This window comes from Erpetoichthys calabaricus, chromosome 3, assembly GCF_900747795.2.
Source record: "Erpetoichthys calabaricus chromosome 3, fErpCal1.3, whole genome shotgun sequence".
NCBI lineage: Eukaryota > Metazoa > Chordata > Cladistia > Polypteriformes > Polypteridae > Erpetoichthys > Erpetoichthys calabaricus.
In genome coordinates, this window is record NC_041396.2 from 94,733,623 (window position 1) to 94,877,801 (window position 144,179).

A 144,179-nucleotide genomic window follows, 5' to 3' on the forward strand; every position below is an offset into this window, starting at 1 on the left:
AGGATCTATACAATTTATACATGCCAATAGGTCAAATCCCACTACAACGTGCTCTGGACTGAAAAAATAATTTGTTAATGCTGGTATTTCATTATAAAGGAATTGGAACATAGGACATTGTTTTTTCACACAGTTGACAACAATGAATGTCAAGGTCAAAGGCAATGTCCATTTTCTTCTTACTAGCATAAATGGCAGCAAGACGTTCCAACTTTTTCTGTAAAATAAATTGCTTTATTTACTTAAATGCAGCTCCTCAGTGTCCAGAGCACATGTCCCTTAACTTAAAAAAAACAGAGCACCTTGGGTGATGTTGCCTAATGGACTGACTAGCTCTGTGTGCCTGATGTCTGCTCTTTTGTGGGTCATCTTTTTTCTTTTAAACCTGGAAAAGTTCTGAGTCAGCCTTTTACTTCATTAACCTGGAAAAGTTTTACATAAAATGGTGATAAAAAATTAGAGGAAATGATGGTCACATTCTTAAGTAACAATTGGTGGATGCATAAACTTGTGAGCCCAAAGTTCAAGGACACATTAAATGCAACAAAAACGTGAAAAATTATGGTGTGCAGGTGCATAAGGTAAAATCTCTGCAAATTTATTAAACTTGTTGGAAACTTTTGAGGTGGCACAAGAGAAGCTCAGCAATCATAACTTTTGCTGAATAACGAGCCAAAAATCAATCCTCAATCTGATCAATGTGCTAAGTGAAGTCAAACCATACCCTGAGAAACCCAGAAATAAGTAATGGTCTAGCTGCTGTGAGCCTCCAGAACTCCTAAAGTACAGCTGAAGTAAAATATGATTTACAGTTATCCCGCTCCCTTGATATGCCCACAATGCCTTCACTTTGTACCAACCCTTCTCAAGCTTCGCAGCTACAAGTATGACAACCGTCAAGTAAACCAAATGACATAATTTTGCATTATAAGTGGCTGTTAAGTAGAGCTCCTGAATTGCAATTTTGGGCCAAGTGCAGAAAAAATATAGGTATTTTGCTGCTTTATTAAGAAAATTCACTTTGTTGTAATGAATTTTTCAGGTAAAATGGACTTCATTGTAATGAGGTATTTTTAACATTAGTTCCACAGGAAAGCGGCCAGGACCAAAAAATTGTATGTATATACAGAAAAATTTAAATATACTTAAAAATATAAAAATATATATAAAACATATACAGCAAATACTGTTAATGCTGCACTGATTTCTCTTTACATTCATTTTAACTTATCCCAACTATCCTGATTTCTCATTTTCAAAGAAATGATCTGGTTTTACTGCGGTGGGCTAGCACCCTGCCCAGGATTGGTTCCTGCCTTGTGCCCTGTGTTGGCTGGGATTGGCTCCAGCAGACCCCCGTGGGTCCTGTGTTTGGATTCAGTGGGTTGGAAAATGGATGGATGGATGATCTGGTTTTATCCTTGTTTACTACATTCTTTCCTTCCATTTCAGTCCCTGAAATTACACTGATCACGATAAAGTGGAACAGGATTTATATTGCCAGCTCCTGAATCTAAAACTCAGTGTTTTGAATGCATTGTATTTTTTAAAATCATGTTTGCTTACTTCTACCCGCATTTACAATAGCAGTAAGACATGTTTAACAAAACAGTAAAGCAGGTCAAATCAACTCAGGTATCCAGGGAAAAGACACTGGAGACATCAAATAAGAAAATTATCCTATAATTTTAAAATAAGTTTAAATTCCAGATTCTCTTTTGATTCAAGTTATGATTTGCTTATACCTTGTATCTACACACAATAGTCTGACTTATACAGCTCTATTGTGAACATGTATATTTTTCAATGACAGTTTCTGTCATCTTGGAACATTTTAATTCCTTATTAACAGATGAGCTGCAGGAAAAGGTATTCCTCTGAATTCATTTTTATCAATGTTGCTCTTCCTTGAAAAAGTGTGTTTTGCTCTCTTCCAGGGAAATCATGAGATTTTTTAACAGACTGGAACAGTGGGTTTCATCCGATACATACCATAACTCAAGGTAATTTTAATTTTCTTTGTGTTGCCCTTCTGAATAAGCATTATAAGATGCATCAAATAACACATTCAAAACATTATTTAAAAAAAAAAATATTTATAAACTGTATATAACAATGTAAATGTTAGAATGAGAGGTTGATCTTAAAACCCACAGTTCAACAAGAAAATTCGATAATAAAACAATTAAGTATTGTAGACAAGTAAATCTGTCTTGTTGTTTTCAAATGTAAAAATAATACATTTTTCAATAAGATACATAAGGAATTTTTGCTTCTTTCTCATATTTTTAACATACGTCAACATATTCAGATACAAGTTCTGAAAAGCAGTGAATAAGGCTACCGTTTGTGCTGACCCATTCCTGTACTTTTCATGCCACAGTCAACAAGCAACACTCAATGTTACTCAAATATTATGTTTATTATGTAAATAGTGTACTGTAAATATATAAGGAGAAACTTCAGCAAAAACATGCTGGTTATACAAATGAAATAAATCACAGTGCATTAGAAGATGTTGAAATATATTTTTAATTTTACATTATATATATAACCTTATTTAATGAATAGAACTGGAGAGAAAACTTGAAAACTCAGTACAGTAATCCCTCACCTATCGCGGGGGTTACGTTCCAGAGCCCCCCGCGATAGGTGAAAATCCGCGAAGTAGCGACCTATATTTATTTTATTATTTAAACATATTTTAAGGCTTTATAAACCCTTCCCACACTGTTATAAACCTTTCTCATTCTCTTGTTAACCTTTCCCACACTCTTATAAACACTTCCTATGCTCTTAAACACTTTCTACATTCTTAAACACCTCAGACCAACACTGCACGCAGCGATCAGACGTCAATGTGTCTGCACTCGCTTTGTGAAGGGGGGCAGCTGAACTCACGCTGAGCAGAAATGGACTTTGTGCTGCTTCTGCCAAAATGCCTGCTTGCCGCTCTGCGCATTCGGAAGGAGGAGGAGTGTGTGTGTGGTTTTGTGAGGGCTGAACGCACGTTCGCTCAAAGCCCCCCTTCCCGGAGGCGCAGTTCGCATTGTCAAGGGGGTGGGGAGCTGAATGAAAGCTAAGGAGAAGTGGACTTTGTGCTGGCTTTGTGCTGCTTGTCGCTCTGCCTGTCAATAATTTAAAATCCTGTACATCACCAATTTTCCTGTCTCACTGTCTTGTCTTGCGTGAAGTTAAAATGTTTTATAATAGTGAGATGTTACTCATATCCTTAGCCCGACATCCACATATCATATGTGTTAACAAAGTGTGTTTTATAAGTTTACATGTGTTTAAAGCATGTGGGATGGGTATTTTAAGGCTTAAACTATAAAAATGTTTATTTATATGGTCTTTCTATATCGCGGATTTTCTCCTGTTGCTGATGGGTCTGGAACATAACTTACGCGATAGGCGGGCAATCACTTGTATTTAAAAACCCGCGAAGTCGTGAATCCGCGAAAAGTGAACCGCGAAGTAGCGAGGGATTACTGTATCATTTTAGGAATGCACTGTTTGCACAATATATTAAATGGGATAAACATACCCTTTATAATCCTGATAAAAAAGGGAACAAATGGGTTTTATGGTATTGACAATTTAAATTGCAGGTTTAACCCACAATAATTAACAGTTTAACTTGAAGGGAACACTAACCAATTTTATTAAGCACACCATCCATGGATCACATATATTTAACAAAAAAAACACCATCAATTTAAGGCTTATGCCTATGCTCTCCTAAACCAAGGGTAAAGTAAAATGTGCATCATTATAGTTTTCCATGGCACATAAACACAGTCCTTGTAGACAGAATTTACACCAGAAACGAACTTCAGTATGGATCAAATGTTCTAAAGTAACATAACTCAAAAATACTTTTTTGTCAAAGCAGTAATGTGCCAATGCCCTGCTATTCTCCAACATGCTGAAAGACTATATACATCATTGGCTGATATTTTTATTATTTTAATAAGATTTCTCAACAGTATTACACAGACAAGTGCTCAAGTCCATTCATTATGCTTTTCTTCTTTTTCTACATGAAATCATCAGAGTCATTCCCATCCTGTAAAGAGAATAAAAAGCTTCAATAAATAAAAATACAAGTCTACCATATAATAATGATTCCCTTAATTATCCCATAGCTTTTTGCCACAAAACCATAGCATTTAAACTGTTTATATGAAAATAATAACAAAATATTTTTATTTTCAGACAAAATTTACACAAACTATAAACTTTTTTTTAAAAAAAGTGAACAAACTTCACCCATTAATTATTCAACCCCATCAAAATATAACAGAACATTTGTTGTGCCATTACCCAAACAATAAGTCACATTATCTTGTTTCACAGTAAATATCCAACAATTCTCATACTGTACATAAACAGTATGAAAATGCACATACTGTACATAACACGCATAAAAAAACTAAGCAAAAAAAAATCTTTACTTAAATAATCACTACTTTATACTTGTACCTTTGCCAGCAATTTCAGCCTTGGATCCTTAGAAGGGCCACACAAATTATATGACTACGACCATTTCAGTACTAGGATAAAATTATCTTAATATATGGTATCTTGAAGTAGACAGTATCAAAAGTGAAGCAGGTCCTCCTCAAGTATTTCCCTGCACTCTTCTCCATTTAAATATGATAGACAAAACAATAATGTGTTTATTATCCTGCTGCTAAATAGCTCCCCACTACATGACACTGCCAACAAATTGCTTCATGTCGTCAATGGTGTTACAAAGGGAATTAGTTGTGTTTCATTTATATCAGGTAATCTTTGTCTGATACCAAATAATCTTGTAAATAACAGCCATACTATTATTCAGTTTTATCTGTAGCTTACTTCAGCTACACACTTACTGTATAAAGGCTGCTTATGTGAAATACTGCAGAGACCAATTTCCTTTTGGAAAACTCTTTATTTAACCAAGGTGATTACTGGATCTTTAATATTTTACTGACCAATTTATTTCTTGACATCTGGGAAGACGTCCTCCCATTAGAATCTGCAAGAATCCGTTCTTTTTTAATGATTAATTTCATTGTGCCCTATGGAACCTTTGATACCCCAGGTTTAAAAAATATTTTTAATTCTACTTATCTAAAGGTGTATGTGTCCTCACAAGTGGAACAATGAGCTGTAAAGTCAGCAGCTTGTTCCTTACAGTGAGGTTTCTGCTCTGACATATACTTTCAAACCTTATAAGAAGAAGCTGAAATGAGCATAGGTGAACTCCATTCAGGTTTCAGAATCAACTCACGTAAAAACTTGCTTCTCTTAAGTTTAATATGGCCAAATGGCAGTAACTTGCTGAGCCAAATGTGTACATATACAACCAGTCAAAAGTCTGGACACAACCAGAAATTTTTAATACAAATTGATGCCTTTTTTATCAAGATACCATTAAATGGATAAACTACCTTTGCGACTTTTAATCTTAATTTGGCAAATTAGCACTAATTTGGTTAACCAACTGCGTATATACATTACCAGTCAGAGGTTTGGACACAATCAGAAATATTTAATATAAATTGATACCATTAAATTGACAAACTCCCTTTGTGTATCGTTAATTAGTCATGTATAAATGTTTACTTGTTTTTATAGAAACCTTGTCATTCTATTGCAAAATGAAGGTTATTCCATGTGATGGATTGCCAAGAAACTTAAGATTTCATGAAAAGGTGTCTGTGGCAGTCTTGAGAGACTGGAATCTGGATCAAACCAGAATAGAAAAAGAAGGAGAAGGCATACTGTGAGGGACATTTTTACATTAAAAGAGAGGCTAATGGCAACATGGATGGAAGTAGCAGTAAATTTAAAAAAATAATGGGCTTCACAATGAAGAATGGTCAAACCCACTGAATGTGAATGGAGACAGCTTGGGAATGGACAGTAACATATATACAGTGGTGTGAAAAACTATTTGCCCCCTTCCTGATTTCTTATTCTTTTGCATGTTTGTCACACAAAATGTTTCTGATCATCAAACACATTTAACCATTAGTCAAATATAACACAAGTAAACACAAAATGCAGTTTGTAAATGGTGGTTTTTATTATTTAGGGAGAAAAAAAAATACAAACCTACATGGCCCTGTGTGAAAAAGTAATTGCCCCCTGAACCTAATAACTGGTTGGGCCACCCTTAGCAGCAATAACTGCAATCAAGCGTTTGCGATAACTTGCAATGAGTCTTTTACAGCGCTCTGGAGGAATTTTGGCCCACTCATCTTTGCAAAGTTATTGTAATTCAGCTTTATTTGAGGGTTTTCTAGCATGAACCGCCTTTTTAAGGTCATGCCATAGCATCTCAATTGGATTCAGGTCAGGACTTTGACTAGGCCACTCCAAAGTCTTCATTTTGTTTTTCTTCAGCCATTCAGAGGTGGATTTGCTGGTGTGTTTTGGGTCATTGTCCTGTTGCAGCACGCAAGATCGCTTCAGCTTGAGTTGACGAACAGATGGCCGGACATTCTCCTTCAGGATTTTTTGGTAGACAGTAGAATTCATGGTTCCATCTATCACAGCAAGCCTTCCAGGTCCTGAAGCAGCAAAACAACCCCAGACCATCACACTACCACCACCATATTTTACTGTTGGTATGATGTTCTTTTTCTGAAATGCTGTGTTCCTTTTACGCCAGATGTAACGGGACATTTGCCTTCCAAAAAGTTCAACTTTTGTCTCATCAGTCCACAAGGTATTTTCCCAAAAGTCTTGGCAATCATTGAGATGTTTCTTAGCAAAATTGAGACGAGCCCTAATGTTCTTTTTGCTTAACAGTGGTTTGCGTCTTGGACATCTGCCATGCAGGCCGTTTTTGCCCAGTCTCTTTCTTATGGTGGAGTCGTGAACACTGACCTTAATTGAGGCAAGTGAGGCCTGCAGTTCTTTAGACGTTGTCCTGGGGTCTTTTGTGACCTCTCGGATGAGTCGTCTCTGCGCTCTTGGGGTAATTTTGGTCGGCCGGCCACTCCTGGGAAGGTTCACCACTGTTCCATGTTTTTGCCATTTGTGGATAATGACTCTCACTGTGGTTCGCTGGAGTTCCAAAGCTTTAGAAATGGCTTTATAACCTTTACCAGACTGATAGATCTCAATTACTTCTGTTCTCATTTGTTCCTGAATTTCTTTGGATCTTGGCATGATGTCTAGCTTTTGAGGTGCTTTTGGTCTACTTCTCTGTGTCAGGCAGCTCCTATTTAAGTGATTTCTTGATTGAAACAGGTGTGGCAGTAATCAGGCCTGGGGGTGGCTACGGAAATTGAACTCAGGTGTGATACACCACAGTTAGGTTATTTTTTAACAAGGGGGCAATTACTTTTTCACACAGGGTCATGTAGGTTTGGATTTTTTTTCTCTCTAAATAATAAAAACCATCATTTAAAAACTGCATTTTGTGTTTACTTGTGTTATATTTGACTAATGGTTAAATGTGTTTGATGATCAGAAACATTTTGTGTGACAAACATGCAAAAGAATAAGAAATCAGGAAGGGGGCAAATAGTTTTTCACACCACACTGTAAAAGACAGACAGAGTATACTTCAGCAAGCTATGCTTTGCTCACTACATTACTTGCCATCTACAGAAATGTTCAGATGACTTGTCCATCACAGGCTGCAATATAAAGGAGATGAGTCAAAGTACAGGAAAGTCATGGAGGACTTTGTCTTGTGGTGCACAACCTACAACTCAACATCAGCAAGACAAAAGAACTGGTGGTGGACTTTCGACATGCCAAGAAGCCTCTGAGACCATTCACCATTCGGGGGAGGATGTGGAAGTGGTTCTGAGCTACAAGTACCTGGGGGTTCAAATAAACAAACTGGACTGGTCTGACAACACAGTGGTACTGTACAAGAAGAGTCAGAGCAGACTGTACTTGCTAAGGAGACTCCGGTCTTTTGATGTGTGCAGCAAGTTGCTGGAAATGTTCTACCACTCCAAAGTAGCCATTGTGGTGTTCTACGCTGCAGTCTCCTGGGAAAGCAACCTAAGCACAAAAAAAGCACAGTGCCTAGACAAATGTATACGGAAAACCTGCTTCATCACAGGGAGAACCCTGGACATACTGGAAGCTATTGTGGAAACCAGGATGATGGCAAAATTGGATGCCATCATGAAAAGATTCCTCCATCCCCTCCAGGAGGCACTTTGTTGGAGTACTTTTAGCTACACAGTCATTCCAACATGGTGTACTAAGAAGCACCTCTAGTGGTCTTTTCTGCAAACTTCAATGCTTCCACCCAATGAACTCGTTAAATTTATTTTTATTTATCAATTGATTGGCTGTATTATCTCTCCTGTGAGTCTATATCCCTGTTTTTTATGTTTCTACTGCTGTATTCATTTGAATTTTCCCATAGGAATAAAGTTTATCTAACATTGAAAGCAGGGTAACAATTTACAGCGCATCCTGTTCTATATGAACACATGATGACAAATTCATATTAACATAGAATATTTATTGTTCAAATAAATTTACACTTTAGAGATAAGAAAAACATTCACAATCTACAACAGTAAACAATCAATGTTTCCACACTACAAGAGGTGATCAAAAGATTTTGAGCCTGAATCTGAGTTATATTTTGTAGTGCAGAGATCACAGATTACCTCATGCATACTAAAACATGTGAATTACAACTTTCTAGCATTTGTGGTTTGTAGTGCTTATTTCATGTTTCAGAACCAATTTAACATAGACCATGAAAACCAAAAAATCAATTATTTTGCTGTTATTGAATTTTCAAGAATTATCTCTCTATTATAATAAAAAAATCTTGGGAAGAGAGACGAGATGTGACTTTCTCAGAGAGACACTTTACATTCAGTGAGACGAGACTTTGTGCCAAGAGATTTAACCACGCCCAGGGCCGGATATAAAAGACAAAGAGTAGATGACAAAGTAGAACGTCATAAAGAATTCAAAAACGTTGGTGCAATACACATGCAGAGCAGGCTAGAGATAATGGAAGTACAAAAATTCGAAAGTCTCAAAAAAAATTATAGTAAAGATCACATTAGGGTAAACAAAAATGCAAACAGAAATTATTACTTGGTGAAATAACGGAACAGCGAAAAGAGATCAAATATATTGTTCAGATTTAAACCTTAAATCAAAGACTTGTAGATCATCTAATTCTTGTTGCCATCAGGGAAAAGTAGTGTTTCTTCCCAATGAAGAGGTGTATCTGCGAGAATTAAAAGATTTGTTGTTTGGTGAAAGTGAAATCCTGCGAGAGAAAATTTCAAGCCCCGCAAGACAAGACTTTATGAAAAGAGATTTGGAAAAGTCCTGCCTACATCTAAAACATTTACAACCACGCACACGGTTCAATCATTTCTCATTTGTGTGAAAGCTATTGTCAGACAGTTTGTGTTGAGAGAAAGAAACAATATTCACTCACAGGCAGTTATACATTGCATTGTCATGATGTAATTCCAAACACAGAATCAAAATTCAATGCAATATTGATGAAAAGGTAAAAGTGAAAAGAGATTGAATATATGGACATAGGTGATATGACAGGAGTATATAGATACTGTTCGGCTTTAAACTTTAAGTCGGAGACTTGTAGATCATCTAATTTGTGTTGCCATCAAGGAAAAGTAGTGTTTCTTCCCAAAGAAGATGCCTATTCGCGAGAAATAAAAGTTTTGTTGTTTGGTGAAAGTGAAATCCACATACATGTGCGGCAGAGACATGAAGTTGCTGGCATGTAGTGCAGGCAGGGGGGTTGGTGAGCGAAGCCCCCTATTAATAATAATAATAATAATAATAGCCCAGTAAAGTCTGAAGCTTTACATCCACATGGTACCAAGTGAGCAATGCCTTATGGCAGCTAACACTATAGGCACACAATAAACCCATGAATACACAGGAGAAGAAGTAAGAAGTTTAACAACATAAATACTACTTATGCAAATGGAGACATACAGTGCATCCGGAAAGCATTCACAGCACATCACTTTTTCCACATTTTGTTATGTTACAGCCTTATTCCAACATGAATTAAATTCATTTTTTCCTCAGAATTCTACACACAACACCCCATAATGACAACGTGAAAAAAGTTTACTTGAGGTTTTTGCAAATTTATTAAAAATAAAAAAACTGAGAAATCACATTTACATAAGTATTTACAGCCTTTGCCATGAAGCTCAGGTGCATCTTGTTTCCCCTGATCATCCTTGAGATGTTTCTGCACCTTAATTGGACTCCAACTGTGGTAAATTCAGTTGATTGGACATGATTTGGAAAGGCACACACCTGTCTATATAAGGTCCCACAGTTGACAGTTCATGTCAGAGCACAAACCAAGCATGAAGTCAAAGGAATTGTCTGTAGATCTCCGAGACAGGATTGTCTCGAGGCACAAATCTGGGGAAGGTTACAGAAAAATTTCTGCTGCTTTGAAGGTCCCAATGAGCACAGTGGCCTCCATCATCCGTAAGTGGAAGAAGTTCGAAACCACCAGGACTTTTCCTAGAGCTGGCCAGCCATCTAAACTGAGTGATCGGGGGAGAAGGGTCTTAGTCAGGGAGGTGACCAAGAACCCGATGGTCACTCTGTCAGAGATCCAGAGGTCCTCTGTGGAGAGAGGAGAACCTTCCAGAAGGACAACCATCTCTGCAGCAATCCACCAATCAAGCCTGTATGGTAGAGTGGCCAGACAGAAGCCACTCCTTAGTAAAAGGCACATGGCAGCCCGCCTGGAGTTTGCCAAAAGGCACCTGAAGGACTCTCAGACCATGAGAAAGAAAATTTTCTGGTCTGATGAGACAAAGATTGAACTCTTTGGTGTGAATGCCAGGCGTCACATTTGGAGGAAACCAAGCACCGCTCATCACCAGGCCAATACCATCCCTACAGTGAAGCCTGGTGGTGGCAGCATCATGCTGTGGGGATGATTTTCAGCGGCAGGGACTGGGAGACTAGTCAGGATAAAGGGAAAGATGACTGCAGCAATGTACAGAGACATCCTGGATGAAAACCTGCTCCAGAGCACTCTTGACCTCAGACTGGGGCGACAGTTCATCTTTCAGTAGGACAACTACCCTAAGCACACAGCCAAGATATCAAAGGAGTGGCTTCAGGACAACTCTGTGAATGTCCTTGAGTGGCCCAGCCAGAGCCCAGACTTGAATCTGATTGAACATCTCTGGAGAGATCTTAAAATGGCTGTGCACCGATGCTTCCCATCCAACCTGATGGAGCTTGAGAGGTGCTGCAAAGAGGAATGGGTGAAACTGGCCAAGGACAGGTGTGCCAAGCTTGTGGCATCATATTCAAAAAGACTTGAGGCTGTAATTGCTGCCAAAGGTTTATCGACAAAGTATTAAGCAAAGGCTGTGAATACTTATGTACATGTGATTTCTCAGTTTTTTTATTTTTAATAAATTTGCAAAAACCTCAAGTAAACTTTTTTCACGTTGTCATTATGGGGTGTTGTGTGTAGAATTCTGAGGAAAAAAATGAATTTAATTCATTTTGGAATAAGGCTGTAACATAACAAAATGTGGAAAAAGTGATGCGCTGTGAATACTTTCCAGATGCACTGTAGGTGCTATGTCTGGCAGTTCTAGCAGCACTGCTAGTTTGGTCACTTATCCCGTTAAATCAACACAGAGACCAATGTACAGATCAAGATGAGTGAGAAGCTTTTCAACCAGAACAGAAGCAGTCCGTAAGCACTAACCCTTCCAGCCCAACATTATATACAGTCACTGAAACTAAAACAACAATAAAAAGACAACAGTGGACAGTTTTTCAGTATCAGTAAGGTTCTGATGTGGTCCTATCAATATGCCATTCGGACCAACATGGAAGCACCGATGACCATAGCCACATACACTATGTGGCGCCTACAAAACAAAGCTTAGAAAACCCCAATGGCTTACAAGTAACCAGCGATCTAAGATCGAACAGATGTCCACACACATACCCAAAAGCAAAACCCAATCAACAGAAGTACAAGAACATAAGAACCTCAGTGTAGAAGCCCCAGAGATTAAACCTCAAGAGAATGAAGTGACAAGTCAATGTAAGCAGCAGCAGTAATTGTGGGTGAAATGAAGGATGCTCCAAAGAAAATCAAGCAAGAACCAAAGAATCAAGCAAATGTCAGTCTGCAAATTAATCAGGTTTACAAGAAGGCCCAGACAGACTGCAGCAGTGTCAAGAAATTTCAACAGGAAACAAGTACAAGTTTCAAGGAAAAGCAACAACATTAAAGGAAAAGTACAAAGAAAGGAGACAACAGTTTCTTCAGAAGAAGATGTTTAAAAAAAGGCACAAAGAAAATATATCCCATTTTAAAAACAAACAGAAGTCTCCACTGAACCACCTGTGCAGCGATCAGTGGAGAACTTCAGGAGAGTTACACCAGAATACTGAAAGGATCTCTCACATGAAAAGGGTTTATAATTAAGGCAGCACAAAACTGGACATCTCTTTGCCCAAACAAACACCAGAATTTCTAGATAAACAGTTTTGTACTTTACATGAACACTTAAGAGTGACAAATGAGATAATCACTGAATGACTTACAACTGGAATAATATATCTAAAAAAAGTTGGAAGAACCAGTTGGGAGTTGGAAGAACCCTATCACTTGCCTTCCAACAATAAACAACCTTCTTATAGCAGCAACATCAGAGAGGCTTTACAAACACTTTCTGAACAATGCAATCATTCCAGATAAGTGAAACTATTGTAGAAAAGCAATGCATAAATACAAAGACAAAATACTTATTATTGAGATGTTCACCAAAGATGGCAAAAAATAAAAAAAGAATCTTTAAGTATGCTAAGGATCAATTACAAAAAAGCTTCTGACATTGTCCCATACTTATGAAGTACAGTAATCCCTCCTCCATCGCGGGGGTTGCGTTCCAGAACCACCCGCGAAATAAGAAAATCCGCTAAGTAGAAACCATATGTTTATATGGTTATTTTTATATTGTCATGCTTGGGTCACAGATTTGCGCAGAAACACAGGAGGTTGTAGAGAGACAGGAACGTTATTCAAACACTGCAAACAAACATTTGTCTCTTTTTCAAAAGTTTAAACTGTGCTCCATGACAAGACAGAGATGACAGTTCCGTCTCACAATTAAAAGAATGCAAACATATCTTCCTCTTCAAAGGAGTGAAGCAAACAAATCAATAGGGCTGTTTGGCTTTTAAGTATGCGAAGCACCGCGGCACAAAGCTGTTGAAGGCGGCAGCTCACACCCCCTCCGTCAGGAGCAGGGAGAGAGAGAGAGAGAGGGAGACAGAGAAAAATCAATACGTGCCCTTTGAGCTTTTAAGTATGCGAAGCACCTTGCAGCATGTCGCTTCATGAAGCAGCTGCACACAGAAGGTAGCAACGTGAAGATAATCTTTCAGCATTTTAAGACGAGCGTCCGTATAGTCTAGGTGTGCGAACAGCCCCCCTGCTCACACCCCCTACGTCAGGATCAGAGAGAGTCAGCGCGAGAGAGAGAGAGAAAAGTAAGTTGGGTAGCTTCTCAGCCATCTGCCAATAGCATCCCTTGTATGAAATCAACTGGGCAAACCAACTGAGGAAGCATGTACCAGAAATTAAAAGACCGATTGTCCGCAGAAATCCGTGAACCAGCAAAAAATACGCGATATATATTTAAATATGCTTACATATAAAATCCGCGATGGAGTGAAGCCGCGAAAGGCGAAGCGCGATATAGCGAGGGATTACTGTACTGAATAAATCCAATAATCATCTGATTTTGTTAAGGCATCTATCAAAGAATGGAACAGACAGATGCATTTGTATTACCAGAATGGCAGTATCAAGGATGAGAAGATAGCCAATAAATGGACCATTAAGTGACTCCTTACTGTTTGGCATAAGCTTCATTGCACTATGGAACATGCTTAACAGACAATATCTAGAACAGGCAACAGACAAGAAAAATAGCATCAGTCATCTATTTCAAATCGATGACTTTAAGACATGCAGAAATGAAGAACAACAATTTATGGAGATGTTACAGGTTGGCAACATGCTCAGTGATGACATACGAATTGAACTTGGCTTAGACAAGTGCACCACTGTTGTTATTATGGCAGAAAACCATGATAACAGCTGAATGATGGTTCGGCCATGAAAAATCTGGAGTAAGATGCTGTGTACAAATACTTAGAAGATGATATATAGTACAAAAAAAAAGAAAAATTGCAAAACAGCTTTGGCATAGTTGATTGGAGAAAAGATTACACTGACAGTAGGGCTGGGCGGTATGACCAAAATTCTATATCACAGTATTTTTCAAAATTATACCAGTTTCACAGTATTCAACAGTATTTTCTTCCCCATGCATGAGTGGATGTTAACCACATTTTCCACTGCAATTACTGCAGTAGACTTGCTAAGAGTAACCTATTCCATTGTCATGAGAATTGTACATTGTACAAAATTTTTTTTAATGTGCACACAAGTATTAATACAGGTTTGTATGGCACCATAAATTGATAGTTTTCAAGGGGGTGGCACTAATGAAGAGAAGGAATCACATTGCATGACAGTTGCAGTCAAAATATAGAACTTTTTTATTGAACAAATATTGCAAACAACTTAAACTATAACTTTGACAACATATTTTTAACCATCCAAAGAGGCATTTAGACTTAGTAAAATATTCAGAGGTGCTTGTCAAAAGTTGTATTGCACTGAACATGTCTTAGAAAAGGAATAAAGAGTAAATATTTTTTGTAAACCAACTACACTTTCTGTTAATGTTATCAATCTCTGTCCACTGACATGTTAGCTATATGGATTGTAATGGCGTTGGTTATCTCGATCCACCGCTTGCTTTTTTTGTCGTAGGCAGTACCTCTAGCAAATGCATCTACAAGTAACGTCTGACTCGAATGTCCTCTAGCTTTTTCAGTTTTACCTGAGGACGTGGAGGGTGCCAATCTTAGTTCCATACATTCACGGTACTCCAAAGCATGTTTGCGGCTAAGGTGGTGCAGCAAATTGCTCACAACTTTAGCTCCACAGCATATGCTGTGGATAGTTGTTTGGTCCACATCCGACCTTTTAAAACCAAAATCTCCAGACAACAGACACGGCTCCTTTTTTCGGCAAAAGCTTTTCTGTGTCATCATGTTCAACTTTATCATCTGCTACAGCTTCAGTTTCGGAATGTTCTCCGTCCTTTTTCACTGCTCCATACCTCCACTAACACATGTACTCCATTGCATGCGTGTTTAGCGGTGTAGCAGTGAAAAAGGTCCCCCCTTAAACATTTTCCCGCTGCGCCATGTTCCGAACGTTGTTTAGGCTATTTAAACCGGTATTGCAGTATAAGAAAAATCCACATCATAACAAAAATAAAAAACGTTTTTTGGTATAAACCGGTATACCTCCTAGCACTAACTGACAGAATGAACAGGAAGACATGAAAACTTCCAAAGATGCATGGTCTACCATCATAAAGCCAATTCTAACTGACTGTATATCAAGGAACAAGATAGTGGACACAGACTCATTCTACACCAGTCTTTATACATCTTAGGTATAGTCAGCCATAGCAATTACACTCAGAAAGGCAAAAGATGAACTCATAAAAATGTTTAGATGTTAGATTTTCTTTTCCTTTTTTCCATGGTCGTTTTTCACATCATTTGTCATTATACAACAATGGCCACCACTGTCCTCTGTTATGACAAAAATTATTTCTCTCCATTGTACAAGAAAAAAATGAGATAAAAAATGTTCTCACCCATCACTACAAAGTACACTGGGTAAATTACATTTAAAAAAAATATTACTTTTGGATGGAGTATTCCTTTAAGACAGTGACAGAAAAAATTGATCTTTGCCACACAAGACCAAGCACTCAATGCTATATTACTAGCACCAGACAGCAAAATTGACAGTAAATTTAGAATATGCAATGCAGCTGGAGAGGTCATTAACTACATTTTAGCAAGCTTAAACTACACTGGTAGCTACAGAATATATGCACAGACACAGCCAAGTAAGCAGTTATGTACATTGGTTGATTTGCATGTAACTTGGTGTACAAGTGTTTGACTGATAATACCAGCACTTCTCACAACCATTTATTAAAATTCAGGTATTAAAATTTTGTACCCCCATGTGGGACATTACCATTCATGCTGATTGCACCATCAGAGCCAGCTGTCCAAACATTGTGTTCTATAACAGGAAGGGTATGTGTTTGCTTACTGGGGTGACTGTATCTAATGACAGTAATACTACAGTCAAGTAAGCCAAAAAGAGAAATATAAAATCTTCAGACAGAAGTGCAACGTATGTGGAACACCAAAGCAAAAATCATGACAGAAAAAATTGGATCATTAAGATCCACCATTAAAGATTTAACAAGTACTTGGAGCTGACCACAGGTAAACCAAAAGCACCTGAAGTACAGAAAGAAGATTGTTGTACCATGATCTGCACATGTCCTGCGAAATTTGTGCTTAATAACTGAGGATGAAACTTGGATATGCCATTATAACCCACAGTACAAATAATAAGCATAACAGTGGAAGCATTTGCAGACAGTCTCACTTCTACTTCACAATAATGCCACCAGTCACACTGTAGACAGTTCATTTGAAGAGGTACCACACACACCCTATTCTGCAGACCTGGCTCTATTTCACTTCCACCTGTTCTCTAGTATGAAGGGCTACCGCCATGGGGTGCACTATGCCAATAGTGAAGGCTTCAAGTCAGCTACAGAAAGGTGGTAGTACAAGACAAAATATTTTATTTCGTTGGCATAGAAAAGCACTTTGGATGTTATAACAAGTGTATTAACTTTACAAAGAGATTATGTTGAAAAATAAAATGTGTTTGGTTTACTGGTCAGGCTCAAAATCTTTTGATCTCTTCTCATTCTTCATATAAAGTTTACATGTTCCTTAGACTGAATGTGCCACATACCTCGTTTGTAGTCATGTTGTCTGATTTCATAAGAGATGAATAACTCCTGCAGAGAAACAAGATAAACATTACTAGGTAATTGCAAAGGCTCATGGAATCTAAAGTGCAATAGTGACTATGACTACAAGTCCTACACTAAAGATTAACATTATGTTTTCAGAGGTACAAAAAGCACTTTGAAAATAGGAGTGTTTCACCGAAAAAAAAAAAAACAGAAACAAACATGAAGCCTTTAAATTGGAAATCAGTGGTCCAAATTAGCAGTGTATACAGTTTACACGTGCAAAGGCAAGTGGCTCAGGAACACTAAACTCATGGAAAGATGCATTTGTCAGTTATTAGATTGTATATATGTCAGTTGAAAAGTGGTGGGCTTTTGAAGTGACAACAAAGTTAACATACTATGACTTCACAAGGTTACTTCTGTTGCATTTGTTTACATTACATTTTATTTATATTCTGTTTCCACCTGCCAATTCATTTTTAGTTTATTTACGATGTTTTTGCCTTTTATTTTCTCAGAATGATTTCAATTTTGTTTTTATTTTAGCGTTTAATGAAAATTAGGACGTGCATGCTGTGCCTTAACACTAGAATTACCAAATCCTATGAAAAAACTCCGTCCCACCTTAAATAACTTTGCACCTCTCTGTCAGTGTCTTTTGTCTGTTAAATGTGTCGATAAACAACAAACAGCCTGCTTTCACATCCCGCCACTGCTGCACAAAGTTTTCTCGGCTCAAGTCTGTTTACCTGCATTGTCAGTTGCTTAGTTGTATAGAGTGAAAAGTCAAGCAAAATTACACCTTTTATAAATACTATATCGTTATTTGAAACAAGTGCATTTCATGTGTGTTCCATGTCTTCAACAATCTATGTAAACACATTATTAAAACAGAATACATACAGTTTGTGCGGTCTGGAACGGATTAATTGTATTTACATATAATCTTATGGGGAAATTACGTTCGGGTCACGTCCAGAGTTTTTGAAAACTGTAATTGACAAAATGTAGACATGAAGCGTATAATGTGTGAAGCCTGAAGTCCAAATATCAAATAAACACTTTCACAAAAGGTACCAGTATAACAAAACAGGTGTGTCTTTATTCAAGAATATAACTGCAGAAAAAGAATCCGGGTTAAGGTGCGACACTGACACATGTTTAATGCGACTGCTTTGGTGGCGTAACGATAAGAACTGCTGACTGGTAATCAAAAGCTCACGAGTTCGATCCCACATGACTCCCTTTTGAGAAGTGAAATGCTCTTTTTTTACTATTTTAGAATAAAAACATGCATTTGACTTGAGTCTGTAACAGCCAGTGTAACTGGGAGAATAAAACTGAATAAAAAAATAACGCTAACCTTTACAAGTACCATACATTTACACCGGCTGTTACAGACTCAAGCAGTTCACTTCTCAAAAGGGAGTCGTGTGGGATCGAACTCATGACCTTTTGATTACCAATCAGCAGTTCTTATCGTTATGCCACCAAAGCAGTCGTGTTAAAGACATGTCAATGTCGCACCCTGACGCGGGTTCTTTTTCTGCAGTTATATTCCTGAATAAAGACACACTTGTTTTGTTATACTGGTACCGTTCGTGAAAGTGTTTATTTGATATTTGGACTTCAGGCTTCACACATTATATGCTTCATGTCTACATTTTGTCAATTGCAGTGGTACCTCTGGTCATGACCGTAATTCGTTCCAAAACTCTGGACGTGACCCGAACGTAATTTCCCCATAAGATTATATGTAAATACAATGAATCCGTTCCAGACCGTACAAACTCTATGTAAATATATTTTTTTAAAAACAAAAATAGTTAATCATACCATAGAATGCACATTGTAATAGTAAACTAAATGTAAAAACATTGAATAACACTGAGAAAACCTTGAACAACAGAGAAAACAAACACTGTAAGAGTCCGCGCTAGACCCTTACGAACTGCTCGCTGTACTTTTTTTTTAATGAGTTTTAAGCACAGGGAAAAAAAATTAAATGCCACTTCTCTTGCGAAACTTTTCAAACCATCCTCTACTGGCTTTAAATTCCTCACCTTCGCACTCGAAGAAGGATTTTTTTTCAGCAAATCACCATGAATCTTCCTGGCTTTCTCGCATATGAATGCCTCGCTTATGCTATCCCCTGCAAGTTGCTTCTCGTTCAACCACACTAGCAACAGTTTTTCCACCTCTTCCAGCACTTGAGGCCTCTGCTTGGTTAACATTGTAACTCCTTTTGCAACATCATCTGCTTTGTTAGGCCCTGTATATGCAAACAAAAGAAAATGGGAAACGGAGAATGGGAAATCATTGGTGCGTATGAACGCACGTAGGGAAACTGGCCGCCAGTGTTTTTGTTTGCCACCAGAGCGTTTGGTCGTGAACAAATGCAAAATTTTGGCAAACTTTTTGATTGTAACCCAATTTGTACATGTTCGGAAATGTTCGTGACCAGAGGTTGTACTGTATTACTAAAACATGAAAAACATTTCTGTTTTAACAATGTGTTTACATAGATTATTGTAGACATGGAACACACATGAAATGCATGTGTTCCAAATAACGATATAGTATTTATAAAAGGTGTCATTTTGCTTGACTTCTCACTCTATTCAACTCTAAGCAACTGACACGCAGGTAAACAGACTTGAGCTAAGAAAACCTTGTGCGGCAGTGGGAGGATGTGATAGTAGGCTGCTTGCTGCTTATCAACACATTTAAAAGACAAAAGACGCTAATGGAGAGGTGCAAAGGGATTTAAGGTGGGACGGATTTATGAGTTTTTTCGTAGGCTTTGGTAATTCTAGTGTTAACTACACAAGGATCACAGGAATACATAGTGTGACGCCTGAGTCACTGTCATGCACCCGAGAGAAGATGGTGAGTCCAAGGCTTCAAGAAAACAGGAACAGTCCAGGTATTTATTCCAATGGGAGCTACTGCTTCAATACACATGACTCAGAAAACAAGCAACCATTGGGTGACAGACATGTTATTCAGGGACACAGCAAACTTGTAGTTGCCTCGGTGGCGCCATGAACTTGCAGTTGCTCAATGACGGACAAGCAATATGTGACAGACGTGTCAACCATGTTTTGGTGTATAGCACAGTTGGGGAGGGTCTCAAATGGGCTCGTCTTCAAGGGGTTCAAAAATCTCATATCCCCCCAACAGTTTTGTTCAAACCGGTGTGGACATAGTGACCGTCTAAGCCAGGCTCAGCCAGATGCGAGAGAGCATCAGTGTTGACATGCACAGAACTGAGATGGTGGTTAACATCAAAAGCAAATGGCTGCAAGCTAATAAACCACAGAGTGAGATGGGCATTTGTATCCACCTGTCTGTAGAGGCACTAGAGAGGAGGATGGTCAATCACAAGGGTAAACCACCGACCCCATAAGTAGTAGTAAAGGGTCTCCACCACCCATTTAATAGCCAAACATTCGTTCTCAATGACTGAGTAATTATGATCCCTTGGGAGCAATTTACTGCTCACAAATGTGATGGGATGTTCCTCCCCATCGAAACATTGAGAGAGCACCACCCCCAAAACCGAAAGCACTCGCATCTGTCGGTAGAATGAATTCCTAGAGAAGTCCAGATTCCGCAGAACCAGGAATGAAGACAAAGACCTCTTACAATCATTGGTCCAGACAATGTTGCATTTTTTTCTGCCCATTCATTAGGTCAGTTAGAGAGATGGCTCTATGTGTAAAATTTGGAATGAATTGTCTGTAATAACCAGAGAGTCCAAGGATAGCACAAACTTGCTTCTTCATTTCCAGATGAGGATACGCAAGCACCTCACCCACCTTGTCCAACTGAGGTTTAATCAAACTGTTTCCCACAGAGTACCTCAAATGATGAGTTTCTGACACAACCAATTTACATTTGTTAGGGTTAAGCTGTCAACCTAGCCAGCATCAAACTTTCAAGCACCGCTTGCAGGCAGTGGAGATTTGACCTCTAATCATTACTGAATATGGCTACATCATACAAGGAATGGGGTTGCAGAATCTGATCCATCATCCGCCTAAAAGTCAATGGCGCACCATGGAGACAAAATGGGAACAACCTGCCCAAAGTGGCGAATGCGGTCTTCTCGTAACTAGACTCCTCCAGGGACACCTGCCAGTACCACTTTGTGAGATCCAGGGTAGAGGCTTGCCTGAGCTTCTCCTACAAGTCATCAATACGCGGCACTGGGTATACATCAAACTTGGAGAACTTATTCAACGTGTCTAAAATTTACACAGAACCAAGCCATCCAGTTTTGGGACCAGAACAATAAGGCTTCGCCACTGGCTTTTATTCTAGCATCTGCTTCCCCTCCTTGCATATCACCTTCCTCGTTGCTTCCTGAAGACGATACAGGCGCATCTATATTTTAACACAGGGTTCAGTTATGATCTTGTGCTCAGCAATTTCAGTCCAGCCAGGCATCGCCGAAAAGACATCAGAGTTACTTCCAATCAGCAACAGCAAGTCAGCCTTCTGGGTGTCCATCAAATCATCAGCAATTAGCAACCTCTGTGTGATAGACTGCCGTGGAAGTTGCCAACTCCTCCTGGGGTTCGTGCACTCCTTCAAAAGATTCACATGCAAGATTTGTACAAGCTTTCATCGGCCAGGAATCCTGGCCTTATAATTTACAGGAGACATACGTTCTTCCACTACTGCCAGACCCAGCCTCTTCGACTGAAATTCATGTGGGTCAGATGGGATCAAAACCAGCACTCGATCACCCCTTTTGAATTTGCGAAGTTTGCTTTTCTTGTCATAATTACATATTTAGCGCCTCCTATTCGCCCTGCTGATGCTCCACCGTGATAGAGGACAATTTAGAAATCTACTGCTTCAATACACACACACTTCAAACAAGCAGTGACAGGGCTAGGTCAATGGCCAGGTTAGAATGTTCCCCGCATCAACCATCGGCGACAGACATGTTATGCGGGGAGGCTGCAAACTAGCAGTCAACAACGGACATGCAATCCTCGACAGACGCGTCAACCTCATTTTGCCATGCAACACAGTTGGGAAGGGTCTCAAAAGGGCTCAAAAAAGCTCACAATATATATGCCCATAAAAAACATGTGCCTCTTTTTTCCAGCCATCTTTAGAGTTATATCCCAAATGTTTCATAAAATGTGCCTAATTTGCATTGTAGCAGTGCCCATTTGTTCAAAGTGCAGAGTGTTTAAAATACAGACTTTTTTAAATTAAAGACAGGACTCTTGACCAAAGAATGAGAGGGAGAGGTGGGTCTTTAATTCAAAAAGTTATTCTCATGAGGCATTAGTTTCCCTTTTATGATGTGTACCGATTATTCCAGAAATGTAATTGACATTATTTTATCAAAAAAAGTATTTTTTTTCCATGTTTTCAGCATAAAACTAGATAATTGAAATGTGGATTATGCAAAACGAGTCAGGTGAGATTTTCTTTTCTTTTTTACATGGCCTTTTTTCACATTGTTTGCCATTGTTTAGCTTTGGTCACTATTGGCTTCTATTCTACTGTAAACGACCTTAAAATTTTTTCTCAGCCACCACTACAAACTACATGGGGTAAGTAACACATAAAAAAATATCATTTTTGGGCGTGGTATTCCTTTAACAAAATACTTTTTTTAGTTAACAATTACAACCTTAGAGCCTTACAAAAGTACACTTACAGGGTATTTCTAGTGTATATTTATATTGTAAGTTCAAATGCTCAAAAAGTAGATTTTAAATACAAAATGTATTTATATGCCAAAAGTACTGTTAAAGTAAAGAAATGCAAAGTATTCTGAGGTGGGAAATTAGTATTATTAGCCATAATCATGCCGCTTTCTTAATGATTTTTAAGCACAGGGAAAAAAATGAACATTTGAAAAATCCGTAATTTAATAAACCATCAAGAAAAGTAACATTGCAACAATGCATGCTACGAACCAACATACAATCATTGTTTAGTACGCACTGCCTGCTCATGTGCCCGCCCCGAACTCCTCACCTGAGTCGCTTTCGTCTGTGTCAGTCGCTTTTGTCTCTGCTACAGTCCACATGCACCTCTGAGCCACATTGTCTTTTCATTGTTCTTTGCAGTTCCGGCTGCTTTTCTATATATAATCCACCAAGTCACCCGACCATGGTAGTAGCGAGGGGGGGTGTGTACAAAGGGCAGGAACATAATCGGTGCGAGCGTATGACCCCCACTTACTGGGAATTCCTCGTTCGTGGGGGAACAATTGTAAGCCCCGGTCCCCACCACGAATGAGGTTCAACGGCTTAACCACGCCTGTAGGCGCCGGGTAGACACACGTTGATCCATACAGTGTAGCGCGCGTGCAGTACCGGACATCCAAGGGCATCACAGACCTGTTAATGCTCAATTTCACATGTCTGAAAGCCACTTGTCCCTCTAAGAAGTTGGACGCCGACCACTTGGCGATCGCGTAACTATTTAGCAGTAGGGAGTCTCATTTGTTTTCGGAATTAACCAGACAAATCGCTCCACCAACTAAGAACGGCCATGCACCACCACCCACAGAATCGAGAAAGAGCTATCAATCTGTCAATCCTCTCCGTGTCCGGGCCGGGTGAAGTTTCCCGTGTTGAGTCAAATTAAGCAAAATTTGTGTGTGGTGAGTTGTTGCGTCCGGGCACATGAGCAGGCACTGTGAATGCCTTGAGAGTGTGGGTGGACGCGTGCTCGAGTTGGTGGGCGTGAGTTGGTGGGCTGGGCTTTATGAGTTGACTGACATGGCTATTTTTTGCGTATCCCATGGTTGTCTTCTGGCAGTGTGAATGCCTCGAGAGACAGGGTGTCCTTGTTTGGTGAGTTGTTGCAGTTTGTGAGTTAAAAGATGCGACGGTTTTACACGCTGGTAACAGTCAGGCGGGCGGGCGTTCTCATCCCATGGTCTTAGAGTTGGTGGGCGTGGCTCTGTGAGTTGTTGGCATATCCCATCGTCTTAGCGTTGGTGGGCAGGTCTCTGTGAGTTGGCGGGCGTGGCTATATCGTGCATATCCCATGGTTGTCTTGCCTGTTCTGTCGGCTTAGTGAATTATATATATAGATAACAGCTGTGGACTGCCATTTTCATATCATTCCACAGATTCTTAATGGGGTTTAAGACAGGATTTTGACTGGGCAATATGACAATATTGTCACCTTGCAATCACCAATTGTAAATCTACAGACATTCTAACCATAATCAGCTGTGCTGTGAATGTGATGAAACATGCTAGCATGCCTGCTAAAACAGCCCCATAGATGATCTCATAAAGAGTGGATCCATCCCCATAAAATTCAGTGGTATCACACCAGCACTTTTGCCACCCCACAGAGGTTTGGATAACTAGCATTTAGATCACACTGAAGTAAATGATAAGACTAAGATGGGCCACTCTCTTGTACAAAAACAGTGTGTTTTGCTTTACTAGCTTAGGTAGCATATTATGGATGGTGCACCTCATTTCACATTGTAAATAAGAAGCAAACTTTGTTGCGTTCAGTTTAGATGACCTATATGTGTCACACAACCCTCATTCACAAAGAGAACACAGGACATTACAAGTTTAACTATATCAAGAATTTAGTGGGGTTCATTCATGCAAAAGTCTGTGACCAATGTGATCATTTTCTTACCAAAAGTATTAACACAAAAGTCAAGATAAGGGAATGTGATCCCTTAAAACTGTATAAAAAATCTGCTGCCACCAACATGATGACTAACCTTTAAAAGAATACTCCACCCAATAATAATATTTTTAATAGGTTACTTACTCCATGTAGTCTGTAGTGATGGCAAAAAAAAAATCTTGTGTTTTCATACAGAATGAAGATAAATGTATCTGATACAATAGAAGTCTAAAGTGAGCAATTTTGGATAATAGCAAACACTGTCAAAACATCCATGAAAAAAATCACTCATGTTGCGTAATCCACATGTGAAGTCATTTGTATGCTCACCAACATGTATTTTTACTGGGCCTGGGAAAGTTAATGCATTAATTTTTGAGATTAATGTGGTCTGCTTAACGCATTAAAATATTGTCACATCCTGGGCCAAAAACAAAGTAAACGCCTCAGGCAGTGCTTTGGTCAGGATAGCATTTTTATGTATTTTTTTTTTTAACATTAAGAAACAATAGTACGAATAGCTTAAGTGTGTACCTAAAGAATTACATACATCCAGTACTGTATTTATATACTACCATTAAAATTTTATGAAATAAAATTTTCATTTAAAGGTTTAACATTTCATATTACGCCTTTCACAACAATTCACCAATGACAATAAAGTTGAATCTAATCTAATGTCAATATGTGGAACTGGTGTTCATTTTCTTTATTTATACATACTGACATAGGTGCAGGGGAATGTCAGGAAAGGGTGTGGGTTTACAGCAGTCCTGATGCAATGCTAGAGAAAAGTTACGAAGGTAAAAATTGTGCTCTCTTTTTTTCGTTTCATGTTTCTGTAAGAAGATCTAATCAATGTCATAATACATAAATGCTAGATAAGTTATATTTGAGTGGCACTAAAACCAAACTAAGTCTGTAGTATCTCTGTATTTAACTCACCAGTCTGTCAGCTAGCTTACAGTGCTGACTGCCCTAATATAATGATAAAATTCAATGAAACAGAACTGTAATGATTATCCCAACCCATGATTCAAGTTTGCAGAATCATTGCTAATTTATGCAAAGAACACAACATAACCATCTAAGTAACGCACAGTTTTTAAGCGAGATAGCAGCTTCTGAGATGTTTTCTTAGTGTGCCAGGAGCAAAGGTGTAGGTAGAGCAGTGTTTTTCAGCCATTGTTCTGTGGGGGCACACTTTTTGTAACCCAAAAATGTCAAGGAATAGCACGATTCTACCAACTGCAAAAGCAATAAATCTCTTGGACTCACTAAACTGTCTTAAGGGGCAGGACAATTAAATCAGTCTTCAGCAGTGCATTCAAAGTCTAGTTGTTTTGATCATTTAATTTTTACTTTGATACATCTGTGTATCATATGCTATGCCAATTTGATAATTAATACGTTGGCCTCGCTTACATATTGCCTTCTTTTGAACTTGCCTTTTAGGAAGGGCATTCAACTTTAGGTTGTACTTGCTCAAGTAGAATTTTGTTAAAAGTTCAGGTTTAAGTTTAAACTATGCCATTAATTTTTTAAAAATTCCCTTGTGTTCATTCTACATTAAACTAATGATTCAGTGTGTATTTACTTCAAGATTTATGTATTGATGTAATTATTACACGGTTTAATGTTAGATGAGATTACTCGTGATTAATTTCATACATTTATTAATTTTAAAAAAAATCTATTTCCAGTCCTAATTATTACAAAGATATTATTAAATGAGGCACTTCTGGAAAATGCTCTTGTGGACTAATGTGGAACCCACTCAGATGCAAACAGGTATTTGAACTGTAGACCTGACTCCGATAATTGTAGTATTTCCTGACAATGTTTTCACTCACTTTTCTTTAACTTTTAATCTTTAGTTGTACACATTTCTCACCGAAATAATGGAGTTCAGCATTTTAGATAACATACCTTTTTCTATAGTAAAAAGTTTATAATTCTGTAATTTAATTCATCGCTCAGATGCACGATATACTCTGCCAAGCAGGCGATTCTTTTCAGATATAACATTACTTGAGATGTACACTTCTGTGTCATCTCATATACAAGTCCTCCCTAGAGGTAATACAACCTCTGTAAGTTTTACAAGTGACAACTGCGGCTCTGATGAAAGCCCAATGTCATTTTTGAGCTTGACTGCTTAATGAATTGACTGTAACTTTAAATTAAAGAAAGTTTGTATACTGATGCTGCTTTCACTGTAGTGTTTGAAAAAATACTTGAAAACCGGAATAGTGCCTGTTGTTATACAAGACAATTTTCAAAATATAGCAAAAACAATGGAAGTTGCTTCTTGGCTTACATTGTTTGCCTTGTACACTACAATTAGTAGTAAATGATGGGGTGCTCTCCCAGCATAAGTGATACTGTAGCAGTTGGAAGAAAAATACTTGGACATCTGAATATCTGCCACTTGCATATTGTCATATTTACAACATACAAGCACAATTAGAGTAGCCAAATAAAAGACTACAACAAAATGTGTTGATAAGGTGAAACAGTAAATACTATATGCTGTTGAGCCTTCAAGAGCTAATGCATGCTTTAGGTGCATGTGCTACAGACTATGAATTACCAGCCACCATAGGTGCAAACCAATGGCAGCCCATTTGGAACATTTTAATTCTGTTCGGAATATCTGATGTGTTTATGAGAGAGAGAGAGAGAGAGAGAGAGAGACAGACTCTTCTATGACTACCAATGCAGTTGTCATCCTGTCAACTGTTGAACTGAAAAGAATACTAAGAAAAAGTACTGATACTGGTTACGGAGTAAAAACGGCAAAAAGCACTACTGCAGATGCAGTTCAGAAGAGATTTAACGATATCGAGATGAATTTACTGGGTGGCTACTGTGCTTGATCCAAGATATGCTAATGGCCATTCTACTAATTATACACATAGCAGAACACTCACAGTTCCAAAAGAATGTAAGTTACACATTCATTACTAAATTTACTTATTTAATAAACCCTAACGTTTCTTTATTAACTCTGATTACCATAAATACTCAAGTATAAGCCGACCCGAATATAAGCCGAGGTACCTAATTTTACCTACAAAAACTGGAATATTGACTCGAGTATAAGCCTAGGGTGGGAAATGCAGCAGCTACTGGTAAGTTTCAATAATCAAAATAAATACCAATAAAAGTATCATACATTAATTTAAATCTTTAAAAACAAGCCTGGTGTATTCTTTAACTGCCTTTTGCGGCCAGCCCTCTCTCTCGCTTGCTCTCCCTCTCTTGTGTGTGTGTGTGTGTGTGTGTGTGTCTCTCTCTCATGCATGTGTTAAAAACTCAGCTTATATTCGAGTATATACGGTAAGTATCCTTAATATATAATGACGATGAATATTTTAAAAATATGGCAGTATAAATGCAAACTGTAAAGTTACTGAAATGTCACTGAATGCTATACAAAAATGGCATGAAACGCATCATGGTGAGGCTGAGAAGACGTGTCAAGACCCGTAACATCTGAAAATCACTATTTTAGATGCATACTGAAACATTAGATGAGAGTTTTCAAGAAATACAAAACCTGAGCAGTCTACCAGCAACTTAAGTGCAAGTCTTCATGTAAGAAGCACCAGTTTCAACAGACAAACACTTATTTACTGACAGAACAAAAGGGTCTTTTCCTTTATTTGTTGAAGTGCCAAGATCTTACCTGTCTGCATCTACACACTCTGCACTTGCCATCAGTTTTAATTGAAACACAAAAAAAATCATTACCATCTCGAGGTAACATTATTTTCTTATAGTTACATTCTACATATTTAAAATCTAATTTATTACAATAAGGATGTAACCTCATTTTGCTTTAAGCAATGTTATAAATGTTATAGTAATGTGTTAAAAACATTTGTATTACTGCGGGTTAGATGGATTTTTTTAAACAAAATATACAATCTAGTTTGTTAAGCACATATTTTAATAGGAGATGTTCACCAATAGGTGTTGATTTCTGGAATAAAACCAAGTTCATATAATTTATTTTTCACAGCTCTGCCAGTATCACACAAAACATCAACTTCAAGTAGTTCAAAAGCTATATGTTAAGTAATCCAGAACCCCATTATTTAACCTCCTTAGCATTAGACCCAAGCATTAAAACCGTGCTAAAAGCATTAGTCCCAAGTGTCACTCAGGCAACTGTACAGATGTATCTTGTGAAATCATTCGAACCAAGAATGACTCGGGATGTAAAAGAGCTGTCACTGCTGCTATTTTTTGGAGAAATTATGCCTGAGTGTAGGTTTTCACTAATTATGAAATATCTGCACTATACCAACAATGAAGACTTTGATGAGAATACCCATCCAGCACTCAAAATGAAGAAAATTTGGGAATTACACCAGACAACTGTAGTAAAATTTTGGAGAGTTTACATTCCTGACCACTATGTTAGCATCGATGAAAGTCTCATGGCTTATAAGGGCAGACTGTCATGAATACAGTACATCACGTCAAAAAGAGCAAGATTTGGCATAAAGCTTTATGAGCTTTGTGAATCAAAAATATCATACATTTGGAATTTACAGTAGTTCTGTACATAGGGAAAGGGTCAATGTTTGATCCAAAATACAATCAGTATGGCATTGCTACGTCACTGGTACTGACTTTGATTGATGCTCTGCTGGATCATGGTTACTGTGTAACCATGGACAATTTTTATACTTCGCCAGGGCTATTTGACCTCTTGCTGCTAGGAAAGACTGACGCATATGGAACAGTGCATCCTAACTGTCGTGGCATGTCTGATGACTTTATCAGAGCTAAATTACAGCGAGGTGAGCTAGTAGCTTGGCAAAAGTGTAATGTGCTTGTGCTGAAATGGAAGCACAAGAAAGATATTTGTCTTCTTAGCACTGTACATAATGCAGCTACAGTCACTATACTGGCAAAAGGCAACAAGCATTTTATGAAGCCTTGTGCTGTGGTCATCAACAATGGTATGATGGGCGGCTAGATAGTGTGGATAAAGAATTTACTTTCTATCCCGTTATGCGGAGGCAACAAAAGAAATACTACAAAAAGATATATTTCATCATCTGGTGGAATGCATTCGTTTTACACAAACAAGAAGCTGGTGAAACTGTATCTCATGCAAACTTTACATGCTACAAGCTTGTAGAACAAATCATTGCTGCACATCCACTGTCCACACTACCACTAAAGACAGCTGGTCGACACATCACATCGCAGATCAATCCAGAGCATCTTATTGGTAGAAATTTTATTGATAAACCTCCAACAGAAAAAAAAAACAGAATCCAATTTGTATTTGTGCAGTGTGCTGTTCAAAAACTGGTAAATCCGAGAAGAAAATCCAAAAAGAAACACTCTACTATTGCCCCTACTGTGACTCTGGATTGTGTCTTTCACCGTGCTTTAAGATTTACCACACAAGCAACTAATTTTGAGATTATATACTGTTTTGGCATCATTAGAAGTAGTATTATTAGTTATTATATTTGTTGTTAATATTGTTCATTTCATATTATTATTTTAATTATTAGTATTTGTATCATTACTATACTTTTGAGATTAAAAAAAATGTAATTTTTCATGCCAAAAAATGCAATGCTTTTTACATGTTTTTTTGGAACAAAATGCAACATTAAGGAGGTTAATGTTTGCTTGTATAAATATAGCTTTTATAATGAATCAATTGAGTATATAACTAAATTGGTCAGATCATTCCTGAGATGTGGTTTAGTGGGCTTCCTTTCCAAGTTGGACTGTTAGTTGCCTTGTGCTAATTGTAATCGTGACTGACTGAGCTACTTTTCCACACAATTATCTAAAACTTTTCAGGGACACACATCAGCCCTGTGTTTCACCACATAGTTAGCTGCAGCTTGAAGGTAGAACTGGCTGGACTGGGCAGATTATCCGAAAATCAGCATTTAGTCATTGTCACCAAGTAGAAAAGTATCTTTAACAAAGAGTGAGGGGTGAGAGTTATTAAATCTTCTGCATGAATGTAACATTTGAGTTAGTTGACAACTTTTTAATCTTTCAACAGAAGCTATAAATAACATATACAGTAATCCCTCGCTATATCGCGCTTCGACTTTCGCGGCTTCACTCTATCGCGGATTTTATATGTAAGCATTTCTAAATATATAACGCGGATTTTCCGCTGATTCGCAGGTTTCTGCGGACAATGGGTCTTTTTACTTCTGGTACACGCTTCCTCAGTTGGTCTGCCCAGTTGATTTCATACAAGGGACGCTATTGGCGGATGACTGAGAAGCTACCTAATCAGAGCACACAGTTAAAGTTCCTGTGTGCTGATTGGCTCAGTGACAGAGTGCTGCATTAACCAGGAAGTCTCATCTCACTCATTCAGCATTAACGTGCTCCTGCTACTGCTTCAGGGGCCGTGTCCAAGCGCCAACAGAAGATGCAAATGATTGCGGAAAAGGTAAAAGTTTTGGATATGTTGAAGGAAGGGAACAGCTACACCGTTGCAGGACACCATTACGGCATCAATGAGTCCACGATTCTTTTTATTTAAAAAGGAGGAAAAGCATATAAGATCTACAGCCGCAGTGTCCTTTAACCAGGGCGCAAAACGAGTTGCAAGTGGACGTGATAAGGCAGTAGTCTGGATGGAATCTGCTTTAGGGATTTGGATTGAAGACTGATGGAAGAAGAATGACGGCGGTGCTACACAGTCGCCTGAAGAGGCTCCTTTAGAAGAGCTGTAACGCTCTCCTTTGTTGTGCAGTAAAATTAAACGCATCGTTATCGGACAAGTCGTCGTGTCATTGTTGGTGAGTAACCATAATTAATTATCTACGTACAGTACATGTACATAGTTTAGTGTCACTGTACACACATTTTACTGTATACAATTTTTCTTGCATTGTACGTATTTATTGCTGGTGGCCTGTCTGTCGTAATGGCTGTAACATATGTGATATCGGAGACGCTCGATATCTTTAAAATAATATTTAGGTTTAACTGTATATAAACTGTGTTTACATACATAATTTCAACAAATCTTACCTAATATCTAAGAGAATACAAAGGGTTTATGCTGTATAATTGTGCGGGAAATGTTTATAATAGTGTGGGAGAGTTTATAAGGGCTTAAAATATATAAAAAGAACCATATGAACATATGGTTTCTACTTTGTGGATTTTCACCTTTCGCGGGGGGTTCTGTAGAAGTACATATGTTTCAAATATGCAAAGAATTCTGTGACCATTTTGGGCAGTGCCTAGAGTGGATTTAAACCCATCTCTAACGAGCCATGAGCACTAACCACTGTATTTTGGGGGGGGGGGGGGGGTGAATATGTGGTGTGGCTGACTGGTTTGTCACATGTTGTGCACTGTGATGACATTGCAGGTATGCTATGGAAGATCTCAACCACAAGGTAAAAAAATTAATAAGAAAACTTTAATCCCCTTATCTGTGGATTTACAGATGGATCTTTGCAAATGCTGTTGGAATGTAGGAGTGTGTACTTTGAATGTGGTGCATTTTGGAAAGCACAAAACTTTTGTTCGCAGTTTTATTTTAAATGAAGTCTGGTAGTTAAGTGTTATTTAACTTGCTTCTGTACTAAATACAAAAAGCATCAAAAGTGAATAAATGGCAGGATACATATCCCCTTGGGATTAATAAAGTATCTTTCGATCATATCTATCTATAAGTATGTACCATTTTCAATATTAGGTACATTTCTGTACACAAATAACTTTGAAAAAGTGTACTTCTGTATACATATTATAAAGTATTTTTTGCGTGATGCAATTTTGTGTTTGATATAAATTGCTCTTGAAAAAAGTCTACAATACTTTGTGCTAAAATTTCCTAATTTTTCCTAATGTTTTTTGGGCTCTGCTTGAATCGGTCACGTGACATACAGTGTAATGGGTGAGGTATAAAATCAGAAACTGGATTCACAGCAGCCAATTTCCCATTAAACATTCTTCTGATCTGAACCAGATGATGCCCCATTAAAAATACTGGTGATAGAAACTGGACTCAAAAAATTAGATTGGTACATCTCTAAACTCGATGATTTCACATGTGGATTGTGCATTTTTCATGGACATTTTAAAATTATTTGCTATTATCCAATATTGGTCACAATTATTTTACACTGTATCAGAAACTTTTTATTTTATCTCCATTCTGCATGAAAACATGAGATTAAAAATTTTCTCAGGCATGACTGCAAACTACTTAGGGTGACACAAAAATAATTTTGGGTGGAGTATTCTTTTAAAACTTACTCTAGGACAGCACTGCTCACTTACTGTAATTCATTTAGGAATATTATTTCCCTCCCAAGTACATTTTTTTGCATGATGTGCCACATTTCTATAGATACCTTTACAATATAAATAAAATCAATTAGAAACTGACAAAAGCAGATTCAAATTAAAAACAGTAATGATATAAAACACAAAAATATTGCATCTTTTTATACAACCTACAGACTGAATAGAGTTCCAGCATCATTTGCTTCATTCAAGTCAGCAATTAACAATGAAGCTGAAAATATCTTATTTCAGTTTGCCTAATACCAATACATTTTAAATACCTAACTTCACAAGAACAAGAGAATGCAATGCTTATTAGTAAAATGTCTAGAACCAGTTACAAATTTAAATGTTGCTACTCAAGTATCTTATTCACTTACATTAACACAGTTGTCAGAGAAAAAGCTGTCACAACAGTTAGTGCTCATAACTGGCCATTTTATTACTTAATTAACAAATAAGCAGAACATTTTCCCAAGGACATTTTATCACCTTGCTTTAGAAGATGCCTTTACCCAAAAGGATACCTAAAATTCACAAGTCTAAAAAGCTCAGTCCTACAACTACATGAAAACGTGAGATCCTACATAAGCACTGTCAAGAGATCACGAAGGGGATTAGTGCAACTGCATGATTCCAGGAGAGTAGAGGAGGAAGACTTCAAAAATGCTATGTCAAGAGGAGTGTCGTCCAGCAAATCAATAGACTAAGTGTGGATGGCTATGTAAAGCCTGTTCAGCCACTTGGAAGCAAGACTTTTATGCCACACTAGAATTAGTTGAAAAATTAACCTACACAACTCATTTCAGTTGAATGAGATCAGTGAGAATAGTTGCTTTTTAATAAAGTTCAATATGTAGCCACAACAAAGGAAGGCATGTTTCACATTTATCCTTGGATTCTTATGAAAATGGCTACATCACTATAATCCCAGGATTCTTGGTTGATGATCTGGTATTTTAAACATTCATTTATTTTCTGGACCTACTTTCATTTGTAGAGTCATAGATAGCACCTACTCCGTGTGACAACAGTAAGAAAGAATCTGGCTCTTGTTAAGATGCCAGTCTACAAATTTACACAATCACACAACCTCCTACGCTCACTCAAGGCCAAGTCATAGTAGCCAATCAACACCATTTAAATATGAAAAGCACATGCAGCACATGTAAACTTCCTGTACACTGAACTGCAGCCCGGAGTCAAATTATAATCTGTAAAGTAGCTCCATGTTGCTCAAAATGTCACTCACCAAATCCCAAAAGGCTTACATAGTCTCTCACGCAGGATAAGGCAATATATGCTTGAATGTACAGTAATCCCTCCTCCATCGCGGGGGTTGCGTTCCAGAGCCACCCGCGAAGTAAGAAAATCCGCGAAGTAGAAACCATATGTTTATATGGTTATTTTTATATTGTCATGCTTGGGTCACAGATTTGCGCAGAAACAGAGGAGGTTGTAGAGAGACAGGAATGTTATTCAAACACTGCAAACAAACATTTGTCTCTTTTTCAAAAGTTTAAACTGTGCTCCATGACAAGACAGAGATGACAGTTCCGTCTCACAATTAAAGGAATGCAAACATATCTTCCTCTTCAAAGGAGTGCGCGTCAGGAGCACAGAATGTCAGAAAGTGAGAGGAAAGCAAACAAATCAATAGGGCTGTTTGGCTTTTAAGTATGCAAAGCACCGCGGCACAAAGCTGTTGAAGGCGGCAGCTCACACCCCCTCCGTCAGGAGCAGAGAAAGAGAGAGAGATAGAGAGAGACAGAGAAAAACAAACAGTCAAAAATCAATACGTGCCCTTCGAGCTTTTAAGTATGCGAAGCACCGTGCAGCATGTCGCTTCACGAAGCAGCTGCACAGAAGGTAGCAACGTGAAGATAATCTTTCAGCATTTTTAGACGAGCGTCCGTATCGTCTAGGTGTGCGAACAGCCCCCCTGCTTACACCCCCTCCGTCAGGATCAGAGAAAGTCAGCGCAAGAGAGAGAGAGAGAAAAGTAAGTTGGGTAGCTTCTCAGCCATCTGCCAATAGCGTCCCTTGTATGAAATCAACTGGGCAAACCAACTGAGGAAGCATGTACCAGAAATTAAAAGACCCATTGTCTGCAGAAATCCGCGAACCAGCAAAAAATCCGCGATATATATTTAAATATGCTTACATATAAAATCCGCAATAGAGTGAAGCCGCGAAAGGCGAAGCGCGATATAGCGAGGGATTACTGTATATATGCATCAAGAAAATGTAATATCCTCTCCCTCAATGGAAACTGTAGTAGTTGTGAGGGATGGCCGGAATGCCCTCAGCCAAAGAGGAGCAAGGGAGATACTGTAGTATACACATAACATTATCTTCCTTGGACCATCAGGTGGCAGCCCCCCTAGGTTGCTGTGGCACCATGGAGATGCCTGCCACTGCTCCAGGAGCCAGAGTTGGGAGGAAGGAGGACAACGGTTGTGTGGAGGAGTGGAGGTAGTGAGTGAGAAAGAGGGAGAAGAGAAAGATAAAGAATTACAGAGTTGTTGTGTGTTGTGCTTATGCTGTGGGAAATGATTCCTGCAATAAAAATCTGTCTATGGCAAACCTGTGTCCAGAGCCTGCGCGTGTCAGGTATTTGGGGAGCAAAAGCACACCCTGATGCCACACAATATACAAACAGAGAAAATATATACAGGTAAAATTCTGTTACAATGAATAGCTTTACAACGAAATTTCCATTACAGCGAAGTATTTTTATGGTCCCGACAGTTTCCCCATATGACACAAGTCTACAGAAATCTCGTTACTACAAAGTACATTCAGCAGATACTTGCATTACAACGAAGTGCCCTAAAGACTGTGAAATGCCTGAATGAATCATCCACATAGCAGTTAGTTCTGTGCTCGCAGCTCAGTTGTGCACAACGATCCCCAAACAGAAACACTGTAATTTTTTTTTTCTTTGAACTCTCCTCGTAGTTTTTTTTTTTTTTTTTTGCTATTTTTGTTTCCGGTGGTTTTCAGTGATACCTTTTGCTTATCGCTCATCAAAATTTTAAAAACATCCATTGGAACTTAACTCACTGCCACCCTCCTATAGAAACGGCAGACACGAAAAAACGATAACAGTTTATATTAGAGAACAAAACCTAAATTTTCGCAGCTCTCGATTGCAGCAAAAAAAAAAAAGACGTTGCCAGTGAATTTGGAATTTCGCCATCGACCCTGTCAAACTTTCTTCAAAGACCGAGCAAAAAAAGAAGAAAAATCTCAGGTTGCAAACGTATGCTAACTGCTGCATTTGAAGACGCCGAAAAAGCCGTTTTTATGTGGTTCAGTGATGCTCATTCAAGAAACATTCCTACTAATGCGGCACTGATTCAAGAAAATGTGAGGTTTTGATACTCTATTGGGACCTCCCACAACTGGACAACACACCAAAGAGCGTCCTGAAGTGCGATCACCACACTTTATCCATTACCGGAGCAACAGCAGGCTCTTCACCGAAGCAAACAGGAAAGATCTCAATGGCTGATGCAAGGAACAGGATTACTTGGCCACTAACCTGGACACAACCCTGCCTGATTGCTGTGTCTGATTATAGGAGAGTGGCAGATCCTGCTACAATAAATAACCCTGCTGTTCCTGTTTCAAGCTGAATAAAGCTGGTTTTGCTAAAGTACTGAGAATCAGCCTCGTGTTTTGGGGTGCAAGACAGGGACTTATAGCGCGACCCAGATCTTTTAGGATTTGCTTCTATGGTGCCTCACTCCAGCGCTGTGAGCCTGCTGTTGCCCTGCCCCGGCAACAGACAAACAATCTTCCACAGATGCGGCAATCGCGCTTCGGGACGCACTTCAGTGTGACATTCCCGTTAGGTTGGGAGTGGAGGAGATCCCAAAAGAGTTCAGAAACCTCACAATATGAAGAGGAAGAAAAGAATGATTCAGCTTCTGATTGATAACTGTGCAGCCCACAACATGCTTCCGCATTTAGATAATGTTCGCATTGAACTCCTCCCACCCAATTGCACAGTAGTGCTTCAGCCACTGGGTTTGTGCATCATTCGCACCCTGAAAGTATATTATTGCAAGAAAATGCTGAGAAAAATTCTTGTCAGCATAACTTGTAGGCAGGAGAAGATTAAAATCAACACAAAAGAAGCTATTGAAATGATTGCAAACGCCTGGGCGCAAGTTAAAGAAAGCACTAGTGACCAATACAGAATCTCAATACTATGAAATTTTCATTACAATGAAATATTTTTTAGGTCTCTGGCAGTTCGTTATAACAGGATTTTACCTGTGTTTAATTTTAAAATAAAGAAATATGTTGTCAGTTTATTAACATAAACAACTTTAACCGTAATCAATGGTAGAAGGGAATAACATATGTAAAGGTGATTAATTTGAAACACTTTCATAGTCTAATTAACAAAACAAAAAATATCTATGGCATGAAGACAGTTGTGCTAGTAGTACTTGAAAAGGCATTATTTAAATAATTCTCTGTTTTACAAGAGTGTAGACAATTTCATGTCTTTTGATTAAAAATTTCGTACTAATGGAATACAAGGAAGCATAATAAGTCTATCTAATAATAGGAGATTATGCTGTAAGGAAGTATTTAAAAGTACTTCATTTTATCTGCTAGCAATCACTAAGCTACTAGGTATAGAATTTTTCCCCCACAAAAATATTGTGAACATCTATGTATATAAATAGTATTAATATTGCTAAATGTACATATAACTACTTTTTTTTCCAGATTATAATCTTGATGTTTGGTGTCCTGTACAGAAAGACCAAGTACAGTTCCTGGTTAAAGGAAAAGGAGAAATTACTAAACTTCAAGCATGTTCTCATAATTTTATTTAGAGAAAACTGTGGAACTCCTCTAAAGGAATGGCAATGTAAGGAAGAATGACCTGAATTTCCAATGACATACATATTGGATTATACTGTAAATTAACTATAAAATGTAACATAGCAAAACATTCTCACAATTATGTAAGCCATTTCAACAGTCACAGAGGGCCGAAAACCTATTCAGGAAGCATTACACACAAGGCAGGAAAATAGCACTAGAGTAGTCAAAAGTCTTCTTTACAGTCCCCTGACAGTGTACACATACCCACACCCACAATCCTACAGAGGCCAATGGATCCTTTTGACACTTCCGTATTTTTTTTTTCTGGGAGATTGTGTTGACAGGTAAGTGCTCTTCCTGTTAATGTAAACAACGGCAGAATCGTGAAAGAAGAGCTTTAGTAATTTTTCTGGGTTTTATTGTTTAAATTTTCAATATAACCATCCTTGCCTGAATTTCAAAAGCTTTCCTACTGATGAAACATACTAAAGATAACAGATCCATCAATCAAAAGAAATAAAAGAGCACATTTTTATATCCTGTTGCAGCACTTAATGTTTATAGCTTACACTTTACAGTAAGTCTGATTAGTATATAACGTTTACAGGCTGCCTTAAGATTAACGGTGTGCCTTTTTTATTTGAAAAAAACAATACTGCATACAATCATGTTGAATTTATACTACAAATGACTTCACAGTCAAAGTAGAAAAAAGAAAAAAAAAAAAAAAGAGGAGAGCAAAGAGTTACCAAAAAAATAAGGGAAAATGGTCCGTCACCCCAATTTGAATGATTTTTTCTAAAATTTTATTAAACCTTGCTGTATTTTATAAAGTTTTAAGCAGATCCTCTAAGCGAGAATTCAATCTTTTCCAATTTCATATAGTATAATACATAAGTTACCCACTGACATAAAAAAAAAAGGTGGGTTGGGATTCTTCCAGTTATTAAAGGCATATAAGCTATTACAATCAATTTCTTTTTAATAACCATTCAAAGGTTTCTTTTGAAAATTATGTTAATTTGGCGCACTCTAAAAACATGTGGCCCAGTGATGCTGGAGCTAAGCTGCAACCCTCGCAGGTTGGATCTTTCCCTGGATACATTCTGGACAATTTTAAGCGAGAGAAATGTGACTGATGAAAGATTTTAAGCTGAATTGTTGAATTGCTTTGCACATACAGTGGAACCTCAGATCATGAACGTCTCGGTACACGTATAAATCGGTTTATGACCAAAAAGTTCGCCAAACTTTTGCCTCGGTTCATGACCACACACTCGGTATACGAACAAGCCAGTTTCCCTTTCGGTTTGCACATGTTCAGTCTCTCCCTGTGCAGTGAGCGAGAGCGCAACACACACACACACACACAGGCAGCGCGAGAGAGAGACAGACACACACACACAGGCAGCACGAGAGAGAGACGTGCGCATACACACAGGCAGCGCGAGAGAGAGAGGCGTGCGCACACACAGGCAGCGCGAGAGAGAGCTGCGCACACACACAGGCAGCGCGAGAGACAGCTGCACACACACAGGCAGCGCGAGAGAGAGGGGACTGGACGCAGGTAGGAAGGCAGTTAATGAATGCACTGGGCTTGATTTTGTTTTCGCTTCTGTTTACAGCGATCGGTTCGTAGCGTGCATTGTTGCAATGTTACTTTTCTTGGTGGTTTATTAAAATACAGATTTTTTTCAAATGTTTATTTTTTTCCCTGTGCTTAAAACTCATTTAAAAAAAAAAGTGTTTTTAGCCAGCGGTTGGTAGCGCTATAGCGCGAACTATTGCAGTGTTAGTTTTCTCTGTTGTTCAAGGTTTTCTCAGTGTTATTCAATGTTTTTACATTTAGTTTACTATTACGCTGTGCATTCTATGGTTTAATTAACTATATTTGTGCTTAAAAACTTAAAAAAATATATATTTACATACAGTTCGTATGGTCTGGAACGGATTAATTGTATTTACATACAATCCTATGGGGGGAAATTGCTTCAGTTCACGACCAAAATCAGTTTATGACCAGAGTTTTGGAACGAATTATGGTCGTGAACCGAGGTTCCACTGTATAGAGCTTGAGTGTATTCTGTGCATGGCTGCCTTCCACTCCTTTTCTAAGATATTAGTTGGAAGATCCTTTTCCACCGAACCCTATTATCTTTGAAAGGGAGATTCTTTGAGGTGTTATATATATTGTGGAGATGCTATCTGAGTTTTCAAGATTGATCAGTATTTCTGAATAGAAATAGGCAGGAGGTATGGAAACTTGAGTAGGTTCCTTTTAGCAAAATTTCTAATTTGAAAGTAGTGGAAAAATTGTATTGCTGGGGAATTCAATTTAATGCAATTAAACATTATCTATATACAATTCTCTTAAGTGTTTTAATCCTATAAATTTTCCAAAGATTACATGCTGTGTAGGTTTGAGAGGGTTGAAAAAGATTATAGTGTAGAGCAGCAACAAACAAAAACTACTCTGCCTTGAAGTGCATTCTGCATTGGCTTCATATTCTGAGTGATTGGTGGTGTGCCTTTTTAACTGAAACAATGTTAGTGTTGTACTGGCATATGAATCGGCTTTTGAAAGGGCAAATATTTGTGTCAGAGTTAACATGTGCATGTCCCCGACAGAAAACAGCACAGCAAATCCCATCTCAATGTAACACGACTATACAATGGCACCTATTCCTAGTCTAGGAGTGTATGCTATGTATAGTCTAAGATAATATCTTAATTGTTGTTTTAACAATGTGCAAGATGAAATGATCTAATATGTCACTCACTTTGCAAAAAACAATCAAAAATACGGCCTCAGCATATACGCATTCATTGTCTCATGTAACCTAACAGGACAGACTACTGCGCATGAGTGCACAGTCGGCACACCACAAGTGAAGCTAGCGTAACTGCCTAAAACTAAGTGAGCAAACAGCATCAGGAGATAAACAGCCTTGTAATCTATGCCGTTAGATTTAATTGCAAAATCATCTTCACTCGTGTGGAGGTGCCAAGGCTTTGAAAAGACTAACGTTGCTTAAAAGATTGCCAACTGCAAAATATGTTGTAAATCTTTTGCCATTCAAGACAGCTTGACAGCTAACAACAGCATTTGTGAATCGCAGTTCCAACCAGTTTTGTTCATCACTATTTATTAAGGAAAAAAGTAACATGCAAACATACTAAAAATACCCTAAATCATTTACCGAGTTGTTGCTCATTTCATATTGCTCTTTAGGCCTATACACCACAAAAAAGCAAGATTGTCGTAGGCAGTGTTATGCAAGTTCACACCTCACAAGAACTAGCTCAAAGTTCAGTTCACACAGATTAAAATGAATAAATTATTGTTCATAGTTCACCATTTCAATTTTGAACTAGTTCATCTTCAGTTCAATGTGTATTTTTTAAGGAGTAAGAATAAATGACCCATGAGTTTACTTTTTTCAATTTTGCATGCCTTAAATTAGGCCATTACAGTGTTCTTCAATAAAATGCAATATAATTATGAAGACTTTTTATATTTAAATACAAGAGAGTTATACCAGCATCAAACACATAACACTATATATGAAAATATCCTCCCGGTCAAAAAAGTGGTCTCGCGAAGTACGTTTTTCTAAAAGCGAAAGCACAGCTTCACCGTGCGCTTGTGTCAGCATGGGGTGCAATTTAAGCACAAGCAGGCAGATACAGATGGAATGGAATGCCTATTTGATTTTATGTCATTTTTTCCGAATACAAATAAATGGCAAAAAATTCCTACAAAATAAATATTTGAAAAATCCACTATTTGTGCTTATCCCAATACCATATTCGGATTCGGTTCCACCCCACATTACAGGGTAAGGCAAAACATGTAATCTGGACCTAAACTAGATCCAGAATGTCATATAAAACTGAACTAGCTCATGTTCAAGTTCTCCACTTGCAAATATGTTACGTTAAGTTCACCGTTCTTAGAAAAATGAGCTTGTTCAATGAACGCACTCTTTTGAACTAGTTCATGCACAACACATAACTTAGGCATTTTCTAAGTGCATTTTAGTGAGGAAAATAGAATAGAAGATAAAAATAACACTTCTGCATGTCAGTCCACATATCGAAGAGTACCCTACAACTACTGGTGGAAAAACCTTAAATATAGATACACATAAGCCATAGGAAAGCCTGCCTTCATTGAGGCGGACAGGTTTCAAAATCAGCCTAGTTCAAACCTCTATAGAAGCTTCTTCTGGTGGTGATGGAGTAATTCCCTTATCTCTGGTTAACAAGCACACTTCAGCAAACACATGAAAAATATCAAATATGGGAAAATGCTCATCAAGCACAAAAACTGCTAAGTATGACATATGTGAAATGTTTTCTATATATGTAGACAGAAAAGGGTAAACAATGTTAATTTCAATAGCAATTACTATGATAAACTATTAGAGTTTTAAAAAAGAGTCTATTATATGACAGTGTACGAGCCACTCTCCCTCAAACTAAAAAGAGGTAAGACCAGGTAATCTCTAAATTAATAATGCTCATTCACTAAAGTATAAATGCTATCATAAAACATTTTTCTAGAATTACTCTTTGGTACTGGTATTCACTTTTTCTTTTTGCTCCATAAATGACACTTTATATTTGTTTAAAATTATGCTTTGTTATTAGTGATTATTTTAATAGAGTATGATCAAAAGTTTAGTTAAATGTATTGCTTATTGTCATAAATTTCTATACCTTACTTTTTATGTGTAAATATTTAATGTTTTGGCAAGTTACTTAGTGCTGATAGATTGAATGTTACTATTCTAATGTACTTTGAATTAATTTGAAAAAGGTCTTACTGAAAGACAAAAGCTAACATTCAACTGTAAAACAAAATGTTGTTTGTGTTACTTTGGTCTAACTTTGGCAGCATGCAATGCTGCAGTATTCTGCAGAACTGCAAAATGTTTTTGCACATGACTTCCACGATCAACCTTTTTGTAATTTTGAATGGTTATCCTATTTTCATTAGTACAACACCTTCACAATATAGCTGGGGAAGTTTTTTTCTATCGTACAGCTCTGTTTTTGATCTACTCGGTTCCAGTGTACTGAGAGCAGATTTTAAACATGTCTGCAGTACATTAAAAGTATTGTTCTAACAAATTTTATTCACTCCTAAAACCAAGGTCCTTGAGTGCTGTTTTAGACATTCTCATTAATGCAAATGGAAAACAAGCAATAAGTGTCAGTCTTACATGGCTGCTGACTTAATCCATAATTCCTTAAACAGTAAGGCATAATTAAAAACATACACACCACCTTTATTATATTTTTCTGTATCTGTAAAGGAGAAAAAAATACTTAATTTAGTAGCCATACACTCAACTGGCATCTAACACTATAAACTTAGTTTAAAGATAGTTCATACACTGTCTTTTTTGCACCAGCTGCATTTTGTAACTAACACAATCCATTCCTCTTGCAGTTTTCTTTAAAATGTTGCCCTTTATTGTTTGTTAACTTAGTAGTTTCCTGGTAAACACCCACGCACAGAATTTAGTTTCAGTGAATAAAAAATACGCTAAATACAAAAAATGCTTAAACATCATTACAATTTCACATTTAGTATGTTACGTTATTTCAGTTATGAGACAGAAATAGACTCACAGTTCCTCAAGCTATAAAAAAACAGAGATGTACAGTTACACTTTTCTGGCCTCAGGGACCAAAAAGTGATTTAGATGAGGGGGGAACATAAAAGAAAGGTGTGTTTGGTGTGCTTAAGTAATCATGGGTGATTTTGTCTAGGCTTCATATGTACACACACACAGAGAATCCTGTTTTTGTGAGGGAATGTGTTTTCAAATATTCCTTTTGTTTAAAGTCTGTAGTATTCATTTACATGTGCTTGAATCAAAAGTGCATCATGCTTTGCAAAAGTCACCATGAGAAAAAAAAGCAAAAATACTAATAATAGTGTAGCAAATTAAGGATTTAGTCTTATTTTCATGGTTTATTTTATGGTTCGCTATCTTAACAAGCACTTGTTCACCCAGCCATCAGTTCTAGACTGAAGACAAGACTTCTGTGCAGATGCTTCCCTTTTATACAATGCACCTATATAGGATTTTGATGACTCATATTTACATAATGATTGCCTGGGTAGCACTATGATTTTTTCCTACTTAGATGGGCTGTTTTTTCTTGCTGTTGCTATAATAATACAACCCTATATATTGCACCCTGAATGTTTAACCCAAGTTCAAACATTTATTTTAAATATTCAAACTTTATGTTTTGGCCTATTTGACAGCCTTGTAGGCACTATACTACCCTTTGTGGATGGAAAAAAAAAAAAACTAGAAAAAATATTTTAGAAAAGTTTAACAGTACTCTACATAACACGTAACTCTATTTTAATGGCTGATTGTTAGCCTTGGCAACTGATGTTTTATGCAAGAAGAGAACCTACAGGACAGTGAGAAACATCTGTGCTTCTCCACTAACCTTAATTCTTCCAGTTCTTTCTTTCTCTTCATTTCATCTTTTCTTTTCGCTTCATCTCTTGAATTTGGGCTTTTTTCTCATTTCTTTCTTCTCTGTCTCTGCATTCTTTTTCAGCAGCCAGATCAGGGAAGCGCTCTTCTTTTGTCTTTTCCAACCTGTTTACAGTTTCATTTATCTTCTTTTCTACTGCTACAATCTTTACCTGCAGAGAACATGCAAAGCACACACTGATGCCAAAATCCATAAAAATCAATGATATTCTTGTAATAACATTTGAAATTTATACCAACAAACATTTTTCTTTTTAACTTAGTTTTATCCAAAGCAGAATGATTTAATCTATATTTTAAATCTGTCTTAAAACAAAAACATAAAACATATCAGACAATACAGTACTCCCATAGCCACATGATTTCCCTGCTCTCCTCTGACCTACAGTCAATATTATATTTGTGCCAGTAACTAAAGTTGATAGTGATCAACTAGTGGATATGCTAGATTAGCAGTACCCAAATCCCTGAAAGTTTGGCATACAGTAATCCCTCCTCCATTGCGGGGTTGCGTTCCAGAGCCACCCGCGAAATAAGAAAATCCGCGAAGTAGAAACCATATGTTTATATGGTTATTTTTATATTGTCATGCTTGGGTCACAGATTTGCGCAGAAACACAGGAGGTTGTTGAGAGACAGGAACGTTATTCAAACACTGCAAACAAACATTTGTCTCTTTTCAAAAGTTTAAACTGTGCTCCATGACAAGACAGAGATGACAGTTCCGTCTCACAATTAAAAGAATGCAAACATATCTTCCTCTTCAAAGGAGTGCGCGTCAGGAGCACAGAATGTCAGAAAGACAGAGGAAAGCAAACAAATCAATAGGGCTGTTTGGCTTTTAAGTATGCGAAGCACCACGGCACAAAGCTGTTGAAGGCGGCAGCTTACACCCCCTCCGTCAGGAGCAGACAAAGAGAGAGAGAGAGAGATAAAAACAAACAAGCAAAAATCAATACGTGCCCTTTGAGCTTTTAAGTATGTGAAGCACCGTGCAGCATGTCGCTTCAGGAAGCAGCTGCACAGAAGGTAGCAACGTGAACATAATCTTTCAGCATTTTTAGACGAGCATCTGTATCGTCTAGGTGTGCGAACAGCCCCCTGCTCAATCCCCCTACGTCAGGATCAGAGAAAGTCAGCGCAAGAGAGAGAGAGAGAAAAGTAAGTTGGGTTTCTTCTCAGCCATCTGCCAATAGCGTCCCTTGTATGAAATCAACTGGGCAAACCAACTGAGGAAGCAGGTACCTGAAATTAAAAGACCCATTGTCCGCAGAAATCCGCGAACCAGCAAAAAATCCGCGATATATATTTAAATATGCTTACATATAAAATCCGCGATAGAGTGATGCCGCGAAAGGCGAAGCGCGATATAGCGAGGGATCACTGTATTGGGAACAATGGACGTTTTGAGGTTAGAGCCAGTCCATTTTGAATCTCTTGACAAAGGAAAAAAACACCACACATGCAGAATAGTCCTAAATCCTATCACTTTTGGCAGATTTTTCTTAATTGCTGTAATTAGCATTGATTAAAAGTTCTTCTAGTTTCCCGTTACTTCATAAACCTGATGTGATGAGAGCCAAGTAAACTCGGTGTTAAAGCACTGAGCTGGGCAAACATTTGTACAGTGATCCCTCGCTATATCATGCTTCAACATTCGCGGCTTCACTCTATCGCGATTTTTTCTCATACACGCTTACGTCACTACGCATTAGGCTTGGGCGGTAATACGGTAATATGGTATCCCGCGGGATCTAAAAATAGCAACGGTATCAGTTTCAATATCGTTATACCATCATAAAAACAATGCACTTATATGGGAGACAAGGATTAAATATTAAATATAATTTATTTAATGCCTAAAAATGCGTATGCGTGGTTGTCATCACGTGACAGCGTGGAGGAGAAAGACAGAGGTGGGGAAAGATGGCGAGTCGCGCACCAAGTGACCTGGTCTCGAAAAAGAACACAACTTCTGCAGTTTGGCAGTATTTCGGGTTTCGACCGAACGAGAAGGGAGAGGCGGTAAGTACGGACGAGGCAATTTGCAAATTGTGCAACAAAAAGGTGACGGCAAGAGATGGAAATACCTCGAACCTAAGGTCGCATATACGAAACCACCATCCACTCACTGATGCGAGGATGGACCCGAGTTCACTCAGTGCAACAGTTTCAACGCCTCCCGACGCAGGACCAACAACATCTAGGTCCACCGCCAGTACGCAGCCGACGATAATGGGGGCCTTCGGGAAAGCAACAAAGTACAAAGGGGACAGTGTCCGTTGGAAAACCTGGACTGATGCAGTGACAAAATACTTGGCGAAGGAAATGGTCTCTTTCCACACAGTGGAAAAAAAGTCATTTACGGACATGGTAAAGGTCCTAGATGCCCAGTACGAGCTGCCTGGACGGAAATATTTCTCACAAACAGCCGTCCCACATTTATATAGTAAAGTTAGAGACAATGTTCAAGTGCTGCTGTCAGCGGCAGACAGTTATTCCTTAACAACTGACATGTGGTCGTCAGTTAACATGACACCATATATGTCTCTGACTGTCCATACTATTACACCTGACTGGAAACTTGAATCCAAATGCCTCCAAACTACGTATTTTCCTGAGAGTCATACAGTGAACAATCTTGCTGCTGCGCTCAGAGCTGCACTTCAGGAATGGCAACTTGACGAGAAAAAACTTTCAGCCATAACCACTGACAATGCTGCCAACATTCATGCCACAATCAGGTCCCTGCATTGGCTGTGGCTATACTGCTTCGGTCACAATCTAAACTTGGCTGTCACAAATGGATTGCATGACCAGAGGCAAAAAACCGAGCGCACCCTCGGACCATGCCGTAATATTGTCGGGGCCTTTTCATACAGCTGGCAACATAAGCATGAACTCCATAAGAAGCAAGTGGACTTGGGACTCCCAAAACATAGTCTCATAACGGTAAGCATAAAATGTGCAGAGAGTTCCTCAGGGGCAGGGGCTCAAATATAAAAAAAGGGGCATATATATATATATATATATATATATATATATATGCTTTGCATCACATAAATAAATTATATTGAAAAGTAGGCTATATTAAAATAGAAAACCATTTTTTAAATTGTAATTTTTTTCCTGTATTTTTTATCAAATAAATGCAGGCTTGATGCACATAAGGGACTTATTTAGCCTAAAATAAATGTGCATGCAAATTTGACCAAATGGAATAATATACATTAATGGACTTATTTATTTATGCATTCATTCATTTATTTATGCCTATTTATTCATTCATTCATTTATTTATGCCTATTTATTCATTCATTTCTTTATTTAGGCCTATTCATTCATTTAATCGTTTATTCATCATTCATTAATTAATTCATCCATCCATCTGTCGGCAGGACTGCGCAACTCGCTGGGGCTCCAAACTGGCAATGGTGGAGCGCATCCTTGAGCAGGCCCAAGCAATCAGACACGTCCTGTCTGATGACAGAAGGAGCAGCCTGTCCCTGACCTGGCAGGACATGGACGTCTTGAAAGCTGTTCACGAAGCACTGAAACCAGTCGGTGACTTCACTGATATTTTGTCAGGAGAAAATTATGTGACCAGTTCCTGTATCCTCCCCATACTACAGCTCTGCAGGGACAATGTGTTGGCTGCGTCAGAAAATGACCTCCAGCTAACAAAGTCAATCAAAACTGGAATTCTAACAAAGCTGGAGGCCAAGTATGAATCCAATTCAGTGCGCAAAATATTGCGAAAATGCACTTTCCTCGACCCTCGTTACCGTGGAGGATATGAGACGGATGACAACACATTGGCTGAGACCAATGCTGAATTACAGGCTGAGATCGTGAGCTTAGAGGCAGCAGGTCCAGTGGCCATCAGAGTGGAAGAGGGAGAGGCGCAACCTGCACCCTCACGAAAAAAGATGACTCTGGGAAGTATGCTGCAAAAAAAATCTGATGCAATGGCAGGTCCCGTCGGCATCGGCACCGTAGAGGACCGAGTCAGAGCTGAAATAACAGCCTACTGTTTGGAGCCAGTTACTCAAGGAGACGAGGACCCACTTCTCTGGTGGAAAAATGCTGCCGGGCGTTTTCCCCAGATGTCGCGAGTGGCATGAAAGTACCTGTGCGTCTGTGCCACAAGCACACCATCGGAGCGGGTTTTCAGCACCGCAGGTAAAGTTGTCGGTCCACAACGTGCCCTGTTAAAGCCGGACAAAGTAAACATGCTGGTTTTTCTAGCGAAAAATCTTGACTAGATTGATGCCACTTGCCATTCGTTCCTATTCGCACTGTGTTTATTTTTATTTATTTAATTGATTCAGGTATTTTTATTTGGTTTACGTTAAAAACAATATTGGAAAGAAGACTGGAAAGAAGTTTTTGTTTAGGACTATTGCTTTGCAATACATTTTATAATATGGATGATGTTTATGTTAATTCAACTCTGGTTGACTGTTGTGGGTCTATTTGCACTTTTTTATAAGCTGCTCTTCTTTGTTATTAAAAGTTGTTCAGGCGGTGTGATTTAATTTAATTGATTTGTGTGCGCGTCTCCGCGCGAAAACTGTTCTGGATGTTTATGTTAATTTAATTCTGTTTGACTGTTGTATTTGCATTTTTTTATAAACTGCTATTTGTTGCTAATAAAAGTTGTTAATATTGTTCTGCATGTTATTTTGTTATTGTTTCAGTATTAGTGTTTGATATTCAGTTTCTGAACGGTTTAGGCACAAGCCAACAGTTTGGTGACGCTGTCTGAGCCTTACGTCACATTTTTTTTATTATTCACGGTAATACCGTATACCGAGGTAAAATAAGGAGGAGGTTTGACGGTATCCAAATTTGGATACCGCCCAACCTTACTACGCATGCGCTTTCTGAGAACTTTTATCTAAGCCCCACGATGACTCCTAAACGTGCTGCTTTATCTAAGCCTTCTGACAATGAAACTAAGCGCCGGAGGAAGATGCTTACCATCCAGGAGAAGGTGAAACTCTTGGATATGATCAAAGATGGCAATACCCTACAAAAGCCTCCTCGCGCATATGAAAAGTCAGCGCCAGCAACTGCCTATCAAGATGTTCTTCAGCCGCGCACCCAGACACCCACTGCCTACTCCTAGTACTCCTTCAGCGGAAGAAGACAACGACGCACCTGCTGAAGATACTGCACCACCTTGTCACGCTTGGGTCACAGATTTGCACAGAGACACAGGAGATTGTAGAAAAAAAAAGAACTTTATTCAAAGCACTGCAAACAAACATTTGTCTCTTTTCAAAAGTTTAAAAATGCTCCATGACAAGTCAGAGATGACAGTTCCATCAGGAGCATAGAATGTCAGAGAGAGAGAGAGAAGCAAAACGACCAATTTCAAAACTGACAGGAGCTGTACAAGGCTTTTAAGTAAGCGGAGTACCGCGCAAGGGGTTTATCGCACGTTATAGCGCAAGTAAGAAGGGTAAGGAGCAATGTGAAGGTAGACTGTCAGCTGTTTCAGGGGTTTTCCCAGGGGCGTCTGTGTCCTCTGAGGGTGCGATCAGCCCTCCAGCTTACAACCTGAAGACTTTCCTACTGAGCTTGTGCCTTCATAGAACTGTGTGTGTGTGTGTAATTAAATGTACAGTACAATAATAATAATATGATATTTGTAACGTCTAATATGTCTTATTTTCTCTTATTTTGTCTAATATATTGGGTAATACGAGTGTAATGGTGACTAAAGGGTGTTATTTCATGTCTAGAGGGCTCTAATAATGTTAAAAAACATTTAGAAGGTCGTAAACAGGTTTTCTATACTCTAACTGCGAAAATATTCGATTTATAAATAAAGAATCCTACTTTGCGAAAATTCATTTATCGCAGTAGAGTCTGGAATGGATTAACCGTGATAAACGAGGGTTCACTGTAAATGCATATAAATATAACCAAAACATAGTCTTCTAAGTACCTAAATAAGAGGGTGCGCCACAATCAGGTTGTAATCATGTTAAACAGTACTGTTTCTGACAGAATAATCTCTCATGCACAACATCGATAATAGATACTTGACAAAATAAAAATATTCCACACCACATCAACAAGAAAATAACATATGCTATGATGCATGTTATTTATGTTATTTTTATAAGCCATGTGTAATGCTCTAACAAACATCAGTGTACTTAAGTGTTTTTCACTTTTTATAAAATCATTAGATCAGAACACAAAATGCATTAAAAGAGAATACTCTTCTTTTATTTAAAAACTTTCAATGGGGTAATATAGGTTATTTTTTTTCTTATTAGTGTTTCAATAACTTTTCATGGTACAGTGGTAAGACTTATTAATCTGTAATTAACAGAATCCATTTTGTGTCCCCTTTTGGAAGATTGGTATCACATTTGCAACATTCCAGTGATCATGTATTTCTCCTTCCTCAAGTGACTGCTAAAATACATGACTAATAAGGGTTTATAGATGCAGTTTTTCATTTCTTTCAATACAATTGGTAAAAATCACACGAGGTCCAGGGATTTTATTAAAAAACTAGCCTATGTTAGAAAGTCTCTGAAGTGATACCACTTATCATTTATTGTTACAGTGTTTTCTAGATACTGCCTCTTCCTCATTATGGCCAGTAGAGTGTGTAGAAGCAACCCAAACACAACTCTACAGAAACACATCTTGGGTTCAAAACTACAGTAATCCCTCCTCCATCGCGGGGGTTGCGTTCCAGAGCCACCCGCGAAATAAGAAAATCCGCGAAGTAGAAACCATGTTTATATGGTTATTTTTATATTGTCATGCTTGGGTTACAGATTTGCGCAGAAACACAGGAGGTTGTAGAGAGACAGGAACGTTATTCAAACACTGCAAACAAACATTTGTCTCTTTTTCAAAAGTTTAAACTGTGCTCCATGACAAGACAGAGATGACAGTTCCGTCTCACAATTAAAAGAATGCAAACATATCTTCCTCTTCAAAGGAGTGCGCGTCAGGAGCACAGACTGTCAGAGAGATAGAGAAAAGCAAACAAATCAATAGGGCTGTTTGGCTTTTAAGTATGCGAAGCACCGCGGCACAAAGCTGTTGAAGGCGGCAGCTCACACCCCCTCCGTCAGGAGCAGAGAAAGAGAGAGAGAGAGAGATAGAGAGAGACAGAGTTTGTTTTTCAATCAAAAATCAATACGTGCCCTTCGAGCTTTTAAGTATGCGAAGCACCATGCAGCATGTCGCTTCAGGAAGCAGCTGCACAGAAGGTAGCAACGTGAAGATAATCTTTCAGCATTTTTAGACGAGCGTCCATATAGTCTAGGTGTGCGAACAGCCCCCCTGCTCAATCCCCCTACGTCAGGATCAGAGAAAGTCAGCGCAAGAGAGAGAGAAAAGTAAGTTGGGTAGCTTCTCAGCCATCTGCTAATAGCGTCCCTTGTATGAAATCAACTGGGCAAACCAACTGAGGAAGCATGTACCAGAAATTAAAAGACCCATTGTCCGCAGAAATCCGCGAACCAGCAAAAAATCCGCTATATATATTTAAATATGCTTACATATAAAATCCGCGATGGAGTGAAGCCGCGAAAGGAGAAGCGCAATATAGCAAGGGATTACTGTAGTACTGTATTTTTTATTTTACAAAATACATTTAACAGGTTTCCTTTCCTCAACTTCTCTCTGGCATGTGTTGTCCACCTCCTCTCCCAACTCCTGGGTGAAGTGGAGGGCTTTCTTTTAAGCTGCAAAACCGAACTTCTTCTGGTACCAACAGGGCAGTCTGATGGGACCACAACTGCCATGCAGCCTTGCAGACATCCATACCGGGCTATACCAAAAGGGATGCTGCCACCCAACGTATGAGGTAATGATATGAATATGGGAGGCAGTTTCCTACTGTCCCTTAAATGTGGTCTCCTGACTGGGAAACAGTCTATTACTTATCCCGGTTGGGATGCTCTCCATCCAGTTTTTCTTTCCTGTATAGTAGCATCTCAGCTGGGTATGTGATTCCCATCTATGGCTGCTGGAATGCCGGTCCTGTTGCTCTTCTCTTCTGTACCATTCATTATGTTGGCCTTCAGGCTAGGTCAGGGAAGGGATTCCATCCCAGCTAGGATGTGTGTCCATCCACTACACCATAAAGTCTGATCTCTTCATATTGTAAGTCTTCTTTTTGGGATACATTTGTGTGTTTTCAAAGATTACCTTCAATATTACCATGTTCTTATATTTTTGCTTAAAGTATCAATAACTTTTGCTTTTTTACTTTGTCTTTATTGTTTGAAAATTTGAGATCCAGAAAGATGTTACTATGTGTTGTGCTTGAAACAAACTGGTGAGAAAACACACATTTCCATTTAGAATATTCTAGTTTGGGCGGCACGGTGGCGCAGTGGGTAGCGCTGCTGCCTCGCAGTTGGGAGACCTGGGGACCCGGGTTCGCTTCCCGGGTCCTCCCTGCGTGGAGTTTGCATGTTCTCCCCGTGTCTGCGTGGGTTTCCTCCGGGTGCTCCGGTTTCCTCCCACAGTCCAAAGACATGCAGGTTAGGTGGATTGGTGATTCTAAATTGGCCCTAGTGTGTGCTTGGTGTGGGGGGTGTGTTTGTGTGTGTCCTGCGGTGGGTTGGCACCCTGCCCAGGATTGGTTCCTGCCTTGTGCCCTGTGTTGGCTGGGATTGGCTCCAGCAGACCCCCGTGACCCTGTAGTTAGGATTCAGCGGGTTGGAAAATGGATGGATGGATGGATATTCTAGTTTCTTCTTAATTTCCGACAGGGGCATCCCAATTAATGTTTGTAAAGTTAAAATCACTTACAATTGCTTTGTTCGCTCATCTCTTATTTGACAAAATAATTTGCTATTATCAAAAATATCAGAAATTGGCAGTGTGTTGCAAACTCCAATAACCAAATCTCTGGCATTCTTCCTTACTGGCTTAACCCAAAATAATTTTGACATCTTCCACTTTTCCATCTTGTATTTATGGGCACGACTGTTGTTTTTCACAAATAGTGGCACACCTCTTCCCTTTCTTGTAAATCTTTCTTGAAGCATATATAGCTACTAATGTCACATTTCTCTCCAACACCTGCATTTAGCCACGACTTTGTGATTTCCTACAATATCATAGTCCTAAGTCAATACTGCTGCCTCTCATTTGCGCATTTTCTTTTTAATGCTCCTTGCATTGAGGAGTAAACATTTCAGACAAGAAAAGCTACTTGTATTTTTGGTCATGTTTTCTTTACATCTGGTTGTTTTTTTTTAATCTTTCTTCTTTTCTTCCCAGTCCTCTACAATGTACTTGAAACATTTGTACACTACCCTAAAGATTCCAGATGCTCCTAGAATATTTGCCCCTTTCTCCAGTACATGTAAATAAAATGTTTACAATGAAGCACATTCCAGTTGCTAGGAAAAAAAAAGTTTTTGTTTGTACCATGCCTTCATTTATGTATTATGACTGAATATTAAATTTTGTTCATGTGGTGTTGTTTCTTTTCATATGCAGGATGAACTTTAGAGAGAAAATAACTTATTTGGTTTAGACGTTTATTTTGCTTCCAAGTTCCCTGAATTTCTTTCTGCAAGGAATATGCACTGGTCTTTCCAATATCAGTTGTAGGATCAGGCACTGATCTTTCCAATACTATCTGTATAGCTTGTGGGAAATGGCTGGCCTTTCATCCCGGCCAATACCCCCCAGGCCGCCAGATGGAGCCCTCTCTGCAGCATGGAGGTGCCCCGAAGGCCAGCAGGGAATCCTGGACAATGGAGTTTTTATCCACAGCCCTGCTGGACACCATGGGGGCCGCTAGAAGACGCTGCAGGGAGGCCCAGAGACTCTTACGTGCCCTATAACCCAGAAGTACGTATTAGTCACAGCGACAGGAGGAATGACGTGCTTCTGGGATGAAAAGAAGAGGTTTTTATATGACCCAGAAGTGTTCCTAGTCACACGGACAGAGAGAGCGGAACACTTACGGGTCAAGGACTATAAAAGGACTATGTGGGAGATCCTAGATGTCGAGCTGAGCTGGGTGGAAGGGTGGCAACGCGTCTGGGAGTGTGGAGGATTGTTTAATTATTAGTTATTGTGTAGTTGTATGAGTATTGCGGAGAGGAGGGTGCTTGGTGCACGTATTTATTATAAAATAAATAATTACTGCACTTTTACCTGGTGTCTGGCGTTTGATCGGAGGGTTCAAGGGAGCAATAGCGCCCTCTACAGACCACAAGCTTTTTACAGGAAAACAGTGAAATATAAAAAGTGTCTACGTTTTCTAATCAGTGTTAAATTGTTAAATAATTGTCAGTATCATTGGAAGGTTGCTTTTCACAATTATGAGAGGCTGCCATTTGCCCCAAACACTTACAGCCCCAAATCAGAAAATGTTGGAACATTATTGAAAATGCAATAAAAAACAAAAAACAAACAAAAAAAAAAACCAGTGATTCTTAAATTAACTTTGACTTTTATTTCATAGCGCTTGGTATCTTCAGTGCCAAAACGTCTTTCAAGTGTTGTGAAAAGGAATGGTGAAGTGGTGAATATCTTACCATCCCTACTTTTTTTGGAATATGTTGCAGGCCTGAAATGCAGGAATGGATGTATACTAACAAGTGAATCTGACCAGGAAAAACATGAAATATATTGGGTTCACACTGTCTGCAATGAAATAAAAGTCAAAGTAAGTTTAGGAATCAGTGTATTTTTTTATCAGCACTTTCCATACTGTCCTAGGTTTTTCTGATTTGGGGTTGTACTTTAAAAAAATATGGTCTCCCAAAAACCTTTCCATGCATATCTACTTCAAAACAGCAAACCCTTAGGTTTTACAAAAAAATTATTAAAAAAACAAAACAAAACAATTATAACAGCAAAGCTGGAAAGAATAATTTCATCACAGATTTTTGCCACCCTATTTTTTCAATGGGATATCAGGCATGCTGTTCATTTACGATGACTACAATCTACATGAAACCTCTACCTACAACAATAATGCATGACCAATGCAACAAAGATGGTTAGGGGCACTCTGTGATAAGTTTTTACTATTATACAAATAAACATATTTTTAGACAAATTATAACAATTGCTGACAGCGTAAGTAAGCAACTTTAGCTTAGAAGAAACCACAAAACGTTTGGCACAATACAGTGTTGAGGGCAATCAGACTTCTTCCAATAATAGTCAAGTCTCACTGGAATAGATTTTTGTGAATACACTTTTGAAAAGCATTTATTTAAAATGTGTGCAACCTCAAAGCATGAATCACTACACAGGAAAATTCTGTAAGTATTAAGGCTTTCGTTTTATGTTTGGCTTAGAGCCTAGTTGACCACAATTATGTGTTTTTTATTTTAATAAAATGATTATAGCTTGACTTGGCGCAAGTGTTTGAAACAAATGACTGCATGCTCCTACTGTGACGAAAACACCTAACAACAAAACAATATAACCTGGAATATGATTGAATGCTGAACACATTAGTTTGCCTCAAAAACAAATAATAAACTAAACTATCGCTAGTCATTTTTATATATCAGAAGACAATGCTGTACAATAACTAACTGACTGTGAATTTTGTCAGACAATACAAAAATAAACTCTACAGTTTACAAAAGCACTACAATCTTTTGTGCATAACATTTTTTCTAGCATCTAGAAAAACTGCTTGTCAGACAAAAATACGTAGTAACTAACCTCTTTTTGTACATGAAATCCTATCTGCCCAACATCCATGTCTCCTGTTTTTTTCAAGTTTGTCCATGGTGTATACACAATGTTGATGTTGTTGGTTTTGCAGCCTGTCAAAAATATTAAGATTTACAGAATATTTGTCAATGGGCTATCTACATTAAAAATAAACTTAAAAAACAAATTATTTTATATTATTTAGTATTTATAACACTGCAAAATTAATGAGCTTTACTGCATAAACTGACTGCAAATATTTGAACCCCCCACACAAGACAATATCTCTATTTGTAATAAAGTATCTTATTTACTTTGATTAAATAAATTAGAATAGCCATATTAGTATTGCTGTAGTTTAGACGAGCTGACTCTCCTTATAGAATTAAAATCCATTTTGTTAACAGCTTAGAATACAATACCTTGTATACTGTTGTTCTTTACCAGCTGTGCGCAATCAATCAATACTTCTTTTGGAATATCATCTATTGTTTGCCCCTGCAATACAGTGTTGAGAAAAGAGCCTAAATTACTGGTATTTCATTAGAATTTAACATCAAAAAGATTTTAACATGCTTTGAAATAAGCTTTCTTATAAGCTTGACAGTGGAATGTCTCCATAAAGAAAAGTTTTAGAATTCAGGGGTTGCCAATTCACTCCCTGGGAAACATGTATGATGATTTAGGACTGTTTAAATTCCAGTCTCTTTCCTCAAAATTTTCATTCCATCTTCCTCTTTTTTCTTTTATCTGCAGTTCAGAGCTCTCCTCAGGACAAGTGAAATTTGTTTATCTGCTTTATTACCAACACACTTCTCTGTACAACTTTGCTGCCATTTTAGCTATTCCTGTTAAGCATGTCTTTATTACTGGAAAGGTGCTTGTCATTATGGCAGAAAAGGACCTTCCCTTACCTGATCCTACGTGCTGGTGTACTATTTTTTAAAAATATAATCACTAGCACATACAATACAACTTTGTTCAGAGGACTTATTTTACTCCTAGACTGAGTTTTGCACTAGAACTAGAATCTGACTAGCTCCATAAACTTTGATCACTTAACATTTTGGGACGTTCCTAGCCCATATTCTGGGACTGTCCTCCTGTGGTTGCTCTCTAGTTATCTACAGTATTTCCTCATATGGTGCTACTATTCTATGCAGAATTATTCCTTGATCTCCTCAATTACTACTGTGTTCATATTCATTTTCCTTTTCCTTTTGTATTATTCATAAATTACTTTTTTCTTTATGTTCAATTTCTGTCAAACTCTTATTAGCCTTGGGTGGAAGAGTCTGGCTAGTACCACTTTTAATGCAAGACTACAATAACTGAGGGATCTTCTCTGTTTAATAAATAAATGAATACATAAATAAATAGATAAATAAATAATAGTGAAACCAGTGGCACATCTAGCCCTCTTAACCCCAACACAGACAGACAGGACACAGGTCTTAGTCCACACAGCACACGGTTTATTTACAAGTGCATTTTCCAGCACCAAGGTAAAACACCAACGGTCCCTTTGCTGCCATCTCCAGTCCTCCAAACAGGCTGTGTCCTCTTCCTCCCGACTCTAGCCATTGAGTCCTAGTGATTGGCCCCTTTTTATAGGGCACCCGAAAGGACTCCAGATGCCCAGTGAGCTTCTTCCGGCAGCACTTCCAGGTGTGGCGGAAGTGCTGCCAAACAGGGCCTTGCAAATGTCCATGCACCCCTTAGCAGGGGCAATGGGACCCAACAGGATTGAGCTTCTATACTCATGACCCGTGGCTCCACTGGAAACCAAGAGGGCTGCCCTCTGCTGGTCCAGGGGAGAAACGGTCTTGAAAATACTCTCTCCTGCGGTCCTTCCATAATCAGGGCTTCCCAGCCTGTCCACCACAATATATATACATATACACATATACAGTGCATCCGGAAAGTATTCACAGGGCATCACTTTTTCCACATTTTGTTATGTTACAGCCTTATTCCAGACCTATAAATATCTGGGAGTGCAGCTGGATGATAAATTAGACTGGACTGCCAATACTGATGCGCTGTGCAAGAAAGGACAAAGCCGGTTATACTTCCTTAGAAGGCTGGCTTCCTTCAACATCTGCAATAAGATGCTGCAGATGTTCTATCAAACAGTTGTGGCGAGCGCCCTCTTCTACGCAGTGGTGTGCTGGGGAGGCAGCATTAAGAGGAAAGACGCCTCACGCCTGGACAAACTGGTGAGGAAGGCAGGCTCTATTGTTGGCATGGAGCTGGACAGTTTAACATCTGTGGCAGAGCGAAGGGCGCTCAGCAGGCTCCTATCAATTATGGAGAATCCACTGCATCCACTAAATAATGTCATCTCCAGACAGAAGAGCAGCTTCAGCGACAGACTGCTGTCACTGTCCTGCTCCACAGACAGATTGAGGAGATCGTTCCTCCCCCAAACTATGCGACTCTTTAATTCCACCAGGGGGGGGTAAACGTTAATATTTAACATTATACATAGTTATTGTCTGTTTTTTTCACCTGTATTATTATCATTCTTTAATTTAATATTATTTATTGTATCAGTATGCTGCTGCTGAAGAATGTGAATTTCCCATCGGGATTAATAAAGTATCTATCTATCTATCTATCTATCTATCTATCTATCTAAAATGGATTAAATTCATTTTTTTCCCTCAGAATTCTACACACAACACCCCATAATGACAACATGAAAAAAGTTTACTTGAGGTTTTTGTAAATTTATTAAAAATAAAAAAATGGAGAAATCACATGTACATAAGTATTCACAGCCTTTGCTCAATACTTTGTCGATGCTCCTTTGGCATATACTGTATTACCCAGAAATACAGTATATAAATGCTTCAATCTCTGCATAGATCAACATGACAATCAGTGAAACAATGGTGCAAGCCAATTTCCTCTGCATAAAAAATAGTGTAAACACATTTACTTTGGTTCAACCAATAGTATTGTAGCCAGTTATCAAAAAGTACTTGATTAGAAACCAATGTCCCCAGAACTTGTTAATTTTCAAAGGAAGCAGACAGTTCTGTATCCCCACATTGTGTGTAGATGAGATACTAAATCAAAGCAGTCTGACTATTCATAGAAGATGACTCTTTTGTCATTATGTCCTGTAGATTGCCATCAACAATAACCTGTAGCAAAATTTTCCAGAAATTCTGCCTCTTCTTTAAAACACTGGATTATAGCCCATTACACTAAGCAACAAACAGAAATGTGATTTTCTTTAGAATACTGAATTCTACCCCATTACACTAAATGGTTCATCTTCTTCTTGATACTATGCTGCTTTTCCAATCCAATTTCAATAAAAAAATCAGTTAAAAATAATATGTAGAGGTTGCTAATACCATATGCACTACATATATATATAAAAGTAACAGAAAAAAATGCATTAATTACCAGGTGACATGCAGAACATTTCTTAGTTAAGTAATAAGAATACAACCTTAAAACAAAGAATGAACATTGTAGAAACCTCTGACAACATTATTAAATTAATAAAATCATGGGAGCCTGGTGTCTAGTACTGGATGAGTGACAAAATGATGCATTCTTACCTTATGCAATCTTAAATAAACATGAGCAGAGGACAATTTATCAACATGAAACCTAAAAAGAAAAATATTACAGCTTTCAAAACAAAAACTACATAAAGCTACTTTGAAATAGAATGCTTTTGAGAAAGATTGATTTCTTTTTGTTTTACCTATATTTATGCACAAAATAAATATTCAATCACTTTAAAAGTACTAGCAAATAAGTGAGTTGGTCTAAGCCATGATAGTTTCAAGCACAGCTTTAAACCAAACATCTATGTAAGCTCTATATCAGTGAGCATTTTATGTTTTCCAAAATCATTCACACTGTATGGGCACTGGTAAAAATGCCTAGTTTTACTACTTCTTTATCTGCTTAATAGAAATAAATTCATCATTTTCTATTTCTCATTTTCAGATTGGAATATTCCATTATAGGGCTTTGAAGAGCTGGCAGAACTGAGCACTAAGACAGAATCAACCTAAAATTAAGGCACACTCACTCACAATTACACTTGTCAATATATCAAAGTCAACAAGCCAACATATCAAACACCTTTAGTATGTATGAGGTTAATTATTGTACCTAAAGAAAACCTACACAGAGATAATTACAGCATGCATCACAGTGTCTTTGTTGGTATTTGTCCCTTTAACTCTTGTACTATGAGCTGAACAGTGTGGCATAATTTTGCCTCTTAGCAAATTAATCATAATTTCAATGTAGAATAAATGCTTGCACAGCAGTAGTTACCTACCAGATATCTTCAGGCCACCCATATTTAATAAGGTCTTCATCTAAAAAAGTAAATTGGAGCAATTTAAAATCAAAATGCTATAAAACAACTATTACCAAACCATTAAAACACTACAAGGATATCATAGAGACTTCCCTGTGAGCCATACAGAGCTAAGTACACCAGTGCCATTCACCTACAGAAACTGAATTACTTTCACACTTCACATTTAACTCAATTCAAAATAATAGTTACACATTCTCATTATTTGACAAATGATCTGATGTCACATTAAAATTTAAATAACTTTACGTTTCATTATTGAAAACCATAGCTTTTCATATCTAAATTGTACAATTAAAAAGGTCCACTTGCCAAAATGTACCCTTCTCTAATAGTGAGCGGTAATTCAAAGAAACTAATCAGGTCATAGGATTGACTTAAGAAATGTAATAAAATTTTCAAACTTCTACCTTGATAAAAAACTACAACTGAAACAATTAACTGAAATGTATCACTGCTGGTGCATATTTTAAAGTAGAATCTGACTGCTGTCTAATAGTTAAGAAACATAAGCACCTTGTTTTATGTGCAAATGTAATTTAAAAGAGTTGCTTTTTTCAATCCACTTCTAGTTGTGAATAATATATTTTTTTGAGTTTACAGTAAAGCAAGGCAATATGTGCATTCTTACAATTTTATTGGAATATCTTTTGCTTCAAGAAATGTTTGATGCAAGTGCAGCTACATATATCAACACACTGAAAGAAGACTTGGAAAAGTAAATGTGTTTTCTGAATTAAAATGTGATTACACTACACATTTGGAGAATAACAAAACTATATATTTAGATATTCACATACTGTAGTTCATTGACTGTACCAGATTGTTTCAAGTGTACTTAGATGTATGGTTTTGAGATTCTCTGCATAATTTAGAAATATACCCATTCATCCACTTACTGAATCCAATGAGCTGATGTTTTTCATTTGGGGAGGAAACACTGCACATGTAATGGCAAAGCTGAAATCAATCGTAGACAGGGAGGCAGTTCATTTCAAGACTCACTCGCACAACCACATTTGCAAAACAGCTGAATAAAAAAAGAGTAATTCTTGTGTGTGTTTGATAGGGTTTTGTCATTTTAAAACTTCTATGTTTCCCATGTTTCTGTAAAAACTAAATTGGCCCGTGGGACAAATAAAGTACGATCTATTTGAAAATGTAGCTGTTGTTGAGAAAATCAGTACTATCTATGTGTCACTACTGAAGTGTCTAAACTTTTTTAATGAAACATGATTTCTTTGAAAGAAAATTATAAATGAGTTCATAATGCAACTGCATTAGGTTTATAATGACTTTACACAGTAGATGCCTTTTGGATACTTATGTAGAAGTTAGGAGTATAAAAACAGTATAGATATCTGGGGTTGCTTGGTCATCACTGCAATGTAACATTGGATTTTATTAAAGTAATATATTAGCAGTATTTTCTTACTTTATATTACGGTTACTACACTAATCACTTGTCCTTTCTCTTTCTTTAATTCTATTTTTACATATGTTCCATAAGCACCTCATTTTGGTGTGATGCATTCCATATAAAGTCATACCAGATTGCTGCACAGAAGCTAATACAAATATTAGTATTTCATTCACCTACCAGATAGATATACTGTTAACCAAGAAACTTACTGGAAAAGTGATCATTCAAAGACTGTCAGCCTGAATATTATCCATTGAAATGTTGCAAATAACTAGAGTATAACAAATACAATATTTTTGTGTAGAGCTTTGTTTTGACTTGTTTAACATATGGGTAAACTGGACTAGAAATCTATATGTAAGCTTTATTAACATAAAAGTGTTTTTTTTTTTTTTTTTTTTTTTACACATTTTATCCTCTACATAGTTATTTTTTAATATTGTACAGGCATCAAGATAACTGCACAAAATTATTTTTCGTTTAAAGTACAGCCACCTCTACTAACAGAGAGTGGTACCTGCTAACTGTCTGAAATTTAGTAATTTTTGGACCTCCAAAAGTCAATTACAGGCAAAAAGAAATCACCAGAATACTTCAACAAGCACACTGTTTTTTAAGCCAAATTTTTGAGATGTCATTGCTTGCATTACCAAGGAATTACACATTAAATAAGCCAGAAAATAAAGGTTAAATAAAATAAGCCACTAGAGATTAAAAAAAGAAGTTTGGCATTTTCCAACATGTGCTTGTTCAATTCTGGGTTTGGGTTGAGGAGGCCAGAGGCCATCTCAGCCCCACTGACTACAAAACAAGTTTGAACCACAGAAATGGTGCCCTTGTAAACACACATACACCCACACTTACACTCACAATCACTTATAGAGGTCCAATCAGGTGTACAAATTACAATTTACTACAGACATAAACTAAACTGAGTAATGAAATGTGTTATATTTTATTAAGATGACAAATGTACATTACACATTGGTTATGAACTAAAGTAGGACACTTACTTTCATATTTGTCTTTCCCCATATAGATCGTGTAAGGAGATGCCACAACTAAAGTAAAACGAACACAAGAACCTGTGTATCACAAATGTCTTTCAAAGCTACCAACATAAGAGCAAAATAAAATCTTTCACTTTTATTTTAGAATTGGGTCGTATTATATTGCATATACAATAACAATATAAAACAAAACTTAGTGAACATTTTACGCCGTGAGCCAGATTTTATTTAGACAAACACATAAATATATTACAGACAATAATCAATGTTAAAAAGTATACCTCAGCAGTTAAACTATCACATCGCTTTCATAACTGCATACACTATATACCACTAATATTGTAATTATTAGCATCGACAATAAATTCACATCTTTATCCTCTTTGCAAGCCTTTCCATTACTAACAGATATTTAAAATTAAATGTGCTAAGCCAAGATGAGCAACAGAATTTAGCGAAAATACATAGCTTTTCACGTGAAGCTGAAATTATAAGTTTTAGCATATGATAGGCCCGTGACAATGTTCCAAAAAGTTAAATGTCTGAATACTAGGGTTATACTAAAAAAATGAAAGTTACAAAGGGTGCAAACAAAAATATGAATATAGAGGTGCCCTCACCATTGCTGGTAAAATAGAAAACCATTATGAGAAAAAGTTGGAAAACAAAACAGTTATGCAAGAACTAATAATTATTGTGAAAACAAGACAAACCGCTCCTGTAAAACTCGTGCAACATCGAACACATTAAAACCGGAAGTAGACCTTCCAGTGAAAGGGATGTGATAGTCGCAAAGATCCCTGGGATTTAGAGTTTACCAACGTTAGACGATATAGCCAATAAATCATCCAGTCATTCATACATTTTCTAAAGAAGCTTATCCGTGGTTGGGTCGCGAATCTGCTGAGCCTGTCCCCAGCTAGCTTAGAGTGCAAGGCAGGAACGACTTCTGCACAGGGCGGCAATCCATTGCAGGTTGTTGAACAAACAAAAGAGGTCAATTTAGCATCGCCAATCAATCTAACCTGCAAGTCTCCCGACTGTGGAATTTACAAGTAAATTTTATGTGTGTATTTTAGATGTATTTAATTTAGGCATACAAGTCTGAAGAATGCAACGTTCGTTATGAGCACCTTGGGTGACTTGACCAGACGTCTATTTTTTCCTCACAGTCCGTTTTTCAGAAAATTGTCCCATTTAATTATTAAAATAAAACAGAAGTGTACTGTTTTTAACATACTGGCTGAGCTACTTCAACGTGCACGAAACTCCAAGGGGATACAATCTTCATTTTCAAAAACGTCTAAAACACGGACAGACACTAAACAGGGGACGAAGTTTGATCGCGTGATACGTACCCTTGTCTGGGGATTTGAAAATCTGGCGAACCTAATATAACCCCGCCATTTCTGTTAAGTAATACTCTTATCTATCTATCTATCTTCGGTTTCGTTTTCCGCCTCCTCCAGTAGTTTTGGTTATTAAACCGCTGTAATTTATGGAGGACTATTTTGGACAAAATTAAATAAATAAATAAATGCGCAAATAAATTAAAGTTCTGTGAAATGTGAGCATAAATAAATAAATGTATCATGAAATAAAGCCTTAATAAATAAATGTGCCATGAAATGAGAGCATAAATAAATAAATGTGTCACGAAATATGTTTTTTGTTGCTTATTTATTTATTTCATTTTGTCCGAAATAGTCCTCCATAGTAATTAACTGCATTAACACGCTGAAATTAAAGAATAACAGCTCTTAAAAGTACGGATTACAAAGAACAAGTTTATTGTGGTGAAAAATGAGTTAAATTAAAATAACCTTACACATTTAAAAATGATATAATAATGCGTCCCCTACATTTTCATAGCTTACTACACACACAATTATAATAGCATAACAGACTAGTGCAAGTAAATATTGCTGCAGACCCTTCTCGACTAGTGCGCGCCAACCCTGGAAAGTTCTGACATGACGTTAACTCAGATGCTCTTCCTGGTTGTAGAGGAAGGACAGTCCGATTGGCTAAGAATGAGCCAATAATATATCATTATGTGAAAGTTGACTGTGTTGTACAGCCCAGTTGTTGTTGTCCCTGTGGCGCGCAATTTGAACAGAAAGTGCAGAAAAACCGGGAACAGAGCGGTGTTCTATTTTATGAAAATATAAGAACTGGCGAGTTACAATCTTAAAGACTGGTAAGAACATCAACAAAACTAAAAAAAGAAGGCCTAGATGGTATTTTATTAGCCAGTCTTTGCCAGCCTTTTAACTTGTATTAAAACTTTTAAATTATATTGCTTTTATCAGTGCGCGTTTATCTGAAGACATTATGTCCTTTCATTTTAACTACAATGTACTATTATATACATTCTATTGACCGGAATTTTGATGTTTTTATCAGTTTGCATTGCGGTACTCAGTATAACAAGATTGAATGTTTTATTAATGTTAATATGCTCATTTGTAAAAAAAAAAAAAAAAAAAAAAGGCGCCCAATAACTATTCGGGGTGTCCTTTAGTTTTGTTAGTAGGGCGGTTGTGATATTCGTGAATAATTTCTGCCAACGTGTTTTGTTTTTTTTAGAGCGTTGTGTAACCCCGAACCATTTTTTCGCTAGTTGCCAACTACGAAGGGTTTAAGCAAATTCCACAACTATATTTTTTGCTAAAAACACTTGAACATTTTTATCGGGCTTGTCCGTCAATGACAGAAAATCTCATAACTGCAAAAATTGAATCACTTTAATGATACTGTAGTATTTATGTACGGAGTACAAATGACTTCGAATGCAATTGTGTTCTCTACCCAGAATTGAGAGTAGTAAAAATAGATAAAGAATTGATATCCGCCATTGCGGCCTGCTGTCTAAAGTCAATAAGAGATACTACACCTTACATCACTTGGAATACCCATGACCACAAGTGTAACGATGCCTAAATGAGTTTGTACATAAAGAATCTCTCGGCAAAACTACACGACATGTATATTCTTAAAAGTAGTACACGAACAGGCTGTGCAACTAGCCCAAGCTTAGGTAGTGGTCCTTGTTTGGCCATGTTTCTGTAGGTTTATCTTAAAGATCAACACATTAAGAGCTTTTTCGAAGGAGTGTATCTTGTGTACAAAGCATACGTTGTACTGATAAGATATTTATTTAAATCTAAAGCGATATCTTGATTGTGGTAGTTGCCGTTGGCTTTTTAGATTATAAGGTTAGTTTTACTTTGTATCTTTTGGCACTCTGCAGAGTACTTATTTAAACGTTTATAATACAATCATATCAATGACTTTGCTTTCTCTCTGAATCCATGTTTTCCTGTACAGTATTTGGTTTGGAGAGAGAATTTATTCCAGCAGTGTCAAATGCAAGGCTGGAAGTGACTGTGCCTGATGCAGGCCCGTCACAGGGCATACTAGTAACACTCAATTTTGAGTTGATTACTAGTTCACCTGAAGTGATTTACTTAGGAATGTTTTAAACTATGTTTGCAAGTAACTCATTTCATAAAGATTTTTTAAATTTTTTTTTATTAGATTTTTTTTAATTATACATGATATGCCTCATGTATGTACAGTACAAGAAAACTTTTATAATGCCTCACCCTAACAGTTCTTTTATCTTTTGCACGGTCAGATGCTTTCTTTCTGCTTACTCATTCTGGTGTGTATTTGATAGTAGGGGTGTTGTTTGTTATAATATCCATCCATTTTCCAACCCGCTTTTATTTATTTACCCTCTTTAATAAGTCAAATAAGGGTAGATAAAGTGCTATCCATCTATCTGCAATTAAATGTGTAAAGCGCTTCAGTTTTTTTTTATTTGCCTAGTTTGCATTTCAACTGAGTTTCATCTTTACATTTGTGTGTTTACATTTCTCTAATAATCTCAGCAATGTTCTGTTTCATATTCCATATCATTGTTTTCATATCCGTATTGTTTTTTTTTGTTATGCTAAGTGACTGCTCTTTCCTTTTAATGGTATGTTTAATACTATCAATTCAAAATACAGTACTACGGTCATTTTTTTTTTCCCATTTATATTTTTAAGCTTCATATCTTTTTGAGAATATAGAAACATGTCCTCTTTGGTTACCCCGCGGAAAAGGAAACGCAATTTTGTTGAATCAGAGAGGTAGGTTTCCTCTTATGTTTGCAGTATTTGGTATTATTTACATTTTTAAAGATATTCTTTTAATTAGTAGACGCATGTGCTACAGCTCTCTCTTTACAGCATTGTCCAATCCAATGTTAGCAAGTTTCATCCTCCAAATTGTTTTGTGAACCCCATAAGTATTTTAAGTGAGATTAATAGTGTTTTTTTTCTTCTAATTTAATCTTGTATAACACTAAATTTTGTTTCTCATTTTGTAGCTACATGGAAGGCAATCCGACGAAGAGGCTATTGAAAGATATTGCATTTCCTCTTAGAAAAAAAAAATCTGCTTCAATAAGGAAAAAAGGGTCAAAACCTTCCCATGCAGAAAAGGAAAACTATCCATCCCTATGCCAAATGGCTCCCTCAGACTATCCCATTTCGTCTTATGCCCATTCTGTCTTTACTTCTAGTAACCTATATAAATTTCTTTCTGATGGCTCTGACAAAGACGGTTTACAAGAGTCTGTAAATACCAGCTCTTTTTACAGTAAAAAAACAAAACAATATTTAACCCCTCTTGACAGAAAGCATCTTAACAAAACTAAGTCCATGTCAAGTGGAGAAGGTGTGGAGGAAAGCAGAATTCCTAATGCCAATAAACCAAACAAAAGAAAGAAAGCCGCAAGGACAAGCAACAGAGTTTCTCAAGGTTTGAAATCACAAAAACCTAAATGTTATAAATTATCTTGCCCAGTTCAGCAGAAGAGCAAATTAGAACAGGATACATCAAAACAGTATTTGCCAACAGCTAATAATCAAAATGAAGTTCAGCTAAAGACATTTTCTAAATTAACCTTTAGTGGTTTGAGTGCTAAGCCCAAGCCCAAGCTTCCAGTGGGAGCTGCCTTTTTTGCAACTGGAAAAAATGCTCGTTTTATGTATAAAAAACCTGTGCATAAAACCTTCAAACCAAATTTAGGTAACAATAAAAATACTGAAAAAAGTAATCTAAACCGGTCCTTCAGTTATCAGAGAAATAATGAGAATGAACAGCAGCAAAATCAGCAGCTACAGTTTCTTCAGAAGCAGAAAGACAGACTAGATGTAAAGGCTGAAAACGGAGCAAAGAAGGGGCATCTTGACTGTGTAACAAAAAATATCAAAAGCCATGAAATAAGTGGACAAAACGTTGTAGATAAAAGTAGCTTGTCAGATGAACATGTGGAGCATGGGAAGACCCTACAATTGGAGAAGGAATCAGATGTGTTATCAAAGTGTTCTGTCACCCAGGAACTGAAGATAGTCCTAAAAAAGCTTGATGAAGAATGCCTGTCTAGTTCAAGGAAAGAGAGAGAAATTAAGGTGATAGAATTGTCTTTTTTTGTCTGGTTGTGGGTTATAAAAGACTGATTTAAAAATTTCAAGCTGGTCATTGAATAGTTTGATAGGATTGGCTTTTTTCAGAGAGAGTGCGTTGCTCAAAACCTTCAGTAACAGACACATTACACTTGCACTGAGATCATTTCCAGTTGACAGGTGGATTTGAGCTCTGGGCAAGGGAAACTTAAAACACAGGTGTGCTTATAAACTGCATTAACAAGACAGCTTTTCTTAATATCAAACTAGGACCAAGAGAATATGAGGAGGCAATGCCACATGCTAAAATCTTGATGTGATTTGACACTATCTATAAATTATTTTTTTTATGAAGTCGGTACTTTTATATTACACATTTTTAAAATTGGGTTTAAGTAGTTTGAGGTGAGTTGTATGACTTAAAATTGGCTTGTTAAGTTTCTTTATTTCATCTTGAGGTATTTTGATCTCCATTCCTGTAAATGTAACACTAATTGCATTTCATTCTGATATATTAAAATATAAGAAAATAATTCTAACTACAGAGAGTCTTCCAAGAAAGTTTTGAAATTAAAATATTTGGAAGGCAGGCAAAGAAGTTTGAATTCTTCGGGGGAGAAAGTTAAGTTCATTCTATATAAAGCACAGTTGTTGGAGAGAAACTCTGTTCTAGATAACTATTAGTAAAGTACAATTGTGTATACAGTACAGTATATATATTAATTTTTTGTTTCCATATTGTCTCTTGTCACAATTGCAGAAGTAAGATATAATAGCAGATTTGAGGACTTGTGTTTATTTTCTTATTTTGATCACTACAAGTTTCTTTGACAGTTAATGACAGTCATGTAAACTATTTTTTTCCTGTACAGAATAATGAAGACCTTATGACACGAGAGTCTGACGTAGAGTTTCATAAAGGTATTTTTTTTTCACTTTCAAATTATTTACTGTATAAAGGAAGTACTAGGGTGTTGTACCGTGTTAGCCATTATGAATGTAGAGAAAAGCCAAAACAATATGCAAGCTTTCGAGGCAACTTGGGCCCCATCTTGCCTGAAGAAGGGGCCGGAGTTGCCTCGAAAGCTTGCATATTGTAATCTTTTTAGTTAGCCAATAAAAGGTGTCATTTTGCTTGGCTTTTCTCTGCATAGAGGAAGAATTGTTTTGGATGCTGTAAATTAAGATTGAATTGACTGATAATGAAATTTGGTGAACATCGTGCACTTGTTAATCTTAAGAGCTGATTAGGTTTTGGATGAAGTATAGATAATTCAGCTTTGAACTTTTTAAAGTTCAAAAATTTTAAAGTTGATATTAAGAACAGCCAAACTACTGCTCAGAAGTACAGAAGAAACTCTGGAAGAAAGACTTTTGTACTTTGTGAATTTAACTCAAAGTTTGAACTTTGACCTTTTTGGAGTTTTTTTAAGCACAATAGTCACACCAGCTAAGCTCTAATTACAAACCGGAGTTAGAAAAACTGTAAATCCATATGGCAGTGTGCTGGGCTACCACTTGTAGCTTTTCAAACCTGGTAGTCTATGTATCCTTTCTGGCAATCTATTATATGGTAGGGTTGGTGTCAACCTGGAAAACCCAGAAGGCAACCAGTTATAGTAAAGTTTATTTGTGAAGTGTTGCTGTATGCAAGTGCATTGCACTCCATCTTCTACTGCAGTATAAACACAAGGATGAAAATATTTTAATAAACATGATATTTAAAGGATTATGTCATGTTGATGCATGGTAATTTTTCAATGTATACAAAAATATTTTATCAAAATGATCTGAACACTGCATTAGTGTTCTCCACTTTAGTGTTCAGGCCTCACTCTGACAGAAAAACTAATTCCCAGGGTCTAAAACATTACCACTTTGAACTCAGTGTTATTTTGATGTGCAGTATGCCCTTTAGGGTGTAAAACACCTTAAAAAATAATAATAGATCCCATTCTAAAAGTTCTTCTTGTTAGTAAGATGGGTTTTAGGCCTGAAAAGGCATGGTCATACTCTGCAGTGTTTGGGCTAAGAATAGAGAGCGTTTTTCAAAACTTCCAGTATACTAGAGAGGGAGGTATTGTTTTCTATTAGGAGCCCAGAGTATATTAATGATAAGAATCTTATTTTTTTCATTAGATTCTCTAGAAGTGCCTTTTTGAGGTTGTCTGAAGCAAAATCTGTTTGTAATGGTAGTGTCGCCCTCTGATTTCCAAAGGTTAATAACTATTTCCTAAGGCTATAAACTTGTGAATTTGTGACAGGAGAATTTTAAAACATTCAAACTGTCACATATGTGGTCCACAAGCTGCTGGATATTTTAGGTAATTTTCACTGGTGTAATAAGGCCTGTCAGGAAAAAAAAATGCAACAGGTAATTCTTTTCAGCTTTCAAGTGGAACATTTCATGAAATAACTCTGTACTGCATCAGCATTTTTTGGTTTTTGCAGGCCGACTATTAAAATAAACAGTCTAATACCCCCATGCTTTCTAGCCTTTTCAATCCTAAAATTAGTTTTACAAAGGATTGCTTCTAGATGCTGTCAAAATAGAGGTATGTTTTCTGATTTGGTTCAGATGCTGTCCCCTCTCTGCAGTCATTGCTGCTTTGTGGAATATCTTCCATATTTAATCAGTTGAATTGTTCTTTCAGCATATTTTTTGTAAAACCCAGCTTGCAATTACGATTACGCTCACTTATAACTTATTGAAGTAGAAATGGACTGGCTTGCCTTGTCCTTTTTTTTAATCTATCATAAAGTATGCATTAATTATTTATTCATATTGCAGAAAACAATGATGGATAGCAATTTTTGGAGTTCTGCCTAGGCTGTGTCAATTTTAAAGCTAATGATATTGTATCACTTGATTGATTTACATACTTACTTTGCAATTTCACTATTTTGCTCAGTAGTCATTGTGTGAGGAGATTGTAGTTACAGCAGATAGGTACACTATAAGAAGTTGCCTTTACAAGCAATGGTCTGAAAATATTTAAAAACCCAGTTATTTTAATTGTTTCTACAATAGTGTTTTTACTACTTCAATACACTTTAACATTTTTATTCTTTGTCTCTCTCTGTCTTTCTTTTTTTTTTTTTTTATATGTTTTAGTATCACCACAAGCAGCATCTGTTTATCCAATTTTCAGCACTCCGTCATCAGTTCAGAAAAGGTAATATGATCTGGTCTCATGCTGAAGGAAACAATTGTATAACTAATATTTGCAATTTCCCTGGGATTAATTAATAAAGTTTATTTAACCTAAATTCAGAATTCTGCTTCTCTCCCCCCTAAGAGTTTCAGAATTGCTTTATGTTGTAAAAATTATAGTACTGTATTCTCATTGATGACTTTCTGCCTATAACCAACAATTTCTTGATATTTCCATAAGTTATGGCTGTCACATCCCTATATTTTCCAGTCCCTTTTGGATTATGCTGTATGCATTATTTCTGCATAAGTACAAACTGTTGTAAAAGTTAATAACTTAAAAAAAAAAAAAAAAAAAAAAAAAAGCGTTATCTATATAAAGCTTTGGTTCTTGAGCCTTTCTCTGATAGGCTGAAAATGAAATAAAAGGATTTAAAAGAAAGTATACTTGGAGAAGTCAAACTGGGAAGCGTTTTGAAAACGTATAACATTTAAAAATTATTTTGTGAACAGTGATTATGAAGACTTTGTAACTTACATTCAAGACTGACACAGTTCTACACTGAGCATAATGAAAGTTTCCAATCAATATGACCTCCGCATTTTATGGATGTAGGAGTTAAAAATGAAATATTGGAATTTTTGGCTAAGAATGTACGCCCTGCATCTGACACTGGGCAGGATGATATTTGAACCCAGTCTGTCTTAAATTATAATGGTAAAATAAATGTGCAATTAATATGTAAAATGGCTTTTTATTTGATAGGCTTAGCACTTCGACACCTTTCATAATATACATTCTGACATGAAAAACACAATGCAGCCATTAATTGAAAGGTATGTTTTAATCATTTTTAGACCGTATATTTTGGACGTGGTTTTGATTTTAAAGTTTGTTCGACTTTTTTTTTTTTTTTTTTTTGCAACGTTCAGAGAGGAAATGTTTCTCCTGCTCCAAATTTAATAAGAAGATACCACCAGTCTTATTGCTTGTTTTTTCTTCTTAGGATACATTTTAGTTTTTCGGAAGAAATGCTGCTCTAGGAAGAAAAAAACAATGATTTAATTGATATCTTTATGATTTGTATTTTTAAGGAAATGTCAGCCAGGCATTTTGGCTTCACCTGTATTGAACAACACAACTCCTTTTCCCAAGAGCTCTTTCCTGAAACCAGTCAAACAAACAAAAGCCAAGAAAAAGAAAGATGTGGAACTAGAACCCTCTGATCAACTTGTCATCGTATGTAACTTTTCTTACTGTATATTCACTACTGTTTAGTTTTTTGATATTCTGACATTGACTGGAGTATACCCAATTACATGATTTAATTAAGTGACAAGATCTGCTTCATAGAATGTACCGCAGTGTACTATGTAGTTATTAACAATGAAATTTCAGTTATCAAGTCGATTGTATTTAGAAAATGCTAATTTTCACTGATGGCACTCCTTCGAAAGTACTTGCTATACAGTTTAATGCTTGTAATGTTAATAGGTTATTGTGAAATTATTTTAATTTAAACAATTTCAATGTTTTTATTTCTTAAATATAAGCTATGGAGTTCTTCTTAGTCTTTTGTTTTTAAAGAATTCCATCTAATCATGCGTACTGGGACTATTGGGGTGCTGCACAGGGCTACACCCCCTGCAACCACAACAGGCGTCCGTGACAGAAGCACAAAATGGCAACCCAGTAAATAAATTTCATAAAGTAATAAAGTCTCCTCAAGAGACCAATAAAATGACAAAACCTAAAAGATACTTAAAAAAAAAAAAAAAAAAAAAACCATGGTTGATATTAATTTTCTGTGTCATGAACTAAGAGGGTTGAGAAATATTTCTGTAATTCACAAAAGAACCATTGGGGAACACAATATCTAACTAGGATGGAAAAGAGAGAGCAGTTTTCAGAATTATGTGTGTTGTGAACATTGTTTAAGAATATGGAGTAAACCAACCAAGCGCAGTCCCTGCTTCTAAACCAATAGTTCCCAGGTTCAGTTCTGGGCACTGCAAGCCTCCTGTGGCCATGAGTTTATTTTCCATAATAGGTAAATCATTCTTATTTTTAATTAGCTCTGTGTTTAGTAAGTTGTCCTTTACCATTTTTGCCAAAACTTTAAAAACGTAAGCTTCCTTTGTCCATTTCTTTTTAATGCACCATGTCATATAATTGCACACAAATGCTGCTAATGCTACATTCTAAAATTAATTACAGTACTTCAGTGCCATATTCAATCATTTGCTCATTTTGTATGAAGTATGTCTTAAAGAGCAGATGTGTAAATGATGGTAAAGTAATTGCTCCTGTTTAGCATACAGTGCTTTTTGTACCTGTTTGTGCATGCATATTGCTAATCGTCAGCATTTGGATACAATTACGGTAGCAAATTTGTACAGGAAACGGTGGGTTAAAGAAAAATATCCAAAGTTGTTGCAAAGAATACAAATATCATTAATTTCTTTGAAATATTTCTTGGTCAGATAACTAAACAATTAAATCAATAAAAGTAAGAATAATGATGTGATTTAAACCTTCAAGACTATATTTAGTGAAATTTTGCACCTAATTGTTATGATTATAGAAATCAGTATCTCATTTACAATACGATATAAGTTCAATGTCCTTCTGTTTTTAACTTTTATTATTAAGGCATTCTTTTTCTATACTGATTAAATCCAGTTCATCCTCTTCTCTCAAGACAGTAATAGACACCTTTGTATGACATCTTCAGTTTCTTGGCAATCTGTCACATGTAATACTCTTCAATCTGCATTTTCGTTTTGGCGATTTTCGAACTCCGTATTGAACTTTAGGAATACGAGTAACTTGCAACACAAGTGAACAGAATAACAGGGTTCAACACTGTTAATGCAATTAGATAGGTTTCTCTAACGATCAATTAGCATGTAAACAGGACTAATTAAGGATAAACTATGGCCATTTACCGTTAGGATATTGAAGGAGCTGCTGCTGAAAATGGGGTTTTGTAGCCATATGTAAATAATAATAAAAGAAAAAATAATTAATTTCAAGCAGTAATTGCCATGGTACATACTGATAATGCCTTGGCTATTTTTTAAATCAATGTAATGGTATCTAGATAAAAAGGTATTCATTTCCATGAGAAACACAAATTTTTAGGTAGCTGCAAACATTTAAATAGTGTGTTTTCAGTGAACATAATAAGGATACAACAACATGCAAGATAGCATTTTATCACTGTCCGCATGAATCAGGGTACCTTTTAGAGTTTGGATTTAAAGGCTGCTTGCGATGTTGTTATGGCTTTTTTTATATTAAAGAAGTTACAAACATTGAGTAACCTTAAACAAAAGAGAAAACTGACAAAATTAAGGTTTTATTTTTATCAAAAGGCTAGAAGATTTTTTTTTTTTTTTTTTTTTTTTTTAATTGGAAGTAGTAACACATTATAATTTTACATTTAGTCAGAGTTTAATTTTTACAGACTTGGACTCCAGTAACTCAGTAATTGCTTCTGACTCTAATTTGGACTCCACCACTCCGGTTTTAGCGTCATGAGGGCGACTTACACAATATTGGGCAGGTAATTTTAATGTTGTAGGTGACTGCGATATGTTCATAATTATTTTAGCAGGGATTTATCATCTGCAGTTGCCTTATATTTAGTACTATTCTAAATAAAAAAAAAAACAGGTTGTTAATTTTATGGTAGCAAGGTAAAATGAAGGCATATCTACTTAAGCTACAACGCATTAGTTATTCTCTTTTGAGTGTTTACTATTCTCTCACTTCACTGATGGAATGTATATAAAAAATATAACATTTTGGTTGGCTTTGCATTGTAATATCCACTAAGAATCCACCTCTAGCACCAATTTTCATTTCAATGGGTAAGATTGTAAGTGTGTCTTTTGCTGTATACACTTGATTTAATAAATGAAGCTGTGCTTAATCATTTAATTTGTATTAAAAAATGTTTCCCAAAGAAGCTTTTAATTTCACCCATCAGAGCCTTGGTCCAAAGGTTAAATGCAAGTTGTAAAGTTGACTATGCAAACATCATTGCTGAGAACATTTATTGGCTTGAGACTGTAGTTATTAATTCAGTTGTTTTAGGCTTTGCATTTATTTGGCATATATAATAATATTTAATATTAGCTGTGTAAGCCCATGCTGTAAAAATCCTGGGCTCCTAGAAAACCATGGATTCTAGCACTTCAATCAATCGCATCGGTTGTGCAATAGCAGCTAAGTGAGGTTCTCTTTCCTCGGCGGTTTTGTTTTGCCGATGTGCTTGCCTTGCTTGTGTTCTAGCGGCTAAGTGAGTTTCTCTGTGCTTTCACTTTGAGCTTCATGCTATAGCCTCGCACTTACGGGCCAGACAGACAGGCACACACACTTCCACATGTAGACGTTTATATATAAGATTATCTTTTATTGAAACCATCTCTGATTTTTTTTTTTTTTTTTTTTTTTTTTTTTTTTTCTCTCCTCTTTTTTGTAATTGTTTCTACTACTTACCTGAAGTTAGATTTATGTAATTTTAGGACTTTATGAAGACTTATTTCAAGTTATTAACTACCACTTCAGTCTAATGTGAAAATATGTTTTTTTTCTCCTTGGGATTAATAAAGTATCTATCAAATGTTTTGAATGAATGACTACATTCCATTATTGGGGGGGGGGAATCAGCTTCAGAAATTCTAAATTTTAACGTTGTCTTCCTCAGTATACATAAAGATCATACTCTATGATTAAAGTGTAAAGATAAAAGTAGTAATTTTCTTGTCCAAACTAATGTCTATTTATTTATTTATTTATAAAGGATGCAGGCCAGAAGAATTTCGGTGCTATTATGTGCGGTTCTTGTGGTATGGTGTATACTACTGGCAGCACAGAGGATGAATTGCAGCACACCCAGTATCATCAGAGTATTCTGGATAGAATTAAATTTGTGGTATGTCTCTGTTAATGGGGTTTCTTTGATCCTGTAAAAGTAATGTGCACCAATGGAAACCTTTTTATTTGGGCATCTAAATTTATATAGTAATGGTGAATCAAAATGCAAAGTAATTAAATATATCAGTCGGCTGTAATTTAATCACTGTTTTTTCATTTGTTTTTAGGGCTGGAAGAAGGAAAGAGTTGTTGCTCAGTACTGGGATGGAAAAATAATTCAAGTCCTGCCTGATGACCCAAAGTATGCTGTCAAAAAGGTACTATTTTATCATCATAATGAAATATTTTAATTTATATTGTATGGTTTTGTAGTGTCACTTAAACGGAAAGCACGTGACTCATACCTGTTTCTCTAAATTTAGATGTATATGTTTCTATACAATGCTTGCAAAAGTTTTCAGATTATTGGTCAATTTCTGTCATTTTACTGAGTAACAAATCTTATACTGAAATTGTTTTGGTTTTAATAATTTTAAATCTTTTTTGATAAGTACGTCCTCTTGATTATAAGATTATCACAGCAAATACTAAAGAAAAAAGTGGAAATTAAATCATGAACATAAGAAAACCGATTTTACATTTAAAATTGTTCTTTTTCAGCCTGGTCCTATATTCAAAATCTACAACTTTTTAAACAAGTTCAATTAATAACAGTAATTGCCCTGAAATTCTGAATTCTGACAATTAATAAAGAGACCATACAAAATATCATTTAAATGATTTGTGGATTGAAGTAGAGTAATTTTCATTTTTTATTTTTTTTATTTTTTTTAATCAAATTTTTATTGATAAACGGAAAAAGGAGAATATTAAACAATCAAAAAATAAGTGATCTTTGGACCAATAGCTGTTTAATATTAAAGAAGCAATTAAGGGCCAACAATATGAACAGTGGAATAACTAAAATGAAGAAGTGTGTTGCTAGAGCAATAATTGCTTCAGTAGGAAAAACATACACTTCTAATTTTGAATTTGAGTTGGTACATAAACCTGCAACTTTTATTGCCAATTTTTTCTAGTACTAAGTCTGAGCACCCCTGATGTTAGGTTATCTGATAATTCAGTTTAAATTGAGTTGTATTAATTGAGTGTGCCCTGTGACGGATTGGCATCCTGTGCAAGGCTGACTCTTTCTTTGCACCCAATCTTGAAAAGGAACTTTCTTGTTCTTTGCCACTGAGAACTGCATTATGTGATCTCAAGAGAGGGATGCATAGATGGAAGAAAGGATTTTTGTAATCTGAGAAGGTTTGGTGAGAATAGAACAACAAAATAGTTTTGACCATTTCTGTTCATATAATGTGTAATGTTGACATTTGAAGGTCTTCAAAAATCTTTCATCTGCTTTAGATAGCTTCTTACATTTCTAATTCTCTTTGGGGGAAAAAATACTTTGTCAAAATTTTGGACTCAGGTTTTATTGCTAGAGATGTTACTTCAAGGTGGCATTATTATGTATTCCTTTTATAGTTTCAAACACTTCTCTCCACCATTCTCAGCTTACGTAAGATTGAGAAAATCCAGCTAGTGTTACATATCCTTCAGTCCTAAAATACCTATGTTTTGCTTTTGTTGTGTCTTTCTTGTAATGTGAAGAGCAAAAGCGCACCCAACAGACATCTGTGGTTTCATATGTTTATTCTCTAGGTTTAAATATAACCTTGCTTGTCACACTCCTGTAATTGTGCTACTTCTTTAACAATCTTCTTTCATCCCAGGAAAATGCAAAACATTTCTACATTTTTACTTACATTCAGTTTTATTTATATAGATAGAGATATAGATATATAAATAAAAATAATAGTATTCCCCTTCATGAGGTATAACGACTATTATGTGATCCTACTTTGTTAATCGATGTACTCTTTTATACTGTATTCGTTATTCTTATGGATGTTTATTTTCCAAAATATAGTTTTACAAGCTATAGTCTGCTTTTACCTCTAGGATATGCACAAGTTCAAAAAACCAACTGTTCTTAAACAAGTTAATTGTTTTGTTTTTTTTCTTCAAAAGGATATCTACATCTGAAATAAATCATTTTAAAATACAGCTTTGCATACTTTTTTGTATTTTACTCGCACATTTTCATCTTATATTAATATGTATGTATATATGTATATGTGTGTGTGTGTGTATATATGTATGTATGTATGTATGTATATGTATATAAAATCCCTATTTGCGTCCAGGTGTCCGTGTGTGGGTGTCTTCTGGTGAAGTGCGCATGCGCGGGGCACGGTGCGATGCGCGATATTACTGTCAGAGAAAGTTACAGGCGTTTTACGGAAATACAAACCAGTATTACTGCGAGAGGAAATTAAAGGTACACAATACAGTGACGCATATTACAGCCACATACAAGCCAGTATTACTGTCAGAGGAGATTAAAGGCATATTACCGACGCGCACGCCTATATTATCGCCAGAGAAAATTAATGGTATATTACGGATGTACAAGACGGTATCCTTCAATAAGGGCGCGCACAAAAAGGCGAGCCTCAAAAGGGCGACCTCAATTGGGAGCAGCGAAAAAAGGCGTGCGTAAATAAAGATCTGCACCTTTGTTGCTCTTCACATATTCCAGAGCCATTTGAACTAAATTATCTACGAATGCCTTTATTCACCGCGCTCAATTGAGGTCGCCCTTTTGAAACTCGCCTTTTTGTGCGTGCCCTTATTGAATAGAGCCGTACAAGACAGTATTACTGTCACAGAAAATTAAAGACACACAATACACGGCGGCAGCCCACGAAGAACTGTCAGCTCAGCAAGTGAACATCAACAAAAGACAGGCTGAAAGAAAGAAAAATACGACCGACAAAAAGAATGAGGTCAAAGTCCCTTGCCATTTAATATAGGCTGTACCTACTAATGTTTATGCACTACTGTTCTAGCGCCCGTTATTGTAACGGGCTAAATGACTAGTATATATATAATATATTAGTGGAACGAGCCCTGGACACAGACAGGCAGACATTTTTAAATTACCACCACACATTTATTTACAAGTCTTAAGTGCCACACAACCGCAAACTCCAGGCCAAACCACACTATGCCTCTCTTCAGACCGCCTCCTGTCTCTCTTCACAGACTTCGTCCACTCTTCCACCCGACTCCAGCCCTTCTGTGAAGGGAGGCGGCCCCTTTTATGAGCACCCTGATGTGCTCCAGGTGTGTTCCGGCAATCTCCCACCGACACGCCCCAGTGTGGCGGAAGTGGCGGCTGCGTACCCGGAAGCACTCCGGGTGTCCCCACTCATCTTTCCCCCCAGCACTTCCTGGTGTGGCAGAAGTGCAGGGGTCCAGGGTTCTCCAGGCATGGGGGCGCCCCCTGGCAGTGACCACGGGCCCCTACAGGGTACCCGTTGCCCCCTCGTGGTCTGGAGGAGGCGCGAGCCCTCCTCTGGTCCTCCTGGGTGTCCCGGCTGGGTGCCACCCCAGCTGCGTGCAACACACACACACACACACACACACACACACACACACACACACACACATATATATATATATATATATATATATATATATATATATATATATATAATATAAAATTAAATAAATAAAATATGGATATATGTATGTATGTGTGTGTATGTATATAAAATACACTACCGTGGCTGTCCGTTTGTCTGTCTAGGATTTTAAATCACCTGTAGCTCGCAAACCATTTGACCTGAAATTTGGTACACATATACTAAGTGACGTTTACTATTTACTTTCGGGGTGGTGATTGACCTCCAAGGTTATTCATCTTTCTGCTTTTATTTTACTTTATTGTAGAATTGACTATCGGCGGCAGCCGCCGTGCGGCGCATGTGTACAGGTGCCGTTCTCATCCCTACCACCTTTGCCGTCACTTCCCCTACCTCTTCATATCTTAAATCATTCTTGAGGCAGATTGAAGACTTAAGTGCCAGCTTAAGTGAAAAATTAAGGAAAATGTACTAAGTAATTGCAACACAAACACTGACTTAATCAGTTTTAACACGAAAAGTTGCAGAGGAAAAAAGAGAAGAAGCAGGTCGCTAGGGTGGAGAAAACGAGCTGCTCATGAAGCAGTAAGAGCATCAACCTCTGAGCAAGCGAATGCTAAACATACAGAGAGTATGAAAACTATGAATGCTCAAGTCAAGTGTATTCACTACACGTTATCGTTCAATGCAACATTACTGGTACTATATATTTGCGTCCAATCCTTTTATCCTAGAAATTGCCAGAAAGAATGTCAAATTAGCTAAAAAATAAGGTTTGAATATTCCTAATAAAAATAAGTAAATACTCAAACTTCAGTTAACGATTGTGGACATTATATATAAGTTTGTACTTCCTTTTTTTTATACTTTATTATTAGCAGCAGTAACAACAGCGGTGGCCACAGCAAGAGCAAACTGCAACAACAAAGGAAAAAAAATCCTAGTGGTACTTGGGAAAGTGTTATTTAAATACACATCACAATACATTTGTAAAGCAGGACACCAAATGAGGGCTACAAAATGTATGAACGCATGCAAAATAATTTTTGGGCACAGGAAGAGCATTTAGAAAAACTGCTCCAAGTATACTTGTAGACTGAAGTGCAGAGTAGTGGGATAGAAACTGCTTACTGGCTTTGTTTTACTAATGTAATATGGAATGGTTAAGCTTGTTATTGTCAAAGTGGCTGATCATGGAAGTGAAGTGAAAAACATGTATCTATAAAATGCTGAAGTTTTGCATAGTGTGTCTGGAGTAATTCAATGCCAAAATTATTGCAGGTAAAACAATGTCTGCTTTTGCTTTCATATAAGATTATTTTTGTTTATTTTTTAAATAAATTTGAATTCTACTCTAATAGTGATGTTCAATCTGACAGCCTTAGTTAACAGTGCCCTTTGCACTGATTAAAGAATGTATAAATGGGCATAAATTGTGGGGGAGGCAACAGACTTTTGACAGAAATCTACAATTCTAAATTCTTAGACACATTTTAAAGTGCACACCCTTTCAGCATGACATGTTTTTGAGCACATCTTACTATACCATTTTCAGCTTTAAACGTGAAGGTACTTTATAGAGTTATTTTCACATATTACCTTTTGAACACTTTCAAATGCTTTATCACAATAGCAGTAAAGAAAAACAGACCTCTGTACTGGTGCTCTGTCTAATCTCACCTCACTTTCCCATTATCTTTTGCTGGTGTCGGGATTCTAGTGCTGTTTATGGATGGAATGTCAAAGTCCATACATTTCTAACCCCTTTTTAAATAAACAGATCATATTTAATTTAAAGTAATCATTAAATTTAGGCGTGTTTTGTTTACTACATAATATTCTATTGCTGTACCCAAGATTATATTGTAATATACATCATAAGTAGTCTAAACCCTCCTTAGGTTTACCTAAGGGACAATAGGAAAAAACAGTTTAGAACTTAGACAATTATAGAGAGCGATTTAGAACAAGTTTGATATACAGCATACACGGCATAGAACTATTGCAGGTAATAACATCTGTCCTTTTAAGTGACAAGTTTTTTGTTAGAGCAAAAGTTTGTCTTCCATTTTCTGTGCTGTAATGGTAAAAGTAAGTTTGTTGTTGATACTGTAACTAGCATTCAACAGGTTGTCTTTGTATTTACCTAAATTTTTTTCCAATAGATAGGCATGATATAATACATAAAGTAAAAATGTTAATTGTTTGCTAGCAGACATAAAAAAACGATTTTAAGCAATTGATGTTTCCCATGGAATGGTTTAATTATTGAAAATGGAGTAATAACTAGTTTAGGCACCTTTTACCACATTGATGCTTGATCACATTTTTTACCAACTGCTTGTAGGAGTATTTAAATTCATTTCACTAGTAAGTTCAGCATCCAAATTTCCATGCACATGATGTTATAACAATAAAACAAATTAGAAAATGTAAATATTCTCAAATGATGCACTGAAATTAAACTTTCTCCTAATACTGTAAATCAAGCTTCATTTATGCATGTGACTTATACAAAAAATGATGTAGTTTTAAATTAATAAAACACTAAGGTTTAGTTTTATTTTTTATTATTTCATTTAGTGCTTTAACTACAGAGGGTCCAAAAGAAAAAATCAATAAGCATTTAGTATTTTTTTTTAAAGATTGTTTAAAACTATTACATTTTTTCAGGCTGATGAAATAAGAACACTTGCTGATGAAGAACTTGGGTTCAAACAAGCTACACTCAGTTGCCCTAGCAAAAGCATGACATACTTGTTTGTGAGTAATGAGAAGACCATTATAGGATGTCTTGTTGCAGAGCAGATCAGACAGGTAAGTGTTATGATGAGCAATTGCAAAAATGCAGTAAATAGTAGGTTTTTATTCTCTCCAGTTCATCAAAGTTAGAGTGAAATTGTAGTCAATAAAATTGGCGGTTGGGGAGATCCAGTTTTCTTTTTTCTTAAAATGTATCTTACATAAAAAAAAATATATACATATATATACACAGTGGAATCTCGGTTCACGACCATAATTCGTTCCAAAACTCTGGTTGTAACCTTATTTGGTCCTGAACTGAAGTAATGTCCCCCATAGGACTGTATGTAAATACAATTAATCCGTTCCAGACTGTGCGAACTGTATGTAAATACTTTTTTTTTTTTTTTTTTTTAAGATTTTAAGCACAAATATAGTTAATTATACCATAGAATGCACTGTGTGATAGTAAACTAATGTAAAAACATTGAACAACAGAGAAAACTAACACTGCAAGAGTTTGCGCTATAGCGATATGAACCGCTTGCTAAAAACAGTTTTTTAACGAGTTTTAAGCACAGGGAAAAAAATTAACATTTGAAAAATCCGTAATTTAATAAACCACCAAGAAAAGCAACATTGCAACAATGCACACTACGAACAGATCGCTGTAAACAGAAGTGAAAACAAAAACAAGCCCTGTGCATTCTTTAACTGCCTTCTCTGCCTTATGCGTCCAGCCCCCTCTCTCTCTCGCGTGTGTCTCTGTCTCTCTCTCTCGCGCGCGCCTGTGTGTCTGTCTATCTATATATGTCTGTCTGTCTGTCTAAAATTTGGACAGACCTGGCAGAGCATTAAAAAGGAGGAAACCCAGCATCTGGTCACGTCCATGAGTTCAACACTTCAGGCTGTCATTGCCAGCAAAGGGTTTTCAACCAAGTATTAGAAATGAACATTTTATTTCCAGTTATTTAATTTGTCCAATTACTTTTGAGCCCCTGAAATGAAGGGATTGTGTTAAAAAATGCTTTAGTTGCCTCACATTTTTATGCAATCATTTTGTTCACCCCACTGAATTAAAGCTGAAAGTCTGCACTTCAACTGCATCAGAGGTGTTTCATTTAAAATCATTGTGGTAATGTACAGAACCAAAACTAGAAAAAAAGTTGTCTCTGTCCAAATATTTATGGACCTGTGTGTGTGTGTGTGTATATATATATATATATATATATATATATATATATATATATATATATATTATTCATAAGTTCATTTTCTTTTTTTCTTAAAAATGTATCTCCCCAACCACCAATTTCACTCTAACTTTATACCTGTATCTTCAAAGTTGAATCAGCTTACCCTTCTAAGATAAGCAAGTTAAAAAAAAATGGATGGATTAAAGATTTTTTACAACTACTATTGACTTAGTGATTCTGTAAGTGGATGGTTGTACTGTACTGCTGCCTGTTTTGATAATTTTTTGGAGAATACTTATCTTAGTTTACATCTCTATACATTGTTCTATCCTCAGCCCCATAACTTGAGGGCAGTCTAACTCCTATAACATACGCACTGACAAATGTAAACTCTCCATTGACAGAACTGAACCTAGTCCTGTTGCTTATACAACACCGAAATTTTGTCATTTTTCATTATTGAAATCACTAATCTTGCAAAATGCTTTATGGTTAAATTCACACTTAAAGTCATTCTACATTATGCTTGTGTCATTACACAGACTTGATGACCTTTATATTTACAGTTCTGTCGCTCAGGTGGTATATATGATTGATTTGATTGTTCTGAGCACATTGCATTTCATATTTTTAGGCATTTAGAGTTTTAGATCAACCTGCTGATGCAAATAGTTCCAAGGCAAATGACATCCAGGAACCACTCCGAGCCTGGTGTTGCTCAACAAAGCCAGTAAATGCCATCTGTGGAATAAGTAGGATTTGGGTGTTTGGTCTGATTAGACGGAAAGGTATTGCTACCCGCATGGTAAATACACTCAGGTAAGCATACATAACTTGTAAAAATTCTTTCTAGTGACTTGTAGTTGATGGCCAGAAAAATGTGTATATTTGACATTTATGGGAATGGCATGATTGAAATGGCTCTCAAAATGCATCACAGAATAAATTGACTGAGATGTACTGTTTTCTATAATCCCATAAATAATGCTGAGAAAAGTAAATCGGCTAAAGAATAGCAATTTTGAGTCCACCACAATGTATACAAATTCTTTTAAGACTTAAAAATGGCCATGAAGCATTTTATAAGCTAGTTATAAATCAAAGGTTAAAAATGACCTGACAGAATAGTGAAGCCTTTGGGAAAGGTAGCATTGAGACTTAAGGGAAATGCCTAGAGTTCTGTTGAGTTAACTAGTAGGTCACCTATTGAACAATATTGCTTATTAGTCACTTGATCTGAATTGTTATGACAGCAGTTCACTTCTTTACTGGAGTTAGTGATGGTGATGCGCAAGTCGTGATTTTGGGTATGAATTGCAATACAATTTTTAAAAGGAGCTGTAGAATAAGATGGATATGGTGTTCCTATTATCTGGTTCGTTTGCCAATTCCTCTTAAGGCCATTTCTTTGTGAACGTGTGTATTTCATTAATTGCAGATATAATTCAACAATGTTTTACTTTCTTTATAAAGTAATAAATAAGTTTATTACATCTTGAGTGCTGTGAAAAAGAATGGCTTTTCCCGGTTTCCCACTATTATTGAAAATGTTTTACACTGTGAATTTTTTTCAGGTCTTTAACCAAAATATAATATTAGAATAGACCATCTTAGTGAAACAAGCAAATTCCTGTGTAACTTATTTATCTAATGAACAAGTTATTCAGCTGTCACTGTTTGAAAAAGTAGTTTGTCCTCATTAAATCAATTCACTTAAAGGAGTAATTTGCTAATTGAACACGCTTGATTATATTAATTCTTGCTCAATATAAAATCTTATTTTGATCCTCTCATTTCAGTGAAATTGCCAGCACAAACATTCAACAAGAACATAATGCCACAATCAAGGGAGTTCATAAAACAAGTTGTTTTTCTGTCAGTCTGGAAAAGCTTATAAAAATCTGTTCCCAAAAAAATGAATAATTCCAGTAGGGGCTAAATTTTCAAAATTACTCTGATGGGGCAGTGTCAAAAAATCTAAAAAAACAGTTTTCCCTGGCCTAAGCAAACATCAAGTGTACCTGACTGGACAAAAATGTGCTTCTCTGGAGAAGTAGCAAGGTGCAAGCCATGGTAAACGGGGAGAACATAAATACTACTCTAATTTGTCAGGAAGCACCAGAAAGATTCCCACATCTATTGGGGAAAATGTTCATTAGACAGATGAACCAAATGTCGAATATTTTTAAATGACAGGTCTCCCTTTATGTCCAGCGTAAAGCAAACAACACATTCCACTATAAGAACATTATACCACCAGTGTTAGTGATGGTGTGGAATGCTTTGCTGCCTGTGGATGACTTGCTATCATTCTGAAAATTTAATAAGTCATCTGAAGTATAACTGGGTTGTTCAGCAATGTGATAATCCAAAACACAAACGTATGTCCACATAAGAATGTCTGGAAAGAAGCCTAATATATACATTTTGGACTTGTGTAGACACAGCCCATACCTAAACCCAGTAGTAGGGCAATGGCAAGACATGAAATGACGGGTTCGTGTTCATAGACCTACCACTGTTTCAGAATTAAAAGTTTTGCTTTGAGGAGTGAGGTAAAATTCCTCTACAGTGAAAACATTGTTTCAGAAAAAAGGCAGTAATGGCGGAAACTACAAAAACATCCTTTTTCATGGCACCATGTTAGTTCATACTAGCCATCCCCTGCGGCTCTGCCTTGTAGTAGTGAAACAGGGAAAACTTTAACAATCAATTAACAAACTGGTATCGCTGGCTAAGCCTAGGCAAGGAATACTCTAAAACACAGAGGTTAGACCGACTTGAGCGGAGGCTGGCGCATGAGTGAGGTGGGCCCTGCCCGGCTCCCTACTCCTGATGTCACAATTCTTCCTCCCCTCAGTACGCAGCCTCTGTCTCGGATTAGGGCGAGTTTATCACTCCTGCAAGCGAACTATGATTCTTAACGTGATGAGAGAAGTCGAAAAATCAACCGGAATGTTCAAACAAATTCTAGAAAAAAGCCCGATCTAAATTCATTAAGTAGTTCTCTCCTTTGCTAGCTAAGCAGAGGTAAGGTACACACCTCAAGGCTGATGCATGAGTGAGGAGGGCCCTGTCCCCTTCCAGGTGTGGTGAAAGACCGAAGTAGAGCTCTGCAGCTCCCCCTGGTGGCCCCCACGGAATCCAGCAGGGCTGTGCCAAACTCGGCAACTCCCCCCCATGCCCTGCAGGAATCTGTGGTGCCACAGCCACCCAAGAGGGCTGGATGGAGGTAGTTCTTTGCAGATGCCCTCTGCCCTGGTCATTCCATCCAGCTGGCATCCCAGCCGGGTAATGGCCATGGCTGCCCGTCACAACCTATTGCTGGTTTAATGCCTTTATACATGCTCTTGATGGTGCCTGCTGAATATTGCCTGACAGTTGAAGCCAGTAGTCATTTGCACACACCTTAGAGTTTTCAGTTTCAGTAGGTTTTGCTGGCTTGGATCGCAGTTGTAAGTGATAAGCTCATTTTGCTTAGCGTCAGTGACTGGCTCTAACACTGATATGCCAGCCTCAAACCAGTCTGCATTATGGTGCTCTTTTTTGCCCTAAGTCATGATGGCAACACTGTAGCTGGTGTTTTGGAGGAAATTCCATCTTGCTTGGAAATGAAAGGAATAATAATAATAATAAGTACAATACTGGGAGAAAGTTTACATGACAATTAAAAGCTTGTGTGTGCTCTCGGCAGAATAGATGTTATGCTTAGCCCTTTTTTTTCCTAACCCCAGAGCCCATTTAACAATAGCATTTCTACCTGCTGTAGTTCCTAATGTGAGGTCAGGTATCTTTTCTCCATATTATATTTTATTACCGGTTAATCCCATTACAAAAATCATAAGCTCATGCTGAGCAGACATTCAAAGGTGTACCTGACCACATTTCTGTTGTAAATGCAGTTATTTCACATTTATTACAATGGAAACAATGTTTGTATAGCCCTAAGAAATTATTGGATTGCTAACCTATAATTCTAAAATCAGTGGCTGATAAAGTGATGAAGCATTTATTTATATAATTTTTACATTAAGATTTGCTCAAACATTCTGGGGCTTGAACTTATTAAAATTTGGAACATTTTTAACCCTTAACTGGATTTAATTGGTTAGATAGTGGATGGATGAATCAATTTTAAACACAAGTGATGGTCAGTTTGCAGCTGAGTGAAATGGTTCTAAAGGTTTATATTGTCAAGAAGCAAAGAATGCTTCAATGATGTAAATAAAGGAAGATAGATATAAACACAATGGCTTAAAAATAACATTATAGCCATAAAGGTTGTATAGGCGTCTTAGATTGATGTACAGTACAAGTCCATTCAAGAATTGTATGATTTCAACCTGGATTTCCAGTATTTCAGTATTAGCATGAGAAAAAATCTGGCAAATAAAAATGCCAAAACTTATTCAGGAACAATATAGTTAAAAGAAGACACAATCAACAACAAAGAAAAAGAAAATTGGACTGTTGAAATGAAAAAGCAAGGAATTTGTACACTGAAATAAATACCCATGTATATTTTTCTTTTAAACTACCACATCTAACATTCTAGTCCTAAAGTGCCTGTCCCCAATGCAGGCTCTATGAAATGCATCACAGTGCGGGCAAAAACCCAAGATTGCAGCATAATAAGTCTAAGTTTGGAGAGTAGCACATCTACTTCAAGAGAGACCGAGTGCCACCAAAGTAGACAGGGATAACAACAACATTTTATTTATATAGCACGTTTTCATACAAATGATGTACCTCAAAGTGCTTTACATCTCCAAAGTTTTTACATGTTCGACATCCTTCACCTTACACAAATCTCAATTAAGTATTTAAATCTTTCCCTTACTACTTCCTTAACTATATAAATGTATGCAAACTTCAAAACTTTGCTGTGTGTAGCATACATCATTTAACCGTTTTTTATTAAAGTAAAATATTTTTGGTATCTTTATAGTGTTTAAGGCAAATGTTTTTCCAATACTAAACCACGTTTGCTATAAATCTTGCTCCCTTTTCGGAATTTTTTTTTTTTTTTTCTAGTAAATTCTTTGAAATGAATTTTAAAGGCCAAAATTAATATGCATTGTGGTAGTTTAGTATGGTAAAGGAGAAAACATTTTTTTAAGGCTTTTGAAAGAATTACATTTATTGATAGAAATGAAAACTGGAGAAAATATATTGTACATATTTATGCTTTCTGCCATTGCTGGGTGGGTATATGGCCTTGCGGTTCCAAGCTGAGCACAGTAGATGGTGCAAAACTGTTCTAGGAAGGCTGCTTACCGTCTTAAGATTCTGGATGCCTGATTTATTCTCATTATTCACTGTTTTAGTAAACATGTAGCATGTTACATCTTGTATGTTTAGAACCCTAGTTACATTAACTACGTTTTATTTGGACAGATGACCATTATGTGATTGCCAAAACTTTGATTAAAAAGACCATATGTGATTATTGGAATAGTACGATATTTGTTCAGATAACTCACAAACTGCTTATGTTTCTAAAAATTCAGTTTCTGTCAAATGTATAATTCTGTTTTGTTAGTTTGGACCTCCTGTTTCCTTTTTTTATAATATTTTCTTTGTTTCAGAAATACATTTATATATGGATGCCAGTTAAGTACAGAAGAAATAGCGTTTTCAGACCCAACACCAGATGGCAAGCTTTTTGCTACAAAGTACTGTGAAACGCCTGCATTTCTAGTTTATAACTTTCTTAGTTAGAATGTATGTGCGAACATTTGTTGTCCCAGAGACACATTTTCAATAATTGTTCTATTATTTTAATAGTGTTACAAAACTGATCTAGAACTCCTTAATTGTATTCTTGTCCTGAACTTGGTTATCTGTTAACTTGTATTTCAGACATTTTTAGTCTAGACAGATATGTTTCATTGACAATAGAAGATAAAACATTAGTATAATCTTAAAAGAGAAATTTTACTAAAGTGAAAAATGGTGATTGATATACATGACAAGCCCAAACATTGTATGTAATTAACTATTGCAGATTTAACTTTAAATTCTGTTTATATTGTGCATTTGTAAATTATTCCAGTGTTGTTAATTAATTGATTGATCAGATTTCTCAAGTGGTTGAGGTCTTTGGTTGTTTTATTGCAGTTTTCAAAATGTTTTAATAAATGTATATTTGTTTAAAAATATCCATTATAACTTTTTAAGTTTAATTGAAATATAAAGCCATAAAGGCTTTATGGGTTACTATTAATTATGTTTAATAATGACATACTTTGGTTTCAAGTAAAACCCTGAAATTTGAAATTATACATTTATCATTAATATAAAAAAAAAAAAAAAAAAGATTTTAGTAGTTCTGGCAGATTCTGGTTCTGGTTTTACACAGATTATCCTCCCTCTGCTGTTTAAGTTACCGTCGGTGATCATTTCTGTGCATAGTGTTGTTATTTTTGTGCTTAACACCTCCTGTATGCAGTAAACATCACAAGAGCAATAGTAATCAATTCTCCCAGCAGGAGCCCCCAGACAGCCATCTAATAATAAATTCAAACATATTAATGAAACAGATACCTCTTCCAAATGATAAAACTTTGTAAACATTGAGCTTAAAGGGGCATTCCGTTATGAAAACTGATACTCCAGGTCTATAGATTTAAGCTGTTTATCAAGCAAAAGTAGTTTTAGCTGGTTTTGGCGGGTCATAGCATTAAAACTGTGTGTTTTTGTATGGATCTTTTAGAAATACGTTTTTGTTCCAGACTGAATGCCTGCCAAATAAAAAGTATGTGGGCTTTGTGGCTTTTGAGTGCAATGTTTAAAACTGCTTGTTCTATAAGTATTTATACGTATTAATCCAAGTTGTGGGGGGGGATGGAGCTAAACAGGCACAGGGTTTTTGATTATTATTATTTTTTTTTTTTTTAAATAAAGAAGAGACACTGCAGAATATTCTATTATTAACTCCTGTAAAATGCACTTTGTAATACAAAGTACACTTTATATTAGTGCCTAAAGAAGATTAAAAAAAAAAAAAAAAAAAGTAAAAAAAAAAAAAAAAACCTTTTGTAGTTTTTCACTTTTCTTCAGGCTTAGAGCATGCTGTTTATTTATATAGTATATAGTAACTTTTGTACAGTTGTGCAAAAAGTGCACTTTTTAGCAACGAGTTAATCTTGCAGGACATAACAATCATTTACTCCACCTCCTCCTCTTCTTGCACCACTTTTCCCAGAGAGGATTGTGGCTGTGGCAGCAGGCTAAGCAGGGCAGCCCAAACTTCCCTGTCCCCAGCTACAGATTCCAGCACTTCCTGGGGAATTTCTAGACGGTCTGAATTCCTCCAGTATGTCCTAGGTCTGGCATAGTCTATCCAGCCAGTGGGATGTGCCTGAAGCTGCTCTGTGTGTGTCTGCCAGGTGCGCATTCTTATAACATGTCCTAAGCACCTCATTGGCCTCCTTTTGATCTGGCAATGGCTATTCTGAGGCTCTACTGAATTGCTTCTCACACTATCGTGGAGTGTCAGTCTAAAAGCCCTGCAAATAAACTTTTTTTTTTATTATTTTTTTAATTTTATTGTAATCGCACAACATTCCATACAAATAGATCAATTTTTACAAAAATAGGATTGAGAACAAATCAACCCCCACCCCTAAGAAAGAGAGCATGGCTAGCAGAGTAAAACTTAAAGCTAGTAAAAATAAGTAAATAAATGAATTAATAAGTGAATAAAGATAAATGGAGAAGAAAAAGAAATGGGGAGAAAATCTGATTTAAAAGCTTATTCTAAAATGTTATTGATTAGATCTTGCCAAGTTTTAAAAAAATTCTGAACAGATCTTCTAAGTGAGAATTTGATTTTTTCCAGTTTCAAATAGTATAGGACATCAGTTACCCATTGACTTAAAAGGGGAGAGTTAGCATTCTTCCAGTTTAGCAAGATACTGAAAGTCTATGTGCCATTTCTGCTGCCTTCTGTATCTATAATTTGATGTGGAGATTTAGGCATTCCATCAAGTCCCCAACTATTCTCCTATAGGCCAGAGTGTTGAAAATGACCCATTAGTTAAACTAAACCACATCTTCAAACACCTGAAGTAACCTCAAAAATCTACTCAAAATTGATTTAAAACTACTTCTCCATCTCTCCAGAGCTGAAATTGGTTGAACATGAGGTTATTGTAAACGTTGACCTGAGGTTGTACAATCATGAGTGTTTGTTTTGTTGTTTGTGAACTGCAGTTGCTTCCACACATATTATAAGTGAATGCTTTACATGTTTATCATGTAATGTAATTTATAACCTATGACTAAATCAAATTTCAATATCAAATATCTTAACATGATACCACACAGATTAAGAAAGAACAGCTTACAATAAGGGCAGTGTTATAACCCTATACGGTTACATTTTAAATGATCCCAAAATAATTTTGTATTCGTTTATCTGATCAGAATAGAGCCATATTACCCTGTGTACATATTGTATGAGATTGTCAGTTCTTTATTTTGCATTTTAATTTACACTTTTCTAACAAAACATAGCAGTTTCAAGTTTTCCATATGCTCTAAAAGCAAATCACTATGTTTACTTAAAATGTTTGATTACCCTCTTGTCTGTGTAATAATCGCAGCCCATCTTCTTCAGTGATTTTTTAATTTGTAATGGACAGAGTTCTAATGAAAGGTTTACAGGTAATTTTTCTTGGAATGAACACAAAGAGGACAGAACACATGAAAACTGCTTTTAGCTAGAGCACTTCCCATTGTGGTTGAAGAAGGTGGCAGGACTCGGGAGACTTCATTTTTGCAGTTCTTCATATAGGTTTTCAGGTGACTGAAAAAACAGAACTCAACATAAAATGTTTTGTAAACTGGGCCAATGTATACATCACTGTACACTATTCCAGTATGCCATGTTCTGTACTAGTTTTCTTTCAATTTGTTGTCACCAGCAGACCCCCCTTTGCAGGGAAAAGTAGAGTTAGAAAAAGAGGTATAAATTGCGTATAGTCTCAGAAATTAGCTAAGCAAGCTGTCCTACACTCCAGAAACAACAACAACATATTACATGTGAGCAGACAAAACACAAAATGTGTATGCAGGGTTATTAGCCTTTCAGCAGCCCAATGCAAATTGGAATATCAACAATCAATTAGTTTAGCATTTTATAGTATGATGAAAGCATAGTTGAAAGCAAAATTACCATAAATATATTCATGTGCAATAAATGATATATTTGTGCCAACAATACATACTGTAGACTGCAAAAAGAAAAAAAGCTACAAGGAGGGGTTGTAATAAGTACATAAGTTTAATATGTCACTGTGCTGTGTATAAAAAATATTTTATAAATCCACTCACATGCACAGCTAACACAAGGCCAAATTTAGCACACAGGGGCTCATCATTTAGAACTTCTAGGAAAGCATTAGAAGACAAGAATGGGACAACTGCGAAATGGGCATTGTACAGTACTATTTCTGTGTGTCAAGAGTCAGCGTGACATTGGATCTTTTTTTCTTTGTTTGGAATGGCATGATTTACCTAAGTGGGGGCCTGCACCTGGAGAAAGAGTAAAAAGCCTTGGAACATTGCCCGGTCCGCCTTTGAAGCCGACAGTCGGATGGGAGATAATGTCATCCGATCCTGAAAATCCTTCCAGCGCAGCGATGAAAATGGCACTGTATACATCGAGCTCCCACGTCAGTGACGGTCTTGTCATGGCTTTCTTGTTTGTTATGCCACATAAACCGTCATTAAAGAAAGCAAAGTTATTTCTCCTGTGATTTCTTACCGCCGTATTACTAAGGGAGGGGTATCACCTTTTAATATTATCTATATAGTTTCAGGTTATGTAACGCTCCACAATTACAAAAGAACTTATTCCAACCAGGGAGCTAGTGCCCCCTGCTGCATAGAGGGGTGCAAGTATTACCTGTTTGAAAATGGAAATATGTACCTGTATTTAAATAAAGCTTATTAGACACAGATACTAAATTAACATCTTTCTGTGCATTACAACACCATGACCCACAACTAGAGAATCTGAAAATCCGAGCATTTATACTGTATGTGTGGTTTGGATTAATTTTCGCAAAGCAAACTTTTTTTTTTTTTTTTTTTTTTTTTTTTACATTCCTACCCTTACCCGTAGTATCTATAACACATTAGGTTTTGCTTTTGTTTATACATTTTGAAAATTGTTTAAAAAAAAAAAAAAGCTAAAAGGTGACTGTACCATTATTTCATTTCATCAAGAAAAATTACAACATGGATATAACATTTAAATAAAAAACTTTATTTTCCATATTTAAACACATGGTACAAAGAAAATATTCAAATACTTCAAAAACATAACTCTGCCTGGGAATACTTTAGAAGTGCACAAGTGAAAATTGAACGTGCAAGCAGCACAACACATAACTGGGGATTTAAACAGTAACATATATTTGAAGGTAGAAAAACAAACAAACACTATCTAAAAACATAGACAAACTGTCAAATTAATTTAACAGTGAAGTAGTGCATACAGTTATATTTAAACAATAACAGTTATGATTATTAAATATTTTCCAACATCAAATGCAGATGAACAATTAACAGTTTAGATATTGCAGTATATTTAGTGTTATACAGAAGGACTAACTGAGATCAGGAACTTCATCCTCCAAGATTTTCACAATCTGGGCTGCAGAAGGACGCATATTTGGATCCTCATTGGTGCATGCCCAAAAGATCTCAATTGCTTTCTGGTAAGACTCATTAAATTCTTCCATGCAGAGAATAGGTCGGGTGCCTAGTGCCTCATAGTATGCGTCTTCATCAAAATCCTCTTCATCAAAAGTATCTAATGTATTAAAACAATGGGGGGAAAAAACAAATTACAAGGCTACTTAACTTAAGGTGGATATTTATTTTTCTCCTATTTACTAACTTTCTTAAATCAAAAGATAAGTAAATAGTCACTTTATTTTTTTTCCTGTAACCTACTTTAGTTTCCCTAGACCAAAGCTTGTCTCTGTAAATAATGGTAGTTTAAAATGTAGCACACAATTGGTTACATTTAAATATTTTTATAGTTTATTTTTCACTTCAGAGTTAAAAAAAAAAAAAAACATTGATAAGACACGTGTAAGAAAGGAAATGCAGATGAGTATGATGTTTGCTGTATATGCGCTGTAAACTGAAAATTCTTGTAAAATAAACATGAAAGTTACCTTCATCATTCTCATCATCCCTCTCAAGCATTTGAAGGTGGGGCATGCACAGAGTCATCATTTCCCATAATGTTAGTCCGTAAGCAAACACATCAGATTTGTCAGTAATTATACCATCTTCAAGGGCCTCCTTAGGCTTCCATGGTTCAGTTCCAATATATAATGCGTTTGGATCTGTAACTATAAACAAAGATAAAACAAAGTTATAATTTAAAATTTGTGACTTTATTCTTCAGTCTAATATGCATTTCTAAAAATAAGTAAATTTCTTACTTGTTTTATGTACTCAGAGAAACAGGAAATTAAAGTAAAACATATGGAAATGTCCAGGTATAAAGTCATTATATTACATTTTTTTGGCTTACATTCATTATTAAATTCTACAAGACCTCATCTTCCATTTTTTTTAACCTAGCTAACATCACAAAGTAGTAGTTAACAGTTGCATTGCAAGAAGTTATAGGACTATGCCAGGTAACAAGCACATAACCGCTGCCTGTCAAAACATACTGACTGCCTGAAACTGAATACAAAAAGGACACGTTGTAAAAGAAAGTAACTGAAGTTTATGTCATCTTCAGAAATCAGGACACCAATGACTGAGTTATGGTTATGCAACTAAATTATTTTCTTGATGATTCAGGAAGAAACTCTGTTCACTGATTTACCTTGCATATTCTCATTTAATTTGAGACAAACTCCAACATCACAAATTTTTATGCTTTCAAAGTCCCCTTTAATCACAATGTTACCAGATTTAATGTCACCATGTAACAATCTCTTCTCATTATGGAGATACTGTTGATAGAAAAAAAAAAATGTTAATAAAGTGTACTGTTGTACTGTTATATTTTATACAAGTAGATGCAAAATTGATAGACTGAGTTTTCTGTACAGGAGTTTTAACTATTAACTCCTACATTAAAATGCCATAATGGTTTATACAGACATTTTATAAAGCTCAAGTAAAGGTTTTATCATATCCCAATACCAACACTTCAAAAAGAACACTGCTTTTTAAAATCCACTGACCAAGAAATATGTTTAACATTAAAAAAGTGGTCTTAAGGGAGAACAATATCACAAAGTGGGGGTGGGCAGTTATGGCTGTATTCCCAGTGTGTATATATCAAGTAAAAAATTAATTCAAGGAAGAGTGTGTGATCACATAAAATACAAATCAAGTAGCAGCAATAAACATTTGTTTATCATGGAAAACATCTTGACAATGTGTACATGCATGCCGATTTAAATTCACCTCTAAGTAATTTACCCAATTAGGACACAACTCCTATATTATATTTGCTGTTTATAAAGGATAGTTAGATGATAGGTGGCAAAGAAATGTAGGCTTGTTAGGGAAGATTATTTTCTATTGCCATTAGCTAAGCAGGTTTCATTCTTAAATGTGCCACAGATGCATATACAGTATATACCTGAGCCACAGAATAAACAACCTTTTAAAGTTGTCCAAGGTTCCTACTCCAAGGACAGGATTAGTAAAATAGCCCTCCAACACTGGCTAAAATGACTTCTAGGCCTACATTCTAGGAGTACACAAGCGCCTCAGAACATAATAGCTGTCCATCAGGTAGGATTGATTTTAACACACTAGTAGTAATATCACTGCAAAATACACTAACCTACCAATAATTTCAAACTTATGTATCAAAACAGTCAGCAAATTGCAATTTTTCTTTCATCCGTTTGGGAATGAAGCAGTCAGAATATTTAAATCCAATGTATAAAATCCAATTTATTCTCTCTTACATAGTAGATTTTCAATTTCCATATGCAATTAATTTAAAACTTGCCTAACTGACACCTGTGGTGTCAATTTCTACTGCCAGATGTCTTCCAGGAACACAATCAATTTAATGCTATAATATCTGGAAAATTAATCCCAAATCTTAGAATTATCATGTATTTTCTTTAATTTACTTGTTACCAAAGTCCTCTGACTTTTTTTTTTTAAAAGCTCCAGTAGAAAGCACTGTTAAAAGTGCCATAAAAATACAAGCCTGTATTGTCAGTCTAGTGTTCGAGTGTATGGACCATGCAAAACTACTTATGGTTCAGAAAGTATTATAGGATATATAGATCATATAAACATTTAGCAGTATGGGTGATAAAAAGCTGTTCTAGTTTCAGATCCACTGGAGACTCACCTTTTCCTCAGCAGGCTCTGTACACATTGGGACCTTTACATACAATAGAAAATGTTTATACAGTACTAAGTACAGATATAATATGAAGCAACAAAACGCAACCCTTCTCTCTGTTTGGCTTTTGATTTTGCAAATACCTCTAAATTCTTCAAGCAAATTTTCTACTGATGCAATACATTAACAGAATGTAACAATCAATACAGTTTACTAAACATTATGTTGAACGTACCAGAAGGCCACGTGCCACACACAAAGCCACTTGTAAAATAGTAGAGGCAGGAAAAGGACCACCTTTTTCTTCCCTTCGCTTCTCTATAAGGTCATTAAGGGACTGCTCTCCACCATACTCCATTGCCAGACATTTGGATCCATCACTAGATGTAGCAAAGGCTCGAAATCCTAATAAATAAATAAACAAAACCCAATGACAATTACATGTGAAATACACCTTTGCTGTGCATACAGATATTACAATCTAATCATAATGCACCATTTGACAGTGAAATTTTGTTATATATGGTGCTGCGTAAAATATATTGATTTCTTATATTCTGCATTGCCACACATTTTTCAAAGTAGCACAGACATTCTTTGGGAATTAAACACCATACAGAGAACAGCTGGGGAAGGCATAAGATAGTGAATGGTCCGTGACTCAGTTCAGTTAGAGGGGTTATAGCTAGAAACAGCTTTTTAAATACATCAAGTCTGATTTACACTCTGCAGAAGGTATATCTTACTAATCGAGTGAATATGTCAACACATGTTAGTAGGATCAAATGAGTTTCCAAAAAATCTGCAAAAAATGTTAAGTCTAGTGACTTAGAAAGACTGATAGAGAGTTGATTGATTTTTAGCCTCTGAGACACTGCTCAATGAACATTAGACACATATAGTCCAAATGGAAAAAAAATTCTTCCCAGAGAGAGAGTGGTTGGGACCATGCACCAGGAGCAGCTCTAAATATATTCCAAAACAAGTTATAAGATATATCATGAAATCACCCAAAATCCTGAACTCCTAAATTCTGTGTTTTAGCTTAGGCTGAAAATACTTCCATTTTTTTTTAAATGTTCTACGGTCTAGAACATTAAAAAAAAATGCAGTTATTCCCCACCTAGGCTAAAAATAAGAATTTAGGAGTTAACTTTCTTGAAGACAATGGACAAAAAAATGGGAACTCAATGGCAAAAAAGCAGAGTAGAAATCACAAAATTAAGAATAGTATTAGAACAGCTGAAGCCAAGAAATATTTAACATTTGGAATGCCATAGTCAAAGTCTGGATTTAAATCCCATCAATACTTTGTGGCAAGAAACAAGGATATTATGCTTAGAAAACTACAAATGTCACTGAAATGAAGCAGCTTAGCAACTCACTATACAACCCTTAGCAAGTTACTTAATCTACCTATGCTCCAACTGTAAAAAAATTATGTAAACAATAATGTATACTTTCTTTATAAGTCACCGTAAATAAATACATCAGCCAAAGATACAAGTTTATATATATATATATATATATATATATATATATATATATATATATATATATATATATATATATATTATATATATATATATATATTATATATATATATATATATATTGTGTGGGTGTGTGTGTGCGCACGTGCGTTACATATTCACTTCCATACCAGATCTCAGATAATGAACACAGAATTTTTAGTGCTGTAATCCTAATATGTTATAATTTGGAAAATGAAATGTAGTATAGAACACATATCAAGGAGCTCATTTTTAAATAAGTATGGTGATAACAAGTAAACAATAACTTGAAATAAAGAACTTACCAACAATGTTTGGATGTTGCAAAGTTTTTAAAACCTCTGCCTCTTCATTTAGCCTTTCCTGGTAGATCTTATCAGTTGAACCTGTCATATTGCTATTAATCTTCTTTACTGCCCATGGAGATTGTGTACCTTTGCCTGCGCTATTAAACAAAAACATACAATTTGGTTATCCCATGTGCAACAGTGCTGACCTTTTCAAAATATTTCATTATCATGTAAACATTGAAAAATGATGATGTAAAGAATTTATAACAGTTCTTAGTAACGATAATTTTGATTTAAAAAAATAATTATAACAGTTCTTTCGTAATCGTAGCATCACTATGTTTTACTAGGTGGTGAATGCATCATAAGCTGCACTCTGCCATTTGTTTTTCTGATGAGTTTAATCTTTTTCTTTCACTCCGTTAAACTTTAATTACACCAAAGCATCCACAAGTATTGTCTTCAGGTCAAATCAAACACTAACAAAGAAAGAAACACACCAGATAGAAGATTACAGCAGAATGTGTATATCACTAAAATGCTTTATCAATGATTTTTAAAATCTGAGAAATAATGTCAAAGCTTTAAAAACTGGTGGAAAAAAGCTGATGCCATCATTAAGATTTTATTAAAGCAGCATATATAAGAAATTATGTGCAAAAGGATACATAACATATGCAGTATAAAGGAACCCAATATATGCTGGTAACCTGTACTTTAACATTTATTAAAATAATCCTTTTAGAGACTATAATGTTTGTGCTAAAAAAACAAACAAAACAAAACCAACACTGTAGTAGGTCATTTGAAGTGTTTTTTTTTTTGTTTTATTTACACATAAAGGACATTTCCTTTTTGTAGACTAGTTGTCTCATGGGTTTACTATGCAATATATTCCTAACAGAAAACAAATGCTTGTGATAAGGACTGTGTATTTACAAAATATTTCTCTCACCGCTTCATTAAATAGACGCTGACACCAGTTCCATAGCCAAGTTTTTGCATGAATGGGGAAGCTGGAACAAGAACAGGAGTTCCAAGAGAGCCACCTAAAGATAATTATGAAGAAAGGAAAAAAAACCCCATTTCACCCTAAAAGTTATGAGAGTTTTATGATAATTACTTATACTACTAAGTTTCTAGACAAACACAATAATCCATAATCGGTAAAATAAATAAATAAATAAAAACAAATAAATAAATACATTTTTACACATTGTAATATTCTCATGTCCATTTATCCCAGTTTGGGTTCATGAGGGCCCAAAGCCAACACATTTCAGATTTCTCACACACACACACAGACTCACTCAGAGAGAGTGCTTATAATCTTCAATTAGTCTAACCTGCACAGCTTTGGGGCCACCTCATGCACATGTGTACAATTAAACAACTTCAATTTTCAATTGCAAATTAACATAAACATATTTTGACATTAAAACCAGCATATGGAGGGGAAAACATTGGAACAATGTGCAAACTCCACACAGACAACATCCAGTCAAAGGGCCACTCTTAGTTATTCTGATGTTTACTAATATATCACAATTAGTCCATTTTTATATAAGAATAAGAAAACTGTATTTTTATAAAAAGTCAAACACAGGTCAAAAACTAAAATCTAACTGAAACCAAAATATTTCATATTACATACCAGATCTTAACTTCACATTCTCCTGCTTGCACGGAGTCTTAAAATTAATTGTTGGCTCCATGAAATTAAAATATTTCAAGTGTCAAATCTCTTGAAAAAATACCTGAAATAAAATAAACCTAGTAACTATTAAATAAAATTAATATATGAGTAAAATGGATACATTTAAAACACAAAAGCTTTTGTATTACATCTAGTCTGATGCTTTATTTAATGTATGTTTTAGTCACTGCTTTGTATTCATTCTCTTTTATTTACATTATACTGTTATTAACTCATGGAAGAGTAAGAATTTCATTGTTGTGCACACAACAAGGTATTTGAACCAGAACATAGAGGGGAATACTCACAGCAGACGAGATACATTCAAAGAAACAGATTCTACAATGCCCAAGTAATCATATTATTGTGAATCTTGTATCAGAGCAGTCACACCACTAAGGCTTAAATTTCATATTTATTACATAAACAGCTCAAGTATTATTCATCTGAAAGGAGGGAAGCCATATCAATTGTGCGTTCGTACTTATTTAATTCATGTGTACATTAGTCTGGTATTACTAAATTTGGCCACAAATTGGAAAATGTAGAATAAATTCATTAGAGCACAACGGATCGCAACGAAATAGCAGCATTATATTAACAAGTGACATCACATCTCTTGTTATGCTGCATTTATGACCCAGCGGATAATGTAATTAGGCTAGGCTGGATGATTTTGTAACCTCTCATTCCCTCAATCTCCTCATTGCATTAAATCAAATTTGCCATTTAAATTTACGATATATCTTCATTAAACTTTCAAAAAATGCATTGCATCAAGCAACATGTTAAAGGTGTATTATTGTCGTTACTCGTACATTTTTATTACTGTACTATTTTCACATATTTTGTGCATATAAGTATCAGAAGTAGGAAGAATTTAAGCAAAATAAAAAACATTAAAAATTTTAATGTACAAGCTTGTAAACTAGAAAATGAAGTGTTTTTTTCTTCTTCTTTTTAAAATAGCGCGCTGCCTGAACTTGGGTGATTTTGGGTAAATAATCTACCGGTAATGAAGACAATGTTGATCCCACTGGACTCTCATGATGCCATCAAACATCAAAAATAAACGATCTCGACTAACATTATCTGCATTCAATAAAGATTTCAAATACTGTACATGACGACAACTTAAAATAAGAATTTTCAATCTCTTTATACAAACCTCCTGTTTATACAAATACAAAACATACCCTTACATTTCACACGAAAGGACTGATCGACCTCCTAACTAGGCTACTTACTGCTTTTATTAAGTTCAACCATACATACTTCACATGGCAAATTAAAATATTTTTACCAGCCTTTAACACAAGTTCCGAATTTTACATCGGTCAAAAACAGCAGTGAGTTTTGCAACAAAATGTCATTAAACACGCGTATGACAACAACATACCCACTTGTAAGCTCGACTGAGTACACACCGCAACGGCAAACGCGCTTAAATTTCAAATAAAAAGACGTCAACTTAGCAGGCGAGTACGGCGTCCGCAAACGGACAAACAGTGCGAACTCACGTCAGTGCGGCAAAAAGCTCTCAGGAAGGTGAGTCGCTTACATTGATCTCCATCCCCGCGTCTCTTTTATCTTTTTATAAGTGGAACAGAGTAGAAAAATATTAGCGAATTATAATGCAGTGAATGCTGTATATAGTATTCATCCCGAGCGTATTTTAAAATCTCACACTCTTTGAACCAGAGAACATCTTACCTGTGTACACCTTGCTATTCAGTAAGCAGCAAGGCGGCAAGTAATGATAACTTTAGTCTCAAGGAATTACATTTTATAGCTCTTTCTTTCTTCCTTTTTCTTGGGATTGGTTATTACTACATGCCCATTACTACTAGGATTGGCACGTGGTTTGAGTTTTGCTACTCAGAGGGCCACCCTCAGTTAACATTATGTTATTTAAATATTATGGTTAGCTCATTTTTATAATTTTGATCTGTTATGAAGATGCTGGATAGATGGGTTAATGGATAAATAGATGGACGTGCTTCCTTTCTTGGCTTACTCGTTTCTAATAGAACTCTGCATTTGATTATAATAATAATAATAAATAATAATACATTTTATTTATATAGCACCTTTCCCATGCTCAAGGCACTTGATTAATATACTATAACTCAAATCAGGGCAACATATCCTTTGAGACAATGGTAAGGTTCACACAAAAGTACTTCTCTTTATTTCTGCTTGTAAGACAAAGTGTACCAACAAATTACGATCCCTCCAGTGCTCTTGTACACTTATGGCTGCAGCCCAAAACATCCGTCTTCAGTGGATATCTGTCAGAAACTGACTCGTTCACTTTGCCTTTCTCCAGAACAGAACTTCCTGATGAGCCACCATTACCTTCTAAGACACAGATAACAAACATGACAAAGGAGTCTATTGCACAAGTACTCTTGTGACACACACACTCATACACACATAAGGAATGACTTTATTTCTTTATTTTATTATAATTACATTCTTGAGATAATAGTGAGCTACCCTTTTATATCATCTCTTCATTTGCTCATTTTTCAGACCATAAAGCATAGCAGTTTCACCTTTATTGTTTATTGTGTCATTCAATTTCTGAAATATTTATTTACAATTTCACTGACAGTCGGGACTCAATGTACTGCTGTTTTCACAGACAGATTTTTCAACCATTTCAAACTAGGTTAATATAATTATGTACCTTAAAATACATTCTCTCATTTTTTACACCCACTTCTTTATTTCAACGGTTGTAAGAGCTTATTCTGGCACCACCAAAGGTAGGTCAGGAACCCACCTGCAACTGGACACTAGTTATTTTCAAGTTACATTGATGCCTTTATGTCACAAATTTATTATCAATATTTAACCTAACACACCTGTCTTGAAATATGCATGGAAATCGGAGAGAAGACGAACATCGATATAAAAATTTTTGAGAACTCTGTGGTTTTAAGACCAACGCCATGTGAGTGGCTTAATCTTTCCAGTAGTAGCATATATACTTCGCAAGAGTGTAGTATTTATTCATATGTAGGAAATATGTATAAGTTGCTATGTTAAAGCATGTGTGGGTGTGAGTTTGTATTTGATTTTGTCTTGTAATGAACTGATATCCAGTCCAGTGTTGGTTCAGGTTTGGGCAACCCTCATCCCTAGGTTGGAATAAGTGGGTTAGAAAGTTGGAGTAGTGCATATATGGTAAAGAGGCACATGATGGATTAGCAACCCATATATTGCCAAATAATGCCTTATTCTGTCACTGTCTGGATTTGCTCTCACACTCCACAATTCAAAACAACATAGGAGTTTAAGTAAGGAATTCATGGAAGCTGAATTTATTTTTTAGGCTTCTGGCATTTAAGGCATTAAAAATGTACTAATAATCTTGTGACTTGAGTTGTTAATGAAACACTTAAAATACTTAAATTTGCTGACTTTCCCAATATTTCACCACATTTTAATATTTTCTATAGGTATAATTATTATTAGCATAAATTAGATGCCTATTTCCCAGTTCTTGAGACCATATAGTGCTTGTTTTTTTCAAACAGAATCTTTTATTTTAACTATTCTGTTAATTATGAATTTCTCTTTCAAAATGTTCTATACACATTTTAAAGAACCATGAATTAAGAATGTGACTCTTTTAACAAAAAGAGAAGATACTCATTGTTTATTCAGGTCTTTACTATCTATCTATCTATCTATCTATCTATCTATCTATCTATCTATCTATCTATCTATCTATCTATCTATCTATCTATCTATCTATCTATCTATCTATCTATCTATCTATCTATCTATTGTGGAAGGACAGCCCCCGGGCACAGATAGACAGACACTGAATGTCCCAAAACACACACATTTATTAGTATATATAATAAACAACACCACAATGCCTAAATCAACCAGTCTCAGTTCTTTTCTTCCTCCTCTCAGCACCTCTGCCACCTTTACTCCTCTCCTCCCAAGCTCTGTCTGCTTCCTTTCGACTCCAGCTTGTCCACTGGAGGGAGGCAGCCCCTTTTATAATAACCTGGATGTGCTCCAGGTGCTCCATGACGATTTTCCAGTGGCACTTCCTGGTGTGGCGGAAGTGCCACATGAGCACCTGGAAGCACTGGATGTGCTTCAGGTGTCCCTGGAATTCCTTCCGGCAGCACTTCTAAGTGTGGCGTAAGTGCTGCCATCCAGGGTTCCATAATCGTCCGGGTGACCCCTGGCAGTGGCCACGGGCCCCAACAGGGATGAGCTTCCAAGCTCTGATCCTGTGGCTTCCATGCCGCCCAGGGCGGCTGCCCTTTTGTGGCCCAGGAGAGGTATTGGCCCTCTCCCGGTTCTTCCAGGCATTCCAGCTGGGTAGGATCCCCAGCCATCCGCCACACTATCTATCTATCTATCTATCTATCTATCTATCTATCTATCTATCTATCTATCTATCTATCTATCTATCTATCTATCTATCTATCTATCTATCTATCTATCTATCTATCTATCTATCTATCTATCTATCTATCTATCTGCATTCAGAATAAACATATAGAGGGTAACAGGTGCAGCCATATACAACTATGCTAGCATAAATGCTTGCTTTGTGCCAAACTGATTTTGTCTGTCAATCACAGTCAATTATTCACTTAAATAATCTGCAGCCTGGTTCTTCTGGTAGCCGGAGCCACTCCTGACCCAGAAATGCAGAAAAATGGGCACTATTGAACCACAGTTTTCAGTTTCATGTGCTACTGTTGAGTAAGCAGAACTAAAGAAATTCTAACTGAAGCCTCTTTGCTGTGTTTTAGACAGAATTTATTTAAGACATTGTGCCTTGAAAGAATATTAGGACATTAGAATAATCTGGATGAGAACAGGCCATTCAGCCCAACAAACCTCCCCGTTCTTATCCACTTAATTCTTCTAAAATAGCAAAATCAAGTTTTGAAAGTCCCTGAAGTCCTTTTCATCTACCTCACTACTTGGCAGCTTATTCCATGTGTCTGGGGTTCTCTGTGTACTTCCTAATGTTTGTATGAAATTTATCCTTGACAAATTTCCAACTGTGTCCACGTGTTCTTGATGAACTCATTTTAAAGTAATAATCTTGATCCACTGTACTAATTTCTTTCATAATTTTCAACACATCAGTCCTGTCTTCTTTTAATCCTCTTTTGCTTAAACTGAAACGACTAAGCTCTTTTAATTTTTCCTTATAATTCATCCCCTATAGCCCTGGAATTAGCCTAGTTCCTCTTCTCTGGACCTCTATAGCATTGCTATGTTCTTTTTGTAGCCTGGAGACCAAAACTGCACACTTGAGCATAACCTCCTTGGACTTGTACTCCACACATCATGCTATATATAACCTAGCATTCTGTTAACCTTCTTAATGGTTTCTGAGCACTGTTTGGCAGATGATAGTGTTGAGTCCACTACAACTCCTAAATCCTTCTCATAAGGTGTATGTTAAATTTTTAGACCACCTATTGTGTAGTCAAATCTTACATTTTTACTTACTTGTAATACATTTTATATTTACTTACATTAAATTTCATCTGCCACAAATTTGCCCAAGCCTGTATGCTGTTCAAGTCCCTCTGTAATGATTCAACAGATTCCAGATTACCTGCCAGTCCACCTAGATTGGTATCCTCTGCAAACTTATCCGACTTGTTACTTATATTCCTATCCAAATCATTTATATATATTAAAAATAGCAGTGACCCTAACACTAACCCCTGTGGAACACCACTGTTAACATCAGCCAATTCTAATAGCCAGATATCTGCTTCCTGTGTCTGAGCCAATTTTGCATCCATCTACATACAATACTGTGAACTCTCACTTCTTTTAGTTTGATGCCCAACCTCTCATGTGGCATCTTATCAAATGCTTTCTGAAAGTCAAGATAAATAATATCATATGCTCCATTTGAAACATATCCTTTTGTTGCTTCCTCATAGAATTCCAGCATGTTGTTAAAACATGACCTCCCTCTTCTTTTTTTTTTTTAATAATTTTATTGATTTTATTGAAATCACACAACATTCCATACAAATAGATCAATTTTACAAGAATAGGATTGAAAACAAATCAAACCCCACCCCTGAGAAAGAGAGCATGGACAGCAGAATAAAAATTAAACCTAGTAAAAATAAATCCATCCATCCATCCATCCATTTTCCAACCCACTGAATCCGAACACAGGGTCACGAGGGTCTGCTGGAGCCAATCCCAGCCAACACAGGGCACAAGGCAGGAACCAATCCTGGGCAGGGTGCCAACCCACCGCAGGACACACACAAACACACCCACACACCAAGCACACACTAGGGCCAATTTAGAATCGCCAATCCACCTAACCTGCATGTCTTTGGACTGTGGGAGGAAACCGGAGTGCCCGGAGGAAACCCACACAGACACGGGGAGAACATGCAAACTCCACGCAGGGAGGACCCGGGAAGCGAACATGGGTCTCCTAACTGCGAGGCAGCAGCGCTACCACTGCGCCACCGTGCCGCCCGTAAAAATAAATAAATAGATAAATTAATAAGTGAATATAGATAAATGGAGAAGAAAAAGCCCATGCTGACTGTCCAGTAAAACCCCCGTTCTTGCCATATGTTGCTCAATCTTACCCATAATAATTCCTTCCATTAATTTACCTTTGATAACCCAGCCACAGGGGATGCACAGTGTGTTTCTTCGTGCCAGTCCCAAACCCGGATAAATGGGTAGGGTTATGTCAGGAAGGGCATCCGGTGTAAAATTTTGCCAAATCAATATGTGGACAACAATACAAATTTCCATACTGGATCGGTCGAGCCCCGGGTTAACAACAACTGTTAGCCAACAGGGTGCTGGCAGAAATTGGGCTACTGTTGGCTGAAGAAGAAGAAGGAGAAAAAGAAGGGGGAGACGTGTCCAGAAGCAGGAGAAGAGGAGGAAAGTAAAGAGAGTGGAACTGAGGGTAGGAACTTTGAATGTTGGCAGTATGACTGGTAAGGGAAGAGAGTTGGCTGATATGATGGAGAGAAGGAAGGTTGATATATTGTGCATGCAAGAGACTAAATGGAAGGGGAGTAAGGCCAGGTGGATTCAAATTGTTCTATCACATTGTGGATGGGAGGAACTGAAGGTACAGTATGTCAAGAGTGTTTTGGAGGTGAAAAGAGTGTCAGGCAGAGTAATGATTATGAAGCTGGAAATTGGAGGTTTGATGATGAATGTTGTTAGTGCATATGCACCGCAAGTTGGGTGTGCAATGGGTGAGAAAGAAGATTTTTGGAGTGAGTTGGATGAAGTGGTGAACAGTGTACCCAAGGGACACAAAGTGGTGATTAGAGCGGATTTCAATGGGCATGTTGGTGAAGGGAACAGTGGAGATGGGGAGGTGATGGGTAGGTATGGTGTCAAGGAGAGGAATGAAGAAGGTCAGAGGATAGTGGATTTTGCCAAAAGAATGGACATGACTGTGGTGAATACGTATTTTAAGAAGAGGGAGGAACATAGGGTTACGTACAAGAGTGGAGGAAGATGCACACAGGTAGATTATATCCTATGCAGAAGAGTTGATCTGAAGGAGATTGAAGACTGCAAAGTAGTGGCTGGGGAAAGTGCAGTTAAGCAGCATAGGATGGTGGTCTGTAGGATGACATTGGAGATCAAGAAGAGGAAGAGAGTGAGGGCAGCGCTAAGGATCAAATGGTGGAAGTTGAAAAAGGAAGACTGCAAGGTTGAGTTTAGGGAGGAGGTGAGACAGGCACTAGGTGGTAGTGAAGAGTTACCAGACAGTCTGGGAAACTACAGCAGATGTAATAAGGGTCACAGCAAAAGGAGGAAAAGGAAACCTGGTGGTGGAATGAGGAAATACAGGAGAGTATACAGAGGAAGAGGATGGCAAAGAAGAAGTGGGATAGTCAGAGAGATGCAGAAAGTAGACAAGAGTACAAGGAGATAAGGCGCAAGGTGAAGAGAGAGGTGGCGAGGGCTAAAGAAAAGGCGTATGATGAGTTGTATGAGAGGTTGGACACTAATGAAGGAGAAAAGGACCTGTACCAATTGGCTAGACAGAGGGACAGAGCTGGGAAAGATGTAGAGCAGGTTAGGGTGATAAAGGATAAAGATGGAAACGTACTCACAAGCGAGGAGAGTGTGTTGAGCAGATGGAAAGAGTACTTTGAGAGGCTGATGAATGAAGAGAACGAGAGAGAGAAGAGGTTGGATGATGTGGAGATAGTGAATCAGGAAGTGCAACGGATTAGCAAGGAGGAAGTAAGGACAGCTATGAAGAGGATTAAAAATGGAAAGACCGTTGGTCCAGATGACATACCTATGGAATTATGGAGGTGTTTAGGAGAGATGGCAGTGGAGTTTTTAACCAGATTGCTTAACGAAATCTTGGAAAGTGAGAGGATGCCTGAGGAGTGGAGAAGAAATGTACTAGTGCTGATATTTAAGAATAAGGGGGATGTGCAGGACTGCAGTAACTACAGGGGAATAAAATTGATGAGCCACAGCATGAAATTATGGGAAAGAGTAGTGGAAGCTAGGTTAAGAAGTGAGGTGATGGTTAGTGAGCAGCAGTATGGTTTCATGCCAAGAAAGAGCACCATAGACACAATGTTTGCTCTGAGGATGTTGATGGAGAAGTTTAGAGAAGGCCAGAAGGAGTTGCATTGCATCTTTGTGGACCTGGAGAAAGCATATGACAGGGTGCCTCGAGAGGAGCTGTGGTATTGTATGAGGAAGTCGGGAGTGTCAGAGAAGTACGCAAGAGTTGTACAGGATATGTACAAGGGAAGTGTAACGGTGAGGTCTGCAGTAGGAGTGATGGATGCATTCAAGTTGGAGGTGGGATTACATCAGGGATCGGCTCTAAGCCCTTTCTTATTTGCAATGGTGATGGACAGGTTGACAGACGAGATTAGACAGGAGTCCCCGTGGACTATGATGTTTGCTGATGACATTGTGATCTGTAGCAATAGTAGGGAGCAGGTTGAGGAGACCCTGGAGAGGTGGAGATATGCTCTAGAGAGGAGAGGAATGAAGGTCAGTAGGAACAAGACAGAACACATGTGTGTAAATGAGAGGGAGGTCAGTGGAATGGTGAGGATGCAGGGAGTAGACTTGGCAAAGGTGGATGAGTTTAAATACTTGGGATCAACAGTACAGAGTAATGGGGATTGTGGAAAAGAGGTGAAAAAGAGAGTGCAGGCAGGGTGGAATGGGTGGAGAAGAGTGTCAGGAGTAATTTATGACAGACAGATGTCAGAAAGAGTGAAAGGGAAGGTCTACAGGACGGTAGTGAGACCAGCTATGTTATATGGGTTGGAGACAGTAGCACTGACCAGAAAGCAAGAGACAGAGCTGGAGGTGGCAGAGTTAAAGATGTTAAGATTTGCACTGGGTGTGACAGTTGGGAGACAAAGTCAGAGAGGCGAGATTGCTTTAGTTTGGACATGTGCAGAGGAGAGATGTTGGGTATATTAGGAGAAGGATGCTAAGTATAGAGCTGCCAGGTAAGAGGCAAAGAGGAAGGCCTAAGCGAAGGTTTATGGATGTGGTGAGAGAGGACATGCAGGTGATGGGTGTAACAGAGCAATATGCAGAGGACAGAAAGATATGAAAGAAGATGATCCACTGTGGCAACCCCTAACGGGAGCAGCCGAAAGAAGAAGAAGAAGAATTTACCTTTGATGCACATTAAGCTTACTGGCCTATAGTTGCTTGGATCTGCCTGGTCACCCTTTTTATATAATGGGATAATATTTGCCATTTTCCAGTCCTTTGGAATTTCCCCTGTGGGTGGTGCTTTACTAAAAATATGCATCAAGGGTTTATATATGTACTCACTAACCTCCTTAAGAACTCGATAGTAAATGTTATCTCGTCCTACTGATTTATTTGATTTCTACCTATTTAATCTAAGCAGTGCTTCTCCCTCTACAATATCCAAATCACTCACTGCCTCCTTGCAGAACCTTCTCAATATTCTCCTGGCAATGTATCAACATAGATGGTTCTGGTTAGAAAATAAGAAATGAGGTTCATTGCTCATTCCAGGGTATGATGAAATTTACTGCTCTTTTAAAACCAGTTGTCTTCCATCCCTAATTCCAATATCAGGGATTATTTTATATCAAATTACAGGGCACTGAATACACAAAATCAGCCCCCTCCTATTCCCCCACACCCTGTTTTCTGGAGGCATTCTACTACTTAAACCAAACACCGTGGGCCTCCTTTTCCTGGCACAGGACATTCTAAACTTGTAGGGAGAACTGTATCCACCCATGCTGTGACTCACCTTACCCCACGCTACTGAGCTCTTTCTGGGCTGTGATTCATCAGCAATAAGAACATGTGGTATATTTCACCAATACAACCAAAAGTATGTATTTTTTCTTTCAAACATTTACATAAAGTTACTTTAATTTTCAAAGAATGTTTTCTTTTTTTGACACCAAATGAAAGAAAAAGTTCCATCTTATTACATTTTGCTACTTATGACTAGGGACTCAAAATTATAAAATAAATGACATCAAAATAATGTGCCATGCGTGTTTTGCATTTGAAGAATGATTCACACTTTCTGCTGATGCTGCCAAAAAAGTTTGTGTTTTGGATCTAAATGATAATATTATTAAAGCCACAGAGTGCATAACAATGCCTGAATCAGGGCTTCATAGACAATAAGCTGTAAATGAAAACAGACCAGTAGTAATAATTTTCCATGTACTCAGATGAAAAGTTCCATTTCAGATTTTGAAGTTCACACTAATTATGTATGTGAATGGAATAATTGAAAATGTTCGAAAAATTAAAATTTTCTTTTTTCAAAAGAAAGCTATGTGATCCTGTTTCAGAGATTATTACTTAGTTATATTTTATGTGACATGGTGGCACAGTGGTGAGTGTCACTGCCTTATTCATGCATACTTATCCTGTGTCATGAGTTTCAACCCCAACCCTTGATGATGGTCTGTGTTTTTATTTTGCATGTTTTCCCATATCTTCATTTTCTTTGGAGTAGCCTAGTTTTCAAAACAAATCCCTAAGATGTGTGTTATAATGAGTAGATATTCTATTTTGGTATTAATAGGTATGTGTGTGTATGTGGGTGGCTGCATGAATTGGCCCAGTGTTGGACAAGTATCCCATTCAGAGTTGTATTCTTTCTTGTACCCAAAGCAATTTGGAGAATGTTGTTATTTTTTAATGCTGGTGTAAATAAATAAGCTTGGTATAAACAGACTTTTTGTTTATAATTTTAATCAAATTTTGTTATGTGGCATAACTTTACAGTAGAGTGGTTTGTGGTGGTGCACTGAGTAGCCTCATGGATCCAGTGTTCTGCACACATACATTTTCCATGTTAAGTCTGCATCTGCTCTGTGCATCTGTATTAATTTTCCTCTGGCTATTGTGGTTTTCTTCTCACATCCCCAAAGAAATTCAGGTTAGATCAATTGGCAATTGCAAATTGTGCTTGAGTGGCATCCCATCTTGAGCTAGTTTGTGCCTTGTATCCAGTGCAGCTGCGATAGCCTCTGTCCCCACTCAAGTTGAATTGGATTCAGCAGGTTAAAGAATGTTCAATGGATTCAAAAAATATTCATACCCATTCACTTTCTTCACAGTTCATTGTGTTGTAATTACATTTTAAACGGATAATGTTCCCATTTTTGCCCATCAATCCACACTCAATAATCCATAATTTCAAAGTGAAAACATGTTTTCAGAAAGATTTGCAAATGTATTAAAAATGAAAAACCCTTTGGCAGCAAGTACAACTTTGAGTCTTCTTGGGTATGTCTCTACAAACCTTACACATGTAAGGATTTGGGCAATTTAACCCATTCTACCTACAATATCATCTCAATGTCCATTAAGTTGGATGACTGGGCCACTAAAGAACAGTCAGAGACTTGTCCTGAAACCACTCAAGTGTTGGCTTGGTTGTATGATTCAGGTTATTGTCAAACTGAAATGTATAACCATTGCCCCAGTCTGAGGTTGCATGCACACTGGAGAAGATTTTCCTCAAGGACCTCTCTGTAGTTAGCTGTATTCTACTTTCAAACAATTCTAACCAGTCTCCCTGTGCCTGCTGCTGAAAAGCATCAAATAGTGTGGTGCTCCCACCACCTTGCTTCACCGTAGGGATGGTATTACGCAGGTGATGAGCAGTGCCTGGTCTTCACCAGACATAGTGCTTGGAGTTCTACCTAAAGAGTTCAATTTTTGTCTCATCAGACCAGAGTACGTTTTCCACATGCTCTAAGTGTACTTTAAATGCCGTTTGGCAAACTCCAAGGGGGTTGTCATATGCGCTTGATTGATGGCATGCTGCTGAAATGGTTGTCATTTTGAATGGTTTCCCCTTCTCAGCAGAGGACCTATGAAGCTCTGTTAGAGTTACCATTGGGTTCTTGGTCACCTCCCTGACCAAGCACCTTCTTGCCTGGTTACTCAGTTTTTCCAGACAGCCAACTCTAGGAAGAGTCCTTGTGATTCCAGACTTCTTCCATTTCACAATTATTGAGGCCGATGTGCTCCTGGGAATATTCAAATCTTTAGAAATGTTTTATCCCCTTGCCCTGATTTATGCCTCACCACATTTTAATCTCTGAGGTCTACAGAAAGTTACTAGGTCTTCATGGCTTGTTTTTGTTCCTACATGCAATGTAAATATTGGGAACATATATACACAGGCATGTGTCTTTCTGAACGATGTCCAATCACTTCAGTTTGCAATAGGTGGACTCAGATTAAATTTTAGGCACATGTTAAAAATGATTACAGCAAACAGGAGACATCTGCCCATAATTTGGAGTGCCACAACAAAGGATCTAAATAATTATATTAATCAGAGATTTCAGATTTTGATTGTGAATAAATTTGCTAACATTTCTGAAAACATGCTTTTACTTTGTCTTTGTGGGTTATTGAATGTAGATTGATGGGCAAAAATGGCAAATTTATCAATTTAAAATTAAATCTTGTGACAGATATGGGGCGCTGTCATCCCCTTGAACCCTCAGACCACTCGTCAGACACCAGATAAAAGTCCAAATATCCATCCATCCATTTTCCATCCCGCTGAATCCGAACACAGGGTCACGGGGGTCTGCTGGAGCCAATCCCAGCCAACACAGGGCACAAGGCAGGAACCAATCCCGGGCAGGGTGCCAACCCACCGCAGGACACACACAAACACACCCACACACCAAGCACACACTAGGGACAATTTAGAATCGCCAATCCACCTAACCAGCATGTCTTTGGACTGTGGGAGGAAACCGGAGCGCCCGGAGGAAACCCACGCAGACACGGGGAGAACATGCAAACTCCACGCAGGGAGGACCCGGGAAGCGAACCCAGGTCCCCAGGTCTCCCAACTGCGAGGCAGCAGCGCTACCCACTGCGCCACCGTGCCGCCCAAAAGTCCAAATATTGACTTTATTATTATAACAGTGCACAAAGCACCCTCCACTCCACAATACTCCAATAAACAATCGGCAATCAAACAATAACAATAATCCTCCACTCCCAGCAGCTCAGTCACCCTTCCTCCCAACTCAGCTCAATGCTGGGATTTCCCAGAGTCCTTTTATATATCTTAACCCGGAAGTGCTTCTGATTCCCCAGTCCATGTTATTCCCCAGCACTTCCGGGTCAGGTGAAAACTCCTCTTTTTCTTCAGCCCGGAAGTACGTCATTTCCTCTGTCCCTGTGACTAGGACGTACTTCCGGGTTATAGTGCAAATATAAATCCTTATGCCTCCCTGCAGTGTCCTCTGGTGGCCTCCATGGTATCCATCAGGGCCGTGAAGGAAAACTCCAAGGTCCATGATGCCCTGCTGGAATTCGGGTCAACTCCATGTAGCAGGGAGGGCCCCATCTGTCGGCTTGGGGGTATTGGCCGGGATAAATTGTTGGCCATATATCACAATCTACAACAGAATAAAGCATTCATTAAGAGAAAGGGTCTGAATGCTTTCTGATTGCACTGTATGTATTGTCATGCATGTGCGCCCAAAGACTACCTTCCAGGCGCTGAGGGTAAGCAGTAACAGTAGTAATGGTGCTAACCATTCCTTCTCTCTCAACTGTAGTTCTGAGAAGACATCTGAGGATGGCACCTAGCCCACAAAGCTAAGAGAACACTCTGCCCCTTCCACCTGGGACACCATAAAAATTAGTGGTCCCAGGAAGGACGTGTTCATTTTAGACCTAAACTTCAGTCGTGACAGAGCTCAGAGGAAGTGCTGTATGTTTTAGCTGCGAAAGCCTTTGTAATTGGAGTGCTGAGCAAACTAGTTTTATTTTTTTCCTTTGTCAATGAAATGGGGTTGCACTGCTGGCACCCCAACCTTTCTTTTGGCATCTGTTCTGTTCACCTATCCCAGTATCATTGTAGCTTTAAAGCAGCATGTTGTCTTTGTGATATTAGCGCTTGGTTGGCGCCAACCCAACACAGACTGACACCAGAGGCATGAGCAAAATAAACAAAAAAGATTTTATTTTTTCTTCACCTGTGGGGCACGTCTTCCCCGTAATCCCCACAAGCACAGCACTGTCCCAAAAACACAAATAAAACACCCCAAATCACACTCTTCTTTCCTCCACTCCTCCCAGGGCAGCTTCATCCTCCTCCTCCCGACTCTGGCACCTTGAGTAGTGGCTGCATGGGTACCAGCCGTCCGCCACATCTTACATCAGCTCAATTTAAGAAATAAGATATAAAGTAATATCGATTAATGTTATATGTGGATGTGCAATTATACAAGGTTTAATCCCATACAGAATATTAATATGCAGTCTTTTTTAATAACACATTGAGTACAAAAATAATATGGATACATATTTACTTATTATTGCAATTGCCATTTTTCATTACTTTCTACTTTTCTCTTTGAGCCAGGAGCACATTAATGCCCATTAGTAATTTCCAGTGTTAGCATCTTTCTGTTCAGGACTGCAGCCTTGTGATAGACTTAAACATCAAAAATGTACTCCGTAATTTAAATGGGCTTGGCCAACCTGCTGATGTTCAAACTCATTCAGTTTTTTTAAGCACAGTTGAGCACAAGATAGTTTTGAAACACACAAATGTTTTTACCGGCCTGACTCTACCTTATTATATCATAATCTACTTTTAATGTATTGACAACTCATAGTCAATTTTCTTTAGTGAAGCAAGCCCTAGTCAATTGCAGGTTACACTGTTGTGCTCTCCTGGGCAATTTAAAGATGTAAGGTAATATAACACTGATGTCTTTAGTAGGTAAGAGAAAACTGGAGTATTCAAATATAAGGATAACTAGGGGGCTCCGCCCCCTGCTCGCTTCGCTCGCCAACCCTTGGCGTTGGGGCATGACAAAGAGTGAGATGTATGAATGAGATATAGAATAGTGTGGAGGTGTGGATGATGCATATAGAAAGCAAAAAATACAGTGTTTGGCACAGAGTAATGGTTTATTGGAATATTTCTTTGTACACAACATTAGTAGTAAAGATGGTGTCCTGTCCTTGAATGAGTCTTCCTTGGCATGGATCATTTATAACTTTAACTTTAACGTCAGGTGAACGTCAAACACGTGAGAAGGCAACATAAAGTTGTACATGTCCAAAAACGGGCTCAGAGAGGTAGATGCCAACCTTGTCCATGGTTTGTCCTTGTGATTTGTTGATGGTCATGGCAAATGCAGGTTTAATGGGGAACTGTCGGCGTTTCCCATCTGTATTGGTAAGTGTACCATTTCCCAGTTGTAATAGCCAATTGTTATATTCTGGATCTGGACATCGCATGTTTTGTACTAACTGTATTGTTTGAAAGAAATGCCAATTGTCTGCGTATTTTAAGGTGGACTGAACAATAGCTGAGCGCATGGCATGTGGAACAATAGCCAAGCATTGTCTAAAATCACCTCCTAATAAAAGTACTTTTCTTCCAAAGGGAATATTATTATTCATCAACGTTTGTAGAAGTTTATCAATGGTGTTGAGTAAGTGACTGGATGCCATTATACATTCATCAATAATTAACAGTTTCACAAGACGGATGTCATATTTGTCTACATATGCGAAAGCAGTATGGGCCATTGCCTTTTGGTGGCCTGATATTTACTCCGGTAGATGCAAAAGCAAATGAACTATTGTAGGATCTAATGCAGTTCATAAAGTTTTTACTTTCAGGCACATCGTTAGTTAGAAGCTTCTGTAGATATTTAGGATATGAATGTAAAGGAGGCAGTCTGATCTGACCCTTTTGACAACAACGTGTAAATTCATTATTTGTATTGCCAGTTGTTTCTTGAGGGAAGTTAAGTGAATGACAATGATTGTAAATGACATTCATTAATCCCAATGAATTTTCCTCAATAGTGCACTCATTATTGAACGCATTGTCAGCCAAGTGGCGCAAGCGTTTAGCAGGTGTCTGGCGTTGATGTCTGCGACGGGCAGGTTTTGCTTGTGGCGTTTGAGAGGCGCGTTGTTGCATGTCCAGTATTCGGGACGCGCTATTTTGGAGGTGTAATCGATTCGCCTGTGCTGTGCGAAAAGTCCGTTTCAGTCTACGTCGTGCATTGTTTCTATCGAGCCTTGTCCGTTTTTGTATGTCGGTCAGTTGAGCTTTCTGTTTTTGGAGCCTTGCTTGCTTGTTTTCTGGCAGTTCATATGTGTGTTGTAGACGTCTGCGTTCATTTATGCTGTCTCTTCGCTCCCGTTTTTGTATGTCTGAGACGCGAGGTCTTTCGGTTTGAACTCGTGCCTGTTTCGATGCAGCACTTTGAGACGCGCGCTGTATGCGTGTACGTTCATTGTGTCTGTCCATTTGGGTACGTCTCTGTAACGGGGTTAGTTGAGCTTTGCGTTTTTGGAGCCGAGACATTTTTTCTCCCGGAGTTTCAGAAGCGCGTTGTATGCGCCGCCGTGTATTTTGTTGTTTCATGCGGGTTCGTGTGTTTGGTCCCGTTATCCGAGCCGAATCGTTTTGTACCCGTGAGCGTGTATTCATGACTTGTTTGTTCCTCAGCGTGCAAAATATGGATAAGTAATAAGGAGGATCGCACTTATTGTTAATATGGAGCCTTTTCTGCAGTTGAACGGTTAATAGTGGTTTATTGTAAGGAGATCCACCTATGCTGCATAGTGTGAAGGTGTTGAGATGACGTATGTTTAATATGGACGGTTCCTTTAGAAATGGGGCTTTGGGTGTCACTTCTTATTGATGTTAGTGTGTTTGTGGGTCTGATTCGTCGTTGTTGTGAACGTTTCGTGTGCCATGTCTCGTCTCTAATGGGCTTGGCGTGGCGGTCACGGCTTTCTTTTTTTTGGTGCGTTAGGAGCTTGTTAAATCCTCCTCTTTGTGTGGGTCCCGTTTCGTGTGCAATGGGATTCGTGCCGCGCTGTGTGCTTTTCCGGCGTCTGGTGGGGGGGGGGGGGGGGATTGGTGGGGCGCGAGCGTCTTCTTTCTTTTTGTGTGCCAGGGGCCTTGTTGAATCCTCCTCTTTGGTGTGTGTCCCGTCTCTTGCTTGTAGGGTGGGGCGGGGTGGTTTTGGGTTCTTTTTTTTTTTGTGTGCCAGGGGCTTGTTGAATCGTCCTCTTTGTGTGTGTCCCGTCCGGTGCTTGTAGGGGGGGGGTGGGTGCTTGCAGGTAGGTGCGAGCGGCTTCTTTTTTTTGTGTGCTAGTTTCGTGTGCAATGGGTTTCGTGCGGCGCTGTGTGCGTCGCCTGCGTTTGACTCCTTTTTTCTGTGCTGACTCTTTTTTTCTGTGGTCGTGGCGCCTCTTTTCTTTGACTCCTTTTTTCTGTGCTCACTCCTTTTTTCTGTGATCGCGGCCGCCTCTCGTGGCGCCTCATTTCTTGGGGCGCCTGCGCAGTACGTCTTTTTGCGGCTACGGCCCTTGTAGGGGGGGGTGGGTGCTTGCAGGTGGGCGCGAGCGGCTTCTTTTTTTTGTGTGCTAGTTTCGTGTGCAATGGGTTTCGTGTGGCGCTGTGTGCGTCGCCTGCGTTTGACTCCTTTTTTTTGTGCTGACTCCTTTTTTCTGTGGTCGCGGCGCCTCATTTCTTTGACTCCTTTTTTCTGTGCTCACTCCTTTTTTCTGTGGTCGCAGCCGCCTCTCGCGGCGCCTCATTTCTTGGGGTGCCTGCGCAGTACGTCTTTTTGCGGCTACGGCCCATGGCCGGATGTCCCTGTGTCCATCCGGTTTAGCATTCTCGGTTAGTAATATGGATATTAGACTCCACTCAGACAAGCCCTGGTTGATACTGTGTGAGGTTTTCTGTTGTGTCACTGTGCCACACATTTAAGTAACTTTGTTGCCTATGTTTTTTTTTTTTTTTTTTGCAAAAATCTGTGCAGATTCAATAAAACGTATCATAAGAATGAAAAACTGCTTATTAAACAGATTGATTTAAGAAATATTTTGACACTGATGTAATGGCATATGCCTGTTACAACTGACTTGTGTTTAAGGGCTAAAGGAGAAATTAAATTCAGCTAATACAGCTATTTTTCTTGTGCATCATTAAATAAGATTAGGAACAATATCTTAAGAAGCTAAATTAAAGAAGTGTGCACATTTTAGTTAGAAGCTTATGTAGATCAGTGCATCCTATATGTGCTAAGCTTGCACGCATAGCAGATCTTACAGTGTTAAGTGCTACAGAATGAGTCCTTCATCATTTTAGTTGAATAAAATCTCAGTGAATTATTTGGCTTCTGTGTTTGATCCCCCAGGGTGTTCACAGTCTAGAAACAATATATATCCATCCAGTATCCAACCCACTATATCCTAACTACAGGGTCACGGGGGCCTGCTGGAGCCAATCCCAGCCAACACAGTGCGCAAGGCAGGAAACAAACCTGGGGCAGGGTGCCAGCCCACCACAGGGCACACACACAACACACCAAGCACACACACTAGGGACAGTTTAGGACCACCAATGCACCTAACCTGCATGTCTTTGGACTGTGGGAGGGAAACCGGAGTACCTGGAGGAAACCCATGCAGACACGGGAAGAACATGCAAACTCCAAGCAGGGAGGACGCGGGACCCGGGTCTCCTAACTGCGAGGCAGCAGTGCTACCCACTGCGCCACCATGCCACCCAGTGCTAGTCATGTTCATAGCAAATCAGTTCTTGTCAAAATGTTTTGGGTCAGACAGCTGGAGAACAGGATGAATCAGGAAATAAAAGGTGATAAAATATAATCAATAAACTAGGATTTAAACCAAAAAAATCAAGCAGATCAATCATCTAAGCCAACAAGTAGAACAAAAAAAGAGTCCAAAAGCAATAATTTGCCCGGAAAATTAAACTATGTATTTATGAGAATATTCATTCATCCTAAGAGAAACAGAGGTCAAAAAAATGAAAATGATTACAAGACCGCGAAAATCAAAATACAGGCCAAGGCCACCGTGCCACCAAAAACAATATACAACTAGTTTATATACAATAAATATATGGACTCTAATCATGGTGCAATTCAGTTTACAGGTGAATTGAAATAAGTCATTGTGTGTGTATTTAAATTGTGGCTTTTGAAGTAAAATGTGTCTTAAGTACACCCTAAACCCAAAATCTACACGTGGGAAATGAGTATCTGAGTTATCGGAAATTTTCTTTTTTCAAGTTTCACTCCTTCTTGGAATAGTTTCTCATAACAATTACATTAGCATGCCTTTAGGCACATGTGCCACAGTGGCTTGTACATTGTTAAGCATCTGTTCTTTATTTAAAGCTTCCTTTGAAGGTTCTCACTGTGTGACTGTTGAACAGATTTACTTTAAACCATACCCTAAAGTTCTTTTTTTTGTACATAACAAAATTCTAATTGAATGTTATGTAAAATATCTTTAATAGTGTAGTGTGTAGAAGTGCAGAGTTCAAGAATTTGATCGTTCTTTCTGTATCTGTGGGTTAACTCTAATTATTCCTCAGAATCTGAAGAAAAGAAGGGTAGTTTGTTTGGTGCCTCTTTATTATTAGCCTAGTGTTGTGGAGGACACAATTGACCCTGCAGTGGACAGCTATGGGGCTGATGCTGCATGTGACCTTGTATTGAGCATGTTTGCAAAAATGAAGGATGAATGGATGAATGCATAGTAAAGCGTATATTCTAGCGTTTCACCTACGTACCCATCGAACTGTATAACTCTCTTTTGGAATAAATAGTTTTGAAAATAAAAGAATTAATCTTTCTTGTAATATATAGTATTTCAAATGGTTTGTCATGCTACCTGATGCACAACTCTAAAGCAGAAAAAGTTGGGACAGTATGGAAAAAATTTCATTGCGTAAGGAGCAAAGATGCAAGCCTAAGCCGACTTCCTGTGATGTCCAATTGCTCACAGGGCACTGCATCAAGAACCATTATTCATCAGAAAGCAAGATAACTACATGGACTGAGGAGTACTTTGGCAAACCTTTATCAAATACTATAATACCGTTAAATTAAAACAATTGTCAAAAACATAAATTTCAAACCAGAATCAAAACCCAAAAACATGTTGCCAAGAAACTAATACTAACTTCTTTAAATTTCCCATAACTGTCTTTTATTAAAGTAATTTGTTTTTATAGTGTGTAGAAAACTTGTGCTACATTCTCATGCACTGGGAGCTTTCAGAGTTCCCACTTGTGATTCTCACTTTGCTATTTCATTGTGTTCATGTGATGTCCAGTCAGATCTTTGAGAGAAATGAAAGATTACTGCTGATTTGGTTCTTGGTTCATGCAAAAAGCATTTAATGCATAGTTGTTACTTGAATATAAAGAGTTTAATAAATGTATTAGAGGTATATTGTGCATGTTCCAATAAAATGTAATCAAAAATTACCTTTTCTGGTTGACCAAATTATTTTTTTAATTTTATATAACTGACTGAGGTGAATGATCAGCATTATGTCACAATGCAGAGAATTTGGGCAACATTGTTTTCTCTAAATTGTCCGCTCAAAGCTTGCATTTCCAAGGGTGTCCATGTGACATTTCTAATAAGGAAATTTGTATTTCCCATCTGTTCGATAGCATGTCAATGCAGCATTGGATACTAGAAACTGCACGTTGCCATTTTATAGAGCTGAAGATTGATGCTCTCAATATAATGTTACTGACAACAAGTTTTTCGACTATAAACAATATGGCTACTGACATACAAAAATTTCACAAAATGGTTTCACCGAAATAAGAATAAAAAATATAAACAACCACAAAAAGAAATGTCTCTTTATTATATAAAAAAATCCTGGGACTAGACAAGACTTTTTCAGAGAGATACTGTCAAGTCCCGCGAGGTGAGACTTTGAGAGATTTAACCATGCCCAGGGCCAGAAATAAAAGACCAAGAGTAGATGACAAAGCAGAACGTCGTAAAGAGGTTCCAAAATGTTGGCACGATACACATGCAGAGCAGGTTAGAGATAATAAAAGTACTAAAATTCGAAAGTCTCAAAAAACTGATAGTAAAGACCGCATTAGTGCAAACAAACGGAAATTATTACTATTACTATTATCTGTCTAGTCAGGGGAGAGGACGCAGGCGCTGGCTGTTCGCCGCTTCTCCACGCTATATTCATTATTTAAGTATTTTTACTACTTGAATATCATTTTGATTGTAGCTGTTTTCTGGATATTATACAGAACTTTAGCATTTAGTATTTAGCGGCTGTAATTTGCTGTTAACGCCTTACAGCATTTAATATCGTTGCTTTTGGAGAAATCCTACCTGTGACATTTGTTGGCCCAACTTGTGCTGTGTCATCGGCGCTGGTCTGTATCAGCCTGCTATTACATTTCCTGAATGTTGGCTCTTTTGTGGGTATTTTGGTGATTGTCTTGCTTCTGGAGTCCTTTGCAATTTGCACCACAGCAGTCCAACTGTACACATAAGGACTACGGCCGACTATTTACATCGGGGCCATATCTCCTCCGCTCGCCGGCATGCCTCGGTATCTACCATTGCAACTGTTGGAACTCAACAACCACAGCCTTCCATTTGACATCACAGTCATCAAACAGTTTGGACTCCTCCATCGCCCCCGCTACGTCCATAGGGGATCTGTTCGGCGGTTTGTTTACATCAAGACCAGGAGATCCATGCCATCCTTGTGGTCAGCAGCACCTCGCTCCATGGCAGCCCAAACATGTCATCCGAGCGCCATTACCACAGAGACTAAAAACACTGCTCGGTGGCAGTCCAGGCGAGACAGAAAGTCTGGAGTGGGTTTCAGCTTTCTTCGTCCTCTGGTTAAAAGCAACACCTCGCTAAACATCAAAGTTGAACTTTTTAATGTTCAGTCCCTGACAAATAAAGCCTGTCTAATTTATAATCACATTGTAGACAGGGGGATTGACATTATTTGTTTGACTGAGACCTGGCATAAATCCGAGGTATACTCGGTTTTCAATGAGTCCTGCCCTCCTGGGTACACCTACCTCGAAAAGGCCCACAGCTCTGGACGTGGCGGTGGTCTGGCTGTAATCCATCGGATTGGTTTGCAATTATCACTTCTCCTCCTTCCTAAATTCTCAACTTTTGAATGCCTGGCAATAAATTGCAAGCATCCACTTTTTATAACAATACTTCTTATTTACCAACCACCAAAACAACACCCTGATTTCATTACGGAAATGAATGAGCTGCTCTCATCTTTCTGTACAACATCATCAAATGTACTGATTCTTGGAGATCTGAACATTCATGTTGACACTCCCTCTAATTATTCTGCTGCCCAGCTCTTAGAGCTCCTGGACTGCCTAAATCTGAGGCAACTTGTCGAGGTCCCCACTCACAACAAGGGCCATACCCTCGATTTAGTCATTACTGATTCAGTCCTCATCTCAGACCTCCAAGTACTTGATCTGGGTGTTTCCCATCACAAAATTGTCTCAATGGATTTACCCACAAATTCACTATACTCTGAACCACAGCATTGTATCCACTTCAGGAACCTGAAAAAAATAAATTTGACTGATTTAAATGCTGACATTAAGATCTTCTCCATTGCTCCCCACCTTTCTTCTGTCAGTGAATTAGTCGATTACTACAACAATGGGCTCCACAACATCCTTGAGACCCATACCCCAGTTAAATCGCGAGTGGTCTCTTTTGTAAAATCTGCCCCGTGGTTTACAAGTGAGCTTCGACAGATGAAAACAACTGGGCGAGCCCTCGAGTGGCGTTTTGTTGCAACCAGTTCAACAGTCCACAAATTAGCTTATCGGGAACACCAAAAAAACTACTCCAGGGCACTGACCACTGCCAGATCTCAATACTATTCAAATTTAATCAACAACAGTCCTGGAAATTCCAAACAACTTTTTTCCGTGATAAACCATTTACTCAATCCTCACACCTACGCCTGTAATAATTTCACAGAGGAGCAGTGCAATAATTTTATTGAATATTTCACCCCTAAAGTGGACAGCATCCGCTCCTCATTGTCTGCCTCCAGCCCACCATTGCTGGATGTTTCTACATCAAAGCCAATGGACTGCCTTCCCCAGTTCCTCTGTACCACAGTTAAAGAAGTTGAGGACATCATACAGAGGATGAGACCTTCAACGTGTTCATTGGACCCTTTTCCTACTCCTTTGGTAAAAGCTAATGTATCAGATATAAGCCCTCTTATTGCTGATATCATTAATCACTCTCTCCAGAGCGGCTTAGTCCAACTGGCCTTGAAAACTGCAAAAATTAGACCTCATTTATCCTATTTGGATCCTGAAGTGATAGCAAACTATCGTCCGATCTCCAACCTTCCATTTTTGTCTAAGGTTTTGGAAAAGGTTGTTTTGGTTCAGCTTCAGGATCACCTCAAAAAATTCAATCTGTTTGAAAAATTTCAGTCTGGTTTCTGAACTTCTCACAGCACAGAGACAGCCCTGGTCAGAGTCACCAATGACCTCCTGATGGCTGCTGACCATGGCTCTCCATCACTCCTTATCCTCCTGGACCTTACAGCTGCATTTGATACGGTAGATCATAATATTCTCCTTCATCATCTTCACTATACAATTGGACTTTCTGGCATTGCTTTGGAGTGGTTCGAGTCCTATCTTACAGTCAGGTCGGAGTATGTGGCCTTGGGGGATGCTAAATCTCATACCCACACTGTCACCTGTGGGGTCCCACAAGGATCAGTCCTTGGGCCGACCCTCTTTAATATCTATATACTACCCCTGGGTCACATCATCCACAAGCATGGAGTTTCATTCCATTGCTATGCTGATGATACACAGCTCTGTGTGAGACTGGATTCGACTTCTCTTACACCTCCATCAACTTTTTCCTCTTGCTTGGATGAGATTGAGGCCTGGATGTCCAAGAACTTCCTCAAGCTGAACAGCACCAAAACTGAACCTCTTTTAATTGGCATCCCCCATCAACTTCGTTCCTCTGTAAATTGTATTTCCTTTTCTGTCCGTACCATTACCCTCTACCCTTCTGTTACAAATCTGGGTGTCAAGTTAGACTCCCATTTGTCATTTGATATACATATCCATCACCTTTGTAAAATTTCATTCCTTCATATCTGAAACATAGCCAAACTCCGTCCCTACCTCTCCCTCTGTGATGCTGAAAAGCTGGTTCATGCCTTTGTCTCATCCAGACTGGACTATTGTAATGCACTCCTCATCGGGATACCCAAGAAGAGCCTTCAAAAGCTCCAACAAATTCAAAATAGTGCTGCAAGAATCCTGATGAGGGTGCGGAAATATGAACACATTTCACAAATCCTTCGATCACTTCATTGGCTCCCTATCCATCTCCGTATCGAATACAAACTCTGTTTGTTTACTCACCAGTGTATCCATGGAACTGCTCCACAATATCTTAAATAACTCCTTTTATTACAATCCACTACAAGAAACCTCCGTTTTACAAATACCCACTGCCTTCGCCCCCCTGTGACCAAACTTCATACAATGGGAGACCGAGCCTTTGCAGCCGCTGCTCTACAGCTCTGGAATGCCCTACCTGAGAGCCTAAGAACACAGCAGATTGTGGGCTGTTTTAAAACACAGCTAAAGACTTTTCTATTTAGGAAAGCTCATTAACAAGAATGCTATAATTATTGTTGTTTTATCTCTGTTTTTATCTTGCCTTGCCTTTGTTTAAACTTTTTTATGTTGTACTTTGAGAATTACTGCTAATGTAAAGTGCCCCTATAAATAAAATGCATCATTATTATTATTATTATTATATTGTTTGGATTTAAACTTTAAGTCAGAGACTTGTAGATTGTCTAATTCGTGTTGCCATTAGGGAAAAGTAGTGTTTCTTCCCAATGAAGAGGCATATCCATGAGAAATAAAAAATTTGTTGTCTGGTAAAAGTGAAATCCACATACGGGAGAGGTAGAGACACAAAGTGGCTGGTGCGTAGCACAGGCTGGGTGGTTGGCGAGTGAAGTGAGCAGGGGACAAAGATCCCTAGTAAATAAAAAAAAACAAAAAAAAAAAACTTTACCACAGGTTGTCAAAGTCCAGATCCCTGACGTATACTGTAAAATCCCATTTTAAAAGTGTAGGTCAGTGTGAACATTCCACCATAAAGGGCAAGAAGCTATGAGAAGACATAGATGTGTAGATGGGACACCACTTATTCCTGGGATGCTGCACTCTGGAGTGCAGCCAAGTTCAAGTACAAAAAACAGAATAAATATGGGATAATTTAGACTCTCCCAAAATATAATCTTAAAATGATCCACTGAGCACCTTAGTCAAAGAAGTGAACACTAGTGATGAGCAAACACCCTGAATTTGCTTCGTCTTGAGTCTAACAAGATTACGGAAAGATTATTGAACTTAATGAAATTCATGTATTGCATTTGATGAAAAAGGAAGAACTGAATTAGTTTTGAATGGATTATACTGGTGATGTGGTCTTTTAAGTGTTCCTTAGGGCTAGAGAAAAGTCTGCCAACTATGCTGGACTGACTATTTTAGCTAAATATGTGATTTGAGTGTAAGGCAGCAGTGCTAACTACTATGCCACTTTGCCTCAAACAACAAGCAGACACAATAAATATAATAAACAAAATGCAACAAACAGCCACAAGCTATCAATAAGTAAAACAAAAGATGGATCATTGCACTCACAGAGTTCCATTCTTGGGGCACACATTGGGTGTGCAATGAAGTGGCAGCATGTGGATTGGCTTGTTCCGTTATTTAATGCCCAGACAGAGTGTGAATCTGTTTAGAAGTTTCGCACTTTCTTCTTCCATCAAGAAGAAAGAAACTCCTTATAAATACTGTATATACTCACGTATAAGTCAGGTCTTGAAACCCGAAAAATCGATCATAAAATCAGACCATGACTTACACGCCCGTTCAAAAATGCGACACTTAAATTTTTTTTTTTTTTTTTACATCTTCTTGCCTCCTTCAATCTCGCATCAGTTTCTCAGATGCATCGAATTTTGTTGCAACAGAGCAGTTACCAGTTTCTTTCGCTACTTCAACAATGTTTAATTTAAAACCAGCTTCATATTCTGTTCTGATCGAACGCTCCATCGTAGATAAGGGATGCTCTTATGATAAAGGTGTATGAGGGTGTGAGATACAAAAATCACAAAACAGTGCAAAATTTGCTTCGGAGTAGTTCGGGTATTGCCGTGTGGTCACGTAGGCACAACACATAGAAAAAAAAGGCAGTGTGTTCTTTCTCAGGTGGGCGTTAGCATATCATAAACCATCCATCCATCCATTTTCCAACCTGCTGAATCCGAACAAATCCGGTCACAGGGGTGTGCTGGAGCCAATCCCAGCCAACACAGGGCACAAGGCAGGAACCAATCCTGGGCAGGGTGCCAACCCACCGCAGGCATATCATAATCTCTTGGACCAATAGCGTGAGTTTTCCGCATTCGACTTATACAACCAACATTATAAAATATCAGAAATTATATGGTAAAATCAAGTCCCAACTTATCCCCAGGAGAATAATTATATAGTAATAATCTTTTATTTTTATTATTTCACAGTGTGTTTTCTGATAAGTGGAGGAGAGAGAAAGGGCTCATTTAAGGCTTGTTTCGAGAAACATGACTAATTTCCATGCATAATTAGCTATGCGGTGCTGCAGCTGCCAGTGCACAAGGATAAGTATTATATATCTGGTGGCAGTACTCGTACTATTGCAAGTTTTTGTTTATTTCTTTTTAAAAACATGCTGGATTGAAATTTGACAATGTTTCTCAATCTTTGTGGCTTTTAAACCCATATTTACCTTTTATAGTTTCACTGACAACCCACATACAGCAATCAAAGAGCCCTATGGATTGAAATGACTGTGAGTTCAACAAATGAGTGGGGTTAGAGATGGGGAAAAATATTGCACAGTACCGTGAAGTGTTTCAGTGGTTGTTTTCAGCACATCTTAGTAACTAAGGCGGCATTTATTTTTTTCTCGTTTGCTTATGACCCAACAATGGTTATGTCGGAGACGTTCTTATAGTAAGCATTTGTGAAAGTTGTATGCATGGCTGCTACAGTTCTGTGATATTATGCTAGCCTCACAAAGATTCATGGGGTTCTTGGAAAAAATGTTTGCTTATGCAAGCCTCAAGACTAATTTCCAGGAAATTATTTCACGAACAAGTTCTACGGAGAGCACAGCATACACGCTGAGAAAAATGCTTTGGCAAATTTCTCTGCTCAGCACTATTGAGCACTTTGACAAAACTACAGACCCACAGCTGGGCTTGTCTTGACAACACTTTCCACATGTAGTCTCCTTAAGAGAACGGTTACAGAACCATTTCTTAGAAAAAGGGGCGTGATATGAAGAAATTTGATGACATGTGACTGGCCTTGAGACCATATGACATAACACTGTCTCATTTGATGAAACAAATATTTACTTATTGGTTTGAAGGTTGGGACCTAAAACCAGAGAAAACTGAACTCACCCACATTATGGAAATATGTTATGGGGATGTAGTGTAATGGCAGGGAACCTTTTAGGATAAGGGGACAATCAATGCAATAAAATGCGCATAAAGTCTTGAGGAGAACCTGTTTCAGCATGCAAATAATCTTAGACCATGATGAACATTCATCCTACAAAATGTCAAAATCCTTTAGCAACAGTAAGTTGTTTTAGAGTGGTAAATCACATCAAGCAACAGACAAAAATCACAAGAATTCTTTGAAAATCATCTTTTCAGTGTCTCATTATTCCTTTGTAATTCACCTTGTAGTTATATATAGATTGTTATTTTAATCACTATATATTTTCTTTACATAAACTGAGCATAAAGTTTTCCAGGTAAAGCAAATTCCTATACAGTACAAAGCATATAGAGTGTAACAGGAATTTTGCACATATTTATCTCTTATTAGTGGTCATCATCCAGCTTGGATTGCACTCAGGTACTCATGCTATTAGTCATGAATGCACAAGTATGACCTAGCCAGGTTACGCACTGGGCACACTGGAAATGTCCCATGTTCAAAGCATTCATGTAAATTGCACTAATGCAATAAGAATGTGTGAAAACAGGCTCCTGACAATACCCATAGTCCCATGTTTAAATTATTGTAGGGGCCCTAACTATGGTCTTCATCTACTACTGCCTGTCTTTGAGGAACTGCAGTATTGGCCATGGAGTTAATGCTTATTTGGACTTTCATTTTGAGTAAACATAATTTAAATCTGTCACAAAAAATAAAAGGTTTTAGCAGTTGTTTCAGTTTATAGACAGGAACATTGAGACAATTGTGCCCTTGGGTCCTTCGAGAGCAAGATCTAGCCACATGGTTAGCATCTCAGTGATTGAGAGTTTGTACTGCGTTGCATTGAGTAGTAAATTCGGACATTTGTAAAATGTTGTTTTAGAATAAGTGACATGGGGTGAATTAATTTTTTATGGTTACTTAAATAAGACATCATAATAATTTCAGTGAAATAGGTAACTTAAGCAAAGGTGAGGGAAAGCCAACCTGTCAGTCGTGCATGTCTATTATTATTTCTGCTTGAAAAATCATTTTTTGAATAAAACATGACAAGATAGGGCAATTTACACAATGTATTACTTTGGTCATAAAACTATAACCAAATTATCCTGTAGGGGGCAATGGTGAATTGTTTTGTGCATATTTAGGTACACTGAATATACAGTATATACACATACACACAGATACATATATACTAACTACAGAAGAGTGTGTGTGCTTTAGCTTCATATGCTTAATGCTACATTAAAATGGGACTCAAATTGGAGATTACATTATATACTGGTGGGCTATATTTTTTCAAAGCATTTAAAATATAATGTAAACATTTAAAAGGGTGGATTCTTCAATTTGTAGCTTTCTCTTTGATGCAGTAATCATTTAAAACGGAACAAATTTAAGTCAACTAGTAACCAAAGTTTAGCCTTGTGTACTATATGAAAACAATGAAATACAGTTCATAGATCCTAACTGCATACCTAATTCGTTTCAAATGTGCACAGGTATACTGCAGGTAACATTGATGCCGGCTTAATAAATGACATGTGGTCACACTGTAGTACAAACAGGGCCTTTTAAGGAATAAATTAGATATCAAGGCCTGCGGTGGGTTGGCACCCTGCCCAGGATTGGTTCCCTGCCTTGTGCCCTGTGTTGGCTGGGATTGGCTCCGGCAGACCCCCGTGACCCTGTGTTCGGATTCAGCGGGTTGGAAAATGGATGGATGGATAGATATCAAGGCACATTAAATAGAATTTAAGTACCTTTTTATGTGTCTGCAGCATCAGGAACAGTTAGTCCTTTTTATTTTACTATAATGAACTGAACTGACATACAGTGCCCTTCAGCATGTGAATTATTACCACTATTAAGAATTCACTCATAAACAATAATGTAAAAGTTTTAAAAGTTATTAAAGTATTTACAGATGATGTATTGTAAAATTATGCATACACAAACACATAGCACCTACCAAATAATACAAAGAGTACACAACACGTTGTTCCTTTTTGCTTCCTCTTGCGAGAATCAAACCTCTGACGTTAGCGCCAAAGGCAAAGCCTCAGATGTTGTGCCATGGCAGCTGATTCGCATACTTGATGAATACCAGGTAGGGAGGAACACGTGTCATGTACTCTTTGTATTATTTGGCAGATACTATATATAATGTCTATGGTCTGCTTCACACAACTGAGAGGGCATGGTGGATGTCTGCTGACTGGCAGACTAACCACAAGCATTACCTGGTAGGTAACCACCCAAATATCAGATTGTGATCAGCTCTGTGTAATAGAATAGAAGAATTATGTAAAAGTGTTCAGCACAAGATAGCAAACCACATGCAATATAAAATAAAATCCAGATTAGGTGTGTTGACAAAAATCTTAATTTAAAATAAAACTGACTTAACCAATTGAACACTTTCAAATACTGAGTTGCTAAAGAGTAAAATCATTGTTAGTGTAGTAGCCAGCAGACATGAGGAATTATTGATCAGGTTTGGCCAGCTTCCTGCAGTGTAACATAATACATGCGTCCGTGTCTCTGTATCTTTTGCTTTTCTATGCCCTTTTCACTATACAGAAGTATATATCGATCAATAAGTAACTGGTTACATTTCAAAATTACCTATCTTACAATCATTAAATGACATATATAACTTACTTATACATAAACTTCTCCATTTTTGCAGTTAAAGAAATGTGATGAAAACATCAAAATGCATGTTGGGATATAGTGCTACATTTCATGGCATATGGCATTGTGTTTGCATTTGATTGGATGTTAAAGACCTTTTTTCTTAATTGAATCTAATTCTTTTAATTCACCTGGCACATCTGGTATTCAACCATGTAAGTATAAATGTAATTTATAATTCCTATAATGTGATTAAAAGGGTTACATCGTAACATGTTATAGTACTTTGTTACAGGGAAATGTAATTAGATTACAATAGTATGTTACTTTGTACAATATTACCCCCCGACTCTGATAAAGACAGGATAACAAAGAGAAAATGCTGTAAAACTCTGTATTAATAAGAGAACTGATATCATTAATTAGTAAAGAGAAGCTGGGATTTCTGGAGCATAAACTGAGGAAGGAGACACTTGAACATCTCACAGTGGTAGGAAGGACTGATTCAAAGAAAAGATACAATTATCCATCCATCCATTTTCCAACCTGCTGAATCCGAACACAGGGTCACGGGGGTCTGCTGGAGCCAATCCCAGCCAACACAGGGCACATGGCAGGAACCAATCCTGGGCAGGGTGCCAACACACCACAGGACACACACAAACACACCCACACACCAAGCACACACTAGGGCCAATTTAGAATCGCCAATCCACCGAACCTGCATGTCTTTGGACTGTGGGAGGAAACCGGAGCGCCTGGAGGAAACCCACGCAGACACGGGGAGAACATGCAAACTCCACGCAGGGAGGAAAAGATACAATTATTCCAATTTTAAATAAAAATCACCAAAGGGAGGAATGTCAGACAAAGTGCAGCTTTACAAAGAAAAATAATAAACCTGCAACCTCTTTTGACTTGCCTACCTAGATGACGTATTTTGTTATCTTGGCCCACCTATATAAGATGGCAGCACTCAGTGTCAATGTTTGAGTACTATGTACTGGATCCTTGTGTACTGGGTCTGCCAGAGTACTACACAAAAGCACCTTTCACCTTTCTCTCTCACTCACTCTGTCTATACTCCATCTATCTCTCACTCTTTCTCCAGACTGCACCCTCTGCCTCTTGCCAGGTGAGCAGTTGTCCCACTCTTCTATCAACGCTCCACTCAGTAGACATCTCTCATAAAGGGAGCTTTAAACTCCATCCTCAGGTCACTCCTGTAGTCAACAAATGCCAGATTAGACCTCCCTCTAGTTGCTTCCAGTGTCCCTGCAACTTTGAGTATGACCATCTTGAAGACCTGAACTTTTAAGAAATGGATTAAAATCAGTTTTTTGGAATTTCTTTAACTAATTTTTATGTATGTATGTATGTGCAATTTGTTTTTACACATTTTGAATTAGTTTAACATTATTCTAGTGATGCCATTTTGTTTTCTGTTTTTGCATTTTGTGCAATATTTTCATGGCCGTGACCATGCTGTTTAGGACTGCTCTGCCTGTTGCTTGTCATGTGACATGGTGATCATGTGACCAGCAGCAGTGCTACTTAAATGTGCTACAGTTCCATGATGAGGTGTTGGATTCAAAAGTGGGCAATGAGACACCATCAGGATTGAAATCATCTTGTGCCTTTTTGTTTCACCGTTTTCGCCATACAACGAGATAACATTCACTAATATATTACAGTTACCACTGGATTTGTGTTCTTGTGTTCAGTCCTGTGCCTGTTTGTTCGTGTGATTTTGTCTGGGGTGGAAACACTACTTTCTCTGGGGAGCACACCCTGCTTATACAAATCTTCACTTACAACTGCCAACTTTACACAACATTCAGGAGACTACTCACTGGGGATCTAATTTCATTTTTCACTGTCATCTGAATTTTGGGAAACTGAGGTTTGTCTGAATTTTGTTTTAAGAGATTAACGTTTATCATTATGTGCTTTGTTGGGTTTCTTTTGTTCTCTGTTAGCTAAATAATTACCACCACTGGGGTTATTTGGATGGGTTTCTGCTGCACATTATTTGGTTATGTGTTTCTTCACTCATTATTTATTCAATATATTCTTTATTGTTGATTTAATTACTGTGTTACTTGTGAGTGGGTGGGAGCTGAGTCAAGATTGGGGGAGTTCCTGGTATTCACTAAATAAAATAAAGAAATCACTTTAATAAGACTGTGGGAATCTAATTGTCTCACAGTCATTGCAGCCCTATGGTGTCATCTTGGCTCACCTGTATAAGATGGTGGCACTAAGCTTCTTCTTACATACATGTATTTAATACCTTTCCTAAAACTCTCAAGCATTTTCTATTAGTGTTTGTGAAAGCTAAAAGCTGCATCTGGCTTCAGTGTTAATACCTCTTGTTTTGACTTTTTTGACAATGGCTTCTGAGTAATGTTTTGGTTTGTTTCTGCTCTGCCATTTTCTGCTGTTCATTTCCTGGTTTCAATCCTCTCTATTTCCTTTTAAATCAAAATCTTATCTTAATAGACAGTTTCTTAACTACATGCACTATCAGGGAAACAGCACAGATCTGTTCTCTTAAGGTAGTGCATGCCCTCTAAAGGCTAGGAGGCAGTGCAATCTTTGGTGTTTCCTACTTGGCCACACTGTCTGGTAATCCTGCCTGTTGCACTTTTGGGATGATCAGCACACAAGCAACACTTTCTGCATTCCCACTCTGATATACACTAGAATTTTCTACCATGAGTGTGTCAATAAAGAGGTGGCCTGGCAATTCCAGAAAACAAAAGTCAGAAGAGCTAATGAGAGCTGGTTTTATAGTGGTAGAATGGTCACCTGGAGCATGTGACCATACCTAATATTTCATGTGGCCATACTCCCATCAGTGTGTATGCAAGTCACATGACTAAATCTCATGATGTGGAGGCCATCATTGCTTCCGTTTAACAATGTGACATTCCCAAACAAAGTTATCGATAGTAGTGATGTTAGTGTAATAAGTGTATATGTTTAATATGTCACTATGCTCTGTACAAAAATATTCTATAAATCTACTTTTCTTTCTACTCACATGTACAGCTAACACAAAGCCAGATTTAGCACACAAGAGTTCACCATATAAGAACTGATAGGCAAGCATTAGAAGACAAGACAGGGACAACTGCGAAATGGGCATTGTATGCTATTGTATGGTATTTCTGTGTGTCAAAGTCAGCATGAAACCATATCCTCTTTGCCTTGTTTGGAATGGCATGATTCACCTAAGTGGGGGCCTGCACATGAAAAAAGAGTATAAAGCCAATGGACGGATGGGAGATAAAGTTTCATAGTTAGTTATGTATTAGTTGAAGCTTCTATCATAGTTAGTCGTGAAATTTTAAAAGATTAATTTGTTTCAGACTATTTACAAATGGGGATATAGAATATATTTATTCACTAAATGTGTAAGCATTGACACCAACAGCATTTTTGTCATATGTGCATGTGAACTACATGGATTTCTGTGTAGTTAACATTTAATAATTATGATAACTCTACTTCTGAAATAAGAGGCTTCCACAAGTAAAAAGGTTTGGGGACTGTCCCCGTATAATGTCCGTAGGACAAAGAAAAAGACGTAAACTTCTTTTGTGATCAAAAACATAAATTGTCTTTGACATTGGTCACATGAAAACACGGCGTTTATATACAGACAAACAAAATGAAGACGGGAAGTGAGTTGGCAGGAGATGACGTCGAAGCTGTGGGATGGATGCAACGTCATCAAAGGCGGATCGGAAGGGTTGACGGACGTGACGTTTTCGGCAGCCATCTTTGGAATCCATCAGCACGTATTTATTGTTCTTCCTTTTATCTGATGGAGAGAAAGAGAGAGAGGCACCGTTACTGCATATCAACCTCTCGTCTCGCAATATTTCACTCACCTTTGAGCTTATTGACTGCCTACTAAGCGCACGTGAAAAAAGCGCATCGTGTGACATGATATATGCTTTTAATAAGTTTAATAAAATACACAACATATTTATAAAGGTTATTTGTTATTTGAATACATTTTATGTTTTAAGAATAGTTTTTGCAGAAGGAACAGGAAACACAACTGCCGTGCAATAATCCAAGCATCAAATTGTAAAGAAATAAAGTAATAAATTCTGGCACAATGAACATGCTAAGCTGTAAACCGGAAAATGTAAAATGAGGATTCCAGGGAGTGGAGGCACAATGGTTCAATGTGTTATGAATAAGAAATTCTGGAGGTTGTAGAGTTCACTTTGGTGCTTATTTTGTATTTATATATTAATTTTACACATCATTTTTATTGTTCCTGTTTGTTGTTTTCATGTCACCATTTTGTTTCTTGTTTTTCTGTCATACTTGCTGCCATTTTGTTTGTTTTTTCGTGACTGCAGCCATATCATTGGTAACAGTCCATTTTGAGATGACCAGAAGGTATTTAAAGTAACAGTGGGCTGAGTGTGGCTTCTGAGATTTTGGATATTATGAAAACCTTTGGTCCATAGCTTTAGTTACTTTTAAATAACTTTAGTGAGTCTGGATTTGGTGTGTCTTTTTATTGCGAACTTGGTTAGCATTTTTGTTATAAGACTCATAAGTGTCTGAGGATTTTTGTAAGTGAACAAAAAGACTAGGAGATGGTAAGATGAGATAAAGTAGAAGCCACAGCCAAATTGAGTCAAGTAACCACGAATCAAAGGACAAGATATTAACCACAATATGTAGGCAAAACAGGAGTCAATAAGCATAAAAAGCAAAAGTATTGCCAAGGCCTACTTAGGAATGCAGGTAACAATGCTATGAGAAATGACACATTGTTTATCTACCAATGGATGACGGATACTGACACCCACATGTATATATTTATAGTAACGATCATGACGTCACAAATGTGACAGCAAGGTCACAAGACGCTGGCATCACATAAACAAATAAAACCGAAAGGGCAGCAAAACTAACTTTTCCATAGTAAGTTAAAATGAAAATTAAACTTCAAAAATGGGATCTGCATGCCAAAAAAACATAAACAAAGGAAAATACAAATACAAAGTATGTGTATTATTACAGTTTTGATTTTTGGTGTTTTGGTTCAAATGATTTTCTGGTTCAGATATCAGCCTGTTTTTCGATCACAATGTTTGTCTTTTTCATCTGCCAGTCCTATTTACCATTTCTGACAGAACACAATGGCTAGCACTGCTGCCTCACTGCAGGATCATTTGGGCTAATATGTGGTGTTTCCTTATTTGCTGTATCCCAAAGATGCACAGATTATATTGATTGGTGTGAGGAACTATTGAAATACAACCCCCCAAAATTTGGAAATACGTTTCTGTAATCAAATTGAATAAAAAGTGTTCAGAATATGAATGTATTGATTTATCACAGAGTAAAGAAACCTGCTACAGATTGTATATTGGAATCTTCTAGTAGAATAGAAACTAAAATGAATCTACAGCTAATCCATTAGCTCCCAGTCCTATAGGTCCAGTTGTTTAACATAAAACCACTTCAGAATCAGGTTAAAAGTGAATATTCAGCCCTATACAAGTCAGAAGCAAGTCACTCTACAATATACAAGATGATAAATAAAATACTAAAACTAAGCATCATTAGTGAGTTAACCAGTTAAAGGGTGATAATTATGAAACCATATGCCAGTACATGCTATGGCACTGTTTTCAAAAATTACAATGCAGTGTCCAGATTTGATATGTACCTAATGTTATGAGTCATGAGCATTCAGGAAAGGCTGTCATACTGCCTGTGTTAGGTTATTTTGCACCCTAGGCCAAGCTTATTAGAGTGCCAACCGAATGTTCAGTAGCTAATACATGCGGGTGGGTGTAACCCCCATCTTATGATCTGCGCTCTAGGGGAATGCCCAATTCATCTTAATGGTGGCACTGGCCCTGCCTATATGACTATTCATCACTTGGCCAGAGTATATTAGCAAATAATAAAGGAGGATCTGATCCCTAAGAAGAATTCTTTTTAAATCGCAGACAGACTATATGAATTTGTAAGACTTCCATTTGAGCCCCACTGAGGTCACTTAAGATTTCAACATTTGATGGATCAGATTTCATAAATCCAATTTAAGTTTTTAAGAGCACCTGCAGATTACATTGTTAGACATATGTAAATGAAAGACCAGTGTGTGTGTGTGTGTGTGTGTGTGTACAGTGCAGTCCGCTCTGCTTACGCTCAACTACAGCCACTGGCGTATGCATGCACTTTTCAATTTTTTCGGAGCTTGCATGCACCTCATTTCTCACAATGAAAGACCACAAAAAGACTATGAATTATGTCATGCTAATGACACAGATGAAGAGGCACAATGTTGAAAATGAAGTGCCACGTGCAAAAGTTCGCTGGTGACACTGCTATCGTGGGCTGCATCAGGAGTGGACAGGAGGAGGAGTATAGGGACCAAATCAATGACTTTGTTAAATGGTGCAACTCAAACCACCTACACCTGAACACCAGCAAAACCAAGGAGCTGGTGGTAGATTTTAGGAGGCCCAGACCCCTCATGGACCCTGTGATCATCAGAGGTGACTGTGTGCAGATGGTGCAGACCTATAAATATCTGGGAGTGCAGCAGGATGATAAATTAGACTGGACTGCCAATACTGATGCTCTGTGCAAGAAAGGACAGAGCCGGTTATACTTCCTTAGAAGGCTGGCGTCCTTCAACATCTGCAATAAGATGCTGCAGATGTTCTATCAGACAGTTGTGGCGAGCGCCCTCTTCTACGCGGTGGTGTGCTGGGGAGGCAGCATTAAGAAGAAAGACGCCTCACGCCTGGACAAACTGGTGAGGAAGGCAGGCTCTATTGTTGGCATGGAGCTGGACAGTTTGACATCTGTGGCAGAGCGACGGGCGCTCAGCAGGCTCCTATCAATTATGGAGAATCCACTGCATCCACTAAACAGTGTCATCTCCAGACAGAAGAGCAGCTTCAGTGACAGACTGCTGTCACTGTCATGCTCCACTGACAGATTGAGGAGATCGTTCCTCCCCCAAACTATGCGACTCTTCAATTCCACCTGGGGGGGTAAACGTTAACATTTAACATTATACAAAGTTATTGTCTGTTTTTTACCTGCATTATTATCAATCTTTAATTTAATATTGTTTATTGTATCAGTATGCTGCTGCTGAAGAATGTGAATTTCCCCTTGAGATTAATAAAGTATCAATCTCTCTATCTATCTGAAACAAACAATAACGTGCAATGTAGGGCAAGGCTTGAAGTTTTCACTAAAAACATTGTCTATCTGGAGGTATTTTCTCGAGACAAAGATTAATAGGACTCATATGCCAATAATACAGCTAAGATGTGGTATCGCCAGTGTCCTCTTACGAAAGCCAGTGGGGCAGCAAGCACAGGTGGGCCCATGTCTTCTCCCCTGGGTAATTCTTAAGACTCAGCTGACGCCTCACCAAGTTCACAAATATAATAAAACTGCTAGGGAGTCTTTGGGTTGTTTTTTGTCCCAAAACCACACGCAGCTAGTTTTTATAATAATTGGAAATCCCATCTCCTTTGTCTTCAACTATTCTTAGTCAGGCTGACGGAAATGGGTGTAATATGGAGAGTTGCACTGATGGGAGATTTTCACACTAGAAATAATGAAAAGACATATAAATGCTAAAAACAATGTTTATATTATAAATGAAATAATGCATTTCAAAAAAGGAAAAGAACTAAAAGAGATGAAAAAAATCATAAATAACAAGAACATCTGCTGTCCCATTGGAGCTTTCTTATAAGAATCTCTCAGGAGGAGTTGCTTATCCATTTGCCCACCTCTCAAGTACTCCTCATTAAACTAAACATTTTTTCACAACTCATCCCTCTCACATCTATCTTACCATGCCCTGTCTTCCTTCTACCATTGAAGATTTGCCTCAGATCTACCACTAGTCCAAGACAAACCACCATTACTTTCTAAATGTTCTTCAATCCCCCTTCTAAAAATCAGGCCAGGAATCTCTCTCAAGTTTGCGGGTGGTCTTCACACATTGGTGAAAGGCAGCACTAAGCAGCATAACAATAAAGACAAAGGTAGGAGAGAGCAGAAATGTCAGGGATAGGCAGGGGACAAAGTCAAAAAAGAAATGAAACAAAAGTATCAATGCCAAATAAGCAAAACCATAAATCAAGTTGAAGATAAACATGTGAGGTTCTAATTCTTAAATAATTTTGAATAACTAAAAGACAGGCAAAAATTTTCACTATATCTTATCACTCTAGCTCCCCAAACACCTAACAGAAATGGGCTTAAGACACGAGTTAAAAGAGAAAGAGTCTTTATTGTGAGAAACTCTTCCCCAGACATTTCCCACCACAGCCACAAATTTGCACAAGCACAATAAATACTTTGCCTTCTCTCTGTCTTCTCTCGGTCACTGCCGCCTCCTCCACACCTCCCCACAAGCTTTATCCACCTCCTACTAACACTGGCTTGATGATGTATGGCAGGCAGCTCCATAGACATACAGTAGAATTACTAGATGCCTCATGACCAGCAGCATCGTACGTCAACATTGCCGCCATATTGCGAGTGGCACCGCTGTGGAGTGAAGTAATGGATAAAGATGCCTCACGCATGTGCTGCTTGGGCTTGTACAAACCCGCTGTAGGCTCCAAACCAGATCACAGGGATTACATTTCATAGGTAAAGCTGAACAATTCTTTTGGTTATATTTGGCCATTAGAAAATCCCATTTTATAATCTTAACTTTAGCTACACCAGGCTAAGCTAGCAAAGCTATGCATTTATTTGCTCAAATGAGCCTCCAAATAACGTTTTGGCTAAACGTATTTAGTCACTAACAATGTAGTTTGTTGTTAGCTGTTAACATTTCTCAAACTTTGAAAGTTTCCAAAAGAAATCCACCTCAGGAAGCAGTGGGAGGTAGTCCTTAGATGGGATTTTGAGAAAGCTGTCCTGTGATGTGTGCCGTGCTAGTTTGGTAACAGATGCTGTACTGGCATCATATGATCAAAGCTACCATTTGCTCACATTAAAAAACAAAGGAGGTTTGATGATTCCTTCTTAGGGTACAGTCAAGGTGGTCAAAGTAGCTGAGCATGTTATCCGACATTCGACATTAGGGCAAGCTGTGTTTTTTCTCAAGGAACACATTGAGGAAACACAGTTTGACATTGACAACCATAATTTTATGCTCACGTCTGTAGTTGTGTCTGTCTTCCACAAACTAAGGCTGTAACATATTTCCAGACTGAATACTCTCAAATTACAGAGTGATAACACACGGAAAAAGCTACGTAAGACAGTTCTGTTTCAAAGATTTTAGATCCTATCCTGTATATATTTAAGTAACCACATTGTGTGTGTGTGCGCGTGTGAGAGAGAGAGAAAGATTGAGAGAGGAATGAGTGAAATGTTTTCAGAAATTATTCAGCCAATTTGTGTACAATAAAATTCTTTATTTTTGTCATTGAGTGTATCATTTCACTGTTAAAAAAAGACAAAGATAACTGGCAGTAACAGTGCAAAATTCACAATTGGTATGCCAGTTTGAAAAGATAAGTTTTAAAACGTGTTATTGAATCGAGCTGACGTATATGAGAGGGAAGAGAATTCCAGAGTTGAGGAGCACTATGAGAGACGCTCGAGCTCCCATAGAACAGAGTTTGATGTGCGGTACAGAAAGTAGAGCTGCAGATGAGGATCTGAGGGACCGAGAGGGAGTGTACTCGTAAGTCTGTAGGAGATCAGTGAGGTAGGGGGAGCAAGGCTGTGGAGAGCTTTAAATGTTAAGAGCGGTATTTAGTATTGTATTCTGTAGTTAACCGGGAGCCAGTGAAGTTGAGAGAGAATAGGTGTAATATGTTCAGTGGATTTAGAACAGCAGGTTATTATCCTGGCAGCAGAATTTTGAAGAAGTTGTAAGCGATGGATAAATTTTTGTGGGATGCCAGATAGAATAGCATTACAGTAATCTATACGTGAGGTGGCTAGGGCATTAACCAATACTTCAGTACTGTGTTGCATAAGAACAGGACAAAGTCTAGAAATGTTTCAGAGATGGAAGAAGATAGTCCGAGAAATGTTACTTATATGGGAGGAATTATTTAATAATAATAATAATTATTATTATTATTATTTAATAATTGTCATTATTGGTGTATAAATGGATATAAATAATTGCATTTAAATGATTTACCAAAATCTGTTTTATGTAAATGATACTGTTTTTAACGTTATTGTTTTTTCATCAGTAAACCCGGTTTCCACGTTTACCTGTATTAGTTTAAATGGCACTTTTGCAACTCACAATATGGCGTATGCACTGATGTATTGTGTCGACTGGGCAACACAGTGAATGCGGCGTCTATCTATATATGTGTATGGGCAGCTCCTTGTATTTTAGCCAACCCGGAAGTGCTTTCAATCCTCCGCAGATGTGGTCTGTAAGCACTTCCAGGTGAGGCAGAAATCCCATGATGTAGGGACTCCTCAATCCTGCACCTCCCCCTGGTAGGCCCTCACAGGACCCAACAGCACTGTCCATAGGGGCTAAAATATTCCAACAGGCCCTGCAGGCACCCACGTGGGGATCCAAGCCTGGGGTTGCTGCCATCTAGCATCCTGGTGGAGATAAAGCCTTGTTCAAGCCCTCACCCCTTGTCCTTCCATCCTAAGGACATTCCAGCTGGGTAAGGATGCCAGCCGTCCTTTGCAATTTACAGTAGAAACTTGTCATGTTAAATATCATTGGTGTGATGATATCACATGTTACACTTCTGCCACTACTATGATGGCTGTAGGGTTGGACTGAGTACCCATCATCCACAACCATGGCTGTGGACAATTAAAACGAAACAGCAGTGTGATTAATTAAAAAAATGATAAAAAATATAACATGGTTAAAATTACATTATGCATACAGGTTGAGTGCAGAAATAGATTCTGTATGCTCACAAAAACCCACACAAATCATAACACTTTTTAGAGATTAGGCTAGAGCTCATTCTAGCAAGTCCTGCTCTACAAGCACATCCTGAGTTCTGAGTAGCTTTTTCTGCCTTAAAAATCAAGCAGGGCCTCAGTCATCAATGGCTGTGTGCTGCCAATTAACCTTGAAGGGAAAATATTAGTTTTCTGCTAGTTTTCCCCAGCCCCATACTTACAGTAAAACATTATCTCAGCTTTGGGGCCTGGAGGTCTTGCGGTCCACCTTTAATACTTTTGCTTACTTAATAATGAAAAAGACAGGCACTCATAAGTCACCTGTCTTTTAGTGTTCAAGGGGAACATCTTATGATTTCTATGCAGGCACCACTTTCTTTTAGAACTGTGATGAGAACAAGTCATTCAACCAAACAAGCTTTTTTATCTTATTGGCTTCAATTGTCTAAAATGACATCAATTTGAGATTTGAAAGTCCCTAAAATACTACTGTCCACCATACTACTATGTCTGTGTTTCTTTGCAAGAAGAAAAACCTGCTAATATCTGTGCAAAATACTGCCCTTAACAAGTTTCTAACTTTATTTCCTTGTCCTTGTTGAAGAATTTATTTTAAAGTCATACCTGGAATCCACTGCACTTACTCACTTTTTAATTTTAAACACTTTGAGTTTGTCACCTCTTAAGCCAGTGGCACATTACATGACCTTTAGTCAGAGGCTATGTCAAACCTGACAACCGGCACTGTTGCTGATCTTGTCATCTGAGGATGTCAGATCACATAGATAGAAATCGCAGGGCGTGACAAATTATAACTTTGTAATGACTTTCCAGCACTGTTTCACAATTCCAAAGCACTGCGAGCTTGCTCCTTTTCCTGACAGCCAATAATAATATGACGCCTAACAGAGCTGGTGCTGTATAAATGCTTTCTGTTTACAGACAGTTCAGCCACAATCTTAGCTCTTTTTTTCTATTTTCAACTCTGACAGACAAGCCTCTCTTCTTTACGTGATGTCCAAAACACCTCTGTTTCTTAGTCCTTATAGCTGCATTATGTGCATTGTACTTTTGTCTGATCGTTCATTGGTTCTCAACTCCACCCACTTTGACCCCTCCCCCCAATGGTGCAAGTCACAGGCTGGTTGGACTTTGTCACTGAATATTAACTTATTAACTAATAATATGAACTTATTAAAATTAACTAATAATATTAACTTATTAAATTAATATAACAGAATACACAGTTGTGTAAACAGCTGGTCACAAGAGCACACAGCGACATCCTCTGACTCACTAACATTATGTAAATGGAGTCTGTGACTGAAAATCACTCTCACTATGTAATGGCAGGGCCTTTCATTTCCATTTGCTTAAACTGAAAGTTTTCAACTTCTTCAGACTCTCCTCTTTTTTTCTTCTCGGGTCAGCCATCATTTTTCTTTTTTATCAGCCCCTTCCCACTCCTAACAGCACCTGTTGTCTGTCCACCCTGGCATGCAGGTGTACTCTGTCTTCTTAAGGTTTCCTGTAGAACTGTCCTAGTCCTATTAGCTTTGCCTAAATGGTGGCACACATCCCAATGATAAACCACGGCCCATCTAGTGACAGTAGTTACAGCTATCCACATGACTTTGATAAAAAGTTGGACTGAATTCACATCTCATTTCATGGTTCTTCTACCTTAACTCATAAGTGTGGAAGTCCTGTCTTATCTGACTGAACCTTTAACCACAGATCAAACTCCAAGGGTACACTTGAGTAGAAGGAAGGACACTTTCTGCTGTACAGTTTCAGCTGTACTTGGCATTTCTGACATTGTATCTATTTCAACATTAAGCAATGTCAGAATGCCAAGAAATCAAGAAAGTACAGACCTTGCTTGAATATAACCCACACACACTATGTGTTGTGGGGTACAAAATCTGTACATTTTGGTTTATATTTTCATTTGATTTTGCTCAAGACAACAGATGAACTACATTTAGGCCAAATCAAAGCATGTCTTCTTCACTTTTAAAAC

At 37.5% G+C, this 144,179-nt stretch overlaps 3 protein-coding genes across 5 annotated transcripts; 1 reads left to right on the top strand and 2 right to left on the bottom strand.

Annotated features, from left to right (window-relative positions):
* Nucleotides 1-2,514: 2,514 nt before the first annotated feature.
* Nucleotides 2,515-63,571, bottom strand: ccdc25 (coiled-coil domain containing 25). The gene is given in 10 exon segments (XM_028797174.2): nt 2,515-4,069; nt 16,976-17,021; nt 44,262-44,298; nt 44,301-44,463; nt 56,003-56,106; nt 56,416-56,491; nt 59,572-59,623; nt 60,309-60,348; nt 62,787-62,834; nt 63,404-63,571. Coding segments are annotated over 10 exon segments (621 nt in total). The 5' UTR covers nt 63,429-63,571; the 3' UTR covers nt 2,515-4,039.
* Nucleotides 63,572-64,793: 1,222 nt separating this feature from the next.
* On the top strand, nt 64,794-89,890 carry esco2 (establishment of sister chromatid cohesion N-acetyltransferase 2). 2 transcript variants are annotated; one of them, XM_028797172.2, is made up of 11 exons: nt 64,794-64,983; nt 66,839-66,922; nt 67,162-68,248; nt 69,115-69,163; nt 71,358-71,418; nt 72,492-72,636; nt 76,208-76,339; nt 76,509-76,598; nt 82,491-82,634; nt 84,390-84,574; nt 89,344-89,890. In XM_028797172.2, exons 2-11 carry the CDS (start codon nt 66,867-66,869, stop codon nt 89,474-89,476), a joined length of 2,082 nt encoding a protein of 693 aa, XP_028653005.1. In that variant the 5' UTR covers nt 64,794-64,983; nt 66,839-66,866; the 3' UTR covers nt 89,477-89,890. The 2 variants fall into 2 exon arrangements, with proteins under 2 accessions (XP_028653005.1, XP_028653004.1); XM_028797171.2 differs by having other exon boundaries at nt 64,798-64,983; nt 66,856-66,922.
* A 4,120-nt stretch (nt 89,891-94,010) lies between these two features.
* Nucleotides 94,011-102,089, bottom strand: pbk (PDZ binding kinase). 2 transcript variants are annotated; one of them, XM_028797179.2, is made up of 8 exons: nt 102,015-102,089; nt 100,570-100,672; nt 99,871-99,964; nt 98,931-99,070; nt 97,348-97,517; nt 95,619-95,748; nt 94,951-95,130; nt 94,011-94,580 (listed from the first exon to the last, which is right to left on the bottom strand). In XM_028797179.2, exons 2-8 carry the CDS (start codon nt 100,628-100,630, stop codon nt 94,375-94,377), a joined length of 981 nt encoding a protein of 326 aa, XP_028653012.1. In that variant the 5' UTR covers nt 100,631-100,672; nt 102,015-102,089; the 3' UTR covers nt 94,011-94,374. The 2 variants fall into 2 exon arrangements, with proteins under 2 accessions (XP_028653012.1, XP_028653011.1); XM_028797178.2 differs by having other exon boundaries at nt 102,011-102,064.
* Between the last annotated feature and the right edge of the window lie 42,090 nt (nt 102,090-144,179).

Bases quoted from the DNA above. Each gene is read 5' to 3' on its own strand.
- esco2 (XM_028797172.2), top strand. From the start codon at position 66,867: ATGTCCTCTTTGGTTACCCCGCGGAAAAGGAAACGCAATTTTGTTGAA. The intron at 71,419-72,491 runs GTAATATGATCT...TGTATTTTTAAG, and splicing joins CCGTCATCAGTTCAGAAAAG to GAAATGTCAGCCAGGCATTT. The intron at 76,599-82,490 runs GTACTATTTTAT...ACATTTTTTCAG, and splicing joins CAAAGTATGCTGTCAAAAAG to GCTGATGAAATAAGAACACT.
- pbk (XM_028797179.2), bottom strand. From the start codon at position 100,630: ATGGAGCCAACAATTAATTTTAAGACTCCGTGCAAGCAGGAGAATGTG. The intron at 95,749-97,347 runs GTACGTTCAACA...TTCTATCAACAG, and splicing joins GTGTGGCACGTGGCCTTCTG to TATCTCCATAATGAGAAGAG. The intron at 95,131-95,618 runs GTAAATCAGTGA...CTTTGTTTATAG, and splicing joins ATTAAATGAGAATATGCAAG to TTACAGATCCAAACGCATTA.